The following is a 144,179-nucleotide window of genomic DNA, read 5'->3' as shown; positions in this document are numbered from 1 at the left end:
GCCATCACAAAGCCCTGACCTCAAACCTAAAGAGCATATGTGGGCCGAACTGAAAAAGCTTTTACGAGCAAGGAGGCCTACAAACCTGACTCAGGTACACCAGCTCTGTCAGGAGGAATGTGCCAAAATTCACCCAACCTACTGTGGGAAGCTTGTGGAAGGCTACTCAAAACATTTGACCCAAGTTAAACAATTTAAAGGCAATGCTACCAAATACTAATTGAGTGTATGTAAACTTCTGACCCACTGGGAATGTGATGAAAGAAATACAACCTGAAATAAATCATTCTCTCTACTATCATTCTAACATTTCACATTCTTAAATGAAGTGGTGATCCCAACTGACCGAAGCAGGGAATTCCTACTAGGATTAATTGTCAGGAATTGTGAAAAACTGAGTTTAAATGTATTTGGCTAAGGCGTATATAAACTTACAACTTCAACTGTGTATAGGAACACGTGATTCATTAGGTGAAAGATAAATAATGACAAACAGAATGACCATGACAAATTAAATATAGGAGATCACTAGAGTAACAGCCCATCACTCATTTTTTCTAGTATTGCATAAAGTTTGGGATCTACGATTTTCACTTTTCAAACAAAGTCATCTACAACTGCTTTGTCCTGGTTTTAATCTATTGTTGTTGTTAAATCTTCAAAATATGATTTGGTACACAATAAATTGAAAACACACTTACCCCCAAAAATGGGTTACAATTGTATGATTTTCAGTTTACTCCTTAAAAGTGCTTACAGTTCAGCAATGTTCTTCAATTGTGATGCTGTATAAGAAACCATTTTAGCAGCTGAGTACATTGTTCCAACGGTGTACCGCCACACTTCTCCTAAAATCCTGGAATGCTACAGCTTTTATAGTTTAACGAACACCCTTGATAATATCATTAATGACAAAGTCTGAGACGTAAAGGAAACGTTGGTTTTGAGTAGAGGGCGTGCTCAGGTGTGTCCTATACTCCCCATTTGCTAAAATAGAATAACGACTCTCTCCAATTAAGGCTGAAGTCCTAATCCTAATCCAGCAGTACATGGACATACACCACACATTCGTTCCTTGATGCACTTTATGTATCAATTATAATTGACTGCAATGCATAATGTAATGTTATACATGATACTTGTACTTTTGTCAGATATCCCAAGAAAATTGAACCGGTTTAAGGATTATGCATGTAATTGTAAGAGTTTATTCCCCAAGAGTGCCAAGTATGCTCTCCCATAGGATGCTATAGAGGTAAGTCTAAATCTAAATTCTCTCCCAGCAGTGCATCTTAAAACTTCTGAATTGTAATCAGTAACAGTAAACAGTAACAGTGACATAACTATGAAGAAGGATGAAATGTAAAGGAAAAATAGATCTGGTCCATTCGGATGAAAATGATTAGGTGTGGACATCATTCTGTTCGTCATGTACAGGTAACTGCCAAAGTAATGCACCATTTAGTAAATAAGGGATGCAGAGTATATTGGAAGCAGGTGCTTCCACGCAGATGTGGTTACTGAGTTAATTAAGTAATTAATATCCCATCATGCTTAGGGTCATGTATAAAAATTCTGGGTATGCCTCATTGTGGATGGCTGCAAACTTTCTACTTTTAAACTCGGACAAAACAGAGATGCTTGTTCTAGGTCCCAAGAAACAAAGAGATCTTCTGTTGAATCTGACAATTAATCTTAATGGTTGTACAGTCGTCTCAAATAAAATTGTGAAGGACATCGGCGTTACTCTGGACCCTGATCTCTCTTTTGAAGAACATATCAAGACCATTTCAAGGACAGCTTTTTTCCATCTACGTAACATTGCAAAAATCAGAAACTTTCTGTCCAAAAATGATGCAGAAAAATGAATCCATGCTTTTGTCACTTCTAGGTTAGACTACTGCAATGCTCTACTTTCCGACTAGCCGAATAAAGCACTAAATAAACTTCAGTGCTAAATATGGCTGCTAGAATCCTGACTAGAACCAAAAATTTGATCATATTACTCCAGTGCTAGCCTCCCTACACTGGCTTCCTGTCAAGGCAAGGGCTGATTTCAAGGTTTTACTGCTAACCTACAAAGCATAACATGGGCTTGTTCCTACCTATCTCTCTGATTTGGTCCTGCCGTACATACCTACACGTACGCTACGGTCACAAGACGCAGGCCTCCTAATTGTCTCTAGAATTTCTAAGCAAACAGCTGGAGGCAGGGCTTTCTCCTATAGAGCTCAATTTTTATGGAATGGTCTGCCTACCCGTGTAAGAGACGCAAACTCGGTCTCAACCTTTAAGTCTTTACTGAAGACTCATCTCTTCAGTGGGTCATATGATTGAGTGTAGTCTGGCCCAGGAGAGTGAAGTTGAACGGAAAGGCTCTAGAGCAATGAACCGCCCTTGCTGTCTCTGCCTGGCCGGTTCCCCTCTTTACACTGGGATTCTCTGCCTCTAACCCTATTACAGGGGCTGAGTCACTGGCTTACTGGGGCTCTTTCATACCGTCCCTAGGAGGGGTGCGTCACTTGAGTGGGTTGAGTCACTGATTTGATCTTCCTGTCTGGGTTGCCCCACCCCCCCCTTTGGGTTGTGCCGTGGCGGAGATCTTTGTGGGCTATACTCGGCCTTGTCTCAGTCTGGTAAGTTGGTGGTTGAATATATCCCTCTAGTGGTGTGGGGGCTGTGCTTTGGCAAAGTGGGTGGGGTTATATCCTTCCTATTTGGCCCTGTCCGGGGGTGTCCTCGGATGGGGCCACGGTGTCTCCTGATCCCTCCTGTCTCAGCCTCCAGTATTTATGCTGCAGTAGTTCATGTGTCGGGGGCTAGGGTCAGTTTGTTATGTCTGGAGTACTTCTCCTGTCCTATTTGGTGTCCTGTGTGAATTTAAGTGTGCTCTCTCTAATTCTCTCTGTCTCTCTTTCTTTCTCCCTCTCCGAGGACCTGAGCCCTAGGACCATGCCTCAGGACTACCTGACATGACGACTCCTTGCTGTCCCCAGTCCACCTGGCCGTGCTGCTGCTCTAGTTTCAACTGTTCTGCCTTATTATTATTGGACCATGCTGGTCACTTATGAACATTTGAACATCTTGGCCATGTTCTGTTATAATCTCCATCCGGCACAGCCAGAAGAGGACAGGCCACCCCACATAGCCTGGTTCCTCTCTAGGTTTCTTCCTAGGTTTTGGGCTTTCTAGGGAGTTTTTCCTAGCCACCGTGCTTCTACACCTGCATTGCTTGCTGTTTGGGGTTTTAGGCTGGGTTTCTGTACAGCACTTTGAGATATCAGCTGATGTACGAAGGGTTATATAAGTACATTTGATTTGATTTGAATTTGTCTACCATGGCTATCCCCCCCATTGGATGACAATGCCCCCATCCACAGGGCACGGGTGGTCACTGAATGGTTTGATGAGCATGAAAACGATGTATGCCATGGTCGTCTCAGTCACCAGATGTCAACCCAATTGAACACTTATTGGAGACTTTGGAGCAGTGCCTTAAACATAACTTTCCACCGCCATCAACGAAACACCAATATATGGAATTTCTTGGGGGGGGTGGGGGGGGGGGGGGGATGGTGTCTTATCACTTGTAGAATCTATGCCAAGGTGCATTGAAGCTGTTCTGGCTCATGTTGTCCCAACACCCTATTAAGACTCTTTATGTTGGGGTTCCCTTTATTTTGTTACCTGTATGTGCTATTTTTGTTTGGGACATATAATTGGTGCAATATACAACTTTAACGACAAAGATGGCTGACAGGTTTAATGAAAACTTGGGGAGTTTTCTTCCACTCTATACGTTTGGGAATGCAACTCCATTCTATGATTTGTGTAAGAGTTATAATTTTATGTTCTTAAAAGACTGTATACTCACACAATCTCCCCACAGAAAGTTATGTTACAATCAAATCATTTTGCAGTCCTTCGCAACTCATCAAGAGCTGAAATTACAAACAAAACTGGTCAGAAGTATTTGTTTTCATAAGATTGCAACATAAATGGGCATTGTGCTGCCCCACCTTGTGAGCTCCCCGTCACAATTGTATCTCTGCGAACACACCTGACACACCCACATAACTGAAACAGCATGTTCACTCCCAACATTAACAATATCTAATCCCTGTGAAATCAGCAATGAACGTGAATATGTTACTATTGGGAGTTATTCGCGTGTGTCAGGTGTGTTTGGAGAGATACAATTGTGTCAGGGAACAACACCAAGTCCATTTATGTGGCAATTTTATTTTATGAATACTTCTAACCAGTTTTGTTTGTCTTTTCAGCTCTTGGATAGTTGCAAAGGAATGCAGAAGGATTTGATTGTACCAAAAGTATTTGTGGGATATTGTGCGAGTGCACAGTGCAGTACTGTATGTTCAGAATTTGCTTTGAGAACATCTAACAATATTCAAATCAAATCAAAGTTTATTGGTTGCGTACACAGTTTTTAGATGTTATAGTGGGTGCAGCGAAATGCTTATTTTACTACCTTCTAACAATGCAGTACACAAAGTATCGAAATAAATTAATAAATGTCAGCACGAATCCAACTAACAATCCGAATAGCACTGTAGCAGTAATCCAAATGCAATCTATACGTATGTACACCGGATGAATTTACACTAGATATGCTATGAATAATATGCAGCAGTATGTGTATTAGAGTGAGCTGTGTCAAGAGTCCACTATATGAATAAATATGTGATGTGTATAAACAGTGTAACTCAAATGCAATGTTGTAGTAGAAATATTAGCATGATCTATGATGAGAATACAGTATTTACAGTACAGAGTGAAACAATTCAGGAAATTCTGTATATGTATGTATACAGTGCCTTGCGAAAGTATTCGGCCCCCTTGAACTTTGCGACCTTTTGCCACATTTCAGGCTTCAAACATAAAGATATAAAACTGTATTTTTTTGTGAAGAATCAACAACAAGTGGGACACAATCATGAAGTGGAACGACATTTATTGGATATTTAAAACTTTTTTAACAAATCAAAAACTGAAAAATTGGCCGTGCAAAATTATTCTGCCCTCTTACTTTCAGTGCAGCAAACTCTCTCCAGAAGTTCAGTGAGGATCTCTGAATGATCCAATGTTGACCTAAATTACTAATGATGATAAATACAATCCACCTGTGTGTAATCAATTCTCCGTATAAATGCACCTGCACTGTGATAGTCTCAGAGGTCCGTTAAAAGCGCAGAGAGCATCATGAAGAACAAGGAACACACCAGGCAGGTCCGAGATACTGTTGTGAAGAAGTTTAAAGCCGGATTTGGATACAAAAATATTTCCCAAGCTTTAAACATCCCAAGGAGCACTGTGCAAGCGATAATATTGAAATGGAAGGAGTATCAGACCACTGCAAATCCACCAAGACCTGGCCGTCCCTCTAAATGTTCAGCTCATACAAGGAGAATACTGATCAGAGATGCAGCCAAGAGGCCCATGATCACTCTGGATGAACTGCAGAGATCTACAGCTGAGGTGGGAGACTCTGTCCGTATATTGCACAAATCTGGCCTTTATGGAAGAGTGGCAAGAAGAAAGCCATTTCTTAAAGATATCCATAAAAAGTGTTGTTTAAAGTTTGCCACAAGCCACCTGGGAGTCACACCAAACATGTGGAAGAAGGTGCTCTGGTCAGATGAAACCAAAATTGAACTTTTTGGCAACAATGCAAAACGTTATGTTTGGCGTAAAAGCAACACAGCTCATCACACTGAACACACCATCCCCACTGTCAAACATGGTGGTGGCAGCATCATGGTTTGGGCCTGCTTTTCTTCAGCAGGGACAGGGAAGATGGTTAAAATTGATGGGAAGATGGATGGAGCCAAATACAGGACCATTCTGGAAGAAAACGTGATGGAGTCTGCAAAAGACCTGAGACTGGGACAGAGATTTGTCTTCCAACAAGACAATGATCCAAAACATAAAGCAAAATCTACAATGGAATGGTTCCAAAAATAAACATATCCAGGTGTTAGAATGGCCAAGTCAAAGTCCAGACCTGAATCCAATCGAGAATCTGTGGAAAGAACTGAAAACTGCTGTTCACAAATGCTCTCCATCCAACCTCACTGAGCTCAAGCTGTTTTGCAAGGAGGAATGGGAAAAAAATCTCAGTCTCTCGATGTGAAAAACTGATAGAGACATACCCCAAGCGACAGCTGTTATCGCAGCAAAAGGTGGCGCTACAAAGTATTAACTTAAGGGGGCTGAATAATTTTGCACGCCCAATTTTTCAGCTTTTGATATGTTAAAAAAGTTTCAAATATCCAAGACATGTCGTTCCACTTCATGATTGTGTCCCACTTGTTGTTGGTTCTTCACAAAAAAATACAGTTTTATATCTTTATGTTTGAAGCCTGAAATGTGGCAAAAGGTCGCAAAGTTCAAGGGGGCCGAATACTTTCGCAAGGCACTGTATGAAGTCGGAATTTTACATACACCTTAGCCATGTACATTTACATACACCTTAGCCATGTACATTTAAACTCAGTTTTTCACAATTCCTGACATTTAATCCTAGCAAGAAGTCCCTGTCTTTGGTCAGTTAGGATCACCACTTTATTTTAAGAACGTGAAATGTCAGAATAATAGTAGAGAGAATGTTTTTCTTTCATCACATTCCAAGTGGTTCAGAAGTTTACATACACTCAATTAGTATTTGGTAGCATGGCCTTTAAATTGTTTAACTTGGTTCAAACGATTCGGGTAGCCTTCCACAAGCTTCCCACAATATATTTGGTGAATTTTGACCCATCCTTCCTGACAAAGCTGGTGTAACTGAGTCAGGTTTGTAGGCCTCCTTGCTCACACACGCTTTTTCAGTTCTGCCCACAAATCTTTTAAAGGATTGAGGTCAGGGCTATGTGATGGCCACTCCAATACCTTGACATTGTTGTCCTTAAGCCATTTTGCCACAACTTTGGAAGTATGCTTGGAGTCATTGTTCATTTGGAAGACCCCTTTGCGATCAAGCTTTAACTTCCTGACTGATGTCTTGAGTTGTTGCTTCAATATATCCACATATTTTCCTCCCTCATGTTGCCATCTATTTTGTGAAGTGCACCAGTCCCTCCTGCAGCAAAGCACCCCTACAACATGATGCTGCCACCCCCGTGTTTTACGCTTGTGATGGTGTTCTTTTTCCTCCAAACATAACGATGGTTATTATGGCCAACAGTTATTTTCTGTTTCATCAGACTAGAAGACATTTCTCCAAAAAGTATGAACTTTGTCCCCATGTGCAGATGCAAACCGTAGTCTGGATTTTTTATGGCGGTTTTGGAGCAGTGGCTTCTTCCTTGCTGAGCGGCCTTTCAGGTTATGTCGATATAGGACTCGTTTTACTGTGGATATAGATACTTTTGTACCTGTTTCCTCCAGCATCTTCACAATGTCCTTTGCTGTTGTTCTGGGATTGAATTGTGCTTTTCGCACCAAAGTACGTTCATCTCTAAGAGACAGAACGTGTCTCCTTCCTGAACAGTTTGATGGCTGTGTGGTCCCAGGGTGTTTATACTTGAGTACAATTGTTTGTACAGATGAACGTGGTAACTTCAGGCATTTGGAAATTGCTCCCAAGGATGAACCAGACTTGTGGATGTCTACAATATTGTTTCTGAGGTCTTGGCTGATTTCTTTTGATTTTCCCATGATGTCCAGCAAAGAGGCACTGGGTTTGAAGGTAGGCCTTGAAATACATCCACAGGTACAACTCCAATTGACTCAAATGATGTCAATGAGCCTATCAGAAGCTTCTATAGCCATGACAATATTTTCTGGAATTGTCCAAGCTGTTCAAAGTCACAGTCAACTTCTGACCCACTGAAATTGTGATACAGTGAATTATAAGTGAAATAATCTGTCTGTAAACAATTGTTGGAAAAATGACTTGTGTCATGAACAAAGTAGATGTCTTAACCGACTTTCCAAAACTATAGATATGAAACAGACCAAATATGAAGATATGCAGATATGAATCAGACCAAACCATTATCAACTTCTATTGGTCCAATGAAGATTGATGTAGGATTCTATGGTTCAGAACCATCCTATTTGGACTACGAAGAAAAATGAGTGTGGAATTTGGAATTTGTAATCAGTGTGCTTGACAGGTGTTGCGCAAAACAGTATCCCATTAGCAAGGAGCTTTGGACGCTACTACAGTAGTGATTAAAGAACTATGGGACATGGATAGTTGAAAAGAAACAATGCAATCCAGCTACCCTGTTGTATCCTACAGATACCGCATTACTTGAACACGACTGTTGCGAGTCATTTTGGATCAGCTATCCGATGGGTTTATAGAGTCATCAGTTGGAAAACCCTGAGTTCATCTTACACACAGGCGGTTCAAGCACTGTGGAAGGGGGGGGGGGTGTGAGGCAGGCTGGACATGGTTAGTTACTGGGTAGTTACTACAATGGACAATGTGATAATACAGGCATGTTAGATTTGAGAACTGCAGACGTTCACTTTATGAGTGACACAATGTTTAACTATTGCATTCAACTCTCTAATGGGGCATAACTCCCGAGGGGGGACATGACGTAGTACCAGGACAGTGGGTGATGGTAAAAAAAAAAGTGACAGACACATTAGGGAAAAATGGGAAGGTCCTTATCAAGTTATGCACCTAACGAGTTAAGCAGTAAAAGTTCAGGGAAAATCACGATGGGTGCATGTCATTCATTGCAAGGTTGTCCATATTCATTGCAAAGGTTGTCCATTATAATTACGAGGCGGAGCCTGGAGAATAAAGAACTGATTGATAAGCAATCGGGGGCCAATCTCAGGTGAAGAAGCATAGTAAGATGATCAGAACCTGATGTGCTTCTATGTTGTACACCACAGTCATCATAATAGGGATATCTAGGTGAAATGTCCAACGTTTTCTTGAAAATTGGGACATGCTTACTTAGGGAAATCTATGTGAAATACCAATTTCTATTGAAATCAGGACATGTTACATTCACTTTTTTGTTTCCTTCATTACAGGTTATGATAATCTACAGTCTGAAGCAATATCCTTCGATTCAAGGACTGTACTTCAAACAGTACAAGATCACTGGTGAAGTGCAACCAGTGGAAGGGAAGAAGAATTCCTCACTACCCGCAGACTGTCAGAACATCATTTCTAATAGTTATCTACGAGGGACTGATACATTGGTGGAAGAGCTGGTCATTTTTTTAAAGGACTTTGTGAATGATTACCTTGTCAATAGGACGATTGAATATTGTTGTCTTGCAGGCAAGTGAAAGATGTTTGAAATTATTTTCCTTGTGAGTTTCCTCCTAATACAGGATGTGGGTGTTGTTTCCATTTCTAACACAGAGATGCATCAGCAGGATGAGGGACACTCTGTCATGTTTTGTCATTGGTTATCATGTCTTGTCTCTGTGCTTCCCTTCTATTTGTTTCCCTCTGCTGGTCTTATTAGGTTCTTTCCCTCTTTCTATCCATCTCTTCCCCTCCCTCTCTCCCTCTCTCGCTCTCTCTCCTTATCGTTCCGTTCCTGCTCCCTGCTGTTCCTCATTTACTCTTTTCACACCTGTCCCCTATTTTGCCCTCTGATTAGAGCCACTATTTCTCCCTCTGTTTTCCGCTTCTGTCCTTGTCGGATCCTTGTATGATGTTCGCTGTTCTGTGTCCTTGTCTCGCCCTGTCGTGTTTTATCTTCTTCAGATGCTGCGTATGAGCAGGTGTCTTAGTCTGCTACGGTCGGTGCCTTCCCGAAGCAACCTGCAGTCTATGGTCGAGTCTCCAGTCAGTCCTCGCAACTACGAGTGGATTTCAGTTTTTCCTGTTTTGTTTTCTCCTTGATATATCCAGGATTATTACTTTTGTCATTTACTGGAATAAAGACTCTGTTTTCGTTAAGTCGCTTTTGGGTCCTCATTCATCAGCATAACACACTCGGGCGTCAATAGGTTTCTAGCTCTCTCTCTACATTATGCCACAGTAGTCAGTCAAAGTAGTTGTTGGGTTTGTACGTATGCTCCATTCACATCAAGGCCAGGTATTCCATTAAGGGTTATTCCTTTTAACCAGAGCAAAATGTTGGGTATATGGAGAGATGTTAATTGGTGTGAGACGGTTATTGGTACTAATTTGGGCACGAATGTTGAGTATCAACATGCGAGAGTACCTAGTTCTACAGATAGGTGCTGGATGAGGGCTAATTCTTCGCTGCCTATTCCTGGTTACCAGAGTTGTGGCGAGGGTCATTTGGGATATGTCGTACTTACATGGGGTAAGACATTCTGTGAATTCTCCTTCTTTACACCATCATAAACGTGTGATTACAGAAACTGAGAGATTCTTGCAGTTGCGTTTCTTCTTATGGTATTTCTGAAATAGCAGGGGAAGTTATTAATATGGCCCACTCTTTGTAAATACTAGCTCATAGAACGGCTGAGAGTCTTGAGTTAATTACAGCTGAGATGGTTGCCATTCGGATTGTAGCGATGCACAATCGTTCTGCCCTGGACTATCTCTTCTCCGCATACGGGGGGGGCATGTGCTGTTATTGGCGCTGAATGTTGTACATACAGTTCTGATAAATCTGAGCAAATAACTGACCTAATCCAAAAGATCAGGACTGAGGGCTTAGTCATGTGGTTGTCTACCACATTTTGTACATGGGGAAGTTTTTTGGTGAGCATGATACTTCCAATAGTGGGAGTTCTGATTATTTTTCTTATCCTCATCCAGGTTATCAAGAGTGCTATTGCCAGATGTTTATCTGCTGAAATCTGACTGTTACATGATAGGAGATATCATAAGATTCGTCAACCTTGTCTTTTTGGAGATGGGTGTCAGTGGTGTTCACAAGAATGTGCCGGAGACTCTGCTGGAGTCTCCCGCCTGTCCGGCGCTGCCAGAGTCTCCCGCCTGTCCATTCGGGACCAATTTCTAGGGTCCCCAGTCCAAGGTCGGCGGCGAGGGTCGCCGTGTTTGAGGCCATGGAGGTGGACAATGAGGCGGAGAAAAACTGTGATGAAGTGGGGTCCATGTCCCGCGCCAGAGCCGCCACCGCGGACAGACGCCCACCCAGACCCTCCCCTATAGGTTCAGGTTTTGCGGCCGGAGTCCACACCTCTGTGTGTGTGTGGGGGGGGGGGGGGTACTGTCACATTCTGACCTTAGTTCCTTTGTTTTGTCTATTGTTTGAGTATGGTCAGGGCGTGAGTTGGGTGGACAGTCTGTTTGTTTTTCTATGTTGGGGTTTTGAGTTTGGCCTAGTATGGTTCTCAATCAGAGGCAGCTGTCAATCGTTGTCCCTGATTGAGAATCATACTTAGGTAGCCTGGGTTTCACTTTTGGTTCGTGGGTGTTTGTTTCCGTGTGAGTTCAGTTTTTTAAAATTAAAATGGACACAAACCACACTGCAAATGGGTGCAATCTATCTTACATTACATAATTGTCATCTTTTTGTCAATGATCTAAACAAAATACTTGGTCATTTCAAAATGGAAGAAAAAATGTGAACATTTGTAAAAAATATAAAAAATATATGAAACATAAAACACTAATATATCTTGATTACATACTGGAAGTAGTCAACTATCCTGAGTCAATACATGCTAGAATCACGTTTGGCAGCGATTACAGCTGTGCGTATTTCTGAGTAAGATTCTAACAGCTTTGCACATCTGGATTGTAAAATATAGGTTTGTCGTGTCTTTGGATATGCCGGATTAAGTGATATGACATGCTATTTTATAAAATAATTTATCCGTAATTAATATCACTTTATTGAGCTAATCACGTAAATGTGATTAACTAGAGAGTCGGGCACCACAAAATAATATTTATAGAGCTGTTATCTTCCGAATAAACTCTTAAAGACCTAGTAATAATTTACATCAATAGCAGTCAATATCAATCGTCATCTTAATTCAGTCTCATCTGAAAGTTGTAAATTCCTGGTTATCTACACGAACCCTGGCTAACAGGGTTAAACCCAAAGTTGGGTTTAATTATTGATTTACTAAATACCTAACTGATAGAGGAATTCTAAATTCCTTTATGTTTTATTGCTAAAACCATTTCAATTCGCACTCATTTCTAATTCATGATAAGTTGTAAGTTTATCATTTGCATGAATTAGCAAGAGACCAGTCTTAAAAACAAGTTCAGCATTTATTCTTGATGAGTACTGACCCAAAGTACAAGGAACATTACATTTTAAAGAAAGAGAACATAAAATGACGTCATCAGTTTCACACCCTCTCCCATCCTCACAATAGCGTAGTATTCAGTTCTGGAGAGCTTTTTACTCCCCTCATAAAACTACATTCCAACCTGTCTAAAATATATACTTCTCTCCACTAATGGAATCCAACCAAAACATTAGTATCTGTCTGAAAAGCTATCTCATCCCTCCCCCTCAAACATTCCCAAGAGGCACAGACAATTAATTCTTTCTGCTTACATTTTCAGTAACAGCTTAACCAATAACGTTTACTTTTCATACCATAACATAATAGTATTAGAATAAATGGTTCTAATCAATAATGTATACATAATTAATCATTTCAACCATAATTTCCTCTAACAATCCTCCCTTTGATCAAATATTATACATTAAAACCTACATCTAGTTTACATTATATCATAAAAATGAAGCTATCAACCTACTCATACTAACCTTATTATAACGGTTTATCAGATTATCATATGAATAGACACATAATCAACAAATCAACATTATTATAAATGTTTATCCAACTCTTCACATATCATTAATCAAATCTAACCTTAACTCCAACTGTTTTTAAACCTTCATCAGAATCATAACTCTTCCTTCCGGATTTTCGCCACGACCTTCATTAAAATAACAGTTTAATCATGGAAACAAATTACAATCTAATTCCCCTTCATCTCAACACTGGCCTCATCAAACATAAATTCCCCACAAATGACAGATCCAGATTCGTCCACTTCCTCTGTAGACATGCCTTCAGTCCTCCACGGGTCAGAACCTGGAATCGGCCCATAACGCAACATATGTAGTGTCATTGATCTCTCCAGTGTCCTGGAAACAAGGCCTCGCACACAGGGAATTAGACAACAGCCGCATAAAATTAAAACAGTCATGCAGGTGGATGCAGCCCATAACACAGTGATCATAACATTTTTCCATTTTCCAAATGTACTATCAAACCAATTAGGGAAGTATTCACCCCAGAGTTTTCTGCCAACCCGTGAGCCAGGGTGGTCAAACCAGCTGAGGCTTCGGGCACTGATTCGTCCGGAGCTGTGTTACCCCAGGATGTAAGACATGGTCCTGATTATCACGCCCACTTCCCCCTTTTATCTAATGCAATTCTATTCTGTCAGGTCTTCCAGCTGGTTGCTTCAGTCTGTTCTACAAAACCTTTAATAACACCTTTGGTATTCCTGCTAAAGCGCTGTTGATTATCATAACTATAATCAATCCAGTCCACGCTCTTGTAAGAGTAGAACCTTGACTCTAATCCTGCTAGTATCTGATTTCTTGCCTTGAACTCATTCGGCACACCTCGTGGAACCCTAATGTTATCAATATATACTCTGTCGTCAAAAGACCCAGATGGAGTTTCTCTTCTCTCTCGTTTGTCTAACTTCATGTCTTGGTGTTGTATGAGTGTAAAAGGCATTCCTAACCAGTCCAATCAGTCGGCAATACTGGCCATAAACTCATTCCCCAGCACAACCACCAGATGTCGCCCTGGCCCACTTCAACATATTGAAATCCCCAGAGTTCAACCAGCCTGTCAAATCAGACATGGTCTCGTCAGTGGTAATATTCTCTGTCCTATTGCGAGTACTAACTTCCCCCACATATTTCCCATGTCTACTGTATCTGGCCAAACAGTAATATTCACCTCTCGTCATGGTAAAGGGAGGAAGTCTTGATTTAAGGGGAACCTGGAGATTTAAATAGTGCAAATCAATACAACTGTCATCATCTGGCATTCCTGCTTTCATGAACAGCTTTACCATACCGACCCACACTCCTCTACACAGAACCGTACTAGGGTGTCGACCAAGACCTGGTCATCACAACCCTTGATCCTTTTCATGTCTTATTTAAAGAGTTAAGCATTTCCTTATGCCACTCCACTCTACCTTTTTCCATACTGGGTGAGTGGATTCATATAGCCCTCTCTCCCAATGAGCTATGACCTGTGTCCACGATCAATATGGGAACCTGCACCAATATCTCTTCTATTTTGGAACAAAATCCTCACTGTCTAAACCATGGGTCAAATTACCACTCTCCGCATATCTAGTAGGACGTGCTGTATCAGGAATATTACATTTACATTTACATTTAAGTTATATGTCACCCACGATAAGACAGCTCAGACGATCAGCTTCCATGTGAAACCCCACCCTTTCCCCGAGAACACATCACCCAGCAAGAGCCAGACACATCTTCACTTCTATGAACAAAAACAGGGGTGACAGGACAGGGAGGGTTACTTCATTCGAGAGATGGCCCCCGGAATTCTGTTAATTCCAGTTCTCCTCTCGAACACTGTTTATTTGTTCGACGGTGCAATATGTATCTTACCCTCCCGCAGTGTGATATGAATCCGGGTGGCCCACTGGACTGGATTGAGTGTCTTCACATGTAGTTCATAAACTCTTGGACATACAGGTTTGGTTAATAAAACAGTTTCTTATTCGTCAAACCAATTAGCTAAAAAATGTATTAGTTAATTATCCCGTAGGTCACATCCTATTCTAGAATACTATTTACCCATCCCCCTTTTGTTACCTGGCTCTGCCCAGGTAACAACCTTGCCATATTCTTATACAATGACTTAGGTAAGATTTAGTGAATTATCCTTATGTCTGACATTTTCATTTAGGAGTGTCCCTTTCATTTTCCACATGTCCAATTCTCGCTTTTGTCTCCACTCAGTAACTGTTATCTAACACTATGTTATCTTTGCTCTTCCTGGCTCCCCTTCTAAAATGTCTCTGCTCTCCAACCTTCAAGGTCGATGCGGTGCGGGGGAGGGCCCTTCTGCCTGCATGTGGCTGTTTTTCACATTCCCAAATTTGAACTACATGCCTCACTGTTTGGCTTTCTAAACTCATGGATTTTCTTTTAGAAAGAACATGTCTATGAGCGGCTTTTCTCTAAAGTCCTTAATCAATCTATCTTAATCCTAACAATAATCCTAAATCATCATAGATGTCCTATATTCCTGTTAAATATAATACTATTTAAAAACGTATAATCTAATAAATGCTAACCATATTAAAAATCCTTCCTACACTAACAAGCCCTCTCTTTGGGGACCCTCAGTATTCTATCTGACAATAACATGGATTTAATATGTGTTGCAAAGTGTGGAATACAACTTTGGTCATGGAAAACAGAGTAAAGCAGAACAAAGCATTCTTATAACCCATCTGGTCCTCTCAGCTATTCCTATCCAGCACCAGGTGGGCACCATGCCACCCTTCACGACAGGGAGAACAAACATACATGGGTCATCCTCAGTCAGTCTCATCCTCCCCTGAAAGCATGCTTCACCTCAGCCTCTCCAACTGGAGCATCAAGCAAAGGCATCATGCCTGAAGCCTTCACCACATCTGTAACAGACTTCATAAAACACGGTATGATGCAAGCAGCACATCACATCAATAACAAATAATACAAGAATTAGGGTCAGAAATCCAGTAACCACCATACCAGTGTACTTACCTAACCAGGCTCCCAACTAGGAGAACAGTCAGACTCCTCCACCCCCTGCCATGGTCCTCATCTCAGCAGATAGTGCATCAAGCCCATTAAGTCCCTTAGATATACTACCATCTGGACTGGTGTTATTAGGAATATACGTGCAACATTGTTCACCGAACATCTTGCAGGCGCCCCCCTGACTAGCAAGAAGCATATCCTAAGCAAGTCTATTCTGTATAAGAGAGCCACAAATTGTCCCTACCATCAAAACCAGTCTCCGTGCCGTGAATAATCTAACATTAATTACCTGAATGGGATTTTTAACACAGTGGTGGCAGGTTCGGTCCAGGGGTGGTAGAGGAGTGTGTCTGGCCCTGGTTCATCTGGGACCTCTGGTTTTGGCAGTACCTTAATAGAAAACAAACCCACCGTGTCTGTCCCGGTCCTTTGTAGTCCGGGGGTGTAAGTGCCTGCATCAGAGAGCTTAATAGTTTTGATGGTTAGTAGGATTTCATCACCTTTACAAAGTTCAACAGTGCTCCCAGGTTTCCCCCATATCAAGGAAAACCTATCCACCTTTGTGGGATGCCCTATGCCATAAGGATATCCTCTTCTCCAATCCCAGAACTGTCCCAAATTGGTTATCATGTAATCTTCCCCTATTTATTCTCAATGATAAATATGACTTTCTCTCTGTTACAATACCAAATCCCTAATAGCCCATTCAAAAAAACTTCACAGCTAATGTTATAAGACAGAATCCTGAACCCCTTTCTCATTTGTGGCTTAAACAGTAATTCTAAGCCCTCAACCAAAACTGCTTAATTTCTAATGAATTTACCTTAAAACTAGTAACTCAATATGACCCCATTCATTATACAAATGACTCTCCCCTGAGGCTGATCAGACCTCAGAAGCCAGTCATGATAAGGTCAAAAGGTCATACCATATTAGACATAAAGAACCCTTTATCCTTACAATAGAAATAGTCGCCTGTGTAATTAAAACCCATAAAATAACATCTCATAAGGTTCCATATGTGAGCGTGCCTCTTTAAAATACCCTTGCACTAAAACAAACAGTTCTAACAGTTGTTTCATGTGTATAATGTGCAGACCTTTTTCAATTTGGTCGTTTAAAGCTGCTCTCTCCCCCACTCTCCCCAAAGTTATAATCCCAGGAGGCCTCTAAAAGTGAGACACCACACACCTAACTCTCATTCACTAATACTACCTCGAATCAGAAACTCAACAAGTGAACTATAACTAAAATCTAATGATAATTCCCCTTTGACTCAAATCATTAATCATAAGTTTTAAACATCGTCTACGGATATGTTTACTTAAATGACCATGCTACCTTTAGATACAATTAACCCGATAACATTATTATCCAATGCATTACCTTTTCTCTCTGCCGCAAATGTCGTACATTTCATAGTGTAAGGAATCCGTAATTTAATCCGATATTTAATAAATATGCATTCGCATTCTCTCATGGCTCCTTTAATTAACTTATTTTGGGTAACTCTCATCCGTTCCGGAACAAAGAGTTCTATCTAAAACCGCCAGAACACACTGTTCAAGTTTAATCAACCCCTAAAATTGACCATAACCAGTAAACAAATAACCAAAACACTTTTATATCAAATTCTGGAAAGTTACTCGAAACCCCGATACACACATTAACAGCCATACAATTTGCTCCGTTATCCCCAGTCCCTGGTGACAAAAGTGTCTCGCTAGTGACGTCATCATCAAGCACTCAACCTGCCAATTCGTAGCGACTTCAAATGAATTGAAATTATTATTGTTCGATTAACCAAACCTAATTTATCACATCTGTTCAAATCCTGAATTATAATTTACCACCCCAACCAACATCTCTAAATTCACCAATTTTTCTAAAAGCTTTTCGATGGGCATAAATCATAATCATAATTGTCTCATAATTGTCTCATAATTGTCTCTGCTCTAAATACCTGTCTCGTCTTTGACTTAGTATTTTAATTACAACTCTATTCCCAATACGTTATTCACTTGTCTAATTACAAACTCAGACTAGCTGTAACGGCGTTCGTCTGTTGAATGAAGAAAGTCGGACCGAAATGCAGCCTGTAGGTTACTCATGACTTTAATGAACAGAATAGCGGTACATGAAATAACTGAAATACAAAAACAACAGAACGGAACGTGAAACTAATTACAGCCTATCTGGTGACTACAACACAGAGACAGGAACAAACACCCACAAAATACAAAGCGAAACTCAGGCTGCCTAAATACGGTTACCAATCAGAGACAATGATAAGCACCTGACTCCAATTGAGAATCGCCTCAGGCAGCCAAGCCTAACAACACCTCTAATCAGCCGCGATCCCAAATATTACAAACCACAAAACGAAACACAACATATAAACCCATGTCACACCCTGGCCTACCCAAACATATAACAAAAACACAAAATACAATGACCAAGGCGTGACAGAACCCCCCCCCCCCCCCCCCCCCCTAAGGTGCGGACTCCCAGACGCACCTCAAGAGCATAGGGAGGGTCCGGGTGGGCGTCTGTCCATGGTGGCGGTTCTGGCTCGGGACGTGGACCCCACTCCATTAATGTCCTATTTCCTCCCCTTCGCGTCCTGGGATAATCCACCTTCTAAGCCGACCATGGCCTAATAGTCCTCACCCAGATCCCCACATAACTGAGGAGCAGCTCGTGACAGAGGGGCAGCTCGTGACAGAGGGGCAGCTCAGGACAGAGGGGCAGCTCGGGACAGAGGGGCAGCTCAGAACAGAGGGGCAGCTCAGGACAGAGGGGCATCTCAGGACAGAGGGGCATCTCAGGACAGAGGGGCATCTCAGGACAGAGGGGCAGCTCGGGACTCAGGGGCAGCTCGGGACTGAGGGGCAGCCCGGGACTGAGGGGCAGCTCGGGACAGAGGGGCAGCTCGGGACAGAGGGGCAGCTCGGGACAGAAACAGCCCGGGACTGAGGGGAAGCCCGGTACTGAGGGGAAGCCCGGTACTGAGAGGAAGCCCAGTACAGAGAGGAAGCGCAGTACTGAGAGGAAGCTCAGGCAGGTAGTAGGCTCCGGTAAATCCTGGCTGGCTGGCAGATCTGGAAGAGACTGGTTGTCGAGCAGATCTGGAAGAGACTGGTTGTCGGGCAGATCTGGAAGAGACTGGTTGTCGGGCAGATCTGGAAGAGACTGGTTGTCGGGCAGCGCTGGGCTGACTGGCGGCGCTGGGCAGACTGGGAGCACTGGCGCTGGGCAGACTGGGAGCACTGGCCGCGCTGGGCGGACTGGGAGCACTGGCCGCGCTGGGCAGACTGGGAGCACTAGCCGCGCTGGGCAGACTGGGAGCACTGGCCGCGCTGGGCAGACTGGGGGCACTGGCCGCGCTGGGCAGACTGGGAGCACTGGCCGTGCTGGGCAGACTGGGAGCACTGGCCGCGCTGGGCAGACTGGGAGCACTGGCCGCGCTGGGCCGACTGGGAGCACTGGCGACGCTGGGCAGACTGGAGACTGCGGCAGCGCAGGAGAGGAGAAAGGCTCTGGCTGTGCTAAACAGGCGGGAGACTCCAACAGCGCAGGAGAGGAGAAAAGTGCTGGCTGTGCTGAACAGGCGAGGCGCACTGGAGGCCTGGTGCGTGGTGCTGGAACTGGTGGTACTGGCGCGAGGACACGCACAGGAAGCCTGGTGCGGGGAGCTGCTACCGGAGGATTGGTGTGTAGAGGTGGCTCTGGATAGACCAGACCGTGCAGGCGCACTGGAGCTCTTGAGCACCGAGCCTGCCCAAGCTTACCTGGCTCGATGCCCACTCTAGCCCGGCCAATGGGAATAGCTGGTATGTGCCGCACCGGGCTATGCTCCCGCACTGAAAACACTGTGCGCTCCATAGCATAACACGGTGCCTGCCCGGTCTCTCTAGCCCAACGGTGAGCACAGGGAGTTTGCACAGGTCTCCTACCTGGCATAACTACTCTCCCTTCTAGCCCCCCCCAATAATTATTTTGGGCTGCTTTTCCGGTTTCCAACCGCGTCGCCGTGCTGCCTCCTCATACCAGTGCCTCTCCGCTTTAGTCGCATCTATTTCTTCCTTGGGACGGCGATAATTCTCCCGGCTGCGCCCAGGGTCCTTTTCCGTCTAATTCCTCCTCCCATGTCCAAATCTCCAAGTGGTGCAGCCTCTCCCACTGCAACTGCTCTTCACGATTAACAGGGAGAGTAGGCTCAGGTCTGACTCCTGACTCAGCCACTCTCTCTCTGCGCTCTCCCCTAATACATATTTGGGGGTTACTTTCGATATTCGCTCTGCGTCGCCGTGTTTTCCTTTTCGACTCCATTCGTCTATAGCCCTTTTTGCATTGCTGCAGGGAATCCCAGGCGGGCTCCTGCACTCGCTCTGGGTCGGCCGCCCACCTGTCGATTTCTTCCCACGTCGTATACTCCATGCCTCTACCGTCCATAACGTCTTCCTTTAGCTCCTGCCAGTTCACACGCTGCTCGGTCCGTGAGTGGGTGTTTCTGTAACGGCGTTCGTCTGTTGAATGAAGAAAGTCAGACCGAAATGCAGCGTGTAGGTTACTCATGACTTTAATGAACAGAATAGCGGTACATGAAATACCTGAAATACAAAAACAACAGAACGGAACGTGAAACTAATTACAGCCTATCTGGTGACTACAACACAGAGACAGGAACAAACACCCACAAAATACAAAACGAAACTCAGGCTGCCTAAATACGGTTCCCAATCAGAGACAATGATAAGCACCTGACTCCAATTGAGAATCGCCTCAGGCAGCCAAGCCTAACAACACCCATAATCAGCCGCGATACCAAATATTACAAACCCCAAAACGAAACACAACATATAAACCCATGTCACACACTGGCCTACCCAAACATATAACAAAAACACAAAATACAATGACCAAGGCGTGACACTAGCATTAGTGATTGTACGCCTTTAAAAATGCCTTGTCTCTGGGAACGTGGAAATCCCCTTAACCCAAACGTTTACTACAAAAACAAAACCTAATAATTATGATAATCCCCTCACATCGTTTGTTTTAAATCCCTTGAGGTATCATGTAACTTATTTTTCTATCTTCGAATTGTCGTCCCACAATATTTTTTTCCCACTGTCATACACTCAAACCACTGTGATTACCGTGCACTGTCCCTTTAAGATAAGATATTTTATTTGTTCCCCGCAATGAGAACGGAAATCAGATCATTTTTAGAATACGTTACTTTTTGTTCAAATTCACTGGCGTTACCTTAACCAAAAATCAATAATCAGAAAAACAATCACAACTTTTTATGATTAAACTATTCTTACCTAATTTAGAGTCCAAAGCGTTGCACTATATAGCCCCATTGAGTGTCTAGCAATTCCGTTGCTGGCTATAGCCACAAATCTGCCCGCCTTTGTAAAATATATATTCCCTATTCAGATTGAGTTCAGTTTTAAATTCTAATCATCAGAGTAAACCCAACCGAACTTCTCAACTTACTATACCCTAACATTTAAACGCCCCATGCTATAACGTCCAGATAGCCCGAAATTGTATCGTCTCTCCGTCATTCCCTACATTTAAATTACAACCTGTTGACGATTTTTTCGTGGAGTGTTACACTCCCGGGCGAAATGTCCAATTTTGTTACAATTAAAACATCTTGTATTTTTCTTTTGACCCACCTTATTCATTTTTCTCGACTTTATTTTCCTCTCTAACTTCATTATACCTCTCTTAGTTTCCGCGGGATCCACATACTTGGGTGGTAATTTCACCGGTTGCTCCAGCACCCGTATTCTTATAATCACAAATTAGTCGACTGGATTATCTCTGCATTGTTGGTATAATCGAGGAAGATATAGTTTGTTACCCTCACGCCCACCCAATTGGTTAACTTCTCTATCTGCGGGAGCAGTGGGTAGTGTCTCTCAAACCTTGTTAGATTTAATCTCTTTTTCTGCGCGTCCCATTCTCTTTTTTGCTTCCGAAAGCCAAACTCCGGCTGTGTATAACCCCTGTTTATTCTGCTTTTTCACATTATTACCACATTCCTTATGTATCTGTTTTATAAGGGATTCCAGCTTTTCTACATTTAGACGGCCATCAAAATCGTATTTTTGTTTCCATCTTAGACAGAAATCGATGTTTCTCTTGTCTTTCTGTGCCATATAACGCTCGTCTCCCGTTAGTTCTGGGGCTTCTTTTGAGGCATTTCTCCCATTCTCAATCCTTACCGTTACTAGTAGCAATGTCTTTAAACACTTATCTATGCCTTTCTATGTAATTTTAAATTCTATGTGCGTGCAGTTCTATAAATTTGCAATTTACCGTTACTTAGTTACTTCTAGTTATTATTTTGTCTGCCTATGTGTGTGTTCCTTTAAAAATAATCCGTATGTATTTTCCATCCTGTGAACCGCGTCCATAGAAGACTTTTGATCGGACATCACATTTCACCCATAGGATATTCCTTTTGGGACTTTCAACGTTAATGTCTCAAATCTCACTACTCTAGACTAATCACTTATCATTTGATATTAATTTATTTCAGCATTGTACAGGTTGATTTATTCTGTTCGCCTAGAATTACCCTGCCTTCTCACCAAGCCTAATTTATCCTCACCTGTTTTAACATATCTATCTGCTACTTTCCACAGTCAGACTACTTCCCATATACAGATAGACTATTAGGTAAAACTTTATTTAGGTATGTTTATTGAATTATTGTCTAGCAATTCCGTTGCTGGCTATAGCCACAAATCTGCCCGCCTTTGTAAAATATATATTCCCTATTCAGATTGAGTTCAGTTTTAAATTCTAATCATCAGAGTAAACCCAACCGAACTTCTCAACTTACTATACCCTAACTGTAGAGTATATGTCATCTTATCATTGATGAGGATGTCTCAGATGACAACCGAACTGACATCATATTCATTAAGTACTACAGCATATGTTCCATTGGTCGGCTTACCAGAATATAGTTCATTTTCACCCACCTTCTGATGTTCCCAGAATCTCTATGTTAACCAAGGTTTTTGCAAATGTAACATCAGTAGGGTAGAGAGAGGAAAATGGGGGAAGAGGTATTTATGACTGTCATAAACCTAACCCCCAGGCCAACGTCATGACAGGTTCATTATGCTTTTTTAAATTCTTCAAACTAAAATTTTTGTCAAGTCTTGCCATAGATTTTCAAGCCACTCATGAATAGTCACTGTCTTCTTGGTAAGCAACTCCAGTGTATATTTGGCCTGGTTTAGGTTATTGTCCTGCTGAGAGTTGAATTTGTCTCCCAGTATCTGTTGGAAAGCAGACTGAACCAGGTTTTCCTCTAGGATTTTGCCTGTGCTTAGCTTTTTTCAGTTTCTTTTTATCATTAAAAAATCTCCCTAGTCCTTGCCGATGACAAACATACCCATAACATGATACAGCCACCACCATGCCTGAAAACATGAAGAGTGGTAGTCAGTGATGTGTTCTGGTAGATTTGCCCCAAACATAATGCTTTGTTAAGTTCTTTACTTTAATGCCTTATTGCAAACAGGATGCATCTTTTGGAATATTATTTATTCTGTACAGGCTCCCTCCTTTTCACTTTGTCATTTAGGTTAGTATTATGGAGTAACAACAATGTTGTTGTTCCATCCTCAGGTCTCTCCTATCACAGCAATTAAGGTATTTTATGAAACCATAGCAAATGTTAGAAAGTTAGCTAGGTGTTTATCTCAATCGTATATGTTGAAATCGACACACAATATAAAAATGTCACGCATGTTCATATGTAATACACTGGAATAATCTAATTTACAAACATATGACATTTTGGTGAGATTTTGGGATGCACGCAAACGTCCTTTGACCACTCTGGACACCAATTACTAACATATCTGCCCATTTTTTCTGATATTGTTCACATGTTGTGGAAGCTATCTGATTTGTTTCCAGCTCTAGTCATCAACAATTCACTTATAGCTTGTCAATGAAAGACAAGCCACATTATTTATTTTGACTTTCAAAATAAAGAAACAAACGTACGTTTTGTTTGTGCTTGTGTATTCTGAACTATGTAACTCCTGTCTTCTGATAATTTCCTCATAATATCCCAGATGCCTTCTTTCCAAATATACCAAGTGTTTGTATGTCATAAATACTTTTGTCTATTTAGGCAGAAATTTACATTTTGCTTAGGAGTTTGTAAGTAAGCATTTCATGGTAAGGTCTACGTTTGTTTTATTCGGAGCATGTGACAAATACAATTTGATTAGATTTTGGTGGTTCATCAAACCTTGATGACACTGTTACCCTGATAAAGTCCTAACAGAAAAAGGAGAGCAGAGGAAGATAGTGCAGCCAAAGTATTTGCTATGATTGTGTTTTTTATAATTAAAAATGGTATTGATCTTCCTGAGGGTCCATCTTTTAGGTGTTGGGTCGGCCTACTCAAGGAGAGTTACTTAATATGTAGGCTTTTTCCAGTCCTGCTCTTATCGACTTAAATCATTTTGGAACATCCTAATGTGCAGCTTAGTGATATAGTTAGGTGTTGGAGCAGGGCTGAAACCAATGCTTGCACAGTAGCTCTCCAGGAGGATGAGCTCAATTTGTCTATCCTTGGCTCCAAGTGTCCTCTTCTCATCCTTCTCAAAACCAACTACAGAACATTTAATTAGGAGAGGAACATTGGGTCTTTATTGTCAAATGGGATTTGAGGAGGCGAGGAATCAATAACAAATAGTTTGAGAAGGAACCCTGGTTTACTAGGGTCTGTGTCTTTTTGCTAGATGATTCTCCAGAGCAAAGCTGGAGGGGAAAGGATCATGAACGAGTATGCTCGCACAAAAAGCTTGACTGACCACACTAGACGCGACATGATCAAGGTATTGGGTTGCAAAAATGACAAGAGGATCATAGGTAAACCATTACATTTTTTAAAGCATTAGGATCAATGTTTTGAATTGGAGCATTATTGCCTGTCTAATAATTAGTAAGAACAAGTCTCCCATGACATGTGAAGGAGGCATAATGCAAGAATTAGTTTCCTTGTTCCCGTACCTGGCCGACCCAAAAAGCAAGACTGGCTATGTGACTACGAAATAAATCTGGGTCCCAATTCCCTCCCTACCACTTCCCCTTAGCCCTAACCCTTTGATGTTTGCAGATTTGAAGTGTGTGGATAGATGTAAGCAGTGTAGGCATGGTTCTTTCACTCTGAATCTGCACACATAATATGGTTACAGGGCCAACGGGAAGTGTTTGTAAGACTACTTATGCAACGGCTTTGCAGTTTTAGAGGCACAATCTGCCGATAGTGAATCTGCCACATCACTAGATGTTTAAATGATAAACACAGCATTTTTTCAAATCACTTCTCAAATTGCAAAGCTGTCTAACATAGCACAGCTGTTGTTTACATGCTCCTCAGTCACTTGCAATTGAAGATGACATCAATCAGGCTGTGTGTATGTGAAGGTGACTGAGGAGCATTAAACAGTCCCTGCAACTGTTAAAACTTTCTTCCAGATTCTAACATCAACCGGTGACAAAGTTGCTTTCAGGTGAATAAAATGTTTGTTTATCTAGGCCCACTATTACAATGCAGAAAATTTGGCATGGAGACTGAAGCACCTGCAAAAGGATGCTGCAGGGGGAGAGTAAAGTTCCCTTGTAGATCACAAACAGGTAGGTCAGCTGGTTGGCATACGTAACTGCCTTTTATTTGTGTGTTTATGGTTTGTGCTTGCTTGGGTGCAGGCATTTGAGGGTGTAGGCATGTGAGGGTTAGTTCACAAGGGAGGGAGACTTGTTTTTTATGGGGTTCTCTCACACTTCAGTGTAACTGGGATTGGTTGGACTGTTAGACCAGTGTTGTGTGTTCAGGTCCTTTTTAATCATTGGTTGAAGGTGGACCAGCTGCTGACAGAGACCCCACCATGGACGAAGAGTGAAGAAGCACAGTGTTGAGAGGCCATCGCGCTGATGAAACACACGTTTGATGAAGGAACCTTAAAAGTAAAGATGAAACGGACCCACAGAGCTGACATAGTCAGCGTTTCTGTTGTGTCACAAACCGGCTCAAAGCCTGTAACAAAAGGGAGACAACGTGGAGATATTTAATAAATATATATTTTATTACTTAAGTAACTAAGTATAATATACAATGGTGTCTGTAATCAGTAGTCAGTAGTGTAAGTGAGTGTTTTGCATGAATGTGATAATGCAGGGTGTTGAAAGGTTCCAAAGCAAACAACCAAAAAACCACCAAGAAAAACAACCAAATCTATAAAGGTGTCTGCATGGAGAGAGTCTCCTCCATGAATGGGGAAGTGGTGTATTTATCCTGGGAGACACCGGGCCCAGGTGTTTCCCATGTAGCTGACGACCCTCCCAACTCCGCCCACCAGCATCCTAATAAGGAAATAACAGAGAGAATGAATACGGCAGACAGAGTGGGAGGGTCATCACATTCCCCCCCATAAAACCGGGGACCAACAAGGACCCCGGAACAAAATACCAGCCTCTAAGTTCCAAATTGACACAGCTTCTGCGCCACAAATTGATGAGGGTTGTGTTCACACTTACAATTTTACCCAGCCAACCTCCTCCCCAGACCTCAGCGACCTTCGCACAGGAAGCAACATTTAAGAGGAGAGAAGAAAACAAGACCAGGAGGGAGCAGACAGGACAGAGAGAACATGACAATACGAAACAATGGTCAGTCACGTAAACATTTAGGAACATTGCGCACAAGAGAGCGCATCAGCAATCACGTTTTCAGTCCCCCGGATGTGCCTCACATTGAGATGGAATGATTGTAAAAATAAACACCATTGCATTATCCTCTGGTTTGGACACATCATGGACCTCAAAAAAGTGAGGGGGTTATGGTCGGTGTAGACCACAATAGGTACTACCCCCGACCCGACATACACTTCGAAGTGTTGTAGCGCCCAAATGAGTGCTAGCGCTTCCTTTTCAATAACCGAATAGTTCAACTGATAATCGTTAAACTTTTTAGAAAAGAAACAGGCCTCTCAATCCCAGACACATCTGCTTGCAGCAAAACTGCACCTGCCCCAAATGACTAGCATCCACCTGCAAGGTAAATGACAAATCCACACGAGGAGCAGCCAGCACCGGAGTTGAGGTAAGCAACCTCTTTGCATCTTCAAAAGCGTGTTGACAACGAGTAGACCAAACGTAAACAGCCTTAGCTTTCAGCATATCTGTCAAGGGAGCGACCACAGTAGAGAAGTTATTACAAGAACTACGGTAATAACGAATCATGCCCAAGAAACGCATCAGTTCCTTTTTAGTAGTTGGTGGTGGAAAAGCATCAATAGCCACCACTTTATCCCGAAAAGGACGCAATTCACCCTGCCCAACCACTTTTCCAAGGTATGTAACGGTCGCCTGAGCAAACTCTCATTTAGCCAGATTGATTGTGAGGCGACCCGCAGCCAGACGTTCGAACAAGGCTTGAATATGGGACAGATGTTCTTCCCAAGTATCTGCATATATCACTACATCGTCCAAATAAACAGCGCACCCGGTCAGACCGGTGACAACCCTGTTCATAAGTTGCTGAAAAGTGGCAGGTGCATTGCGCAGACCGAAACTCATAACCGAATAGGAGTACAGACCAAAGGGTGTAATTTAGGCAGAGATTTCACGTGCCCTACTCGTCAGTGGCACCTGCCAATAGCCTTTTAACAGGTCAAATTTACTCACGAACTTAGCTGCACCGACTTGATCAACACAGTCCTCCATCCGAGGAAGAGGAAATGAATCTGGCTTTGTGACACTGTTTACCTTACGGTAGTCTGTACAAAAATGGTTTGTTCCATCCGGTTTACTGACCAAGATACAGGGAGAAGCCCAACTGGAGAAAGGATCTGCTATCTTACTCTCCAGCATGTACTTGACCTCAGCATCCAGACAGTGTAGTTTCTCTGAAGAAACTATAGAACCGCTGACGAATGGGGTCAGCACCTCCAATGTCAATATCATGTTCTATTAAGTTTGTACGTGTAGGTGTATCAGAAAACAAACCTGGAAATCTCTGAATCAGACCACCCATCTCTTTCTGCCCATCAACAGGTAGGTGAGTGAGAAGACTGTCTAAAATATCCAGTGTTTTTGATTTTTTCAATCTACCCTGCAATATACAATTGTCGGGACCAGGAACATCTTCCTCCTCATGCACAGATCTAGCATGACAAGAACCCAAGGAAACAACTGTATCAGCCAAAAGAACAGGTTTTACCATCCTCTGTAGAATCCCAATGTTCAATCTCAGAGGAACGTGCATAATAGGGTTTTAACAGATTTACATGGCACAGCTGGTGTGCTTTCCTCCGTTCTGGAGTGGCAACTAGATAATTTTGCTCAGTGTACTGGCGCACCACTGTATATGGACCTTGAAACTTGTCTTGAAAAGGAGAACCAACAATTGGCAACAGTGCATGAACCTGGTCACCTGGACTAAAGTGACGAGGCTCAGTTCGGCGATCAAATATGCCCTTCATCCTCTTCTGTGAAGATGATAACTTCTCTTTAGCCATTTCACCAGCGGCGTACAGCCGTCGCCGGAAATCACACACATACGATAACAGGGACTGAGGAGGCTCGGGAGACTTCCAGTCATCCTGGAGAACAGATAAAAGTCCACGCACCCTATGTCCAAACACAAGTTCATTTGGACTGAAACCTGTGCTCTCCTGTGAAACTTCCCTAACGGCTAACAGTAACCAAGGCAACCCCTCCTTCCAATCCTTATCCATTTCAGTACAATAAGCTCTCAACAAAGACTTAAGTGTTTGATGGAAACGTTCCAGTGCTCCTTGACTTTGCGCGTGATAGGCGCTAGACAAATTGTGTTTAATATGGAGCTGTTGAAGAACCTGACTAAACAGATGAGATAAAATTAGATCCTTGATCACTCTGAATGACCTTAGGGATTCCAAACAATGAGAGAAACTGAGTCAAAGCTTTTAACACCGATTTAGTCATGATAGATCAGATAGGCAACAGGAAACCTAGTGGTCTGACACATCACAGTGAACAGGTAACTGCTACCCTTTTTAGAACGAGGCAGAGGACCCAAACAGTCAATAATCAGATACTCAAAAGGTTGGCTGAGTACAGGAATAGGAAACAATGGTACTGGTTTAATAGCTTGACTAGGCTTACCAGTTAATTGACAGGTGTGACAAGTTTTGATAAAATCAGAAACATCCCTCTTTAATCTAGGCCAAAAGAAATGTCTTAATATGCGATTGTAGGTTTTCCTCACCCCCATATGTCCTGCAATGGCGCTGTGAGAAGTTTCCAACACCAACTCACAAAGCTTAACTGGTACAACAACCTGACTAATTGCCTCCCCCAGAAAACAACTATCATGACACCCACTTTCTCATCAGGACATCCTCTTGGAGAAAATAGCCATGGGCGACATCTCCCAACTGTTCTATAGGCACAATTTGATCACGCAACTCTTCCAACGTGGGGTCATCCCGTTGCGCATTGATTAGATCTGAGCGGGTTACAGACAACGGGATAACAGGGAAAACAGTGACATACTTTGTATTATTATCATTAGTCGGCGCAGTGACCAGTTCGCCACGGCTCATAGAACGTGTCAATGCACACGCAGAGAACACCTCTGGGAAACTGTACACTCATCAGGAATCCCAACAAATGACGGCTTAGTGGAAACCACTAGAGATGGAAACACGACAGGCCATACACGCTCACCAGCCAAGTTATTCCCAAGAATAACATCAATACCCTCAATAGGCAACGAAGGACCCCACAACAACTTCACCCTTCACCAGCCCACAATCCAACATCAGTTTATGCAATGGAACTGACAGTGTTCAAACCTATTCCCCTAATTAGAACACTATTCCCCAAATCAGTCTCAGCAGAAAAGGGTAACACAGACACCAACACAAATGATTCAGAGGCATCTGTGTCTCGCAGGATCTTCACTGGCACTAGGTCTTTACTTCCTAACATAGACACAAAACGTTCCGTAATGAAAGGTAAATAGTCTGGATCAATATGGACTTTCACATTCTCCTGGGCCTGAGGAAATGAGTCATGAATGAACTGATGTGGAACAGGTGCAGCTAACGCAGTAGGCTTAAATTTAGCGTAAGCATCCTTTGACCTGAGAAGTGGACATTCGTTTTTCCAATGACCTGAACCTTGACAGTAGTGACACTCCTGCCCAAAGTCAGCTTTACCATGGGAGTCAGGCTCAAATCTAGTTGAATAGAACTCTGCCCGAGAACCAAAGTATCTCGGTGAGCGAAGCCCAAATCTATTCGAACGCCCCCACTCTTTCCGAATACGGGGCTTTGCAAAGACACTTGTGAGTCAACACATACTCGTCCGCCAAAACCGCAGCTTCACCAACATTCTTTACTTTCTGTTCGTTAATATACGTGGCAATACGATCAGGAATTGTGTCCTTAAATTGCTCTAACATAATCAGATGACACAGCCCTTGGAAAGTCACAACTGCAGAGGCGGAACACCAGCGATTAAACTGTAAAGAACTGTTGCGCAAACTCAACATGAGTCTGGTTATCATCCCTTTTTAAAGTTCTAAATAGTTGGCGGTAAGCCTCAGGGACCAATTCATAAATCTGTAACACAGCTGTTTTAACTTTATCATAACTGGCACTGTCGTGTACACTAAGAGCTGAATATGCTTCCTGCACTTTACCAGTCAGCACACACTGCAACATTAAAGTGCGGTCAGAATCAGGCCAACTCCTAGCGTCAGCAACCCGCTCAAACAACAGAAAGAATGTCTCGGGGTCCCTTTTATTAAACTGAGGCAATAACCGTAAGTTCCCAACAATATCAAATGTCTCTGGGGCATGACCAAAAGCGGAACTACCCCTAGGTAAATCTGGGTCACCTTCCCAAAACAAACTCTCCCCTGAGATCTTTCCTTCCCTAACCAACTCTATACGTTCTTGTTGCAACTTGATTTTAGCACGCTCCATCTCTTGTTTAAATGCCAATTCCTTTTCATATTTTACACGATCATGCTCCGGCTTCTCACAATCATGCTCCGGCTTCTCACGATCATGCTCCGGCTTCTCACGATCATGCTCCGGCTTCTCACGATCATGCTCCGGCTTCTCACGATCATGCTCCGGCTTCTCACGATCATGCTCCGGCTTCTCACGATCATGCTCCGGCTTCTCACGATCATGCTCCGGCTTCTCACGATCATGCTCCGGCTTCTCACGATCATGCTCCGGCTTCTCACGATCATGCTCCGGCTTCTCACGATCATGCTCCGGCTTCTCACGATCATGCTCCATCTGTTCCATCTGTTCAAAAAGAAGGCTACTAGGACTAACCGATGGAATGGCCATTGTAACGTTATGGGGAGACGACAAATCCTCAACAGACTTCAAGAATACCACTCTCCATCAGATTGGCCTTCAATATCAACCTAATAGAATTCTTTAGACGTTTATCACTAATCTCAACCTTGTAGTGTTCCGCGACCTTTAACAGCTGTTCTTTAGTACCTAAATCTAAAAATTCCTCTGATGGAGAACGAATGAACTTTTCTACATAAGACGCCATAATCACACAAAACAAAATTCTCGCTCTTCCCTTCTGCTGAGCACACCAGACCACAACCCGAGAATTGACAATCACCATGAGCACCACAGAAGAGAGATGAGATACGGAGCTTCCCCAAAACCTACAATAACTCAACCCTAGACTTCGTGCAGATTTGCGGTGGGAATTTACGCACTGTAGCCCGCTGGCAAGGACAAAACTCCCCAGCATGCTGGCAAATTCCACCAAGCCACGGATGTGCCCCCGAGACAACTGCTCAGTCCACAGACACCAAACAAAAATAACAAACATTAACCATGCCCAACATATTCCAAAAAATGAAACACGTCGCTAAACCTATCAGGAGAAAAAGGCTATAGCTCCAGGTAGCAAGTTCCACTACCCTACCCAAATCTCCCACAGAGGTACACAGCCGATTACTCTCCTCAGACTGACGTCCCAACAGAAAGTAGAACAAGAGTTCAGGCTAGGCAGGGACTGGAAACTAACCATTACTCTCCAACACAGCACACAAACCAAACAACAAAGGCAACCAATACTGGGCCTATCAAACTCAAACAAAATATGCAAACCAAACACGTACCTTCACGTGAACCAATAGTTCAAAAATCCCGGACGAGCACCCACTTGTCACGAACCGGCTCAAAGCCTGTAACAAAAGGGAGAAAACGTGGAGATAAGGAGTAATAAAATATATATTTATTAAATAACTAACTAAGTATAATATACAATGGTGTCTGTAATCAGTAGTCAGTAGTGTAAGTGAGTGTTTTGCATGAATGTGATAATGCAGGGTGTTGAAAGGTTCCAACGCAAACAACCAAAAAAAACCACCAAGAAAAACAACCAAATCTATAAAGGTGTCTGCATCGAGAGAGTCTCCCCCATGAATGGGGAAGTGGTGTATTTATCCTGGGAGACACCGGGCCCAGGTGTTTCCCATGTAGCTGACGACCCTCCCAACTCCGCCCACCAGCATCCTAATAAGGAAATAACAGAGAGAATACGGCAGACAGAGTGGGAGGGTCATCACAGTTGTTTCTGGATGTATGAATAACATGTTGATGTATTGTTTTTTTCCCAAAGCATGACCATGCCGCAGGGTGGCCATTGCCAGAGCTATTACCCTTAAAAGGTGACTGGACCATGTCTTAGAAATCCCATAGCTGAGATTTTACTGATGTATTTCTTTGTCTTGTCTGTAGATTGAGCAAGATTTTGGACAGATTGTTAAGTGACGCAACTTCCGCAAAATTCCTGGAGCAATGGCCTACTGTTATCAAACAGAAGGTCATCCTGCAGTGCCATGGACTCACACCATCAACCGGGCTTCATGACCTGATACACACCGCTGAGTCTACAGCTGAAGGTGGGAAATGGTGCAGACTTACCACTTTACACTGCAATATGAAGTTCTATTATGTGCATTTGGGCTGGAGAATAATTTGGGGATTTTTGTTGAAAGGGTCACATCTCACACACCAGCCCTGGCATGCGTGCTTTCTGAAAGTTTTCTGATGTCAGAATTCAAAATGTGTGTTTCGAGGCTGGGACAGTGACATGTCATCCATCCTTCTCCTCATCCATCTTCTGCCTCCCTCCGCTCAAGGCCAAAACAAGCCAGGGAAGATGTCAGCACGACACGCAGCGGAACATCTTGTGAGGTTCATAAAGGTCAGGCTACAATTCAACAAATGTGTTATGTATAAATTGTGTCACTGATTCCCCACCCCACCCCCATTTTCCCCTTCACCCCTCCCTCAAGTGTACAAACACTTACCCCAGCAATGAGCACAATCATCAACTTTACTGCTATAGTACTAGTTAAACTACTTCAACTGTGGCAGTATAATACTGTAATAAATATTAGAATCACTACTGTCTGACCTGCGAGACTTATGGTAGATGTTGTTAGAATTAATAGTAGGTGTTCTAATGATGCATTGTTGTCTTAAAGGCAGGGACCAGCTTCTTGATGGCATCACTGGAGGTCAACAGCACCTTCTTCTTGCCTTGGGGACCCAGAGAACGAGCTTTTACACCAACTTCATGGCGATTGACTAACATGCGGCACCTTGTAAGGCATCTGGCTCACTGAGATGTTTTGATTAGCTTTTCAAAGCTCACTTTGTCTTTGGTACCTCATACAGTCAGGGTCTGGCAAACATGTCCACTTTTCTACAAATGACCATCTACGACATAGACGTTGGTTGATACAACTAAGATGAATCCCGTGGTAGCAGAGCTGAGGGACAGAATGTTGCATTGAACAAATCTGTTTGAGATACATAATTTTTTTTTTTTTGTTTGCAAATGCTGACAGGAAAATGCCAATAGCCTTGTAAAACATCTCAAGTTAATCCACAGTCTTTCTTCAGGGAAATATCTGCATTTAAAGTGTGGTCAGGTTGGATGTTCACATGTATTTGGCACTTTTTTCTGGATTTTGAAAGCATCTTAACAAGGCACATGAAGAGCATACCTTAGCAGTTTCTGATATTGATGGTGGAGGCCCCTCTACGGCTGCTAACAGGTCTGTAGCAAAGCTCCCATTGTGATTCAGCTCTGTATAATAAGACTATTGTGGAAAATTGTGCCACAACAATAGCTCAACTCAAAGCAGCAGGAGTTGGTGAAACAACAGTGAACATCTTAGACAGTTCCAACGAAGAGGTGGTTGATATCCACAGTCAAACTAAAAAATCTGTGAGGAAGTGTCTGTCGTTACAGGTCATTGGTAACAATGATATTGGGTGTAAAATAGATCAGTGCAAATTGAAAATCCTTTCAGTTACTTGAATTCTGAAACCAAAAGGTTGAAGTGTTTCTCAGAGAAACGGGGAACTGTAGATCCAGTTGAATACGTTCTTGTCACAAGATTTGACACGCAACACAATAGAACCTGAAAGGACCGACTCCGGAGATGAGAAGCAGGTAAAGGGGAGTTGAACATTTAATGTGGAACAGACAGGTAACAGACAGGTAACAAGACATGAACATCATCAGTACACATAGACGTTAGTCTATTTACAAAAATTCACACAAACTAAATTTAGCAGGCTATGGATGGTCCCACTTTATGACGGGCGTGATTGATCTTTAAGAATCACTCTCTACTCTCTAACAAGAAACAGGCAATAAAATGCAGCTCTTCTATGATGACTTTTAAACCTCTAATCCTCTTGGATCGAGGCGTGGCATACATAAATTGGGTGCCATTTACTTTACTTTAAGAGATGTCTCTCCAAAGTGCTGCTCAATGTTCACCTGGTTTCTATGTCATGTTCAAGATGTAAAAGATGTTCAAGATGTAAAAACCTATCAGTTTCACTAACTACTTGACCCAATTGTACGAGATGTAATCATTTTGGAAAGGGATGGAATTAAGTTTCCCTTGTACGACCACCAAATTCATGGAACCATTGTCCAATAACCAGGTGACAACCATGGTACTCATGGTTTATTTTAATGTGTTTTCTTTTTTTGTGCAATATATTGCTGCCGTTTCTGTCTTGCTGAGAAAGACGACTTTCAGACACAGTTTAGTGAAGACCGTCCAAAGATACTATTGAACTAAAGAGATGCATGTGGGTGTTAAAAAGTCTTGCATATTAAATTAATATCCAACCCGGAAGCCAGCTACACCAATGTGTCGGAGGAAACACCGTTCACCTGGCAACCTTGGTTAGCGCGCACTGCGCCCAGCCCGCCACAGGAGTCACTGGTGCACAATGAGACAAGGATTTCCCTACCGGCCCTCACTAACCTGGACGACGCTAGGCCAATTGTGCGTCGCCCCACGGACATCCCGGTCGCGGCTGGTTACGACAGAGCCTGGGCGCGAACCCAGATTCTCTGGTGGCACAGCTGGCGCTGCAGTACAGCACCCTTAACCACTGCACCACCCGGGAGGCCACTTGAAAATTAACATTTAACCTCAACAGAAATTGACATGAGAATTTAGAGCTTCAGCTATGGTTTTATGCAGATTTATTGCAGTGAAGTTACTTGAGGGTTCCAATGATTTGGGCTAAAATGCCATTCATTCTTGGTGTCTACCACGCAATGTGACTCACCACCTGGAGGTAGCAACATTTGAATTTTAGTATTTTACATTGGATAAAAGTAGAGATTGGTATATCATACACATCATTTTTGAGGAACAATGGGAAAGTAATTCTACTTTGAAAGTTGGTAAACTCACTTTTGAGAAAAGGGTCTTTGAATGTTTTGGTACCTACTGGAGAGCTCTCCTTTGTCTACACCCATTCAGCATTGCCTACACCCTCTTAAGCCAGCCCCACCCATCTCTTTAAGGATTCACATGAGGCCCTGAGCTAAAGACTAAAAGCGGTAGTAGCCTACAATAAGGAACAATTCCAGGTAAAAAGAGAGTCCAGATAAAACTATTTTATAAATATTAGATGATGCTTACCCTGTCACGCCCTGGTCTTAGTATTTTGTGTTTTCCCTATTATTTTGGTCAGGCCAGGGTGTGACATGGGTTTATTATGTGGTGTGTTTTGTCTTGTTTTTTTTGTAGGTATCGGGATTGTGATATAGTAGGGTTATCTAGAATAGTCTATGGCTGTCTGGAGTGGTTCTAAATCAGAGGCAGGTGTTTATCGTTGTCTCTGATTGGGAACCATATTTAGGCATCCATATTCTTTGAGTGTTTCGTGGGTGATTTTCCTGTCTCTGTGTTTGTTTGCACCAGATAGGCTGTTTAGGTTTTCACGTTTCTTGTTTTGTTCGTGTTTATTCGTTTATTAAACATGTATGAAAATTACCACGCTGCATTTTGGTCCTCCTCTCCTTCGACGGAAGAAAACCGTAACATACCCAGATACACTTGTCTAAATTGATGGGTCATGTGAAAGAAATGCTATAACCCCCAGCCACATCCAGTGGTGGAAAAAGTACTAAATTATCATACTTGAGTAAAAGTATAAATCATTTAAAATTCCTTATATTAAACTGTACGGGACAATTATATTTAAAAAATAAAATTACAGATAGCCAGGGGCACAGTGTACTTAATTATCAAAAGTAAAAGTATAAACCATTTCAATTTCCTTATATTAAGCAAACCAGACAGCACAATTTTATTATTTTTTTATTGATGGATAGCCAAGGGCACTCTCCAACACTCAGACATCATTTACAAATGTGGCATTTGTGTTTAGTGAGTATGCCAGATCAGAGGCACAATGGATGACCAGAGATGTTCTCTTGATAAGTGTTTGGATTGGCCAATTTTACCGTCAAAATGTAACAAGTACTATTGGGTTGTTAAGAATAAATGAGTGAAGAGGTGTGGAGTCAGGCGCAGAGAGCAAAGGATGTGGGAAAAACAACACGCTTTAATGTCCTGGAAACATAATATGTACAAAAGTGGAAACACAAATGAACAGAAATATAAACGGACAGCGTGAAACCCAAAATGGCAACAAAAATACACTCAAACAAGGAAACAGGAGAACAAGCCCGCACGAAACAGAAGCAGGCTGAACAGACTATATATAACCCTATCCTAACAACCAAACCAGAAACAGGTGCTACCAATTAGACAAAACTAAACGAACACAGAACAACGGATCGGCGATAGCTAGTAGACCGGCGACGACGACCGCCACCCGAACAAGAAGGGGAGTCACCTTCGGTAATATTCGTGACATGGGTGTCAAGGAAAATATATTACATTTACATTTAAGTCATTTAGCAGACGCTCTTATCCAGAGCGACTTACAAATTGGTGCATTCACCTTATGACATCCAGTGGAACAGCCACTTTACAATAGTGCATCTACATATTTTAAGGGGGGAGGGGGGGGTGAGAAGGATTACTTTATCCTATCCTAGGTATTCCTTAAAGAGGTGGGGTTTCAGGTGTCTCCAGAAGGTGGTGATTGACTCCGCTGTCCTGGCGTCGTGAGGGAGTTTGTTCCACCATTGGGGAGCCAGAGCAGCGAACAGTTTTGACTGGGCTGAGCGGGAACTGTACTTCCTCAGTGGTAGGGAGGCGAGCAGGCCAGAGGTGGATGAACGCAGTGCCCTTATTTGGGTGTAGGGCCTGATCAGAGCCTGGAGGTACTGAGGTGCCGTTCCCCTCACAGCTCCGTAGGCAAGCACCATGGTCTTGTAGCGGATAAGCTTCAACTGGAAGCCAGTGGAGAGAGCGGAGGAGCGGGGTGACGTTAGAGAACTTGGGAAGGTTGAACACTAGACGGGCTGCAGCGTTCTGGATGAGTTGTAGGGGTTTAATGGCACAGGCAGGAGCCCAGCCAACAAGTTGCAGTAATCCAGACGGGAGATGACAAGTGCCTGGATTAGGACCTGCGCCGCTTCCTGTGTGAGGCAGGGTCGTACTCTGCGGATGTTGTAGAGCATGAACCTACAGGAACGGGCCACCGCCTTGATGTTAGTTGAGAACGACAGGGTGTTGTCCAGGATCACGCCAAGGTTCTTAGCGCTCTGGGAGGAGGACACAATGGAGTTGTCAACCGTGATGGCGAGATCATGGAACGGGCAGTCCTTCCCTGGGAGGAAGAGCAGCTCCGTCTTGCCGAAGTTCAGCTTGAGGTGGTGATCCGTCATCCACACTGATATGTCTGCCAGACATGCAGAGATGCGATTCGCCACCTGGTCATCAGAAGGGGGAAAGGAGAAGATTAATTGTGTGTCGTCTGCATAGCAATGATAGGAGAGACCATGTGAGGTTATGACAGAGCCAAGTGACTTGGTGTATAGCGAGAATAGGAGAGGGCCTAGAACAGAGCCCTGGGGGACACCAGTGGTGAGAGCGCGTGGTGAGGAGACAGATTCTCGCCACGCCACCTGGTAGGAGCGACCTGTCAGGTAGGATGCAATGAAACCGGAGATGCCCAACTCGGAGAGGGTGGAGAGGAGGATCTGATGGTTCACAGTATCGAAGGCAGCCGATAGGTCTAGAAGGATGAGAGCAGAGGAGAAGAGTTAGCTTTAGCGGTGCGGAGCGCCTCCGTGATACAGAGAAGAGCAGTCTCAGTTGAATGACTAGTCTTGAAACCTGACTGATTTGGATCAAGAAGGTCATTCTGAGAGAGATAGCGGGAGAGCTGACCAAGGACGGCACGTTCAAGAGTTTTGGAGAGAAAAGAAAGAAGGGATACTGGTCTGTAGTTGTTGACATCGGAGGGATCGATAGGTTTTTTCAGAAGGGGTGCAACTCTCGCTCTCTTGAAGACGGAAGGGACGTAGCCAGCGGTCAGGGATAAGTTGATGAGCGAGGTGAGGTAAGGGAGAAGGTCTCCGGAAATGGTCTGGAGAAGAGAGGAGGGGATAGGGTCGAGCGGGCAGGTTGTTGGGCGGCCGGCCGTCACAAGACGCGAGATTTCATCTGGAGAGAGAGGGGAGAAAGAGGTCAGAGCACAGGGTAGGGCACTGTGAGCAGAACCAGCGGTGTCGTTTGACTTAGCAAACGAGGATCGGATGTCGTCGACCTTCTTTTCAAAATGGTTGACGAAGTCATCTGCAGAGAGGGAGGAGGGGGAGGGGGAGGAGGATTCAGGAGGGAGGAGAAGGTGGCAAAGAGCTTCCTAGGGTTAGAGGCAGATGCTTGGAATTTAGAGTGGTAGAAAGTGGCTTTAGCAGCAGAGACAGAGGAGGAAAATGTAGAGAGGAGGGAGTGAAAGGATGCCAGGTCCGCAGGAGGCGAGTTTTCCTCCATTTCCGCTCGGCTGCCCGGAGCCCTGTTCTGTGAGCTCGCAATGAGTCGTCAAGCCACGGAGCGGGAGGGGAGGACCGAGCCGGCCTGGAAGATAGGGGACATAGAGAGTCAAAGGATGCAGAAAGGGAGGAGAGGAGGGTTGAGGAGGCAGAATCAGGAGATAGGTTGGAGAAGGTTTGAGCAGAGGGAAGAGATGATAGGATGGAAGAGGAGAGAGTAGCGGGGGAGAGAGAGCGAAGGTTGGGACGGCGCGATACCATCCGAGTAGGGGCAGTGTGGGAAATGTTGGATGAGAGCGAGAGGGAAAAGGATACAAGGTAGTGGTCGGAGACTTGGAGGGGAGTTGCAATGAGGTTAGTGGAAAAACAGCATCTAGTAAAGATGAGGTCGAGCGTATTTGAGAGGGTGAGGTCAAAAGAGGAGAGGAGTGGAAAGAAGGAGGCAGAGAGGAATGAGTCAAAGGTAGACGTGGGGAGGTTAAAGTCGCCCAGAACTGTGAGAGGTGAGCCGTCCTCAGGAAAGGAGCTTATCAAGGCATCAAGCTCATTGATGAACTCTCCGAGGGGACCTGGAGGGCGATAAATGATAAGGATGTTAAGCTTGAAAGGGCTGGTAACTGTGACAGCATGAAATTCAAAGGAGGCGATAGACAGATGGGTAAGGGGAGAAAGAGAGAATGACCACTTGGGAGAGATAAGGATCCCGATGCCACCACCCCGCAGACCAGAAGCTCTCGGGGTGTGCGAGAACACGTGGGCGGACGAAGAGAGAGCAGTAGGAGTAGCAGTGTTATCTGTGGTGATCCATGTTTCTGTCAGTGCCAAGAAGTCGAGGGACTGGAGGGAGGCATAGGCTGAGATGAACTCTGCCTTGTTGGCTGCAGATCGGCAGTTCCAGAGGCTACCGGAGACCTGGAACTCCACGTGGGTCGTGCGCGCTGGGACCACCAGATTAGGGTGGCAGCGGCCACGCGGTGTGGAGCGTTTGTATGGTCTGTGCAGAGAGGAGAGAACAGGGATAGACAGACACATAGTTGACAGGCTACAGAAGAGGCTACGCTAATGCAAGGAGATTGGAATGACAAGTGGACTACACGTCTCAAATGTTCAGAAAGTTAAGCTTACGTAGCAAGAATCTTATTGACTAAAATGATTAAAATGATACAGTACTGCTGAAGTAGGCTAGCTGGCAGTGGCTGCGTTGTTGACTTTGTAGGCTAGCTGGCAGTGGCTGCGTTGTTGACACTACACTAATCAAGTTGTTCCGTTGAGTGTAATAGTTTCTACAGTGTTGCTATTCGGGGGCTAGCTGGCTAGCTAGCAGTGTTGATTACGTTACGTTAAAAGAACGACAACAATTATCTTTGATACACAGACGGCTATGTAGCTAGCTATGTAGCTAGCTACGATCAAACAAATCAAACCGTTGTGCTGTAATGAAATGAAATGAAAAATGTGATACTACCTGTGGAGCGAAGCGGAATGCGACCGGGTTGTTGAGTGCGGAAGTTCTATTCAGTAGACGTTGGCTAGCTGTTGGCTAGCTAGCAGTGTCTCCTACGTTAAGGACGACAAATAGCTGGCTAGCTAACCTCAGTAAATTAAGATAATCACTCTAAGACTACACGCTCTAAACTACACAATTATCTTGGATACGAAGACAGCAAAGACAACTATGTAGCTAGCTAACACTACACTAATCAAGTCGTTCAGTTGAGTGTAATAGTTTCTACAGTGCTGCAATTCGGTAGACGGTGGACGTATGCTAGCTGGCTAGCTGCTGGGCAGATAGCAGTGTAGACTACGTTAGGACGACGAAATACAAGTTGCAATAGAAGTACTGTTTCACTATGTTGTCCTCTTTCTTTTCCTTTTTTCTTCTGTCCTTCTTTTGTCCTTATTTTGTCTTCCTTTCTTCTGTTAACTAGATATTTTTTGTTGTTATTCTTTGTAAGCTAGCTAGCTATATGGAGTAAAAGATACATTATTTTCTTTACGAATGTAGTGAAGTAAAAGTTGCCAAAAATATAAATAGTAAAGTAATGTACAGGTACCACAAAACACTACTTGAGAAGTATTTTAAAGTATTTTGAAATCACTGCCAAAATGCCTTCACGGCACATTGGCCTCAATTTATATACTGTTACACATGTATTTATCACATAGTACTCCATACATAAGTTAAGGCCATGAAACCTGAGTAAGGAGCACATATACAGTACATAAACAGATGCACGCGCCATATATTTAAGTGGTGGACACTTGATACGGTCACATGATATTGTTGTGGTATGCCACAAAATCATATTACACTGCAGATAGTGCTGATGACTGGTCCGTCCAAACCACACATGAACAAGTTCATCTATATTCAGAGAGCCTGTTTCTGTCCAGTCCTTGACTTTGGTGCAGAGCATGTGATGTCCATAGCCTCTTCGTCGCAAAACTCCCTGATTTTGTCAAAAATATAGTTTGTCTAGCTATGTCCAGTCCGGGTGGTGCTTTTACAGGCAGACAATCTATGGGAGGAAGGATGTCAGTGTTGCACAGCAGCTGAATCCTTGTCCCGGCAGTCCGAACGCAACACTAGGCTCCAGAGCATTGAAGTTGTAAAACAGGGAATAACAAAAAAATCAGAAGACATTACAACCTTGCACAACATCAATTCACCTCCCAGGTTTAGATAAGAAAAACCTCATACAAAGAAAACTATATTTTACCTGAAGTGCTGGTACTGCTTGATCTGTGGCAACGGCCTGAAGTATGGAGTCAGGTGTTGTTGCAAAGCCATAGCTTTCCACCAGCACCGTACCATCCTACAGTCCAACCAGCTGTGGGATGTTGACCCCTGTCACAGTGCTGTCCTTCACAATACCAGCAATCTCAGACCAAGTCTGGTCTTTCTGAAGCGTTGCTTGATGAGGCCAAAGCACAAGTCAGGGGCAAACTTGGTGTGGCCTGTGATCAGGAAGTGGTGGAGCTTGTGCATGGTCCACCAGGCTGATGACAAACTTGTTCTTGTTTTGGCCACTGCCGTTGTCATAATTCAGGTCCACACGTGTTTTCCCAACTTCGTAGTTGAAGAAATGGTGCACGTAGTTGATGACTACGCTGCGGCCTTTGCTTGCTTGGGCCAGCTCTTTGTATGACTGGTGGATTTGAGTCAGGCGTGATCCACTGATTATTGCTGAAGACAAATTCCAGATACAAATATTTTATCATTATTATACAATAGATGCAAATTGGCATTCTGAGATATCACTACACTGTAGCTAGACAGCCATCTATCGCCAGCTGGCTAGCTAACAGAAAGCATTAGCTTGCTATGAAAACTACCCTTGGACAAATTTTGAAGCATAAAATATCTGACTGTAGCTAGATTCTTAACTGTATACATGGATGAAAGCTTCACGGCAGACTGCAACCCCTTTTATAAGACATCCTGTGTTTCTGTTTAGTTTGCACAGCTTGTTTGGCCTGTTGTGTTCCACTGATTTCAAAACATGTTATGAAATGAGAGAGTCAGCATTTCATGTCACTATCATCATCCAGAAAGTAGTCCATCACAACCTTTTCCCACTGACCTTTGTCGATAGCGCCTGATAAATTCAGGACAGCAATGTTATTGAGCAGTAGAAACATATTTGCAGTTCTCCATAGCTAACATAATATCTTTCGGGAAAACTGCATTAGAAACAATTATTCACGCATTACGAGCAGCTCATTTTATAGACACAAGATGCAACACCAACCAATCCAAACTCATCTCTCAGCAAGTCCAGCCCAATCATTATCTCAGGCAATCATGGCTAGTGGGAAGGTTGCTGACTTTTTCTGTGGTTAAACAATCTAGGCTCGAAATGTAACAATTTTACAGATGACATTGAGTTTTGATATTAAGGCACATGAAAGTTCACATGTTCGAGAAGGCACTTCTGCCAAAGAACGCATTTTGATAAAAAAATATATATATAAATTAATAAATAAAAAATTACGTTCAAAAGGATCTCCTGTGAAGTCGTGAATTGCGATATTGGCCTAGTTTCCTGAATCGGGTCACATATGCAAATAAAGCATACAAATGTAGCCTATAAAAGCAGCCAAATATCCTCAAGTGATAACTTGTGGACAGATCCTAACAGAGTCTGAGTACGTGATAGCCTTGGATCAGTTGGTTAGATCAGAGTCTCCACACAGGGTCCGTTCATTTTGAATGTTGATCTCTCTATTTTGCAAATTTAGTTGAACATTAAAAACGTCTTATGGCTGCAATCCCGGTAACGGGATGATATGACAACAGCCAGTGAAAGTGCAGGGTGCCAAATTCAAAACAGAAAACTCATAATTAAAATTTCTCAAACATACATGTGTCTTATACCGTTTTAAAGGTAATCTAGTTGTTAAACCGACAGCAGTGTCAGATTTCAAATAAGTTTTACAGTGAAAGCACGATTATGTTAGGTCACCACTAAGCCACAGAATAAACACAGCCATTTTTCCAGCCAAAGATAGTCACAAAAAGCACATATAGAGATAAAATGAATCACTAACCTTTGATGATCTTCATCAGATGACACTCATAGGACTTCATGTTGCACAATACAAGCATGTTTTGTTTGATAAAGTTCATATTTAAATAAAAAAATCTGAGTTTACATTGGCGCCAGTTCACCAGTTCCAAAAACATCCAGTGATTTTGCATAGCCACATCGATTCAACAGAAATACTCATTATAAATGTAGATGGTAAAATAAGTTACATATGACATTATAGATACATCTCTCCTTAATGCAACCGCTGTGTCAGATTTTTTTTTTACTTTACGGAAAATGCAAACCATGCAATAATCTGAGACGGCGCTCAGAAATATCATCAATTTAGCCGCCATGTTGAGGTCAAAAGAAACCAGAAAGTACATGATAAATATTCCCTAACCTTTGATGATCTTCATCAGAATGCACTCCCAGCAATCCCAGGTCCACAATAAATGCTTGATTTGTTCGATAATGTCCGTTATTTATGTCCAATTAGCTACTTTTGTTAACGCGTTTGGTATACATATCCAAATGCTCATGCATTAGTTCGGACAAAAACTTCAAAAAGTTATATTACAGGTTGAAGAAACATGTCAAACTAAGTACAGAATCAATCATTAGGATGTTTTTATCATAACTCTTCAATAAAGTTCCAACGGCTTGACTTTGTTGTCCTTAAGCCATTTTGCCACAACTTTGGAAGTATGCTTGGGGTCATTGTCCATTTGTAAGACCCCTTTGTGACCAAGCTTAACTTCCTGACTGATGTCTTGAGATGTTGCTTCAATATATCCACATAATTGTCTTTCCTCATGATGCCATCTATTTTGTGAAGTGCACCAGTCCCTCCTGCAGCAAAGCACCCTCACAACATGATGCTGACACACCCATGCTTCAGGGTTGGAATGGTGTTCTTCGGCTTGCAAGCTCGCCCTTTTTCCTCCAAACATAACAATGGTCATTATGGCCAAACAGTTCTATTTTTGTTTCGTCAGAGAAGAGGACATTTCTCCAAAAAGTACGATCTTTGTCCCCATGTGCAGTTGCAAACCTTAGTCTGGATTTTAAATGGTGGGTTTGAAGCAGTGGCTTATTCTTTGCTGAACGGGCTTTCAGGTTATGTCGATATAGAACTCATTTTACTGTGGATATAGATATTTTTGTAACTGTTTCCTCCAGCATCTTCACAAAGGCCTTTGCTGTTGTTCTGGGATCGATTTGCACTTTTCGCACCAAAGTACGTTCATCTCTAATAAACAGAACGCATCTCCTTCCTGAGGTGTATGACGTGGTCCCATGGTGGTTATACTTGCGTACCATTGTTTGTACAGATGAACGTGGTAACTACAGGCATTTGGAAATTGCTCCCAAGGATGAAACAGACTTGTGGAGGTCTACAATTTTTTTTCCTGAGGTCTTGGCTGATTTCTTTAGATTTTTCTATGATGTCAAGCAAAGAGGCACTGAGTTGGAAGGTAGGCCTTGAACTACATCCACAACTCCAACCTAAGTGTATGTTAACTTTCGAATTCAACGGTAATGATTTACCCTTACTCTGTGATATTAGAATAATACGAACATGGTTTGAAGATGAATGCTACAATTATCACAGTCCTTATTCTGATTATTGTAACCTGATACACTACTCTTTAAATTGCAAATCATTTGAAATTGCAAAAATATACTCTCAATAATATCAATGCTTTCATTTACAACAGCATCAGGAAAATCCCAAAGCACAACAACCAATGCCACCACAAGCACAGTCCCTGCTACAACAACCACAGCTGAACCAAATACAACCACAGCTGCTGCCACATCCACAGCTGCTGCCATAACAACCACTGCTACTCGAACTACAACCACAGCAGCTTCCACCACAACTACAGCTTCTGCCACCACAACTACAGCCACTGCCACCGCAACTACAGCTGCTGCCATAACAAACACAGCTGCTCCAACTACAACCACAGCTGCTGCCACTACAACCAAAGCAGCTTCAACTACAACCAAAGTAGCCGCCACAACAACCACAGCTACTCCAACTACAACCAAAGCTGCCACTACAAACCCAACTGTCAGGACCCGGTTACAAACCCGGGTCTCCGGAGTGAGAAACAGTCTCTTAACCAACTGAGCCACGAATAGTCGGCAGAACCCAGAAGATGAGGCAGGCACAGCAGTACTTGAGACGGTGTATTTAATGAAGTAAAAAGTGAAGTCCTTCAGGAAAACATGTAACTCCACAACCTCAAAAGGAATTCCACAAGAACAAAGGTAATCCTCCAAGACAAAAAAAGGTAAATCCACAAGGTGGTAGGTATAGCATAAAAAGCCTCAAAAGATACTTAAAAATAAATAAACAAGAACAAAAAACAGAATTCCACAAGCGAGTCCACCGGGATCAACAATAGTTCACAGAATACTAGGGCTGGGTGCTAACATACAAACACAGAGCAAATAACTGAGGAAAACTAAGGGTTTAAATACAATCAGGGGAAACGAGGCACAGGTGCAAATAATAATGGGGATCAAGGGAAAACAAAAGGTCAAAAAGCACAATGGGGGCATCTAGTGACCAAAAACCGGAACAACCCTGGCCAAATCCTGACACCAACAGCTGCTGCCATGACAACAACAGCTGCTCCAACTTCAACCACAGCAGGAGCCACCACCACAACTACAGCTGCTGCCCCCACAGCCACAGCTGCTCCAACTACAACCATAGCTGTTGCTACGACAACCATAGCTGCTCCTAAATAAAAACAGATGCCACCACAACATCCATTGTTACTGCAACAACAACCACAGCTGCTACCTCCAATGGCAGCCTCCAGTTGATAATAAGTCTTCTCACAATCTGCCTGGCTGTGATGTCATATCTGCTTCACTCATACTGGTAGACTAATCATCATCTTGACAACATACCTCAACATACACAAACAAAATCCTATTCAGAATTTTTTTTAACCATGTGATTCGAGCCCTGAGTGCTGATTGGCTGAAAGCTGTAGTATATAAGACCGTATATGTTTCTGTCATGTTTTGTCATTGATTATCATGTCTTGTCCCTGTGCTTCCCCTTCTATTCGTTTCCCTCTGCTGGTCTTATTAGGTTCTTTCCCTCTTTTTATCCCTCTCTCTCCCCCTCCCTCTCTCACTCTCTCGCTCTCTCTTCTCTCTATCGTTCCGTTCCTGCTCCCAGCTGTTCCTATTCCCCTAATCAATCATTTAGTCTTCCCACACCTGTTCCCGATCCTTTTCCCTGATTAGAGTCCCTATTTCTCTCCTTGTTTTCCGTTCCTGCCCTGTCGGATCCTTATCTATTGTTCACCGTGCTGTGTCTATGTATTGCCCTGTCGTGTCGTGTTTCCCTCAGATGCTGCGTGGTGAGCAGGTGTCTGAGTCTGCTAGGTTCAAGTGCCTTCCCGAGGCAACCTGCAGTTCTTGATCAAGTCTCCAGTCTGTTCTCGTCTTTACGAGTAGTATTTTGCCTTTTGTTTTGTAAAGTATCTTTACTGGATTAAAAACTCTGTTTTCGCCAAGTCGCTTTTGGGTCCTCATTCACCTGCATAACAGAAGGATCCGACCAAGGAATGGACCCAGCGACTACAGATGCTCGTAACACTGCCGTCGAGATCCAAGGAGCCATGCTCGGCAGACACGAGCAGGAATTGTCTGCTGCTCGCCATGCCGTGGAGAACCTGGCCGCTCAGGTTTCCGACCTCTCTGGACAGTTCCAGAGTCTTCGTCTCGTGCCACCTGTTACTTCCTGGCCTGCCGAGCCTCCGGAACCTAGGGTTAATAACCCACCTTGCTACTCCGGGCAGCCCACGGAGTGCCGCTCCTTTCTCACCCAGTGTGATATTGTGTTCTCTCTCCAACCCAACACATACTCTAGCGAGAGAGCTCGGGTTGCTTACGTCATTTCACTCCTTACTGGCCGGGCTCGAGAGTGGGGCACAGCTATCTGGGAGGCAAGGGCTGATTGTTCTAACAATTACCAGAACTTTAAAGAGGAGATGATTCGGGTTTTTGACCGTTCAGTTTTTGGTGGGGAGGCTTCTAGGGCCCTGGCTTCCCTATGCCAAGGTGATCGATCCATAACGGATTACTCTATAGAGTTTCGCACTCTTGCTGCATCTAGTGACTGGAACGAGCCGGCGCTGCTCGCTCGTTTTCTGGAGGGACTCCACGCAGTGGTCAAAGATGAGATTCTCTCTCGGGAGGTTCCTTCCAGTGTGGACTCTTTGATTGCTCTCGCCATCCGCATAGAACGACGGGTAGATCTTCGTCACCAAGCTCGTGGAAGAGAGCTCGCGTCAACGGTGTTTCCCTGCTCCGCATCGCAACCATCTCCCTCCTCTGGCTCAGAGACTGAGCCCATGCAGCTGGGAGGTATTCGCATCTCGACCAAGGAGAGGGAACGGAGGATCACCAACCGCCTGTGCCTCTATTGCGGATTTGATGGACATTTTGTCAATTCATGTCCAGTAAAAGGCCAGAGCTCATCAGTAAGCGGAGGGCTACTGGTGAGCGCTACTACTCAGGTCTCTTCATCTAGATCCTGTACTACTATGTCGGTCCATCTACGCTGGACCGGTTCGGGTGCTACATGCAGTGCCTTGATTGACTCTGGGGCTGAGGGTTGTTTCATGGACGAAGCATGGGCTCGGAAACATGACATTCCTTTCATACAGTTAGACAAACCTACGCCCATGTTTGCCTTAGATGGTAGTCATCTTCCCAGTATCAGATTTGAGACACTACCTTTAACTCTCACAGTATCTGGTAACCACAGTGAGACTATTTCTTTTTTGATTTTTCGTTCACCTTTTACACCTGTTGTTTTGGGACATCCCTGGCTAGTATGTCATAATCCTTCTATTAATTGGTCTAGTAATTCTATCCTATCCTGGAACGTTTCTTGTCATGTGAAGTGTTTAATGTCTGCCATCCCTCCCATTTCTTCTGTCCCCACTTCTCAGGAGGAACCTGGCGATTTGACAGGAGTGCCGGAGGAATATCATGATCTGCGCACGGTCTTCAGTCGGTCCCGAGCCAACTCCCTTCCTCCTCACCGGTCGTATGATTGTAGTATTGATCTCCTTCCGGGGACCACTCCTCCTCGGGGTAGACTATACTCTCTGTCGGCTCCCGAACGTAAGGCTCTCGAGGATTATTTATCTGTGTCTCTTGACGCCGGTACCATAGTGCCTTCTTCCTCTCCGGCCGGGGCGGGGTTCTTTTTGTTAAGAAGAAGGACGGTACTCTGCGCCCCTGCGTGGATTATCGAGGGCTGAATGACATAACGGTTAAGAATCGTTATCCGCTTCCCCTTATGTCATCAGCCTTCGAGATTCTGCAGGGAGCCAGGTGCTTTACTAAGTTGGACCTTCGTAACGCTTACCATCTCGTGCGCATCAGAGAGGGGGACGAGTGGAAAACGGCGTTTAACACTCCGTTAGGGCATTTTGAGTACCGGGTTCTGCCGTTTGGTCTCGCCAATGCGCCAGCTGTTTTTCAGGCATTAGTTAATGATGTTCTGAGAGACATGCTGAACATCTTTGTTTTTGTCTATCTTGACGATATCCTGATTTTTTCACCGTCACTCGAGATTCATGTTCAGCACGTTCGACGTGTTCTACAGCGCCTTTTAGAGAATTGTCTCTACGTAAAGGCTGAGAAGTGCTCTTTTCATGTCTCCTCCGTTACTTTTCTCGGTTCCGTTATATCCGCTGAAGGCATTCAGATGGATTCCGCTAAGGTCCAAGCTGTCAGTGATTGGCCCGTTCCAAGGTCACGTGTCGAGTTGCAGCGCTTTTTAGGTTTCGCTAATTTCTATCGGCGTTTCATTCGTAATTTCGGTCAAGTTGCTGCCCCTCTCACAGCTCTTACTTCTGTCAAGACGTGTTTTAAGTGGTCCGGTTCCGCCCAGGGAGCTTTTGATCTTCTAAAAGAACGTTTTACGTCCGCTCCTATCCTCGTTACTCCTGACGTCACTAGACAATTCATTGTCGAGGTTGACGCTTCAGAGGTAGGCGTGGGAGCCATTCTATCCCAGCGCTTCCAGTCTGACGATAAGGTTCATCCTTGCGCTTATTTTTCTCATCGCCTGTCGCCATCTGAGCGCAATTATGATGTGGGTAACCGTGAACTGCTCGCCATCCGCTTAGCCCTAGGCGAATGGCGACAGTGGTTGGAGGGGGCGACCGTTCCTTTTGTCGTTTGGACAGACCATAAGAACCTTGAGTACATCCGTTCTGCCAAACGACTTAATGCCCGTCAAGCTCGTTGGGCGTTGTTTTTCGCTCGTTTCGAGTTTGTGATTTCTTACCGTCCGGGTAGCAAAAACACCAAGCCTGATGCCTTATCCCGTCTGTTTAGTTCTTCTGTGGCTTCTACTGATCCCGAGGGGATTCTTCCTTATGGGCGTGTTGTCGGGTTAACAGTCTGGGGAATTGAAAGACAGGTTAAGCAAGCACTCACGCACACTGCGTCGCCGCGCGCTTGTCCTAGTAACCTCCTTTTCGTTCCTGTTTCCACTCGTCTGGCTGTTCTTCAGTGGGCTCACTCTGCCAAGTTAGCTGGTCATCCCGGTGTTCGAGGCACTCTTGCGTCTATTCGCCAGCGCTTTTGGTGGCCGACTCAGGAGCGTGACACGCGCCGTTTCGTGGCTGCTTGTTCGGACTGCGCGCAGACTAAGTCGGGTAACTCTCCTCCTGCCGGTCGTCTCAGACCGCTCCCCATTCCTTCTCGACCATGGTCTCACATCGCCCTAGACTTCATAACCGGTCTGCCTTTGTCTGCGGGGAAGACTGTGATTCTTACGGTTGTCGATAGGTTCTCTAAGGCGGCACATTTCATTCCCCTCGCTAAACTTCCTTCCGCTAAGGAGACGGCACAAATCATCATCGAGAATGTGTTCAGAATTCATGGCCTCCCGTTAGACGCCGTTTCAGACAGAGGCCCGCAATTCACGTCACAGTTTTGGAGGGAGTTCTGTCGTTTGATTGGTGCGTCCGTCAGTCTCTCTTCCGGGTTTCATCCCCAGTCTAACGGTCAAGCAGAGAGGGCCAATCAGACGATTGGTCGCATACTACGCAGCCTTTCTTTCAGAAACCCTGCGTCTTGGGCAGAACAGCTCCCCTGGGCAGAATACGCTCACAACTCGCTTCCTTCGTCTGCTACCGGGTTATCTCCGTTTCAGAGTAGTCTGGGTTACCAGCCTCCTCTGTTCTCATCCCAGCTTGCCGAGTCCAGCGTTCCCTCCGCTCAAGCGTTTGTCCAACGTTGTGAGCGCACCTGGAGGAGGGTGAGGTCTGCACTTTGCCGTTACAGGGCACAGACTGTGAGAGCCGCCAATAAACGCAGGATTAAGAGTCCAAGGTATTGTTGCGGCCAGAGAGTGTGGCTTTCCACTCGCAACCTTCCTCTTACGACAGCTTCTCGTAAGTTGACTCCGCGGTTCATTGGTCCGTTCCGTGTCTCCCAGGTCGTCAATCCTGTCGCTGTGCGACTGCTTCTTCCGCGACATCTTCGTCGCGTCCATCCTGTCTTCCATGTCTCCTGTGTCAAGCCCTTTCTTCGCACCCCCGTTCGTCTTCCCTCACCCCTCCCGTCCTTGTCGAGAGCGCACCTATTTACAAGGTACGTAAGATCATGGACATGCGTTCTCGGGGACGGGGTCACCAATACTTAGTGGATTGGGAGGGTTACGGTCCTGAGGAGAGGAGTTGGGTTCCGTCTCGGGACGTGCTGGACCGTTCGCTTATTGATGATTTCCTCCGTTGCCGCCAGGGTTCCTCCTCGAGTGCGCCAGGAGGCGCTCGGTGAGTGGGGGGGTACTGTCATGTTTTGTCATTGATTATCATGTCTTGTCCCTGTGCTTCCCCTTCTATTCGTTTCCCTCTGCTGGTCTTATTAGGTTCTTTCCCTCTTTCTATCCCTCTCTCTCCCCTCCCTCTCTCACTCTCTCGCTCTCTCTTCTCTCTATCGTTCCGTTCCTGCTCCCAGCTGTTCCTATTCCCCTAATCAATCATTTAGTCTTCCCACACCTGTTCCCGATCCTTTTCCCTGATTAGAGTCCCTATTTCTCTCCTTGTTTTCCGTTCCTGCCCTGTCGGATCCTTATCTATTGTTCACCGTGCTGTGTCTATGTATTGCCCTGTCGTGTCGTGTTTCCCTCAGATGCTGCGTGGTGAGCAGGTGTCTGAGTCTGCTAGGTTCAAGTGCCTTCCCGAGGCAACCTGCAGTTCTTGATCAAGTCTCCAGTCTGTTCTCGTCTTTACGAGTAGTATTTTGCCTTTTGTTTTGTAAAGTATCTTTACTGGATTAAAAACTCTGTTTTCGCCAAGTCGCTTTTGGGTCCTCATTCACCTGCATAACAGTTTCTGACATAAAACAATTTTTTTAATGGTCTAATTATATTGGTAACCAGTTTATAATAGCAATAAGGCACTTCTGTGGTTTGTGGTAAAGGGCCAATATACCATGGCTAAGGGTTGTATCCAGGGACTCTGCGTGCCTAAAAACAGCCCTTACCCATGGTATCCTTTGGTGGTATACCACACCTCCTCAGGCCTTATTGCTTAAATATTAATATTAATATTTAGTTTGAAGAGAGTAAAGATTCCTAGAGAGAAAATGAAATAGCTGTAGGATCTTCTAAAACAACTGCTGCTACTCGGTCCCCTTCATCATTGAAATCACGGCAATAACTTTATTATTTTATATCTATTATAACTCAACATTTTATTTGTGGGATTATGCACTTTAGTTCAGTATTACTTTTAGTACCTCAAATAATATAGGAAAAATTAATTAAGTAGTATCTATTTATTTTCTGTATTGATTTATAATGTATACAGAACAAAAATATAAGCGCAACATGCAACATTTTCAAAGATGTTTCTGAGATACAGTTCATAGAAGGAAATCAGTCCATTGAAATGATTTGAAATGAGGCCCTAATCAATAGATTTCACATCACTGGGAATATAGATATGCATCTGTTGGTCACAGATACCTTAAAAAAAAAGGTAGGGGCGTGGATCAGAAAACCAGCCAGCATCAAATGTGACCACCATTTGACTCATGCAGTGCAACACATCTCATTCACATAGAGTTGATCAGGCTGTTGATTGTGGCCTGTGGAATGTTGTTCTACTACTTTCAATGGCTGTGCGAAGTTTCTGGATATTGACGGAAACTGTAACATGTTGTTGTACACGTCAATCCAGAGCATCAAAAACATGTTCAATGGGTGACATGTCTGGTGAATATCCAGGCTACGGAAGAACTGGGACATTTTCAGCTTCAAGGAATTGTGTTCAGATCCTTGGATCTTCTATTTCACCTCACAATTGACCAACACTTTGTTACGTTCATATTTTTGTTCAGTATTGGTTTGAAATTCACTGCTCGACTGATGGATCTTACAGATAATTGTATGTGTGGGGTACACAGTCTTTCATGTTGAACACTATTATTGCACACAGAGCGAGTCCATGCCATGTATTAAGTGAGTACATTTTACTCCTGAATGTATTTAGTCTCGCCATATCAGCTGGGTTGAATACTTAATGACTCAAGACATTTCATATTTTATGTTATTATTATGTTTTCAATCTAAAAACATAATTCCACATTGACATTATGGGGTATTGTGTGTCAGCCAGTGACACAATGTCTCACTCAATTTAATACATTTTAAATGTTGGCTGCAACACAACAAAAAGTGGAAAATGTCGAGATCCTGTAATACAGCTATTCTTAGATCCTTATCATTGGCATAATAATAGCCTTTATTTACTTTATCAAAGACGTGGTTTGAAGATGTGCACATCCTGGGTGTCATCAATGGTTGTCTTCATACGTATGCAGAAACATATGGGTGTGGTGTCATTGGATAAATAACCTTGTATGTTTGTGGTTTTGGCATTTCCTTAGGAAAATTAGCTTGATGAAAACAAAATAAATGTATCACAATGATTATGTAGTAGATTAATTTACATTGTGTATTGCAATCAAACACAATTGATACATTGAATGGGTCCAGTGGTGTAATCATTACAATGGCGTTTCTATTGAGCAAGTTCAGAAAACAGGGAGGGACCTTTCTGAATCTGTACAATAGAAACAATAGTTGTAGTTGTAAAACAGAACATTTTTCATCTGTTTGTACAAATGTTTGCACCCCTGGTATGTGTGTCTCCATGTACTGCTAGATTAGGAATTCAGTCATAACGTGGGGGAGGCCTCATTCATTCTTCTTCAAAAGATGATTACGGCACAACTCAGCACACCTTTTTCTACAAGGTGACATAAGCACACATTTTCCTTTACATCTCATTCATCATAATGATGTCATGAAGGTTGTGCTTTAAACTATAAAAGCTGTAGCAATGCAGGAGCTTAGTATGTATTGGAGGTGCACAGTTACTGAACACTGAGGATTTCAGCTACAACATCACAATTAACACAATTTGGTAAGTGTGTTTTTTTAAATATTGTGTTACATATATTTTTTATTATGATTAGACTTCTGTGTATTTTTAAAAGTGAACTTTTGGAAGAAACATTTGTGTATGTTAACTGACAAGGCTGTAACTCGTAAACTCCCTCTATACCGCTGTTCCTTGTCCTTGTTCAGCCATGGATTTTATCACCTCAAATCATCTCTAGTGAAATTCTTATTCCAGTTACCAAGGGTCTGATCGGAATATCTGACCCCTTGGTCCAGGAAACATCTTCTTTAACCTAGAGTGCTTTGTCCTGATAGAGGAATTCAAGGCTATAGTTTCAGACTTGCTGCAGGAGGTGTGCAAATGTTTCAATTCTTCAATTACATTCATTCATATTCATGTTTTTGCTCTGCTGTGTATGTGTTATGGTAAATGTGTAAAAACATTCTCATTACATTCTCATTTGTAAATCTACAGATTTAGTGGTAAATCTATACATTTACGGATTATAGAATAACACATGTAGTGTATCTATGTGTTTTTATTCAGCTGACCTCTTAGCCAGGTCTAAATAAAAAAATATGCCTTCTGACCTTAACAGGACTTCCTGGATAAATAAATCATGGTTAAAATAATAAATAAATAAAAAAAATACAAATGTGAACTAATTAAATATTAAATATCAAGAAAAATAACTTGGTTAAAAACATCACAAATTAAGACTTACTGTACAAAAACAGACAAAAATATTGCATTTACCATTTGTGATCTCATTCCACAATATTCAAGTTTAAATTACATTGGTCAAAGTCAATCTGTTGATAATATTTGTCTTTTACCTTCAAATGAATCATGTGTGCCCATCTCTCTGTGACCACAGACTAAAAAGAAAACAGTTTCAAAGATGAACAGAAAAAATCTCATCGTCCTTCTTATGATCATAGGTAAGTTCATTCTCTAGTCTTTAAATTGTAGATCATTATGAAATTCTAAAAGATATTCTAAAATCTATGCTTTTTTATTTGCAACAGCATCAGGGAATGCCCAAACCCCAACAACGAATGCCCCCACAACAAACACAGCTTCTGCTGCAACCACAACCACAGCTGCCCCCACGACCACCACAGCTGGCATGACGACTACCACAATTCCGGTCACAATAACCACAGCTGCTTCGACTATAACAACAGCAGCAACCACCACAATCACAGGAGCTGCCACCACAATCCCTACTGCTCCTACTACAACCACAGCTCCTGTCATGACAACCACAGATGCTCCAACTACAACAACAAATGGAGTCACAACAACCACAGTTTCTCCCACAACAACCACAGGTGATGCTACAGTCACCACAGCAGGCATCACAACTACCACAGATGCTCATTCAACAACCACAGCCGCTCCAACTACAACCTCAACTACGTCCATGATGACCACCATAGTTCCTGCCATCACAACGACACTTACAACTGCTGCAGCAGCCACCACAAACACAGTTGCTGCAACAACAACCACAGGTGCTCCAACTACAACAACAGCTACTGCTGCAACCACAACCACAGCTGCCCCCACGACCACCACAGCTGGCATGACGACTACCACAATTCCGGTCACAACAACCACAGCTTCTTCGACTACAACAACAGCAGCAACCACCACAACAACACAATCAATCACAGGAGCTGCCACCACAACCCCTACTGCTCCTACTACATCCATAGCTCTTGTCATGACAACCACAGATGCTCCAACTACAATCACAAATGGAGTCACAACATCCACAGTTTCTCCCACAACAATCACAGCTGCTGCCACAACAACCACAGACGCTCCAACTACCACTACAAATGGAGTCACAACCACAGTTTCCCCCACAACAACCACAGGTGCTGCCACTACAACCACAGGTCCTGCTACGGTCACCACAGCAGGCATCACAACTACCACAGATTCTCATTCAACAACCACAGCTGCTCCAACTACAACCACAGCTGCTGCCACGACAACCACAGATGTTCCAACTACCACAACAAATGGAGTCACAACAACCACAGCTGCTTTCACAACAACCACAGGTGCTGCAACCACAACCACAGCTGCCCCCATGACCAGCACAGCTGGCATGACAACTTCCACAATTCCGGTCACAACAACCACAGCTTCTTCGACGACAACAACAGCAGCAACCACCACAATCACAGGAGCTGCCACCACAACCCCTACTGCTCCTACTACATCCATAGCTCCTGTCATGACAACCACAGATGCTCCAACTACAAACACAAATGGAGTCACAACATCCACAGTTTCTCCCACAACAACCACAGATGCTGCCACAACAACCACAGGTGCTGCCACCACAACCACAGGTGCCGCCACGGTCACCACAGCAGGCATCACAACTACCACAGATTCTCATTCAACAACCACAGCTGTTCCAACTACAATCACAGCTACTGTTGCAACTCCAACCACAGCTGCAGCCACGACAACCACAGGTGCTCCAACTACAACAACAGCTACTGCTGCAACCACAACCACAGCTGCCCCCATGACCAGCACAGCTGGCATGACAACTTCCACAATTCCGGTCACAACAACCACAGCTTCTTCGACGACAACAACAGCAGCAACCACCACAATCACAGGAGCTGCCACCACAACCCCTACTGCTCCTACTACATCCATAGCTCCTGTCATGACAACCACAGATGCTCCAACTACAAACACAAATGGAGTCACAACATCCACAGTTTCTCCCACAACAACCACAGCTGCTGCCACAACAACCACAGGTGCTGCCACCACAACCACAGCTGCCCCCACGACCACCACAGCTGGCATGACGACGACCACAATTCCGGTCACAACAACCACAGCTGCTTGACGATAACAACAGCAGCAACCAACACAATCACAGGAGCTACCACCACAACCACTACTGCTCCTACTACAACCACAGCTCTTGTCATGACAACCACAGATGCTCCAACTACAATCACAAATGGAGTCACAACATCCACAGTTTCTCCCACAACAATCACAGCTGCTGCCACAACAACCACAGATGCTCTAACTACCACAACAAATGGAGTCACAACCACAGTTTCTCCCACAACAACCACAGGTGCTGACACGACAACCACAGGTCCTGCTACGGTCACCACAGCAGGCATCACAACTACCACAGATTCTCATTCAACAACCACAGCTGCTCCAACTACAACCACAGCTACTGCTGCAACACCAACCACAGCTGCAGCCACGACAACCACAGATGCTCCAACTACAACAACAAATGGAATCACAACAACCACAGTTTTTCCCACAACAACCACAGCTGCTTTTACAACAACCACAGGTGCTGCAACCACAACAACAGCTGCCCCCACGACCACCACAGCTGGCATGACGACTACCACAATTCCGGTCACAACAACCACAGCTGCTTCGACTACAACAACAGCAGCAACCACCACAATCACAGGAGCTGCCACCACAACCGCTACTGCTCTTACTACATCCATAGCTCCTGTCATGACAACAACAGATGCTCCAACTACAACAACAAATGGAGTCACAACAACCACAGTTTTTCCCACAACAACAACAGCTGCTTTCACAACAACCACAGCAGCAACCACCAAAATCACAGGAGCTGCCACCACAACCGCTACTGCTCTTACTACATCCATAGCTCCTGTCATGACAACCACAGATTCTCCAACTACAACCACAAATGGAGTCACAACATCCACAGTTTCTCCCACAACAATCACAGCTGCTGCCACAACAACCACAGGTGCTGCCACCACAACCACACGTGCCGCCACGGTCACCACAGCAGGCATCACAACTACCACAGTTGCTCATTCAACATCCACAGCTGCTCCAACTACAACCACAGCTACTGTTGCAACTCCAACCACAGCTGCCCCCACGACCACCACAGCTGGCATGACGACGACCACAATTCCGGTCACAACAACCACAGCTGCTTCGACGATAACAACAGCAGCAACCAACACAATCACAGGAGCTACCACCACAACCACTACTGCTCCTACTACAACCACAGCTCTTGTCATGACAACCACAGATGCTCCAACTACAATCACAAATGGAGTCACAACATCCACAGTTTCTCCCACAACAATCACAGCTGCTGCCACAACAACCACAGATGCTCTAACTACCACAACAAATGGAGTCACAACCACAGTTTCTCCCACAACAACCACAGGTGCTGCCACGACAACCACAGGTCCTGCTACGGTCACCACAGCAGGCATCACAACTACCACAGATTCTCATTCAACAACCACAGCTGCTCCAACTACAACCACAGCTACTGCTGCAACACCAACCACAGCTGCAGCCACGACAACAACAGATGCTCCAACTACAACAACAAATGGAGTCACAACAACCACAGTTTTTCCCACAACAACAACAGCTGCTTTCACAACAACCACAGCAGCAACCACCACAATCACAGGAGCTGCCACCACAACCCCTACTGCTCCTACTACATCCATAGCTCCTGTCATGACAACCACAGATGCTCCAACTACAAACACAAATGGAGTCACAACATCCACAGTTTCTCCCACAACAACCACAGATGCTGCCACAACAACCACAGGTGCTGCCACCACAACCACAGGTGCCGCCACGGTCACCACAGCAGGCATCACAACTACCACAGATTCTCATTCAACAACCACAGCTGTTCCAACTACAATCACAGCTACTGTTGCAACTCCAACCACAGCTGCAGCCACGACAACCACAGGTGCTCCAACTACAACAACAGCTACTGCTGCAACCACAACCACAGCTGCCCCCATGACCAGCACAGCTGGCATGACAACTTCCACAATTCCGGTCACAACAACCACAGCTTCTTCGACGACAACAACAGCAGCAACCACCACAATCACAGGAGCTGCCACCACAACCCCTACTGCTCCTACTACATCCATAGCTCCTGTCATGACAACCACAGATGCTCCAACTACAAACACAAATGGAGTCACAACATCCACAGTTTCTCCCACAACAACCACAGCTGCTGCCACAACAACCACAGGTGCTGCCACCACAACCACAGCTGCCCCCACGACCACCACAGCTGGCATGACGACGACCACAATTCCGGTCACAACAACCACAGCTGCTTCGACGATAACAACAGCAGCAACCAACACAATCACAGGAGCTACCACCACAACCACTACTGCTCCTACTACAACCACAGCTCTTGTCATGACAACCACAGATGCTCCAACTACAATCACAAATGGAGTCACAACATCCACAGTTTCTCCCACAACAATCACAGCTGCTGCCACAACAACCACAGATGCTCTAACTACCACAACAAATGGAGTCACAACCACAGTTTCTCCCACAACAACCACAGGTGCTGACACGACAACCACAGGTCCTGCTACGGTCACCACAGCAGGCATCACAACTACCACAGATTCTCATTCAACAACCACAGCTGCTCCAACTACAACCACAGCTACTGCTGCAACACCAACCACAGCTGCAGCCACGACAACCACAGATGCTCCAACTACAACAACAAATGGAATCACAACAACCACAGTTTTTCCCACAACAACCACAGCTGCTTTCACAACAACCACAGGTGCTGCAACCACAACAACAGCTGCCCCCACGACCACCACAGCTGGCATGACGACTACCACAATTCCGGTCACAACAACCACAGCTGCTTCGACTACAACAACAGCAGCAACCACCACAATCACAGGAGCTGCCACCACAACCGCTACTGCTCTTACTACATCCATAGCTCCTGTCATGACAACAACAGATGCTCCAACTACAACAACAAATGGAGTCACAACAACCACAGTTTTTCCCACAACAACAACAGCTGCTTTCACAACAACCACAGCAGCAACCACCAAAATCACAGGAGCTGCCACCACAACCGCTACTGCTCTTACTACATCCATAGCTCCTGTCATGACAACCACAGATGCTCCAACTACAACCACAAATGGAGTCACAACATCCACAGTTTCTCCCACAACAATCACAGCTGCTGCCACAACAACCACAGGTGCTGCCACCACAACCACACGTGCCGCCACGGTCACCACAGCAGGCATCACAACTACCACAGTTGCTCATTCAACATCCACAGCTGCTCCAACTACAACCACAGCTACTGTTGCAACTCCAACCACAGCTGCCCCCACGACCACCACAGCTGGCATGACGACGACCACAATTCCGGTCACAACAACCACAGCTGCTTCGACGATAACAACAGCAGCAACCAACACAATCACAGGAGCTACCACCACAACCACTACTGCTCCTACTACAACCACAGCTCTTGTCATGACAACCACAGATGCTCCAACTACAATCACAAATGGAGTCACAACATCCACAGTTTCTCCCACAACAATCACAGCTGCTGCCACAACAACCACAGATGCTCTAACTACCACAACAAATGGAGTCACAACCACAGTTTCTCCCACAACAACCACAGGTGCTGCCACGACAACCACAGGTCCTGCTACGGTCACCACAGCAGGCATCACAACTACCACAGATTCTCATTCAACAACCACAGCTGCTCCAACTACAACCACAGCTACTGCTGCAACACCAACCACAGCTGCAGCCACGACAACAACAGATGCTCCAACTACAACAACAAATGGAGTCACAACAACCACAGTTTTTCCCACAACAACAACAGCTGCTTTCACAACAACCACAGCAGCAACCACCAAAATCACAGGAGCTGCCACCACAACCGCTACTGCTACTACTACATCCATAGCTCCTGTCATGACAACCACAGATGCTCCAACTACAACCACAAATGGAGTCACAACATCCACAGTTTCTCCCACAACAATCACAGCTGCTGCCACAACAACCTCAGGTGCTGCCACCACAACCACACGTGCCGCCACGGTCACCACAGCAGGCATCACAACTACCACAGTTGCTCATTCAACATCCACAGCTGCTCCAACTACAACCACAGCTACTGTTGCAACTCCAACCACAGCTGCCCCCACGACCACCACAGCTGGCATGACGACGACCACAATTCCGGTCACAACAACCACAGCTGCTTCGACGATAACAACAGCAGCAACCAACACAATCACAGGAGCTACCACCACAACCACTACTGCTCCTACTACAACCACAGCTCTTGTCATGACAACCACAGATGCTCCAACAACAATCACAAATGGAGTCACAACATCCACAGTTTCTCCCACAACAATCACAGCTGCTGCCACAACAACCACAGATGCTCTAACTACCACAACAAATGGAGTCACAACCACAGTTTCTCCCACAACAACCACAGGTGCTGCCACGACAACCACAGGTCCTGCTACGGTCACCACAGCAGGCATCACAACTACCACAGATTCTCATTCAACAACCACAGCTGCTCCAACTACAACCACAGCTACTGCTGCAACACCAACCACAGCTGCAGCCACGACAACAACAGATGCTCCAACTACAACAACAAATGGAGTCACAACAACCACAGTTTTTCCCACAACAACCACAGCTGCTTTCACAACAACCACAGGTGCTGCAACCACAACCACAGCTGTCCCCACAACCACCACAGCTGGCATGACGACTACCACAATTCCGGTCACAAAAACCACAGCAGCTTCGACGATAACAACAGCAGCAACCAACACAATCACAGGAGCTACCACCACAACCACTACTGCTCCTACTACAACCACAGCTCTTGTCATGACAACAGCAGATGCTCCAACTACAACCACAAATGGAGTCACAACATCCACAGTTTCTCCCACGACAATCGCAGCTGCTGCCACAACAACCACAGGTGCTGCCACCACAACCACAGGTGCCGCCACGGTCACCACAGCAGGCATCACAACTACCACAGTTGCTCATTCAACATCCACAGCTGCTCCAACTACAACCAAAGCTACTGTTGCAACTCCAACCACAGCTGCCCCCACGACCACCACAGCTGACATGACGACTACCACAATTCCGGCCACAACAACCACAGCTGCTTCGACGATAACAACAGCAGCAACCAACACAATCACAGGAGCTACCACCACAACCACTACTGCTCCTACTACAACCACAGCTCTTGTCATGACAACCACAGATGCTCCAACTACAATCACAAATGGAGTCACAACATCCACAGTTTCTCCCACAACAATCACAGCTGCTGCCACAACAACCACAGATGCTACAACGACCACAACAAATGGAGTCACAACCACAGTTTCTCCCACAACAACCACAGGTGCTGCCATGACAACCACAGATCCTGCTACGGTCACCACAGCAGGCATCACAACTACCACAGATTCTCATTCAACAACCACAGCTGCTCCAACTACAACCACAGCTACTGCTGCAACACCAACCACAGCTGCAGCCACGACAACCACAGATGCTCCAACTACAACAACAAATGGAGTCACAACAACCACAGTTTTTCCCACAACAACCACAGCTGCTTTCACAACAACCACAGGTGCTGCAACCAGAACCACAGCTGTCCCCACAACCACCACAGCTGGCATGACGACTACCACAATTCCGGTCACAAAAACCACAGCAGCTTCGACGATAACAACAGCAGCAACCAACACAATCACAGGATCTACCACCACAACCACTACTGCTCCTACTACAACCACAGCTCTTGTCATGACAACAGCAGATGCTCCAACTACAACCACAAATGGAGTCACAACATCCACAGTTTCTCCCACGACAATCGCAGCTGCTGCCAAAACAACCACAGATGCTCCAACTACCACAACAAATGGAGTCACAACCACAGTTTCTCCCACAACAACCACAGGTGCTGCCACGACAACCACAGGTCCTGCTACGGTCACCACAGCAGGCATCACAACTACCACAGGTGCTGCAACCACAACCACAGGTGCTGCAACCACAACCACAGGTGCCCCCACAACCACCACAGCAGGCATCACAACTACCACAGTTGCTCATTCAACATCCACAGCTGCTCCAACTACAACCACAGCTATTGTTGCAACTCCAACCACAGTTGCCCCCACGACCACCACAGCTGGCATGACTCCAACCACAGTTGCCCCCACGACCACCACAGCTGGCATGACGACTACCACAATTCCGGTCGCAACAACCACAGCTGCTTTGACTACAACAACAGCAGCAACCACCACAATCACAGGAGCTGCCACCACAACCCCTACTGCTCCTACTACATCCATAGCTCCTGTCATGACAACCACAGATGCTCCAACTACAACCACAAATGGAGTCACAACCACAGTTTCTCCCACAACAACCACAGATGCTGCCACGACAACCACAGGTCCTGCTACGGTCACCACATCAGGCATCACAACTACCACAGATTCTCATTCAACAACCACAGCTGCTCCAACTACAACCACAGCTACTGCTGCAACACCAACTACAGCTGCAGCCACGACAACCACAGATGCTCCAACTACAACAACAAATGGAGTCACAACAAGCACAGTTTTTCCCACAACAACAACAGATGCTTTCACAACAACCACAGGTGCTGCAACCACAACCACAGCTGCCCCCACGACCACCAGAGCTGGCATGACGACTACCACAATTCCGGCCACAACAACCACAGCTGCTTCGACGATAACAACAGCAGCAACCAACACAATCACAGGAGCTGCCACCACAACCCCTACTGCTCCTACTACATCCATAGCTCCTGTCATGACAACCACAGATGCTCCAACTACAACCACAAATGGAGTCACAACATCCACAGCTGCTGCCACAACAACCACAGGTGCTGCCACCACAACCACAGGTGCCGCCACGGTCACCACAGCAGGCATCACAACTACCACAGCTGCTCCAACTACAACCACAGCTACTGCTGCAACACCAACCACAGGTGCAGCCACGACAACCACAGATGCTCCAACTACAACAACAAATGGAGTCACAACAACCACAGTTTTTCCCACAACAACCACAGCTGCTTTCACAACAACCACAGGTGCTGCAACCACAACCACAGCTGCCCCCACGACCACCACAGCTGGCATGACGACGACCACAATTCCGGTCACAACAACCACAGCTGCTTCGACGATAACAACAGCAGCAACCAACACAATCACAGGAGCTACCACCACAACCACTACTGCTCCTACTACAACCACAGCTCTTGTCATGACAACCACAGATGCTACAACGACCACAACAAATGGAGTCACAACCACAGTTTCTCCCACAACAACCACAGGTGCTGCCACGACAACCACAGGTCCTGCTACGGTCACCACAGCAGGCATCACAACTACCACAGATTCTCATTCAACAACCACAGCTGCTCCAACTACAACCACAGCTACTGCTGCAACACCAACCACAGCTGCAGCCACGACAACCACAGATGCTCCAACTACAACCACAAATGGAGTCACAACATCCACAGTTTCTCCCACAACAAACACAGCTGCTGCCACAACAACCACAGGTGCTGCCACCACAACCACAGGTGCCGCCACGGTCACCACAGCAGGCATCACAACTACCACAGATTCTCATTCAACAACCACAGCTGCTCCAACTACAACCACAGCTACTGCTGCAACACCAACCACAGCTGCAGCCACGACAACCACAGATGCTCCAACTACAACCACAAATGGAGTCACAACATCCACAGTTTCTCCCACAACAAACACAGCTGCTGCCACAACAACCACAGGTGCTGCCACCACAACCACAGGTGCCGCCACGGTCACCACAGCAGGCATTACAACTACCACAGTTGCTCATTCAACATCCACAGTTGCTCCAACTACAACCACAGCTACTGTTGCAACTACAACCACAGCTGCCCCCACGACCACCACAGCTGGCATGACGACTACCACAATTCCGGTCACAACAACCACAGCTTCTTCGACTACAACAACAGCAGCAACCACCACAATCACAGGAGCTGCCACCACAACCCCTACTGCTGCTACTACATCCATAGCTCCTGTCATGACAACCACAGATGCTCCAACTACAACCACAAATGGAGTCACAACATCCACAGTTTCTCCCACAACAACAACAGCTGCTTTCACAACAACCACAGGTGCTGCAACCACAACCACAGCTGCCCCCACGACCACCACAGCTGGCATGACAACTACCACAATTCCAGTCACAACAACCACAGCTGCTTCGACTATAACAACAGCAGCAACCAACACAATCACAGGAGCTACCACCACAACCACTACTGCTCCTACTACAACCACAGCTCTTGTCATGACAACTACAGATGCTCCAACTACAACCACAAATGGAGTCAGAACATCCACAGTTTCTCCCACAACAATCACAGCTGCTGCCACAACAACCACAGGTGCTGCAACCACAACCACAGCTGCCCCCACGACCACCACAGCTGGCATGACGACGACCACAATTCCGGTCACAACAACCACAGCTGCTTCGACGATAACAACAGCAGCAACCAACACAATCACAGGAGCTACCACCACAACCACTACTGCTCCTACTACAACCACAGCTCTTGTCATGACAACCACAGATGCTCCAACTACAACCACAAATGGAGTCACAACATCCACAGTTTCTCCCACAACAATCACAGCTGCTGCCACAACAACCACAGATGCTCCAACTACCACAACAAATGAAGTCACAACCACAGTTTCTCCCACAACAACCACAGGTGCTGCCACGACAACCACAGGTCCTGCTACGGTCACCACAGCAGGCATCACAACTGCCACAGATTCTCAATCAACAACAACAGCTGCTCCAACTACAACCACAGCTACTACTGCAACACCAACCACAGCTGCAGCCACGACAACCACAGATGCTCCAACTACAACAACAAATGGAGTAACAACCACAGTTTTTCCCACAACAACCAAAGCTGCTTTCACAACAACCACAGGTGCTGCAACCACAACCACAGCTGCCCCCACGACCACCACAGCTGGCCTGACGACTACCACAATTCCGATTACAACAACCACAGCTGCTTCGACTACAACAACAGCAGCTGCCCCACAACCCCTACTGCTCCTACTACATCCATAGCTCCTGTCATGACAACCACAGATGCTCCAACTACAACCACAAATGGAGTCACAACATCCACAGTTTCTCCCAAATCAACCACAGCTGCTGCCACAACAACCACAGGTGCTGCCACCACAAACACAGGTGCCGCCACGGTCACCAAAGCAGGCATCACAACTACCACAGTTGCTCATTCAACATCCACAGCTGCTCCAACTACAACCACAGCTACTGTTGCAACTCCAACCACATCTGCCCCCACGACCACCACAGCTGGCATGACGACTACCACAATTCCGGTCACAACAACCACAGCTGCTTCGACTATAACAACAGCAGAAACCAACACTATCACAGGAGCTACCACCACAACCACTACTGCTCCTACTACAACCACAGCTCTTGTCATGACAACCACAGCTCCTGTCATGACAACCACAGCTGCTGCCACAACAACCACAGGTGCCGCCACGGTCACCACAGCAGGCATCACAACTACCACAGTTGCTCATTCAACATCCACAGCTGCTCCAACTACAACCTCAACTACGTCCACAGATGCTCCAACTACAAACACTGTTGGCGTTGCAAAAACCACAGCTTCACCAACTACAACTACAGCTGCTTCCTCTACAACCACAGCTGCTGCCACTTCAACCACAACAGCTGCTCCCACAACTACAGCTGCCACCACAATAACCACAGATTCTCTAACTACAAACACAGCTACTGCCACATCAACAACTTATCCAACTACAACCACAGTAGCTTCCTCTGCAACCACACATTCTGCCACAACAACTATACCTGCTGCCACTATTACCACAGCTGCTCAAACTGCAACCAACGCAGCAGCCAACACAACCACAGCAGCTGCCACAACAACCATAGTTGCTGCCATGACAACCACAGCATCTCCAACTACAATCACAGCTGACAAAACAACAACCACATCTTCTGCCCCAACAACTACGGCTGCTTCCTCTACAACCACAGCTGCCTCCTCTACAACCACAGCTGCTTCCTCTACAACCACAGCTGCTTCTTCTACAACCACAGCTGCTTCTTCTACAACCACAGCTGCTTCCTCTACAACCACAGCTGCTTCCTCTACAACCACAGTTGCTGCCATAACAACTATACCTGCTCCCACAACCACCACAGCCACCGCTACCACAACTAAGTCAACAGCGGCACCGACAGCGAATGAGGGGTCAGTGGGATTAGGATTCAGAATGTTCCGTGCATTCCAAAGTGACTATACTGATTCTTCCACAACAGCATATCAGGAACTGGCAGAAAATGTTACCACAGAGGTAATCAGCTCATCTTTTAACAACATTGTGTCACTAACATTGTGTCACTGACTTCACTGTTGATATTATTGATGCTAATTTGTTTCTTTTTTTACAGGTGAATCATGGTTACAAAAGAATTTACCCTTTAACATACGTAAGGTGTAGGATTATTCAGTTCACGTAAGTAACAATAATTGTTTTTTGTAAGTCTATGAATCTCTCCATTCAAATAGAATTATCTCGAAATAACAGTGATATAAGTTTGAATAATATATTAAGAAAACAAATACAAATAATTACTATACATTGTCTTGTTTTCTTAATACTTTCTTGGAAACAATGGTTTTAGGCCGTCATTGGAAATAAGAATTTGTTCTTAACTGACTTGCCTAGTTGAATAAAGGTTAAAAAAAATGTTTTAAAAAGATCTGACCTCGAAATGAAAATGAAATCTTTCTATATCTCATTGTTTACAGGAGAGGGTCAATTATTGTCAACATGACCCTTATTTTCAAGAACCAGACAGTGGTTCCCAATGTAACGAGTGTGGAGCAGGGATTGAATGACTCTCTGTCTCACGGGAACACCTTCCTCGACGTTGACACAACCTCCATTACTGCAAGTAAGTTAAGCCATCACTGCTGACCTTGTCATTGTCGTCACTCTCCACATTGACTTATGACACTCTATATTGGGTACATTTTTATGAGAACTTCTGTGGTGTTACAGGAACTACAACTTCTGCAGCCACCACAGTTGCCGCAACTACCACAGCCACCACAACAACCACAGCCACCCCCACAACAACAACAACAACTGGTCCTACACCAAACACAGCTGCTTCAACAACATCTGTTATTGTATCAACAATAAACAATGCTGCCGCCTCCAGTGGAATAAGCTACAAGACAAGTCTACTCATCTGTCTTGTTATGTTGTCACAACTGCTTGACTAATACTGATATAACTGATCACCACTGTGACAGGGAAACTTAACAACAATGTAATCATATTAATTATTAAAACTGTATACTATTTATTGAACAGCTTGAGGATAATGTAAAAAAAGATAGCTGTTCTACCAATTATCAACAGGATTTTAAGAATCTTGATAGTTATTCCTTCTACTTACTGCACTAATACTTATTGTAACTGAATGGTGTATTTATACTGTTTTGTAATTCACTATTACTCATACTTTGAATGAAGAAAATGCTGGGTTCGTTTTCTGTTCCGGATTAATGAAGAAATTAAATTAAATGCAATCCATTACCTGAAAAGACATTCACTTCCCTTAAGTTACATTTCAATAATTATTATTGTGTGCCAACTGCATCTGGTATGTCTTGTTCACATACAGCATAAATACCACTTTATTTCTATGATAGGAATGAGATATGAATATCAGAAGATCTATTTCAAGCCGAACAGGACATTTGTTTACAATGGCAACAACAACAAAAAGACAATGGTTATGATAAGTTTGGACAGTAATCGCAGAAAGGGCTTTTCTAAATTCATGAATATCTGAAGGTATGTTTCATAGGTCAAAATTCATTAAAATATTAGACTGGCTGTATTACGTTACTGGGTGTTTGTGAAGTGAAATATGTTGTCAACACACTTTAAAAATGGGATAAACGAGATTAGCCCTTTCAGATATAATTTTTTGTTCCGCTTACGCATTTCATTGTTCATCTCCTATCGTCTTGAGGGAGGGCTTTGAACACACCTCAACCATTCTTTTGTCACCCTGATTTCACCAATTGTGTATCTATGTATGATGATTGCCTCGCCTGGTTCACCAACTACTTCTCCGATAGGGTTCAGTATGTCAAATCGGAGGGCCTGTTGTCCGGACCTCTGGCAGTCTCTATGGGGGTGCCACAGGGTTCAATTCTCGGGCCTACTCTCTTCTCTGTATACATCAATGATGTTGCTCTCGCTGCTGATGATTCTTTGATCCACCTCTACGCAGACGACACCATTCTATATACCTCTGGCCCTTCTTTGGACACTGTGTTAACTAACCTCCAGATGAGCTTCAATGCCATACAACTCTCCTTCCGTGGCCTCCAACTGCTCTTCAATGCAAGTAAAACTAAATGCATGCTCTTCAACCGATCGCTGCTCGCACCTGCCCGCCAGTCCAGCATCACTACTCTGAACTTGTATGTTGACAACTACAAATACCTAGGTGTCTGGTTAGACTGTAAACTCTCCTTCCAGACTCACATTAAACATCTCCAATCCAAAATTAAATCTAGAATTGGCTACCAATTTCGCATTAAAGCATCCTTCACTCATGCTGCCAAACATACCCTTGTAATACTGACCATCCTACCGATCCTCGACTTTGGCGGTCATTTACAAAATAGCCTCCAATACCCTACTCAACAAATTGGATAGCAGCACCCACCCGTAGCACATGCTCCAGCAGGTATATCTCACTGGTCACCCCCAATGGCCGCCTCTCCTTCCAGTTCTCTGCTGACAATGACTGGAACAAACTGCAAAAATCTCTGAAGTTGGAGACTCTTACCTCCCTCACTAACTTTAAGCACCAGCTGTCTGAGCAGCTCACAGATCACTGCACCTGTACATAGCTCATCTGTAAATAGCCCTTCCAACTACCTCATCCCCATACTGTATTTATTTCTTTATCTTGCTCCTTTGCACCCCAGTATCACTACTTGCACATTCATCTTCTGCTCATCCTACCATTCCAGTGTTTAATTACTATATCGTAATTACTTCGCCACCATGGCCTATGTATTGCCTTACCTCTCTTATCCTACCTCATTTGCAAATGCTGTATATAAATTTTTCTACTGTATTATTGATTGTATGTTTGCTTATGCCATGTGTAACTCTGTGTTGTTGTATGTGTCGAACTGCTTTACTTTATTCTTGGCCAGTTCGCAGTTGCAAATGAGAACTTGTTGTCAACTAGTTTACCTGGTTAAATAAAGGTCAAATAAAACAATTAAAATAAAATAATTGATGAAAATTGGTAACAACATTAACCAAATAAGAGCATCATTACAACACTAATCTAATCTAAAAACTATATTGTGTGCCTCTGTGTGGGTGGTGTGGGGAAGACAGACAGAGAGACCTAGAAGTTAACATCGGGATTGGGTACAATCCTAGATCTATGATCAGGGGCAACTATTCAGGGTAAGGGGGTTCAGAGGCGATGAAACACACAACGAGACATTTTGAGCAGGATGTCAGCGCAGCATCAGCTCTGTAATAATCTTCCTCAGTTCTGATTTGCTAGCTCTTCTCAACTTTAATTAGGACAAGCATAGAAAAAGAAAGAATAGAATGGGAGACAGAGAGTACAAGGGCTGTTACTCTGAGGGTAAAAAGACAGGTGACAAGGGAGATGTCAAGCTGGTGTCGTATGTGTGTATATGTGTGTGTGTACTTACCTCACTAGAGGTCTTAATTCCAACTCTGAGCTCTTGGAAGAATGGGGCAAATGGAGGGGTTGAGAAAAGCTGGCTTTCTTTGGGTCACCTTGTCATGCACTTTGTTCCATCTTCAGGGTTCATCATCTTGGGTTGATTCCAACCTACAGCATATATCCAACATAGTCTGTGAAATCAATTGAGGCAATGAACAAATACAAATAAAACAAGAAGACACACCTTCTTCAAACCACTTGCTAACTAACAAAACATTGCTACACAATTCCGCAGATTATTTGACCAGACTATTTTTTTTCTGTGCCACCAAATGTTTGCATGCCACTTGTGAAGTGAACAGGTTAACTAATCCTGTTATATTGTATGGAACAATGTTGTTTAAATTAATCTAAATGGTTAGCGGGGACAGGGTATACCGACACTCCTGGCCTGCAAAACAATGACCGATGACATATGTCGCCCAGCTGAGAGGCGACCGAACGAATCCCACAGGGTTGAGGAGGTCACTGTGTCCTGGTGTGGTTGCCATTCATGCTCTCCCCATTGACTAGTAGACTATATCACGGTGACATCTAGATGGCTACCAATATGAGTTCATTATTGTGTAAGCTGACATCTTGCCTGAAATATAATTATAGGAGGGAAAAGTTAATAGCTTCCGCCCGCGACACTGTGATAGGCTACAGCTGCCCACTGCACCATAGGTCAGCAAGCTGCTCAATACAACACTGGTCAATAGCACATTGTTTATTAGTATGTGTAAAATGCTGCCTGTCAACCGGACAAAACGTTGCACTGGTAATATACTGTGAGTTCCAAACAGTGACACATTTGTTGTTTTGGCTTTGTACTCCAGCACTTTGGATTTGAAATGATACTATGAGGTAAAGTGCAGACTTCTTACAGACAGCTTTCATTTGAGGGAATTTTCATCCATATCGGATGAGCCGTTTAGAAATGACAATACTTTATTTACATACTTCCCCATTTCAGGGGACCAACAGTATTTGGATAAATTAACTTATGTGTTTTAAAGTAGTCAAAACTTTAGTATTTGCACACAATTTTTACATCAAACTTGTGACTCTACAAACTTGTTGGATGCATTTGCAGTTTGTTTTGGTTGCGCTTCATATTATGTTGTGCCCAATATAAATCAATGGTTCTGTAAATCATGTACGGTGTCATTTTGGAGTCACTTTTATTGTAAACAAGAATACAATATGTTTCTAAACACTTCTACATTAATGTGGATGCTACCATGGTTACATATAGTCCTGAATGAATCGTGAATAATGACTAGTGAGAAAGTTAGGCACACAAATATCATACACCCTTCAAAATGCTAACCTTATTGTAATGGTGAGAGGTTAGCATGTCTTGGGGGAATGACATGAAATTCTGGACTTACTCATCTGGTTAAGAAAAGTCGGGTGCAGTCGCAGACATCTACACATCCAGAGCTCTTAGATCATATCAGTAACAAAGAAGGCTTTGATAAGAAGTCAACCGTCAAAGGATAACAAGTACTGGAACACACACACATACCAAACCCTTTGTTCTCCCTTTGTCTTCTGTGAAAACACCCTACGATGGCGTAACCAAGTCTTTTTTTAGGATATTGACGTCAGGTACTAACCAAATATTATTTTATCCAGACCTGGGACTATTCTGGTTTGTGCTGGGATTCTGATGTCTTGACAATGCCAACTGAAAAAAGTGTAATAACTGAATTGATCAATGAACGAACATACAATTGAAAGTATGAATTAATTAAATTGCTAGCCAATATATATTTTATTTATATAATCTTGAATAAACTAGGCAAGTCAGTAAGAACAAATTCTTATTTACAATGACGGCCTAGGAACAGTGGGTTAACTGCCTTGTTCAGGGCAGAACAACAGATTTTTACCTTGTCAGCTCGGGGATTCGATCGAATAACCTTTCGGTTACCTGCCCAACGCTCTAACCACTAGGCTACCTGCTGCCTCGATATCAAGATAATGTGTTCCATACGATTGAACGTAGATTTAAACATGCCTTACACTGGATGACATGGTTGTCACACAATAAATGAAAACCTGTGATATCAAAGCAATAGTTAAAACCCAAAATCAAAGTTTAGGCAGAGCTGCATTGCAAATTGACCCCTAGATCTGGCTGTGTGGTGTCAGACAACAACCTCTCCCTCAACGTGAGCAAGACAAAGGAGCTGATCATGGACTACAGGGGGCCGAGCACGCCCCCATCCAAATTGACAGGTCTGAAGTGGAGCAAGTCAAAAGCTTCAAGTTCCTCTATGTCCACATCACTAAGGACCTATCATGGTCCAAACACGCCATCACAGTTCTGAAGAGGGCACAACAATGCTTTTTACACCCGCAGGAGGCTGAAAAGATTTGGCATGGGCCCTCAGAACCTCAAAAAGTTATTCAGCTGAACTATTGAGAGTCTTGACTGGCTGCATAACTGCTTAGTATGGAAACTCCTCAGCATCTGAACACAAGGTGCTACAGAGGGTAGTGCATATGGCCCAGTACATCACTGGTGCCGAGTTCCCTGCCATCCAGGACCTCGACACCAGGGGTCACGACAACGGTGGAAAAAAAATCTAATTAGATCCATAATATCGACAGAAACATGTCAAACGTTTTTTATAATCAATCCTCAAGGTGTTTTTCAAACATCTATTTGATAATATATCAACTGGGACAATTGGCTTTTCAGTAGGAGCGAGAGGAAAAATTACTAACTCTGTCTTTTACGCAAGAATCCCTTTGAGAGCCCTCAGCTGGCCACTTACGCAATGTAGTCGTTTACGCTCATTCTTCAACATAAAGGCGTGAAACTACATCTAAAGACTGTAGACACCTTAGGGAATATGTAGAAAAGGACTCTGGTTGTGTCACGCCTTGGTCATTGTATTTTGTGTTTTTGTTATATTTTGGGTAGGCCAGGGTGTGACATGGGTTTATATGTTGTGTTTCGTAATGGGGTTTTATTAGCATTGGGATTGTGTATGATTAGGGGTGTGTCTAGTTAGGCTTGGCTGCCTGAGGCGATTCTCAATTAGAGTCAGGTGCTTATCGTTTTCTCTGATTGGGAACCGTATTTAGGTAGCCTCAGTTTCGCTTTGTATTTTGTGGGTGTATGTTCCTGTCTCTGTGTTGTAGTCACCAGATAGGCTGTAATTAGTTTCACGTTCCGTTCTGTTGTGTTTGTAGTTAGTATCAGTTATTTCATGTACCGCGTTCTTTCATTAAAGTCATGAGTAACCTACACGCTGCATTTTGGTCCTACTCTCTTTCTTCAACAGACTAACGCCATTACAGAAACACCCACCACTCACAGACCGAGCAGTGTGTAAACTGGCTAAAGGAGGATGTTATGGACGGTAGAGGCATGGAGTATACGACGTGGGAAGAAATCGACAGGTGGGCGGCCGACCCAGAGCGAGTGCAGGAGCCCGCCTGGGATTCCCTGCAGCAATGTGAAGAGGGCTATAGACGAATGGAGTCTAAAAGGAAAACATGGAGACGCAGAGCGCAAAACGAAAGTAACCCCCAAATATTTATTGGGGGAAAGCGCAGAGAGAGAGTGGCTGAGTCAGGAGTCAGACCTGAGCCTACTCTCCCGGTTAATCGTGAAGAGCAGTTGCAGTGGGAGAGGCTGCACCACTTGGAGAATTGGACATGGGAGGAGGAATTAGACGGTAATGGACCCTGGGCGCAGCCGGGAGAATATCGCCGTCCCAAGGAAGAAATAGATGCAGCTAAAGCGGAGAGGCGCTGGTATGAGGAGGCAGCACGGCGACGCGGTTGGAAACCGGAAAAACAGCCCAAAAGAATTATTGGGCGTGGGCTAGAAGGGAGAATAGTTATGCCAGGTAGGAGACCTGCTATGGTAGGAGGTAGGAGACCTGTTATGCTATGGAGCGCACAGTGTTTTCAGTGCGGGAGCATAGCCTGGTGCGGCACATACCAGCTCTTCCTATTGGCCGGGCTAGAGTGGGCATCGAGCCAGGTAAGCTTGGGCAGGCTCGGTGCTCAAGAGCTCCAGTGCGCCTGCACAGTCCGGTCTATCCAGAGCCACCTCTACACACCAGTCCTCCGGTAGCAGCTCCACACACCAGGCTTCCTGTGCGTGTCCTCGCGCCAGTAACACCAGTTCCAGCACTACGCACCAGGCCTCCAGTGCGCCTCGCCTGTTTAGCGCAGCCAGAGCCTTTCTCCTCTCCTGCGCTGCCGGAGTCTCCTGTCTGTCCAGCGCCGCCAGTGCTCCCAGTCTGCCCAGTGCCGCCAGTGCTCCCAGTCTGCCCAGTGCTCCCAGTCTGCCCAGCGCCGCCAGTCTGCCCAGCGCCCGCAGTGCTCCCAGTCTGCCCAGCGCCGCCAGTGCTCCCAGTCTGCCCAGCGCTCCCAGTCTGCCCAGCACCACCAGTGCTCCCAGTCTGCCCAGTGCCACCAGTGCTCCCAGTCTGCCCAGCGCCACCAGTCAGACCAGCGCCGCCAGACAACCAGTCTCTTCCAGATCTCCCCGACAACCAGTCTCTTCTAGATCTGCCCGACAACCAGGATTTACCGGAGCCTACTACCTGCCTGAGCTTCATCTCAGTACTGGGCTTCCTCTCAGTACCGGGCTTCCTCTCAGTACCGGGCTCCCCCTCAGTCCCGGGCTTTCCCTCAGTCCTGGGTTGCCTCTGTCCTGAGCTGCCCCTCTGTCCCGAGCTGCCCCTCTGTCCTGAGATGCCCCTCTGTCCTGAGATGCCCCTCTGTCCTGAGATGCCCCTCTGTCCTGAGATGCCCCTCTGTCCCGAGCTGCCCCTCTGTCCCGAGCTGCCCCTCTGTCTCGAGCTGCCCCTCTGTCCCGAGCTGCTCCTCAGTTATGTGGGGATCTGGGTGAGGACTATTAGGCCATGGTCGGCGGAGAAGGTGGATTATCCCAGGACGCGAAGGGGAAGAACTAGGACATTAATGGAGTGGGGTCCACGTCCCGAGCCAGAACCGCCACCATGGACAGACACCCACCCGGACCCTCCCTATGCTCTTGAGGTGCGTCCGGGAGTCCGCACCTTAGGGGGGGGGGGGGGGGTTCTGTCACGCCTTGGTCATTGTATTTTGTGTTTTTGTTATATTTTGGGTAGGCCAGGGTGTGACACAACACATATGTTGTGTTTCGTATTGGGGTTTTATTAGCATTGGGATTGTGTATGATTAGGGGTGTGTCTAGTTAGGCTTGGCTGCCTGAGGCAATTCTCAATTAGAGTCAGGTGCTTATCGTTGTCTCTGATTGGGAACCGTATTTAGGTAGCCTCAGTTTCGCTTTGTATTTTGTGGGTGTATGTTCCTGTCTCTGTGTTGTAGTCACCAGATAGGCTGTAATTAGTTTCACGTTCCGTTCTGTTGTGTTTGTAGTTAGTATCAGTTATTTCATGTACCACATTCTTTCATTAAAGTCATGAGTAACCTACACGCTGCATTTTGGTCCTACTCTCTTTCTTCAACAGACGAACGACGTTACAGGTTGATATCCCTTTCAATGGCCAATAGGGATGCATAGGAACACAACGGTTTCAAAATAAGATGCACTTCCTGATTTGATTTTTCTCAGGGTTTCGCCTGCAATATCAGTTCTGTTATACTCACAGACAATATTTTGACAGTTTTGGAAAACGTTCTATCCTAAGCTGTCAATGATATGCATATTCTAGCATCTGGTCCTGAGAAATAGGCCGTTTACTTTGGGAACGTTATTTTTCCAAAAATAAAAATAGTGCCCTCTAGTTTCAAGAGGTAAAATATTGAGTATGTAATTACTGTTCTGATTCTCCAGAAGGGACATTGTCCCTGAGAGGGGAATGTGGTAGCAGAATCAGAATTACTTAGGTAACATTGATAAATAAGATGTTTTATCAATTTTCACAAGTATGCTTATGTGGAAAAAGTTACTTGGGCCCCAGAGATGGGAGAGTTCAGGCTTGTCTTTATATGTAAACGTATCTTTTAAACCATGTGAAGGGATGATTGAGGGGGAACCAATTATCTCTTGGCTCCACAATGTCTGTGTGCCAGTCACTCCCTACTTTTCCCATTGGGGAGAGGAGGATGGCAGTGTCTGGACCATTGTATGTTCCCTCTGAGGTTGCCCTTATCTTGACCTAGAGGCTCACTCTTCTCTCCGTGAGCTTGTCCAGGAGGGGTTGTATTTTTGATGGGAGTGTCTAGAATTGACAATTGATATATGCCATTGGATGAGGTAATGTTTTGGTTCTAAGTGATACCAAGAACGAGATAAAAACTTAGTTTAGGAGACCAAACTGAACGATAATTTATAGCCAATGCTTTCTGGCTATGTGTGTCTTTGCTATAAAGGATCTCAGTTGCCATTATGTAAGCACTCTCAGAGAATTCATTTATGGACACTGAATTGATCTGAGAGTCACAGGACTATGGTGAAGCTCATATAATTAAAGATGGTACTTTATGATAACTCTGACTTGTGTGTGGTTTGCTCTCTCATGATTCGGTAATACAGGAAATTTCCACGACAAAGGTAGGGGAGAAAACCAGTCAGTATCTGGTGTGACCACTATTAGCCTCGTGCAGCACGACATCTCCTTTGCATAGAGTTGACCAGGCTGTTGATTGTGGCCTGTGGAACATGCTGTCGTACATGTCAACCCAGTGCAACCCAAACATGTCTCACATGCCTCGTGAGTATGCAATCCACGGAATAACTAGGACATTTTCAGCTTCCTGGAATTATGTACAGATCCTGTCGACATGGCGCTGTGCATAATCATGCTGAAACAGGAGGTGATAGTGGTGGATGAATGACACGACAACAGGCCTCTGGATCTTGTCACATTTTCTGCGCATTCACTCTGTTCTTAACGTTGACACTCAGCAAACCGCTCATCCACACGACGCCATACATGTGGCCTGCAGTTGTGAGGCCGGTTGGACATTGTTAAGGGATTTTTTATCAATAATGACTAATTATGTATACATTTCAATCAGGACTGAATAATCAGAATACTATTATGTTACTGTATAGATGTATGTTTCTTTTAATCCTAGTATTGAATATAATGTGTGTAAATATAATCAAGAATTAGATCAATGACTGTCTGTTCCTTGGTAGAAATGAATGAACTTATCGTCAGTCTGGCTAGAATGCTTATCTACACAGGAAGACCTTGGCTCAGTCATAAATTATATTAAATTGGTAGGGAGACGATGTGGGAAGGCTTGAAATACTGCCTTTGTATCAGGGTGAAGAAGAGACGGGACAGTTCGAAAACTAATGACGACATTTTCAGTTTATAACCTGTGGAAAACTGTATCGTGTTCAGTACTCTCGAGAATAAAATGCTACAGATTGATTTTGAGACTGGTCTCTGTCCATTTTATGCAAATAAGAGTCTTACAAATTCTTAGAAGTGGACAGAGTGTTTAATTTAATTGGGTATTAAAACATATAGGAATTTAATTCCCGTAACAGACATACTGGCAAATTCTTTAAAATTACATTTCAGGTGGCGTACTATGTGACAGCACTGGTAGACTCCCTCAAAACTTGAGACATCTGTGGCATTGTGCTGTGTGACAAAACTGCACATTTTAGAGAGGCCTTTTATTTTCCCCCTGCACAAGGTGCCCCTGTGTAATGGTCATGCTATTTAATCATCTTCTTGATATGACACACCTGTTAGGTGGATGGATTATCTTGGCAAAGGAGAAACATCTCACTAACAGGGACAGAAATACATTTGAGAGAAATAAGCTTGTTGTGCATATGGAACATTTCTGGGAAATTTTTATTTCAGCTCATAAAACATGGGTCCAACACTTTACATGTAGGGTTTACAGTTTTGTTCAGAAAGTATTCATAAAACTTGACTTATTCCACATTTTGTTGTGGTACAGCCTGAATTCGAATATACATTTTTGTCTTATCCATCTACATGCAATAGACCATAACGATAAAGTGAAAACATGTTTTTTTAGAAATGTATCCTAATGTTTAGAAAATGTAATACATAAATATCTAATTTACATAAGTATTCACACTCCTCCTGGGTGGGTACTTTGTAGAAGCCCCTTTAGCAGCGATTATGCCTGTGAGTCTCTAAAAGATTTCCACACCTGAATTGTGAAACATTATCCCATTATTCTTTTTGAAATTCTTCAAGCTCTGTCAAATTGGTTGTTGATCATTACGAGACAACAATTTTCAGGTCTGGCCATAGATTTTCAAGTAGAGTAAAGTCAAAACTGGAACTTGGCCACTCAGGAACATTCACTGTGTTCTTGGCAAGCAACTCCAGCTTAGATTTGGCCGAGGTGAATTCAACGTCCAGTGTCTGGTGGAAAGCTGACTGAACCAGGTTTTCATCTAGAATTTTGCCTGTGTTTAGCTACCTGCAATACATGTTTTATTCTGCAAAACTCCACAGTCCTTACCGATTACAAGCATACCCATAACATGATCTAGACACCATTATGCTTAAAAATATGGAGAATGGAACTCAGTAATGTGTTGTATGGGATTTGCCCCAAATGTAACACTTCATATTCAGTTCTCTCCAATCACATCCATTAAACTACTACCTCATGTTGAAATCCCTGAGCGGTTTCCTCCCTCTCTGACAACTGAGTTAGGAAGGACGCCTGTATCTTTGTAGTGACTGTGTGTATTGATACACCATCCAAAGTGTTATTAACAACTTCACCATGCTCAAAGGGATATTCAATGTCTGCTTTGGTTTTGTTTTACCCATCTACCTATACGTGCCCTTCTTTGCGAGGCATTGAAAAACCTCCCTGTTTTTTTTGTGGTTAAATCGGTGTTTGAAATGCACTGCTCGACAGAGGAACCTTACAGGTAATTGTATGTGTGGGTGCAGATATGAGCTAGTCATTCAAAAACCAGGTAAAACACTTTCATTCCACACAAAGTGAGTCCATGCAACTTATTATGTGACTTGTTAAGCACATTTTAACTCCTGACCTTATTTGGGCTTGCCATAAGGGGTTGGAAACTTATTGACTCAAGATAGTTCAGCTTTTACACAGGGGGAGAAACATCAAAATTAAAGTAACAAAAAAAGGAATTAATAAAGTAAAGAATCTAAAAGACAAAACAAAACACAAAATAAATTGTTTCGCAGTTGTGTTGTTGTGTATTCTGTGCATAATAAACAACTATTATAAAGAGCAGTGTAATTACACATTTGGGACACATGATGGTGCCAAGCAACATATTCCTGCACAAGAGGACTGCGAAATATATGTAAAAATATGTGACTCACCACCTGAATTCGGTCTTAGGTAGCAACATTTGAATTTCAGTATGTTACATTGGATAAACGTAGAGACTGGTATATCATACACATCATTTTTGAGGAACAATCGCAAAGTAATTCTACTTTGAAAGTTGGTAAACTCACTTTTGAGAAAAGGGTCTTTGAAATTTTTGGTACCTACTGGAGAGCTCTCCTTTGTCTACACCCATTCAGCATTATTCACACCCTCTTAACCCAGCCCCACCCATCTCTTTAAGGATGCACATGAGGTCCTGAGTTAAAGATTAAAAGCGGTAGTAGCCTACAATAAGGAAAAATTCCAGGTAAACAGAGTGTCCAGATAAAACTATTTTATAAATATTAGATGACGCTTACCCAGATACACTTGTCTAAATTGATGGGTCATGTGAAAGAAATGCTATTAACCCCCAGCCACATCCAGTGGTGGAAAAAGTACTAAATTGTCAATCTTGAGTAAAAGTATAAATCATTTCAAATTCCTTATATTAAACTAGACGGCACAATTGTATTTAAAAAATAAAATTACAGATAGCCAGGGGCACAGTGTACTTAATTATCAAAAGTAAAAGTATAAACCATTTCAATTTCCTTATATTAAGCAAACCAGACAGCACAATTATATTATTTTTTATTGATGGATAGCCAGGGGCACTCTCCAACACTCAGACATCATTTACAAATGAAGCATTTGTGTTTAGTGAGTATGCCAGATCAGAGGCAGAATGGATGACCAGAGATGTTCTCTTGATAAGTGTTTGGATTGGACAATTTTACCGTCAAAATGTAACAAAGTACTTGGGTGTCAAGGAAAATATATGGAGTAAAAGATACATTATTTTCTTTACGAATGTAGTGAAGTAAAAGTTGCCAAAAATATAAATAGTCAAGTAAAATACAGATACCACAAAACACTACTTGAGAAGTACTTTAAAGTATTTTGATATCACTGCCAAAATGCCTTCACAAGAAATACATTGGCGTACTGTATATACTGTTACACATGCACTTATCACATAGTATTCCATACATAAATCATAGATATCATCCTAACCAACTTCCCCTCTAAATACACCTCTGCTGTCTTCAACCAAGATCTCAGCGATCACTGCCTCATTGCCTGCATCCGTAATGGGTCAGCGGTCAAACGACCTCCACTCATCACTGTAAAACGCTCCCTGAAACACTTCAGCGAGCAGGCCTTTCTAATCGACCTGGCCGGGGTACCCTGGAAGGATATTGATCTCATCCCGTCAGTAGAGGATGCCTGGATATTTTTTTTAAATGCCTTCCTAACCATCTTAAATAAACATGCCCCATTCAAGAAATTTAGAACCAGGAACAGATATAGCCCTTGGTTCTCCCCAGACCTGACTGCCCTTAACCAACACAAAAACATCCTATGGCGTTCTGCATTAGCATCGAACAGCCCCCGTGATATGCAGCTATTCAGGGAAGCTAGAAACCGTTATACACAGGCAGTTAGAAAAGCCAAGGCTAGCTTTTTCAAGCAGAAATTTGCTTCCTGCAACACTAACTCAAAAAGTTCTGGGACACTGTAAAGTCCATGGAGAATAAGAACACCTCCTCCCAGCTGCCCACTGCACTGAAGATAGGAAACACTGTCACCACTGATAAATCCACCATAATTGAGAATTTCAATAAGCATTTTTCTACGGCTGGCCATGCTTTCCACCTGGCTACTCCTACCCCGGTCAACAGCACTGCACCCCGACAGCAACTCGCCCAAGCCTTCCCCATTTCTCCTTCTCCCAAATCCATTCTGCTGATGTTCTGAAAGAGCTGAAAAATCTGGACCCCTACAAATCAGCCGGGCTAGACAATCTGGACCCTTTCTTTCTAAAATTATCTGCCGAAATTGTTGCCACCCCTATTACTAGCCTGTTCAACCTCTCTTTCGTGTCGTCTGAGATTCCCAAAGATTGGAAAGCAGCTGCGGTCATCCCCCTCTTCAAAGGGGGGGACACTCTTGACCCAAACTGCTACAGACCTATATCTATCCTACCATGCCTTTCTAAGGTCTTCGAAAGCCAAGTCAACAAACAGATTACCGACCATTTTGAATCTAACCATACCTTCTCTGCTATGCAATCTGGTTTCAGAGCTGGTCATGGGTGCACCTCAGCCACGCTCAAGGTCCTAAACGATATCTTAACCGCCATCGATAAGAAACATTACTGTGCAGCCGTATTCATTGATCTGGCCAAGGCTTTCGATTCTGTCAACCACCACATCCTCATCGGCAGACTCGACAGCCTTGGTTTCTCAAATGATTGCCTCGCCTGGTTCACCAACTAGCTAGCTACATAGCCGTCTTTGTATCAAAGATAATCAAAGATAATTGCGTAATTATCGTATTTCGCCGTCCTAACGTAGTCTTCACTAGCCAGCTAGCTAACGTCCACTGATTAGCTGCACTGGAGAAACTGGAGAAACTATTACACTCAACTGAACGACTTGATTAGTTTAGTGTTAGCTAGCTACATAGCTGTCTTTGCTGTCTTCGTATCATCGTATCCAAGATAATTGTGTTGTTTAGGTTTAGAGTGTGTAGTCTTAGAGTGATTATCTTAATTTACCGAGGTTAGCTAGCCAGCTATTTGTCGTCCTTAACGTAGGTGACTCTGCTAGCTAGCCAACAGCTAGCCAACGCTAGCCAACGTCTTCTGTATAGAACTCAACTACCCGGTCGCACTCACAGGTAGTATCACATTTTCACTTCATTTCATTACAGTACAACGGTTTGATTTGTTTGATCGTAGCTAGCTACTTAGCTAGCTACATAGCCGTCTTTGTATCAAAGATAATTGTGTAGTCTAGAGCGATTTTCTAGGTTCGCTAGCCATCTATTGTCGTTCTTTTAACGCAACGTAACGTAAACAACACTGCTAGCTAGCCTGCTAGCCCCCGAATAGCAACACTGCAGAAACTATTACACTCAACGGAACGACTTGATTAGTGTAGTGTCAACAACGCACCCACTGCTAGCTGGCCTACTTCAGCAGTACTGTATCATTTTAATCATTTTAGTCAATAAGATTCTTGCTACGTAGCTTAACTTTCTGAACATTCGAGACGTGTAGTCCACTTGTCATTCCAATCTCCTTTGCATTAGCGTAGCCTCTTCTGTAGCCTGTCAACTATGTGTCTGTTTATCCCTGTTCTCTCCTCTCTGCACAGACCATACAAACGCTCCTCACCGCGTGGCCGCGGCCACCCTACTCTGGTGGTCCCAGCGCGCACGACCCACGTGGAGTTCCAGGTCTCCGGTAGCCTCTGGAACTGCCAATCTGCGGTCAACAAGGCAGAGTTCATCTCAGCCTATGCCTCCCTCCAGTCCCTCGACTTCTTGGCACTGACGGAAACATGGATCACCACAGACAACACTGCTACTCCTACTGCTCTCTCTTCGTCCGCCCACGTGTTCTCGCACACCCCGAGAGCGTCTGGTCAGCGGGGTGGTGGCACCGGGATCCTCATCTCTCCCAAGTGGTCATTCTCTCTTTCTCCCCTTACCCATCTGTCTATCGCCTCCTTTGAATTCCATGCTGTCACAGTTACTAGCCCTTTCAAGCTTAACATCCTTATCATTTATCGCCCTCCAGGTTCCCTCGGAGAGTTCATCAATGAGCTTGATGCCTTGATAAGCTCCTTTCCTGAGGACGGCTCACCTCTCACAGTTCTGGGCGACTTTAACCTCCCCACGTCTACCTTTGACTCTTTCCTCTCTGCCTCCTTCTTTCCACTCCTCTCCTCTTTTGACCTCACCCTCTCACCTTCTCCCCCTACTCACAAGGCAGGCAATACGCTCGACCTCATCTTTACTAGATGCTGTTCTTCCACTAACCTCATTGCAACTCCCCTCCAAGTCTCCGACCACCGCCTTGTATCCTTTTCCCTCTCGCTCTCATCCAACACCTCCCACACTGCCCCTACTCGGATGGTATCGCGCCGTCCCAACCTTCGCTCTCTCTCCCCCGCTACTCTATCCTATCATCTCTTCCCTCCGCTCAAACCTTCTCCCACCTATCTCCTGATTCTGCCTCCTCAACCCTCCTCTCCTCCCTCTCTGCATCCTTTGACTCTATATGTCCCCTATCCTCCAGGCCGGCTCGGTCCTCCCCTCCCGCTCCGTGGCTCGATGACTCATTGCGAGCTCACAGAACAGGGCTCCGGGCAGCCGAGCGGAAATGGAGGAAAACTCGCCTCCCTGCGGACCTGGCATCCTTTCACTCCCTCCTCTCTACATTTTCCTCCTCTGTCTCTGCTGCTAAAGCCACTTTCTACCACGCTAAATTCCAAGCATCTGCCTCTAACCCTAGGAAGCTCTTTGCCACCTTCTCCTCCCTCCTGAATCCTCCCCCCCCCTCCTCCCTCTCTGCAGATGACTTCGTCAACCATTTTGAAAAGAAGGTCGACGACATCCGATCCTCGTTTGCTAAGTCAAACGACACCACTGGTTCTGCTCACACTGCCCTACCCTGTGCTCTGACCTCTTTCTCCCCTCTCTCTCCAGATGAAATCTCGCGTCTTGTGACGGCCGGCCGCCCAACAACCTGCCCGCTTGACCCTATCCCCTCCTCTCTTCTCCAGACCATTTCCGGAGACCTTCTCCCTTACCTCACCTCGCTCATCAACTCATCCCTGACCGTTGGCTACGTCCCTTCCGTCTTCAAGAGAGCGAGAGTTGCACCCCTTCTGAAAAAACCTACACTCGATCCCTCCGATGTCAACAATTACAGACCAGTATCCCTTCTTTCTTTTCTCTCCAAAACTCTTGAACGTGCCGTCCTTGGCCAGCTCTCCCGCTATCTCTCTCTGAATGACCTTCTTGATCCAAATCAGTCAGGTTTCAAGACTAGTCATTCAACTGAGACTGCTCTCCTCTGTATCACGGAGGCGCTCCGCACTGCTAAAGCTAACTCTCTCTCCTCTGCTCTCATCCTTCTAGATCTATCGGCTGCCTTCGATACTGTGAACCATCAGATCCTCCTCTCCACCCTCTCCGAGTTGGGCATCTCCGGCGCGGCCCACGCTTGGATTGCGTCCTACCTGACAGGTCGCTCCTACCAGGTGGCGTGGCGAGAATCTGTCTCCTCACCACGCGCTCTCACCACTGGTGTCCCCCAGGGCTCTGTTCTTGGCCCTCTCCTATTCTCGCTATACACCAAGTCACTTGGCTCTGTCATAACCTCACATGGTCTCTCTTATCATTGCTATGCAGACGACACACAATTAATCTTCTCCTTTCCCCCTTCTGATGACCAGGTGGCGAATCGCATCTCTGCATGTCTGGCAGACATATCAGTGTGGATGACGGATCACCACCTCAAGCTGAACCTCGGCAAGACGGAGCTGCTCTTCCTCCCGGGGAAGGACTGCCCGTTCCATGATCTCGCCATCACGGTTGACAACTCCATTGTGTCCTCCTCCCAGAGCGCCAAGAACCTTGGCGTGATCCTGGACAACACCCTGTCGTTCTCAACTAACATCAAGGCGGTGGCCCGTTCCTGTAGGTTCATGCTCTACAACATCCGCAGAGTACGACCCTGCCTCACACAGGAAGCGGCGCAGGTCCTAATCCAGGCACTTGTCATCTCCCGTCTGGATTACTGCAACTCGCTGTTGGCTGGGCTCCCTGCCTGTGCCATTAAACCCCTTCAACTCATCCAGAACGCCGCAGCCCGTCTGGTGTTCAACCTTCCCAAGTTCTCTCACGTCACCCCGCTCCTCCGTTCTCTCCACTGGCTTCCAGTTGAAGCTCGCATCCGCTACAAGACCATGGTGCTTGCCTACGGAGCTGTGAGGGGAACGGCACAGCAGTACCTCCAGGCTCTGATCAGGCCCTACACCCAAACAAGGGCACTGCGTTCATCCACCTCTGGCCTGCTCGCCTCCCTACCACTGAGGAAGTACAGCTCCCGCTCAGCCCAGTCAAAACTGTTCGCTGCCCTGGCCCCCCAATGGTGGAACAAACTCCCTCACGACGCCAGGACAGCGGAGTCAATCACCACCTTCCGGAGACACCTGAAACCCCACCTCTTTAAGGAATACCTAGGATAGGTTAAGTAATCCCTCTCACCCCACCCCCCCTAAGTTTTAGATGCACTATTGTTAAGTGACTGTCCCACTGGATGTCATAAGGTGAATGCACCAATTTGTAAGTCGCTCTGGATAAGAGCGTCTGCTAAATGACTTAAATGTAAATGTAAATGTAACTACTTCTCTGATAGAGTTCAGTGTGTCAAATCGGAGGGTCTGTTGTCCGGACCTCTGGCAGTCTCTATGGGGGTGCCACAGGGTTCAATTCTTGGACCGACTCTCTTCTCTGTATACATCAATGAGGTCGCTCTTGCTGCTGGTGAGTCCCTGATCCACCTCTACGCAGACGACACCATTCTGTATACTTCCGGCCCTTCTTTGGACACTGTGTTAACAACCCTCCAGGCAAACTTCAATGCCATACAACTCTCCTTCCGTGGCCTCCAATTGCTCTTAAATACAAGTAAAACTAAATCCATGCTCTTCAACCGATCGCTACCTGCACCTACCCGCCTGTCCAACATCACTACTCTGGACGGCTCTGACTTAGAATACGTGGACAACTACAAATACTTAGGTGTCTGGTTAGACTGTAAACTCTCCTTCCAGACCCATATCAAACATCTCCAATCCAAAGTTAAATCTAGAATTGGCTTCCTATTTCGCAACAAAGCATCCTTCACTCATGCTGCCAAACATACCCTTGTAAAACTGACCATCCTACCAATCCTCGACTTTGGCGATGTCATTTACAAAATAGCCTCCAATACCCTACTCAACAAATTGGATGCAGTCTATCACAGTACAATCCGTTTTGTCACCAAAGCCCCATATACTACCCACCATTGCGACCTGTACACTCTCGTTGGCTGGCCCTCGCTTCATACTCATCGCCAAACCCACTGGCTCCATGTCATCTACAAGACCCTGCTAGGTAAAGTCCCCTTATCTCAGCTCGCTGGTCACCATAGCATCTCCCACCTGTAGCACACGCTCCAGCAGGTATATCTCTCTGGTCACCCCCAAAACCAATTCTTTCTTTGGCCGCCTCTCCTTCCAGTTCTCTGCTGCCAGTGACTGGAACGAACTGCAAAAGTCTCTGAAACTGGAAACACTTGTCTCCCTCACTAGCTTTAAGCACCAACTGTCAGAGCATCTTACAGATTACTGCACCTGTACATAGCCCACCTATAATTTAGCCCAAGCAACTACCTCTTTCCCAACTGTATTTAATTTATTTATTTATTTTGCTTCTTTGCACCCCATTATTTTTATGTCTACTTTGCACGTTCTTCCATTGCAAACCTACCATTCCAGTGTTTTACTTGCTATATTGTATTTACTTTGCCACCATGGCCTTTTTTGCCTTTACCTCCCTTCTCACCTCATTTGCTCACATTGTATATAGACTTGTTTATACTGTATTATTGACTGTATATTTGTTTTACTCCATGTGTAACTCTGTGTCGTTGTATCTGTCGAACTGCTTTGCTTTTGTTATGCTGGTGAATGAGGACCCAAAAGCGACTTAACGAAAACAGAGTCTTTATTCCAGTATATGACAAAAGTAATAATCCAGGAAAAATCAAGAAGAAAACAAAACAGGAAAAAACTTAAATCCACTCGTAGTAACGAGGACAGACTGGAGACTCGACCATTGACTGCAGGTTGCTTCGGGAAGGCACCGACCGTAGCAGACTTAGACACCTGCTCACACGCAGCATCTGAAGGAGACAAAACACGACAGGGCGAGACAAGGACACAGAACAGCCAACATCATACAAGGATCCGACAAGGACAGAAGCGGAAAACAAGGGGAGAAATAGGGGATCTAATCAGAGGGCAAAATAGGGGACAGGTGTGAAAAGAGTAAATGAGTGAGTTAGGAGAATGAGGAACAGCTGGGAGCAGGAACGGAACGATAGAGAGAAGAGAGAGAGGGAGGGGGAGAGAGAGGGATAGAAAAAGGGAACGAACCTAATAAGACCAGCAGGGGGAAACGAACAGAAGGGAAAGCACAAGGACAAGACAATATATGACAAAACATGACAGCTTTATATTGGCCAGGTCGCAATTGTAAATGAGAACTTGTTCTCAACTTGCCTACCTGGTTAAATAAAGGTGAAATAAAAATAAAATAAATAAAAATAAGTTAAGGCCATGAAACCTGAGTAAGGAGCACATATACAGTACATAAACAGATGCACGCGCCATATATTTAAGTGGTGGGCACTTGATACGGTCACATGATATTGTTGTGGTATGCCACAAAATCATGTTACACTGCAGATAGTGCTGATGACTGGCCCGTCCAAACCACACATGAACAAGTTCATCTATATTCAGAGAGCCCGTTTCTGTCCTGTCCTTGTCTTTGGTGCAGAGCATGTAATGTCCATAGCCTCTTCGTCACAAAATTTTGTCAAAAATATAGTTTGTCTAGCGATGTCCAGTCCAGGTGGTGCTTTTACAGGCAGAACATCTATTTATTTTTATTTTTTTATTTCACCTTTATTTAACCAGGTAGGCTAGTTGAGAACAAGTTCTCATTTGCAACTGTGACCTGGCCAAGATAAAGCATAGCAGTGTGAACAGACAACACAGAGTTACACATGGAGTAAACAATTAACAAGTCAATAACACAGTAGAAAAAAAAGAGAGTCTATATACATTGTGTGCAAAAGGCATGAGGAGGTAGGCAAATAGTTACAATTTTGCAGATTAACACTGGAGTGATAAATGATCAGATGGTCATGTGCAGGTAGAGATACTGGTGTGCAAAAGAGCAGAAAAGTAAATAAATATAAACAGTATGGGGATGAGGTAGGTAAATTGGGTGGGCTGTTAAGCTGCTAAGTACAGCTGCAGCGATCAGTTAGCTGCTCAGATAGCAGATGTTTGAAGTTGGTGAGGGAGATAAAAGTTTCCAACTTCAGCGATTTTTGCAATTCATTCCAGTCACAGGCAGTAGGGAACTGTAAGGAAAGGCGGCCAAATGGTTTGTTGGCTTTAGGGATGATCAGTGAGATACACCTGCTGGAGCGCGTGCTACGGGTGGGTGTTGCCATCGTGACCAGTGAACTGAGATAAGGCGGAGCTTTACCTAGCATGGACTTGTAGATGACCTTGAGCCAGTGGGTCTGGCAACGAATATGTAGCGAGGGCCAGCCGACTAGAGCATACAGGTCGCAGTGGTGGGTGGTATAATGTGCTTTAGTAACAAAATGGATGGCACTGTGATAAACTGCATCCAGTTTGCTGAGTAGAGTATTGGAAGCTATTTTGTAGATGACATCTCCGAAGTCGAGGATCGGTAGGATAGTCAGTTTTACTAGGTTAAGTTTGAAGGAGGAAGGAGGCTTTGTTGCGGAATAGAAAGCCAACTCTAGATTTGATTTTAGATTGGAGATGTTTGATATGAGTCTGGAAGGAGAGGTTACAGTCTAGCCAGACACCTAGGTACTTATAGATGTCCACATATTCTAGGTCGGAACCATCCAGGGTGGTGATGCTAGTCGGGCATGCGGGTGCAGGCAGCGAACGGTTGAAAAGCATGCATTTGGTTTTACTAGCGTTTAAGAGCAGTTGGAGGCCATGGAAGGAGTGTTGTATGGCATTGAAGCTCGTTTGGAGGTTAGATAGCACAGTGTCCAAGGAAGGGCCAGAAGTATACAGAATGGTGTCGTCTGCGTAGATGTGGATCAGGGAATCGCCCGCAGCAAGAGCAACATCATTGATATATACAGAGAAAAGAGTCTGCCCGAGAATTGAACCCTGTGGCACCCCCATAGAGACTGCCAGAGGACCGGACAACATGCCCTCTGAATGACACACTGAACTCTGTCTGCAGGGTAGTTGGTGAACCAGGCAAGGCAGTCATTAGAAAAACCGAGGCTACTGAGTCTTAAGTAATCCTTAAGTAATCATCCTTGAAGTCACAGCAATAACTTATTTATTTTATATCTATTATAACTCAACATTTTATTTGTGGAATTATGCACTTTAGTTCAGTATTACACAACAATGCTTTGAGTATGTCAAATAGTTTAAGAAAAAAATTCATGAAGTACTATGTTTTTCTTTTCTGTATTGATTTATAATGTATACAGAACAAAAATATAAATGCAACATAGCTGGCAGGACGACAACCACAATTCCAGTCACAACAACCATAGCTGCTTCGACAACATCAACAGCAGCAACCACCACAATCACAGAAGCTGCCAACACATCCACTTCTGCTCCTACTACAACCACAGCTCCTGTCATTACAACCACAGATGCTCCAACTACAACCACAAATGGAGTCACAACATCCACAGTTTCTCCCACAACAACCACAGATGCTCCAACTACAACAACAAATGGTGTCACAACAACCACAGTTTTTCCCACAACAACCACAGGTGCTGCCATCACAACCACAGGTGTCTCCACGGTCACCACAGCAGGTGTCATAACTACCACAGTTGCTCATTCAACAACCACAGCTGCTCCAACTTACAACCTCAACTACGTCCAAGATGACCACCACAGTTCCTGCCATGACAGCGACAACATTTTTGAAAATGTTGTTTCTGAGATACAGTTCATATAAGGAAATCAGTCCATTGTAATGATTTGAAATGTGGCCCTCATCAATAGATTTCACATGACTGGGAATGCAGATATGCATCTGTTGGTCACAGACACCTTAAAATAAAGGATGGATCAGAAAACCAGCCAGCATCGAATGTGACCACCATTTGCGGAACTGGAACATGCTGTTGTACACGTCAATCCAGAGCATCCAAAACATGCTGAATGGGTGACATGTCTGGTGAATATCCAGGCTACGGAGGAACTGGGATATTTCCAGCTTCAAGGAATTGTGTTCAGATCCTTGGATCTTCTATTTCACCTCACAATTGACCAACACTTTGTTACGTTCATATTTTTGTTCAATATTGGTTTGAAATTCACTGCTCGGCTGAGGGTTCTTAGATAATTGTATGTGTGGGGTACACAGTCTTTCATGTTGAACACTATTAGTGCACACAGAGCGAGTCCATGCCATGTATTAAGTGAGTACATTTTTACTCCTGAATGTATTTAGTCTCGCCATATCAACTGGGTTGAATACTTACTGACTCAAGACATTTCATATTTTATGTTATTATTATGTTTTCATTCTAAAATCATAATTCCACTTTGACATTATGGGGTATTGTGTGTAGACCAGTGACACAAAGTCTTAATTTAATACTTTTTAAATATTGGCTGTAACAAAACAAAATATGGAAAAAGTCCAGATTCTGTAATACAGCTATTCTTAGATCATTATCATTGGCATAATAATAGCCTTTATTTACTTTATCAAAGACGTGGTTTGTTGACGTGTCATCAATGGTTGTCTTCATACGTATGCGGAAACATATATGGGTGTGATGTCATTGGAAAAATAACCTTGTATGTTTGTGGTTTTGGCATTTCCTTAGGAAAATTAGCTTGACGAAAACAAAATACATGTATCACAATGATTATGTAATAGATTAATTTACATTATGTATTGCAATCAAATACAATTGATACATTAAATGGGTCTAGGGGTGTAATCATTACAATGGCGTTTCTATTGAGCAAGTTCAGCAAACAGGGAGGGACCTTTCTGAATCTGTACAATAGAAACAATAGTTGTAGTTGTAAAACAGAACATTTTGCATCTGTTTGTACAAATGATTGCACCACTGGTATGTGTGTCTCCGTGTACTGCTAGATTAGGAATTCAGCCATAACGTGGGGGAGGCCTCATTCATTCTTCTTCAAAAGATGATTACGACACAACTCAGCACACCTTTTTCTACAAGGTGACGTAAGCACACATTTTCCTTTACATCTCATTCATCATAATGATGTCATGAAGGTTGTGCTTTAAACTATAAAAGCTGTAGCAATGCAGGAGCTTAGTATGTATTGGAGGTGCACAGTTACTGAACACTGAGGATTTCAGCTACAACATCACAATTAACACAATTTGGTAAGTGTGGTTTTTGAAATATTGTGTTACATATATTTTTTATTATGATTAGACTTCTGTGTATTTTTAAAAGTGAACTTTTGGAAGAAACATTTGTGTATGTTAACTGACAAGGCTATAACTCGTAAAACTCCCTCTATTACCGCTGTTCCTTGTCCTTGTTCAGCCATGGATTTTATCACCTCAAATCATCTCTAGTGAAATTCTTATTCCAGTTACCAAGGGTCTGATCAGAATATCTGACCCTTTGGTCCAGGAATCATCTTCTTTAACCTAGAGTGCTTTGTCCTGATAGAGGAATTCAAGGCTCTAGTTTCAGACTTGCTGCAGGAGGTGTGCAAATGTTTCAATTCTTAATGACTACATGTGTTTTATGATTGATGGTGGGTAATTACAGTCATTCATATTCATGTTTTTGCTCTGCTGTGTATGTGTTATGGTAAATGTGTAAAAACATTCTCATTACATTCTCATTACATTCTCATTTGCAAATCTACAGATTTAGTGGTAAATCTATACATTTACGGATTATACAATAACACATGTAGCGTATCTATGTGGTTTTATTCATCTGACCTCTTAGCCAGGTCTAAATAAAAAAATATGCCTTCTGACCTTAACAGGAATTACTGGATAAATAAATCATGGTTAAAATAATAAATAAAAGTAAGAAATACAAATTTGAATTAATAAAATATTAAATATCAAGACAAAGAAGTTGTTGATCACTTGGTTAAAAACATCACAAACAAGACTTACTGTACAAAAACAGACAAAAATACTGCATTTACCATTTGTGATCTCATTCCACAATATTCAAGTTTATATTACATTCTGTTGATAAATATTTGTATTTTACATTTAAATGAATCATGTGTGCCCATCTCTCTGTGACCACAGACTAAAAAGAAAACATTTTCAAAGATGAACAGAAACATTCTCATAGTCCTTCTTATGATTATAGGTAAGTTCATTCTCTAGTCTTTCAATTGTAGATCATTACGAAATTCTAAAAGATGTTCTAAAATCTATGCTTTTTCATTTGCAACAGCATCAGGGAATGCCCAAAGCCCAACAACGAATGCCCCCACAACAAGCACAGTTACTGCTGCAACCACAACCACAGCTGCCCCCACAACAACCACAGCTACTGCTGCAACCACAACCACAGCTGCCCCCACAACAACCACAGCTACTGCTGCAACCACAACCACAGCTGCCCCCACAACAACCACAGCTACTGCTGCAACCACAACCACAGCTGCCCCCACAACAACCACAGCTACTGCTGCAACCACAACCACAGCTGCCCCCACGACCACCACAGCTGGCATGACGACTACCACAATTCCAGTCACAACAACCATAGCTGCTTCGACAACATCAACAGCAGCAACCACCACAATCACAGAAGCTGCCACCACATCCACTTCTGCTCCTACTACAAACACAGCTCCTGTCATTACAACCACAGATGCTCCAACTACAACCACAAATGGAGTCACAACATCCACAGTTTCTCCCACAACAACCACAGATGCTCCAACTACAACAACAAATGGTGTCACAACAACCACAGTTTTTCCCACAACAACCACAGGTGCTGCCATCACAACCACAGGTGCTGCCACGGTCACCACAGCAGGTGTCATAACTACCACAGTTGCTCATTCAACAACCACAGCTGCTCCAACTACAACCTCAACTACGTCCAAGATGACCACCACAGTTCCTGCCATGACAACGACACCTGCAACTGCTGCAGCAGCAACCACAACCACAGTTGCTGCAACAACAACAGCAGCTGCTCCAACTGCAACCACTTCAACTGCTGCAACCACAACTACAGCTTCCCCCACGACCACCACAGCTGGCATGACGACTACAACAATTCCGGTCACAACAACCACAGCTCCTGTCATGACAACCACACATGCTCCAACTACAACCACAAATGGAGTCACAACATCCACAGTTTCTCCCACAACAACCACAGCTGCTGCCACAACAACCACAGATGCTCCAACTACAACAGCAAATGGAGTCACAACATCCACAGTTTCTCCTACAACAACCACAGCTGCTGCCACAACAACCACAGATGCTCCAACTACAACAGTAAATGGAGTCACAACATCCACAGTTTCTCCTACAACAACCACAGGTGCTTCCATCACAACCACAGGTCCCGCCACGGTCACAACAGCAGGCATCACAACTACCACAGTTGCTCCAACTACAACCACAGCTACTGCTGCAATCACAACCACAGCTAATCCCACAACCACCACAGCTGGCATGCCGACGACCACAATTCCGGTCACAACAACCACAGCTGCTTCGACTACAACAACAGCAGCAACCACCACAATCACAGGAGCTGCTACCACAACCACCACTGCTCCAACTACAACCACAGCTCTTGTCATGACAACCACAGATGCTCCAACTACAACCACAAATGGGATCACAACAACCACAGTTTCTCCCACAACAACCACAGCTGCTGCCACAACAACCACAGTTTCTCCCACAACAACCACAGCTGCTGCCACCACAACCACAGCTGCTGCCACCACAACCACAGCTGCCGCCACCACAACCACAGCAGGCATCACAAATATCACAGTTGCACATTCAACAACCACAGCTGCTCCAACAACAACCTCAACTACGTCCATGATGACCACCACAGCTCCTGCCATGACAATGACACCTGCATCTGCTGCAACAGCCACCACAACCACAGTTGCTGCAACAACAACCACAGGTGCTCCAACTACAACCACAGCTGGTGTTACAAAAACCACAGCTGACAAAACAACAACCACAGCTTCTGCCACAAAAACTACAGATGCTCCAACTACAACCACAGTTTTCGTTGCAACAACCACTGCTGCTCCTATAACAACCACAGCTGCTTCTGTTGTTGAATCAACAATAAACAATGCTGCCGCCTCCAGTGGAATAAGCTACAAGACAAGTCTACTCATCTGTCTTGTTATGTTGTCACAACTGCTTGACTAATACTGATATAACTGATCACCACTGTGACAGGGAAACTTACCAACAATGTATTCATATTAATTATTAGAACTGTATACTATTTATTATTATTTATTACCCAAAAATGTACAGGGAAAAGATGAATTGCTATGGAGAACATGAGAATATTGAACAGCTTGAGGATAATGTAAAAAAAAAAGACAGCTGTTTTACCAATTATCAACAAGATTTTAAGAATCTTGATAGTTATTCTTTCTACTTACTGCACTAATACTTATTGTAACTGAATGGTGTATTTATACTGTTTTGTAATTCACTATTACTCATACTTTGAATGAAGAAAATGCTGGTTTCATTTTCTGTACCCGATTAATGAAGAAATTAAATGAAATGCAATCCATTACCTGAAAAGACATTCACTTCCCTTAAGTTACATTTCAATAATTATTATTGTGTGCCAACTGCATCTGTTATGCTTTGTTCACATAGAAATAAAGTGGTATTTATGTTGTATGATAGGAATGAGATGATATGAATATCAGATCAATTTCAGGCAGAACAGGACATTTGTTTACAACAAAAACATAGGCAACAAAAAAGACAATGGTTATGATAAGGTTATCCCAGAAAGGTTTTTCTAAATTCATGAATATCTGTTTGGTATATTTCACATGTCGAAATCACATTCAAATATTAGACTGGCTGTGATTTGTTACTGGGTGTTTGTGATGTGAAATTGGTTATCAACACACTTTTTAAAAAATGGGATAGACGAGATTAGTCCTTTCAGATAACATTTTTTGTTCTGCTTACGTATTTCATTGTTCAGCCCATATCGTCTCGAGGGAGGGCTTTGAACACACCTCAACCATTTTTTTTTGTCACCCTGATTTCACCAATTGTGTATCTATGTATTTCTCTGCTAGAGTTGAAGTATTAGAGAGAGGCCTTACAGACATTATAAAACCAGTGTCTGTCTCTCATGTACACAAAATTGTGTCACGTATCACATGAAGGCAGAAAGATTAACATATTTTGGTGGGAAATAAAGGCCGAAGCTCAAAAGGTTCATGCTATGCTAACTGAATGGTGATCTGAGAGTATGTTGTTCACTTATAGGTAATTTAACTTCAGGCTCTTTTTTGAAGGTAAGGGACTTTCCCCTCAACACATTATCACAGCAGATTTCCTCCTCTTCCTCTGAAGAGGTGAAACAAGGATCGGACCAATATGCGGCGTGGTAAGTGTCCATGGTATTTAATAAGAAAACTCAACATGAACACAAATACAAAACAACAAAGTGAACTGGCAACGAAACAGTTCTTTGTGGCACAAACACTGACACAGGAAACAATCACCCACAAAATACTCAAAGAACATGGCTGCCTAAATATGGTTCCCAATCAGAGACAACGATAAGCACCTGCCTCTAATTGAGAACCAATCTAGGCAACCATAGACTTACATAAACACCTAGAAAGGAAACAGCCCCATAAACATACAAAAGACAAGAAAAAACACATACATCACCCATGTCACACCCTGATCTAACCAAAATAAAAAGGAAAACAAAAACACTAAGGTCAGGGTGTGACACTCATCCAGTAAAAATACCATGCCTAAATATTATTTGCAGACTTTGTTTATTTGATACAGGACTTTGTAAATATACTTCATCCATTAGTAAGAGGGAACTACAGCGCACAAGGCAATGTTAAATAGATTGTTTAATTTTTTTCTACATTACAAAATTAATCTTACCTCCAGATGTTCTCTTGCTGGTTCCTCGTTTCTCATTGTGGTGACAACAGATTGTCTTGCATATCCTGAAAAAGATGGAGTGTGAATATATATATACACCAAGTATACCAAACATTAGGAACAGCTTCCTAATATTGAGTCGTTTTGCCCATGGCACACAAACAATCCATGTCTCAATTGTCTCAAGGCTTAATCATGCTTATTTAACTTGTCTCCTCTCCTTCATCTACACTGATTGAAGTGGATTTATCAAGTAACATCAATAAGGGATCATAGCTTTCACCTGGTCAGTCTATGTCATGGAATGAGAGTTCTTAATGTTTGTAAACTCAAGTAAGAAAAACAATACATTTGTATGTCAACATTTAAAAGTCACTTGCACATCTGAGCTATCTTTTTGCAGGTGCATGGTGACGGTTGAATAAAATGATAAAAAAGAGGAAACCCCCACACTGCTCTTGATAGTATCACTGGTCTTTAATAAGCTTTGACGAAGGCCATAAGGCCGATACTACCCTGCCTTTCTAAGGTCTTTCAAAGCCAAGTTAACAAACAGATTACTGACCTTTTTGAATCTCACCATACCTTCTCCACTATGAAATCTAGTTTCAGAGCTGGTCATGGGGGTACCTCAGCCACGCTCAAGGTCCTAAACGATATCATAACCGCCATCGATAAGAGACATTACTGTGAAGCCATATTTAACAACCAGGATAAGGCTTTAGACTCTGTCAATCACAACATTCTTATTGGCAGACTCTACAGCCTTGGTTTCTCAAATGATTGACTCGCCTGGTTCACCAACTACTTCTCCGATAGAGTTCAGAATGTCAAATTGGAGGGCCTGTTGTCGGGACCTCTGGCAGTCTCTACGGGGGTGCCACAGGGTTCAATTCTCGGGCAGACTCTTCTCTGTTTACCTCAATGACGTCGCTCTCGTTGCTGGTGATTCTTTGATCCACCGCTACGCAGACGACACCATTCTGTATACCTCTGGCCCTTCTTTGGACAAACTGTAAAATGCTGCCTGTCAACCCGGAAAAAAATGTTGCACTGGTAATATACAGTGAGCTCCAAAAGGGTTGGTACAGTGCCACATTTGTTATTTTGGCTCTGTACTCCAGCACTTTGGATTTGAAATGATACAATGAGGTAAAGTACAGACTGTCAGCTTTCATTTGAAGGAATTTTAATCCATATCAGATGAGCTGTTTAGAAATGACAATACTTTATTTACATACGTCCCCATTTCAGGGGACCAACAGTATTTGGATAAATTAACTTATATGTGTATTAAAGTAGTCAAAACTTTAGTATTTGCACACAATTATTACATCAAGCTTGTGACTCAACAGACTTGTTGGATGCATTTGCAGTTTGTTTTGGTTGCGATTCATATTATGTTGTGCCCAATAGAAATGAATGGTACTGTAAATCATGTACGGTGTCACTTTTATTGTAAACAAGAATACAATACGTTTCTAAACACTTCTACATTAATGTGGATGCTACCATGGTTACATATAGTCCTGAATGAATCGTGAATAATGATGAGTGAGAATGTTAGATGCACAAATATCATACACCCTTCAAAATGCTAACCTCCCATTTTTGTAATGGTGAGAAGTTAGTATGTGTCGTGTCTTTACTATCATTAAATTGAAGAATTCGTTTTTATCAAAGATTCTCTGTAATTAGTATTACGCAATCAAACTGATTAATCATGTAACTGTAATTAACTAGGAAGTCGGGGCACCAAGGACAATATTCAAATTACAAAGTTATAATTTCCCAATATAATCTTTCAGATATTTTATATCTGATCAATTAGTCTTCGAATTAATGAACCATTTACTTTACCTCACGTTAGTCTCATACCAAATGTAGTAAATGGTTGGTTATCTGCGCGAACCCAGTCTTCACTATGAGTCATCCATACATCAAAAGTCTTAAATCTTTTATTTATTAACCAACTAAACAATCGCAGAAATGCATAAACAAACAGCAGATAGTTACAAGGAATGATAGGAGAATGTGCCCTTGTGGGCTAAACTGGCATGGTGGCTTGTTAGACAAAAGAGAAAATGGGGGGTCGACTAAGATGACACTACAAAGTTGATAATTATAACAATTGAAATGCAAAACCTTTGCACAATAACGCTTACTCATTCAGGAACAATTGCAATCAATATATATATTTACACTCAGTGTGTCATCGGGATCTTTGTTGAAAAGTTAGTTTCGTATCGAAATTACCCTGATTTTGGCGGGGATGGCAGCCCGAATGGGGATTCCGTCCCTGTCACTTCGGCACAGCTTTAGGTGTGTTACTGAAGCTACTGTCACGGTGGAGGAGCTTCTGGTCGCCGTAGGAGAGAAGGTAGGATACGAGAATGTTGCTTATGCATCCCGGATGAATAAAGCGATGGTGGTATTTCTTAAAGAAGAATGTCTTGTTGATCGGATGGTTGAGCATTTCTCCGTCAACAAGGGTAACGATTTCAAATGTACCACCGTTTATTCCAATTGGAGCGTGAGTTATTGCGCTTTGGGAGGTTTGCCAGTTCAATTAAGGTTGTCCCGTTGGGTTGCAAACACCAGGCGTTGAAACAGGTTATGTCATTTCGGCGACAGGTGTTTATGTTTTTGGACTCACCGGAGCAGCCACAAGCACCTGTTGCTGAGGAACAAGTTATCCGTGTTGAGGGCACGGAGTTGCAACTTGTATTAGAGAAATGTTATGCAGCAGAAAAGTATTGTTGTACAAGGTAAGGATGTATCTGAAGAACCAGTTCCTCAGACTGGTGAGCAGGTGCCCAGTACGAGTGCTGGAGTAAAGGAGGGGGTTCATGTGGAGCTAGGCTCCCAGGTAGTGGAGGAGGTGCCCAGTACAAGTGCTGGGGTAAAGGAGGGGGTTCATGTGGAGCTAGGCTCCCAGGTAGTGGAGGAGATGCCCACTACGAGTAATGAGGTTCAGGTAGGGCTAGTCTCCCAGGTAGTGGAGAGTTCAAATTTATTTATAGGTACAGGGATATCTCAAAGTCTCCCAGCCTAAAACCCCAAACAGCAAACAATGCAGGTGGAGGAGATGCCTGGTATGAGTGATGGGGTGCAAGTGGGGATTGTTGAAAGGGATGTGGTAGAGGGGAGTCAGTTGTTTGTGGCCTCAGCTGAGGATCAGGAGAAGGATATGGATAAGGATAAGGATATTGAATAAGGATAAGGATATATCTTTTTTGATATGATAGCAGCTGGTGAGGACTACATTTACGATCTAGAGGAGGTAAATGAGTTTCTGGATCAGACTTTTGGGAAATCTGTCAAATTGGCAGATTATTTTGTTGTTGATCAGTTTGTGAGGTCAGCTGTGATGTTACAGAAGATGGTGGCTTTAGACCAATTGAGTGAGAAGAAGCTGTTTCGCTTGAGGAAATCTTTTACTGCTGTTGCAGCAGCAAAAGGTGGTGGGAAACGTGGTCAGGTTAAGAGAAGATTAAAATAATGATGATGATCATGCTTCATAGGGTGTCTTTTTTCGCTTTGGTTTCTCTGTGGTTTCTTCTGCTATTCTTTTCTCTTTTCTATATGTAGGCACTAAGGGTCGGTTCTCTCAATATTAATGGGGGAAAGGACAGGAATAAGAGGGCTTGGGTTTTAGAAGTAATAAAACAGAAAAGGCTTAATGTAGTTTTTCTACAGGAGACACAGAGTGATGAGGAAATGAGGTTGACTGGGGTATGTGGTGGGAGGGGCAGCATGTACTCAGTCATGGTACTAATTTCAGTGCTGGGGTGGCAATCTTGTATTCCTCAGGTTTAGGGGTGACTGTGGTATCTACAACAGAGATTGTCAAGGGTCAGGTTTTATTGGTCAAGGTGGATGTTATGTTTTTTTTTTAATTGTTTAAATGTCTATGCTCCTAATGAGGGTACACAGCGTATTTCTATATTTGATCAAATAAGACAGTGCGATCAAGAGGGGTGTATGGTTTTAGGGGGGGACTGGAACTGTACAGCGGATTTTACTGTTGATCGCACCGCTGAAGGACCTCACCTGCGGTCAGCCACTTGCCTGTCTGGCCTATTAACTGAGTTTGAGCTTTCTGATGTGTGGAGAGTAAGGAATGCAAAAGATAGGCAGTACACATGGCTAAAAATGAATGAAGGTCGTGTCAGTGCAGCAAGGTTAGACAGGTTGTATGTATCTGAGCAATACTGTGGTAGGGTTGGAAAGTGTGTCATTACTCCTGTGTGTTTCTCTGATCATCAGATTGTTACTGTTGATATATATATATCTGGTCTGCCATTTTCTTGATTCCTCCCCGGCGCTTTGATCGATTCCGCTGCTCCTGCTCCCTCTGGGGTCCTCTCTGGTGAATCAGCATCCTCTGTGTCTTCATCTCTGTATGGTTGTGTCCTTCTCTCCGTCGGGACTCAGGTACAGTGGTTTAGATGATACCACGTCTTGCTTCTTTTCACGTGGACGGCCGTATTTGTGGCTGCTGCCACCTCGTCGGGTCCTTCTCTCCTCGGCTGATCCCACTTCCTTCGGAACACTCGGATGTAGACCAGATCTCCTGGTACCACTGGGAGAGGTCCTTCTGGTCCCCTTGGATCATCAGATGTGGAACCTCTCATTCTGTGGGGCATTCATACTTAAAGACTTATGGCCTCTGTTCTATGATCACACCATACATTCTCTTACTTCCATCACTCATCACACAAACTGACATTCCAGCTGAAGCTGGCAAACCCTTCTCCATCTGGTTTCCTAAACAAAAGACTTAGAAAACAAAAACACAACATAACAGTATTGACAATGTTATGTGTTATGCATGACTGTATTCATAAATACTGAAATCTAAAACCATGACAATTCCCACTCTCTCTTCACCTGACTCTATGCTTCCAGGATGTGTTTCTGCTGGACTCTACAAAAATGGAGGCCCTAATTAGCTTCCTCATGCTTTTATCCAGTCTTCCCCTTCCGGCCACAGGTTCTGAGAGGTGTTCCCAAATCATGTCATTTTTTACTTAGTTCCCTATTTGCTCTATATCAACCGATAAGCATATGCATAACCTTAATCAACATTATTTCTTCTTGAATTAATTCAACACTGAATGGGCTTCCACATCGAGCCTTCAACATGTGGTTTAGAGTACAATTACCCATCTATCCTTATTCACATGATACATTATCAAATAAAACAAATAACCCCCAAACTCAACCCAGTATGTCTACAGTGGAATCCAGTCTCTCTCTCTCTCTTTTGTTTTGTTTCACGTCCTCTGTCATGGTGTTTTCAAGCTCACCCATTATTCAGCTGGACCTTACTTCTTGTGACACTTATGCACCCATCAAAGAGAGACCTGACGATCTTTACCACTGCAGGTGCTGTAAGAAGTATATCCCCAGCCTGGTGTATCTTGATGTACACTCAGTCTCCAGAATTCAATCCATGCCCTTCCATCTGGCCTCTTTTCCTGGGAACATACATACTAACCCATGGGTTATTTCCTGACAACAGACTTTCTTAAATAACAGCCCTATGTTAACATTCTGTTATGTAAACATTCTGTCTCAAATACCTTGCCTCCTGTCCTTGATATAGTTATACATAATGATAGCCAAATGATGGTCCCTACAGCAACTGCTGTAATAATACCATGCAATCAGTCAAGTGTCTTCCAGTTGAAAGAATATCCAATCCTAACAAAACTAAGTCCTAAGCTTCTTCAAAATGTCACTACTTACTACTTTTACCATAATCTAGGTATGTGTAATGTTCTATTTATCTTTAAAATTGTCCCTATATTTTCACAAGACCAACTGTCAATTATCTTGTCTATCAATACACATTGTTTCTAGAAATAACACCTCCCCTTGTTATCATAACCTTCATATGAATCCCCAATGTAGTTACAGTTTTTCTAACCCATAACACATAAGTCACTACTCCTAATTTCTTTCCATAGTTTGATACATACTTGATACAAACATTCTCAAATCATTAGTCAATTTATATCAGTCTCCCCTCAGACTCTTATTTTCCTCAAAACAGAAATAAATTGACCAAACAAGAAAAATAGTAAAGTAAATTATAACAACTGCATATTTGCAATACATTACCACTATTTGTAATATCTTCTTCATCCTTGGGTGTTATCACACAACAGACTATACTTTTTATTCAATTACTTATGTCATTCCAATGTATCACTCCAATTACAAAGATATTGTAAAATAAAATAAACAAAAACCCTTATTCTAATATTCTGCAAGTTCTGTCAACCAACCTATCTCAGGATTAGTTTCCAGAGTTTTCCCATATTCAAAACATCACTAAATGTTGTTTATAAATTGTCCAATCCAATATTCAGGATAACAGTCCTTAGTGTTTACTTTAACTCAAATTTTACCTATTCAATTTAGTTCATCATCCCTTTAATAATTAACATTATACTAAAAACTTTTAGTACCAGTAACATCTATTTTATCATGCACCTTTTTCCCTCTGTTTTTCTGTCATGAGTGGCCTGATACCAAAAGGACACATCTCATTCCAGATACAGTTCACAGGTCATCAGACACAGTTGTCCTTCACTAATTCAGCCAGTAGGGTGGAGTAGAGTTCCACACACACTTGTTGTGATGATAGTCACATTCCATGATAACTCCCTTATTCTACTGGCAATCTCTCAGATGAGCTACCGATTATGTAGTTATCAACATAACCCTTGCAGAGAATCCTACCTCAATTAACTATTTGACATAACTGTTATCCCTTGTTAACATATTTTTCCATTTTTATATGCAGAAAGAACAAAGCACACTTTGTATTTACCCAATGACCATAACCCCAGGGAACTGATATTTTCTCCTATAACCCCATGTTAAATAAAAATAAACTTATTTAAATAACTAGTCAATTCAAGATTACAACTATTCATCCTTTTCCCAAGGATATAATGGAATTTGCTCTGTCATTTTATAATTAAATCCCACCTGTTCCAACAATTTCTAGTGAAGTTGATCAGTCTTCACGGGAAATTCTTAGTTCAGGGCATACTCTCTTTTCTTTAGAAACATCTTAACCACACTTTCAAAAGCACTTCCATCCTTCTGCATAACCAGTCTAAAACTGAATTGAAAAAACCATTGAAAATGTAACCCCTTTTCTTCTGGAAAAGAAATGTACATGTCGTTAACATTTACCATGCCACCTTCAAAATCAGCAAGCTGCTAAAAAAATCCCCTCACTTTTCCCAAGCATGCAATAAAAGCTCCAGCCATGCACAGAACATACAATTCCTCCCTGCTCGGCCATCTGTATGGTCCTATCCTTAGAAATTGAAAACACCAATACACTACAATTTGCTCTTCTTTCAACCACCTTCTGCAATCCTTTATATACGTTTATTCTCCGTATTTTAACGCTAACAACAACTTCCTCCACGCATTCAATCGCCATTGAAACCACCATTTTAATACAAAACGACTCCAAGTGGGGCTATTTGTAAATTACATCGATACCTTACTAGAAGTTAGGTAAAACGTGATCTAGTACGTATTTTATCACATATAAACTGTACTCTCTATGAACCACTTTTTGATCCATCAGAGACTATACACACCGCTTGGAGAACTCCATTTGTAATAAACTTAGAACAATCAGCCGCTGTTCTTTTGAAAAGGGTGCTGCCACATTCCAGTGTCATCTTACACTAATTTTCCCCCACCCTTAGTTAGCCCTGCTCTACAACTTCTTACACTTCCCCCATCGTAATGCATTTCTGATGATAGAATGTTAAGTTAAGCTTCGTGTTATGGTTTTATGTGATTGTTCCAATTCATTATTTTATTTATCCTGTTTTCCGGGTAATGTTGCCTTACATTATACGGTCTGCTCCTTCATATCCAAATTGAATTGGTAGAATTAACGTTTGCGTCTTTCAGCGTCTCTACGGCTCCACTACATTTCGCTATCTCTATATTCCAGGGAGAAACAGTCCATTTGTTTCCATGCTACTATTTATTTTCCCTAAACACTCGCATCGCATTATCCACTTTATTTATTATTTCCCAAGGCAGATCTACCCTACTTTCTCAAATAATAATTTATTAGTCACATCACTTAATACCCCTAGTAAAACCTATTCTATAATGTCTACAACTGTATTACTGAATTTTACAGAAACCTTAATGTCTTATTCTTAGTACAGCACCTCAAATATCACTGTGTTTTTATCTTTGCTTATACTATTAATTCAGCTTATTTATAATATAATGCACTTTCTTATCTCTATTTATCCGCTTGCTATTTTCTCTTTTAGCCTATTTTACTATTTAATTCCTAAGACTGTTTTTAAAGGGCAACTTCCTATTTCGTTTACGAGGCTTGTGATATTTTTCATGTGTTCTAAACTTCTCACTTTATTCTAGACCGCCTAGATTTATTTTAACCAGTATATTTTTAATCTTCTACTTCACATCCGTTATATAGTATCCATGCCTTGTTTAATACCTGTTTTTAACACCTATTGTCATTTTTACAATGGTCTTTTAACCCATTATCCAGTCAATGTTTTATGCTTATGTATAACTTATCTTGCCCAATATTTATCGATTTCGTTCCTCTTCCCAGTGAGAGTTAAATGCGCTCTCTTTCTCAAATTACACTTAGTTAACTGTCAGAGAAGCCTGCGCATTCCCAGTTGGTCACAGACACACAGCCTGTTCTTCCTCTTCTTTCTAGTCTGCTCATTCATCACAAAGAAATATACTACAACAGCTTTCTCATTTATTCGTTTATTTCCATTCATTCATTCAATAATTTTTGTTTTTACCTAAAAACAAACCAGTCTCTCCCTCTGGACTTAATTCACTTCCCACAACATAAGTCTAATTTGACCGGATGACAAGCATTCTCTAAAAACAAAACAGTCTATTACCTAACTTAATTCACTTCCTCAACATAAGCTGGTATTATCCTATATGGTTTTTCACTCATACCCTTCGTTTTTTACCTAAAAAACGACCTATAGTTTATTCCCTAGTTTAATTCACTTCCTCTACATAAACAGGTATTATCCTTTAGGATTTTTACGACATGACAAGACTACTGTCTAATCGGATCAGCTTGTCTTCATATCCTATTCATCCAACCCGTATTGATCTTTATTCTACGTTAGAGCAATATCGTGGCGCGACCTATTGTTTATAAACCCCCGTTTAGCTAGACGGAGCGTTTTATATTCACAGGATTTCCTTTTTCAGTTGAACGTTGCACAATCAGGCTAACATTCTTTCTGTATTCTAAATATTCACCTGTAACAGGCCTTCATTTCAAAGCGGTAGCCATGTGTATCTATTTACGAAATACCCAACTGTACAGACCTTTTCCTTGAAGCGGTAGCCATGAATATTTCCCTATCGACTTATCAATAAAGTAGCCTACCCATTACAGTCCTTCAGCTAAATATTTTGAAGCGGTATCGTAGGATTTCTATAACTACTTATTCTATTCAGATAAGCAGGTAACTGCAGCCCTGCGCCCAACATGCCGAATAACACACCCGACACCAGCGAAGTTCACAGCCCCCGCCTACTTACTCACTAAACATGCATGCACATTCATTATATGATTCCAAGTTTACACACACCCATGCAATTCATTGAATTCAAAAAGTTCTTTCGTTTCTATAGTTTTTAGGAAATTTGAGAGAGAGACCTAATTGACGCTCCCCCTGCTGCTACCGGATCCTTTGTGGCAATCTACATAGACATTTCAGCTATTGTAAGAACTTGTTTAGCTGGGCGGCCACCCTTGTCTTGCCAGATTACCCCAAAGATCCCACGGCCAGCCAAGAACGTCTTTAGTCCCTGCTACTCCTGGCAAGCTCGCCAAAATCTGTAGTGGCCAATCGATTCAAACATGACACAGCCAAGAACTTTGAATACAATGATAGACTTTTAATAAGTCGGAGAGCCCCGCGGGACTCACGGGGCTCACAACCTCCAGAGCTCTCGCTCTCCTTTTTATCTCCTTGAATACATTATCAGTTCATCCCCCAATGCAAATACCCTTACATTCCAATCTGTTCGTCCTGCTTGTTCAGCTCAGTAACGCCCACATCTGCTTTCGGCCAGATTATATGATGTCAAGACCCTTCCTTTGACCTAAAGATAATATACATCCCCCCTTCCTGTGGCCTGTGCTCAGACCCTGTAATTAACCCTGTGTCCCTTTTGTGTGTGTCTCTAGTTTTTAGTGTGTTCAGCTGCCCTGGTCGCCTTCACTTCATATGGTTATCCAAGATCAAACAGACTTGTGTTTCCCCTGTGATGTGACTGATGCATGCAATCCATCAGTTAGTCATTTGGCTGACCCCGTCCTTAGGCAACCTCTTTGATCCTTGTATGTCCAGCTAGTCTTAAGCGTCTATGTGTCTGCATTTTTAGTGTTCCCTACCCCCATGGCCTTTAACTGCTTCCGGCCCTATACAATAGAAAATGCATTTTACCAGAACAAGGAATGAACCCATAAGTGTACATTCTCTCTCTTGTTATCAAATCATGTATATAATTCTCCCACAAAGGGTGCCTTGATTAGGTCTCGTTTCGCTTCCCTCAAGGATATGGATGCTTCTAGCGCTTTAAAAAAAAACTAGGACAGTCGGCATTGCAACATAAACAGATGGTCTGCCTTCGTCTCCCTGATGGGAAGGTGACCGCGGATGACAGTGAAATGCGTCAACATGCCGTGGATTTCTACTCGGCCCTCTATAAGGCGGAGGATTGTGACTCTCTGTGTACTGAACAGTTGTTACACGGTCTTCCTCAATTTGGACCTGAGCAGTAAGTCGCATTGGACTCTGATATTACACTGCAAGAGCTGTCCACATCAGTTATGCAGCTCTCAACAAGCCGAGCCCCTGGCATCGATGGTTTACCATCTGAGTTTTATTAGCTCTTTTGGGGGTCTATTGGGGAAGATTTTTATGAAGTGGTGTGTGAATCTTTTCATGAGGGTTCTCTTCCTGTATCCTGTGTGCGGTGCTTTCACTGTTGCCAAAAAAGGGGGATTTGGCTCTCATAAAAAATTGGAGACCTGTTGCTTTGCTGTGCGCTGAATACAAAATTGTTTCTAAATGTCTCTCAAACAGGTTGAAAGAGTATCTGGGATTGTTGGTCTACAAGGACCAGTCCTACTGTGTACCTGACTGCTCTATTGTTTACAACTTGTTTCTGATAAGAGATGTTTTAGACATTTGTAAACTGTAAATGTGGGTTTACATTCTTTGGATCAGGAGAATGCTTTTGATCGTGTGGACCACCAGTACTTGTTTAAAACAATTAAAGCTTTTGGGTTTGGGGATGTTTTTTTGTCTTGGATGAATTTACTGTATGCTGGGGCCTCGTGTATGGTGAAGGTGGGGGGGGGGTGGTTTGAGTTGCCCCATCCCTGTCCAAAGTGGCATCAGGCAGGGATGCCCAATTTCAGGGCAGTTATATAGTCTGGCGATTCAACCAATGCTTTGTTTTTTTAAGAGCGAAGCTTACTGGTTTCTCTGTGCCAGGTGTAATGAAGGGTCCCACGATAGCACTGTCTGCGTATGCAGATGACATGATAGTTTTTATTACAGGGGGTGAGGATGTTAAGGTTCTCTCAAACGCTTTAAAGGTGTATGAGGCGGCCTCCTCAGCTAAAGTCAATTGGGGAAAGAGTGAAGCCCTGTGGGCAGGTCAGCTTCAAACGAGGTCCGCTCCACAGTTACAATCTAAGCTAGTCCTACAATCTAAGCTAGATGCCCTCAATCTCACACAAATCATCAAAGAACCCACCAAGTACAACCCTAACTCTGTAAGCAAGGGCACCCTCATAGACGTCATCCTGACCAACTGGCCCTCCAAATACACCTCCGCTGTCTTCAACCAGGATCTCAGCGACCACTGCCTCATTGCCTGTATCCGCTACGGTGCCGCAGTCAAACGACCACCCCTCATCACTGTCAAACGCTCCCTAAAACACTTCTGTGAGCAGGCCTTTCTAATCGACCTGGCCCGGGTATCCTGGAAGGACATTGACCTCATCCCGTCAGTTGAGGATGCCTGGTCATTCTTTAAGAGTAACTTCCTCACCATTTTAGATAAGCATGCTCCGTTCAAAAAATGCAGAACTAAGAACAGATACAGCCCTGGGTTCACTCCAGACCTGACTGCCCTCGACCAGCACAAAAACATCCTGTGGCGGACTGCAATAGCATCGAACAGTCCCCGCGATATGCAACTGTTCAGGGAAGTCAGGAACCAATACACACAGTCAGTCAGGAAAGCTAAGGCCAGCTTCTTCAGGCAGAAGTTTGCATCCTGTAGCTCCAACTCCAAAAAGTTCTGGGACACTGTGAAGTCCATGGAGAACAAGAGCACCTCCTCCCAGCTGCCCACTGCACTGAGGCTAGGGAACATGGTCACCACCGACAAATCCATGATTATCGAAAACCTCAACAAGCATTTCTCAACGGCTGGCCATTCCTTCCGCCTGGCTACTCCTACCTCGGGCCAACAGCCCCGGCCCCCCCGCAGCTCCTCGCCCAAGCCTCTCCAGGTTCTCCTTTACCCAAATCCAGATAGCAGATGTTCTGAAAGAGCTGCAAAACCTGGACCCATATAAATCAGCTGGGCTTGACAATCTGGACCCTCTATTTCTGAAACTATCCGCCGCCATTGTCGCAACCCCTTTTACCAGCCTGTTCAACCTCTCTTTCATATCGTCTGAGATCCCCAAGGACTGGAAAGCTGCCGCAGTCGTCCCCCTCTTCAAAGGGGGTGACACCCTGGACCCAAACTGTTACAGACCTATATCCATCCTGCCCTGCCTATCTAAGGTCTTCGAAAGCCAAGTCAACAAACAGGACCATCTCGAATCCCACCGTACCTTCTCCGCTATGCAATCCGGTTTCCGAGCCGGTCACGGGTGCACCTCAGCCACACTCAAGGTACTAAACGACATCATAACCGCCATCGATAAAAGACAGTACTGTGCAGCCGTCTTCATCTACCTTGCCAAGGCTTTCGACTCTGTCAATCACCATATTCTTATTGGCAGACTCAGTAGCCTCGGTTTTTCGGATGACTGCCTTGCCTGGTTCACCAATTACTTTGCAGACAGAGTTCAGTGTGTCAAATCGGAGGGCATGTTGTCCAGTCCTCTGGCAGTCTCTATGGGGGTGCCACAGGGTTCAATTCTCGGGCCGACTCTTTTCTCTATATATATCAATGATGTTGCTCTTGCTGCGGGCGATTCCCTGATCCACCTCTACGCAGACGACACCATTGTATACACTTTCGGCCCGTCATTGGACACTGTGCTATCTAACCTCCAATCGAGCTTCAATGCCATACAACACTCCTTCCGTGGCCTCCAACTGCTCTTAAACGCTAGTAAAACCAAATGCATGCTTTTCAACCGATCGCTGCCTGCACCCGCATGCCCGACTAGCATCACCACACTGGATGGCTCCGACCTTGAATATGTGGACACCTATAAGTACCTAGGTGTCTGGCTAGACTGCAAACTCTCCTTCCAGACCCATATCAAACATCTCCAATCGAAAATCAAATCAAGAATCGGCTTTCTATTCCGCAACAAAGCCTCCTTCACTCACGCTGCCAAGCTTACCCTAGTAAAACTGACTATCCTACCGATCCTCGACTTCGGCGACGTCATCTACAAAATTGCTTCCAACACTCTACTCAGCAAACTGGATGCAATTTATCACAGTGCCATCCATTTTGTCACTAAAGCACCTTATACTACCCACCACTGCGACTTGTATGCTCTAGTCGGCTGGCCCTCGCTACATATTCGTCGCCAGACCCACTGGCTTCAGGTCATCTACAAGGCCATGCTAGGCAAAGCTCCGCCTTATCTCAGCTCACTGGTCACGATGGCAACACCCATCCGTAGCACGCGCTCCAGCAGGTGTATCTCATTGATCATCCCTAAAGCCAACACCTCATTCGGCCGCCTTTCATTCCAGTACTCTGCTGCCTGTGACTGGAACTTTTATCTCCCTCACCAACTTCAAACATCAGCTAGCTGAGCAGCTAACCGATGGCTGCAGCTGTACATAATCTATTGGTAAATAGCACACCCATTTTCACCTACCTCATCCCCACAGTTTTTATTTATTTACTTTTCTGCTCTTTTGCACACCAATATCTCTACCTGTACATGATCATTTATCACTCCATTGTTAATCTGCAATATTGTAATTATTCGCCTACCTCCTCATGCCTTTTGCACACATTGTATATAGACTCCCCTTTTTTTCTCTGTGTTATTGACTTGTTAATTGTTTACTCCATGTGTAACTCTGTGTTGTCTGTTCACACTGCTATGCTTTATCTTGGCCAGGTCGCAGTTGCAAATGAGAACCTGTTCTCAACTAGCCTACCTGGTTAAATAAAGGTGAAATAAAATTAAAACCAGGGGGCTTCAGTGGGGCTTCAATGGGATGAAGACTTTGTTTTTTTTTCTAGGCTCCGATGTCTTTCAGAAAAAGAACTGGGAGGGTGTATTGGAGAAAGTGTGTGCCAGACTGTAGAGATGGAAATGGGTGCTGCCCCAGCTGTCTTATAGGGGAAGGGTCCTGGTAGCTAATAATCTTGCTGCCTCTACCCTGTGGCACAGACTAATGATTTTGGAGCCACCAAAGAGTCTGATACAAGAGCTTCAGAGGACCCTTGTCAATTTCCTCTGGTCTGGACAACACTGGATTAAAGCTGCAGCCCTGTACCTGCCACTGCACGAGGGTGGGGGCAAGGCCTGGTGGACATTTCCTCTAGAATCATGGCTTGTTGTACAGAGACGGTTCTAGCTAGGTCGAAACAGCCTACACATTGATGAGAGCGGGCTGTTTGGGCTTAGACAAGCACCTCTTCCTCTTAAAGCTGGAGGGGGGTGATTTGCCTGGCCTGACTCCATTTTATGAGTCTGTTATGCAGGCTTGGAGAGTCCTTGTCAAGTCCCGTAAGGCCTGTACGCCACCAGGGATGTGGCTTTTTAAAGAGACTCTTTTTCACAACACTGCCATCTAGTCCCGTGTTTTGGGTTCAGCTAGCCTATGTTCATGCCTGTTAGGCGTGGGGTGTACCAAGCTGGGTCATCTGATGTGGAGCAGGAGCAGATCGTTGGAGGAGCAGGGAGAAAGAGCGGGGATCCGATCATCTCGCCAATTGAGGAAGGTCGTTGCTGAGGTCTGTGACTCCTTGCCAGTGCTTCATCTGCAGTATGTGACTGACACTTCCAATTCTGATCGGTGGAAGGAGGGTCTGGATTATGTGTTCCCTGCACTGATTGTTAGTGCTGCGATGGGGGCAATCAAGGAGGACGTGGGGATGCTGCTTTCCTACGATACCCCGGAGCTGGGGGAGTTCAAGGAGGTGGGAGGGTGTGCTTGGTTCAGGTGCCTCTCCAAAAGGCTGTTGGCGATCATTATACAATGCCTATTGATAAGAGGACAGCTGACCTCCAATGGAGGATAATACATGGAGCTATAGCCACCAACATGTATCTGGTACATCTGGACCCTACTCTTGGGGAGGGGTGTCCATTCTGTGCTGAGTCTGAAACTCTGGCACATCTTTTTTTACTGTGTCCCAGGTTGGTCGGGATGATTGAACTGATCACTGATTGGTTCTCAACGTTGAGAGAGGTTTTCTCTTCCCAACTGTATATATTTGGGCCAAAGTACAGGTTCAGTCAAAAGGGTGAGGTTGTGTTGCTTAATTTTGTGTGGTTAAAAGATTCAGCAATGGTCGACAACCTTTGTCCTCCCGTGATTGAGAGAAAAATCTGGGTTTTATTCAGAATTGCAGAAAAGGGGCTGTCCCTGGATGCCTGACCCTAACTGGGCTCACGGGCGGTTCTCTGATTTAGATCAACTCAAAAGGGAATTGGAGTTTCCTTCATTAAACAGTCCAAAATCACATTACACAATTTTACAAACAGTATCATAGTCACTCGTTCATCTTATACAACAATTAGATGTAAACCTCATATCTGAGGCTATTATATAAACAGCGTTATGGTAATGTGGCCACACGTCTCCCATGAGCTTCCCCAAGATGTAACAAATGGACCAGTTCGTAGCTGGATTCTTCACCGATCTTTTATACCTTCTCCGGAACATAAATGTTGTTCGGACCTCAAGTTCTGTGAGGTGGAAGGATTTCCTTTGTTCTCTATGAAAATGTACTCTCTCTATACTGCCCTGGGAATTTACGACCTCACTGACCACAGCAGCCTGGTTGAATGGAGCAAAGAGCGGGGGATGGTGTTCGCTGTACCTAAAGAGGGCAACGTCATAACATATGTCTTGGTGGAATGACATGAAATTCTGGACTTACTCATCTGGTTAAGAAAAGTCTGGATTGTCCGTCTGTAGACACTATACAAATACTCACAATATCAACAAACTATCCGTTGATAAACAACTGCTTCCAAAGATTTCCGGATAGGTTTAGAATAAGGGTTAGGGTAAGGGTTACATTTCTGGTTAGGGCATAGGTTAAGTTTAGGGTTAGAGTAAAGATTATGGTTAGGGCTAGGGTTTGTTGAAATGTTACTGATAGTCTGTAGACCACCTACAGATGGACTAATCCAAATAAGTGTTGCCGAGTGCAGTCGCAGACATCAACACATCCAGAGCTCTTAGATCATATCAGTAACAAAGAAGGCTTTGATAAGAAGTCAACCGTCAAAGGATAACAAGTACTGGAACACACACACATACCAAACCCTTTGTTCTCCCTTTGTCTTCTGTGAAAACACCCCACGATAGCATAAACAAGAGTATTTTTTTAGGATGTTGATGTCAGGTACTAGGCCTAACCAAATATTATTTTATCCAGACCTGGGACTATTCTGGTTTGTGCTGGGTTTCTGATGTCTTGACAATGCCAACTGAAAAAAAGTGTAATAACTGAATTGATCAATGAATGAACATACAAATGAAAGGATGAATGAATGAAATTGCTAGACAATATTTTTTATTTAATCTTTATTTAACGAGGCAAGTCAGTTAAAAACAATCTTATTTACAATGACGGCCTAGGAAAAGCCTTGTTCAGGGGCATAACGACAGATTTTTACCTTGTCAGCTCAGGGATTCAATCTAACAACCTTCTGGTTACTGGCCCAACCACTTGGCTACCTGCCACCCCTATATCAAGATCATTTGTTACATTTAGATGTACTAAAGCCTTACACTGGATGACATGGTTGTCACACAATAAATGAAAACCTGTGATATCAAAGCAATATTTAAACCCCAAAATCAAAGTTTAGGCCGAGCTGCAATGCAAATTGACCCCTAGACCTGGCAGTGTGGTGTCAGACAACAACCTCTCCCTCAATGTGAACCAGACAAAGGAGCTGATCATGGACTACAGGGGGCCGAGCATGCCCCATACCATATCGACAGGGCTGTAGCGGAGCAAGTCAAAAGCTTCAAGTTCCTCTGTGTCCACATCACTAAGGACCTGTCATTGTCCAAACACACCATCACAGTTCTGAAGAGGGCAAGACAACACTTTCTACACCCTCAGGAGGCTGATAAGATTTGGCATGGGCCCTCAGAACCTCAAAGTTATTCAGCTGAACTATTGAGAGTCTTGACTGGCTGCATAACTGCTCAGTAAGGAAACTCCTCAGCATCTGAACACAAGGTGCTACAGAGGGTAGTGCATATGGCCCAGTACATCACTGGGGCCAAGTTCCCTGCCATCGAGGACCTCTATACCAGGCGGTGTCAGAGGAAGACCCTCAAAATTGCCAGCCAGGTCATAGACTGTTCTCTCTGCTATCGCACAACAAACGGTACCGGGGTTCCAAGTCTGGGACCAAACGTCACCCGAATATTTTCTACCCCAAGCCATTAGTTCCGTAAATAGTTAGCTATTTGGCTAACTATTTAACTATCTGGACTATCTGCATTAATCTATTTTGCATTAACTTTTTGACTGAACAAATACACTGCTGCTACTGTATATTATCTGTCACTTTATTCCTAGTTATATGTCCATATCTACCTCAACTACATCGTACTCAGACTCAGACTCAGTAGACACATAGACTCAGTACTGGCACCGGATGTAAATGTAGCCAAGTTGTCGTTACTCATTGTGTATTTATTATTACATGTTTAGCTTTTCTATTATTTCTCTATTTTCTTTCTTTCGGCATTGTTGGAATGGGCCCGTAAGTAAGCATTTCACTGTTAGTTTCTACCTGTTGTTTCAGGAAGTATGAGACAAATAAAATATGATTTGATTTAGAATTAAGAATGGAATGGAATGACAAACTATCAATTAGGTCATTATTCCTTCGTGGTACTAAGATGCGACGATTCCAACTCGGTCCTTGTTCGGGTTCCTCATCTTTGATTTGTTCTTTTTTAGCTGTTGCAAAATAATTGACTGCATGATTACATCTGGAAGGAAACTCACTTGAGTTTCAGATGACCCGAAGCAGAGTTTTCACAATGCTTACGTAGAATGGCACACCGAGCGTGTAAGACTCAAGAGGGAATATCAAAATCCTTATACATAATTAAAGGGAGGGTGACAGTGTGGTCGCAATTAGAGAGGTGTATCTGTACGATCACGGTCTTGAAAGAGACATAATTCATGACAGTGGGGAAACACTGAAGACAACCTTAACTGTCACTGTATGAAGAAGAGTATTTGTGTCTTTCATTGCTGATGTTAGATAAACTATATAGCAGAAACTCCATCTAGTTCAATAACACATATTCAGTTGTTTCAGGTCATGTTGCCTAATGGTAAGTTATTGGTTTGAATCTGGGCACGGTAAATATTTTCCCGGACACTTTCCTGTCTTCCTGTACTGCAGTGTCACATGGCCGGCTTGTGTCTTTCATAAATTATTGTTTGGGCGGCAGGTGTGGGGTTGCAGGTGTGCAAATCAAGGCTCCATCGGTGGGGACAGGACATACAGTAAGATGGAGGCACCTGACGACAAATGTGACTTAAGGTGGCTCTCGGCAGAACCACACCTGTCTCTCTGAATCAGACATACGGTATCTGTCATGACTATAGGTGATGTTTCGAAGATAACAAGGACAAACAAGGATGTAGCCTTTTCATTATGCAACTAATTGTACTTTCAAACCATGAAATATCCAAATACTTACCTTGAAATGTATTTGAAAGTAATTGAAATAAATTCAATTGTATTTGAACCCAGGTCTGTTGTTTACAAGTATCATGCAGCATGTATAAGTTATATTACGTAGTCTTCACTAGCCAGCTAGCTAACGTCCACTGATTAGCTGCACTGGGAAAACTATTACACTCAACTGAACGACTTGATCAGTGTAGTGTTAGCTAGCTACATAGCTGTCTTTGCTGTCTTCGTATCTTTGTTCCAAGATAATTGTGTTGTTTAGGTTTAGAGTGTGTAGTCTTAGAGTGATTATCTTAATTTACCGAGGTTAGCTAGCCAGCGATTTGTCGTCCTTAACGTAGGAGACTCTGCTAGCTAGCCAACAGCTAGCCAACGCTAGCCAACGTCTTCTGAATAGAACTCAACAACCTGGTCGCATTCACAGGTAGTATCACATTTTCATTTCATTACAGTACAACGGTTTGATTTGTTTGATTGTAGCTAGCTACATAGCTAGCTACATAGCCGTCTTTGTATCAAAGATAATTGTGTAGTCTAGAGCGATTTTCTAGGTTAGCTAGCCAGCTATTGTCGTTCTTTTAACGCAACGTAACGTAAACAACACTACTAGCTAGCCAGCTAGCCCCCGAATAGCAGCACTGTAGAAACTATTACACTCAACGGAACGACTTGATTAGTGTAGTGTCAACAACGCACCCACTGCCAGCTAGCCTACTTCAGCAGTACTGTATCATTTTAATCATTTTAGTCAATAAGATTCTTGCTACGTAGCTTAACTTTCTGAACATTCGAGACGTGTAGTCCACTTGTCATTCCAATCTCCTTTGCATTAGCGTAGCCTCTTCTGTAGCCTGTTAACTATGTGTCTGTTTATCCCTGTTCTCTCCTCTCTGCACAGACCATACAAACGCTCCACACCGCGTGGCCGCGGCCACCCTAATCTGGTGGTCCCAGCGCGCACGACCCACGTGGAGTTCCAGGTCTCCGGTAGCCTCTGGAATTGCCGATCTGCGGTCAACAAGGCAGAGTTCATCTCAGCCTATGCCTCCCTCCAGTCCCTCGACTTCTTGGCACTAACGGAAACATGGATCACCACAGACAACACTGCTACTCCTACTGCTCTCTCTTCGTCCGCCCACGTGTTCTCGCACACCCCGAGAGCTTCTGGTCAGCGGGGTGGTGGCACCGGGATCCTCATCTCTCCCAAGTGGTCATTCTCTCTTTCTCCCCTTACCCATCTGTCTATCGCCTCCTTTGAATTCCATGCTGTCACAGTTACCAGCCCTTTCAAGCTTAACATCCTTATCATTTATCGCCCTCCAGGTTCCCTCGGAGAGTTCATCAATGAGCTTGATGCCTTGATAAGCTCCTTTCCTGAGGACGGCTCACCTCTCACAGTTCTGGGCGACTTTAACCTCCCCACGTCTACCTTTGACTCATTCCTCTCTGCCTCCTTTTTTTCACTCCTCTCCTCTTTTGACCTCACCCTCTCACCTTCCCCCCCTACTCACAAGGCAGGCAATACGCTCGACCTCATCTTTACTAGATGCTGTTCTTCCACTAACCTCATTGCAACTCCCCTCCAAGTCTCCGACCACTACCTTGTATCCTTTTCCCTCTCGCTCTCATCCAACACCTCCCACACTGCCCCTACTCGGATGGTATCGCGCCATCCCAACCTTCGCTCTCTCTCCCCCGCTACTCTCTCCTCTTCCATCCTATCATCTCTTCCCTCCGCTCAAACCTTCTCCAACTTATCTCCTGATTCTGCCTCCTCAACCCTCCTCTCCTCCCTCTCTGCATCCTTTGACTCTATATGTCCCCTATCCTCCAGGCCGGCTCGGTCCTCCCCTCCCGCTCCGTGGCTCGATGACTCATTGCGAGCTCACAGAACAGGGCTCCGGGCAGCCGAGCGGAAATGGAGGAAAACTCGCCTCCCTGCGAACCTGGCATCCTTTCACTCCCTCCTCTCTACATTTTCCTCCTCTGTCTCTGCTGCTAAAGCCACTTTCTACCACGCTAAATTCCAAGCATCTGCCTCTAACCCTAGGAAGCTCTTTGCCACCTTCTCCTCCCTCCTGAATCCTCCTCCCCCTCCCCCCTCCTCCCTCTCTGCAGACGACTTCGTCAACCATTTTGAAAAGAAGGTCGACGACATCCGATCCTCGTTTGCTAAGTCAAACGACACCGCTGGTTCTGCTCACACTGCCCTACCCTGTGCTCTGACCTCTTTCTCCCCTCTCTCTCCAGATGAAATCTCGCGTCTTGTGACGGCCGGCCGCCCAACAACCTGCCCGCTTGACCCTATCCCCTCCCCTCTTCTCCAGACCATTTCCGGAGACCTTCTCCATTACCTCACCTCGCTCATCAACTCATTACTGACCGCTGGCTACGTCCCTTCCGTCTTCAAGAGAGAGAGAGTTGCACCCCTTCTGAAAAAACCAACATTCGATCCCTCCGATGTCAACAATTACAGACCAGTATCCCTTCTTTCTTTTCTCTCCAAAACTCTTGAACGTGCCGTCCTTGGCCAGCTCTCCCGCTATCTCTCTCTGAATGACCTTCTTGATCCAAATCAGTCAGGGTTCAATACTAGTCATTCAACTGAGACTGCTCTCCTCTGTAATACGGAGGCGCTCCGCACTGCTAAAGCTAACTCTCTCTCCTCTGCTCTCATCCTTCTAGATCTATCGGCTGCCTTCGATACTGTGAACCATCAGATCCTCCTCTCCACCCTCTCCGAGTTGGGCATCTCCAGCGCGGCCCACCCTTGGATTGCGTCCTACCTGACAGGTCGCTCCTACCAGGTGGCGTGGCGAGAATCTGTCTCCTCACCACGCGCTCTCACCACTGGTGTCCCCCAGGGCTCTGTTCTAGGCCCTCTCCTATTCTCGCTATACACCAAGTCACTTGGCTCTGTCATAACCTCACATGGTCTCTCCTATCATTGCTATGCAGACGACACACAACTAATCTTCTCCTTTCCCCCTTCTGATGACCAGGTGGCGAATCGCATCTCTGCATGTCTGGCAGACATATCAGTGTGGATGACGGATCACCACCTCAAGCTGAACCTCGGCAAGACGGAGCTGCTCTTCCTCCCGGAGAAGGACTGCCCGTTCCATGATCTCGCCATCACGGTTGACAACTCCATTGTGTCCTCCTCCCAGAGCGCTAAGAACCTTGGTGTGATCCTGGACAACACCCTGTCGTTCTCAACCAACATCAAGGCGGTGGCCCGTTCCTGTAGGTTCATGCTCTACAACATCCGCAGAGTACGACCCTGCCTCACACAGGAAGCGGCGCAGGTCCTAATCCAGGCACTTGTCATCTCCCGTCTGGATTACTGCAACTCGCTGTTGCCTGGGCTCCCTGCCTGTGCCATTAAACCCCTTCAACTCATCCAGAACGCCGCAGCCCGTCTGGTGTTCAACCTTCCCAAGTTCTCTCACGTCACCCCGCTCCTCCGTTCTCTCCACTGGCTTCCAGTTGAAGCTCGCATCCGCTACAAGACCATGGTGCTTGCCTACGGAGCTGTGAGGGGAACGGCACCTCAGTACCTCCAGGCTCTGATCAGGCCCTACACCCAAACAAGGGCACTGCGTTCATCCACCTCTGGCCTGCTCGCCTCCCTACCACTGAGGAAGTACAGCTCCCGCTCAGCCCAGTCAAAACTGTTCGCTGCTCTGGCCCCCCAATGGTGGAACAAACTCCCTCACGACGCCAGGACAGCGGAGTCAATCATCACCTTCCGGAGACACCTGAAACCCCACCTCTTTAAGGAATACCTAGGATAGGATAAGTATCCCCCCCCTTTAAGATTTAGATGCACTATTGTAAAGTGACTGTTCCACTGGATGTCATAAGATGAATGCACCAATTTGTAAGTCGCTCTGGATAAGAGCGTCTGCTAAATGACTTAAATTAAATGTAAATGTAAATGTATATTCAAGAATCAATGGCTATGTTCATTTAAACGTCCAAAAATGGGACAGGACATATCAGGGAGGCAACAAATGTGACTTTGCCCTACATTACGTGACTTTAAGGTGCCTCTCCACAGAACCACACCTGTCTCTCTGAATCAAAGACATACCTGTCATATGGTATGTGGTAACGAGAGAGAAGGTGACTTGGCAAAAACAACAAGGAAGAAAACAAGGATGCTGCCTCTGGGGAGACTGCCCCTTTTTTGGGGCAGCTAAAGTTCATTTCCTGCATTTCTACACAATCTAATATGACCCACGGTCCTTCTAGCCATCTCTATTTAGAACAACAAAAAGTAAGCAAAAATGCCCACAGTCATCAAGCTACAGTAAGAGATCATTATAAAATAAGTTTGAGGGATTGATAAGACTGAACTTGATCAATGGTAATTAAATAATCAATATTGTCTTGCACCTTTAACTGTTAGCGTTGCAAATTAACAACTCTTACAAATAAAGTACAAAGACTTAACTTTTGATTCAGAAGGTCCAAAATAATTCTTAACAGCTTCTACCCCCAAGCCATAAGACTCCTGAACAGCTAATCAAAGGGCGACCCAGACTACTAGCATAGCCCCCCCCCTCCTCCTTTTACACTGCTGCTACTCAATGTTTATTATCTATGCATAGTCACTTTATTTTTTAGGTAATTTTTTATATTTTTATTTAACCTTTATTTAACTAGGCAAGTCAGTTAATAAAGAACAAATGCTTATTTACAATGACATCCTACCCTCAGTCAAACCCGGACAACGCTGGGCCAATTGTGTGGCACCCTAGGGACTCCCAATCACGGCCGGATGTGAAACAGCTTTTTACTACTTTTTCCACCATTGTGGAAGGCCGCCGGTCAAATGCAGTGGTTATAGGAAAGGTGACTTGATCACCTTAGCACAGGATTAGTTTACCTATTTTTGTAATTTATTATGCCAACAAAAGTTTTTTTCCTAATTATTACAGTCCAGAAGTGTTGGGTATACTTACATAAATGTTGGTAATTCATGTGGTGTTTTATTTCAGTGCAATCATGTTGAACTTATCTGCTTACTAAGTGAAGAGAAGTCTTCCCATTTGTGTGAGACTTGGTATAGTCCTAAGGGGGAAAGGCGGTTTCACTCTTATTTCAGCAGTCTGTTTCAGACTTTCAAAAACAAAGGATGTGCACAAAACTGTTAAAGCTCAGTCCTAACTCAAAGCAGTTTTGATATAGATTCTCATACGTTGGCTAAACTTTGAATGTTTTCAGCCTGACTGTCTTTGTTTTTTATTTAAATACACTGAACAAAAATAAAACGCAACATATAAAGATCCATAGATGACGCTATCTCAATCGCACTCCCACACTGCCCTTTCCCACCTGGACAAAAGGAACACCTATGTGAGAATGCTGTACGATCATTGACTAAAGCCCGCGTTCAACAGCATAGTGCTCACAATAGGCTAATAACCCTGGGATTAAACACCTCCCTCTGCAACTGGATCCTGTACTTCCTGACGGCCGTCCCCAGGTTGTAAGCGTAGGGAACAACACATCTGCCACGCTGATCCTCAATACTGGGGTCCCTCAAGGGTGCGTGCTTAGTCCCCTCCTGTACTCCCTGTTCACCCATGACTGCATGGCCAAACACGACTCCAACACCATCATTAAGTTATGATGACACAACAGTGGTAGATCTGACAACAATGAGACAGCCTATAGGGAGGAGGTCAGAGACGTGACGGCGTTATGCCAGGGCAACAACCTCTCGCTCAATGACAAAGGAGCTGATCATGGACAGGAAAAGGCTGGCTGAACAGGCTCCTATTAACATCACGGGGCTGCAGTGGAGCGGGTCGAGAATTTCAAGTTTTTTGGTGTCCACATCACCAACAAATTATCATGGTCCAAACACACCAAGACAGTCATGGAGAGCGCACGACAACATATTTTCCCCCTTAAGAGACTGAAAAGATTTGGCATGGGTCCCCAGATCCTCAAAAAGTTCTACAGCTGCACCATCGAGAGCATACTGACCAGTTGATCACCGCATGGTATGGCAACTGCTCGGCATCTGACCGTAAGGAGCTACAGAGGGTACGACCTATACATCTCTGGGCCAAGCTTCCTATCATCCAGGACCTATACACTAGCCGGTGTCAGAGGAAGGCCCAAAGAATTGTCAGACTCCAGTCACCGACGTCATAGTCTGTTCTCTCTGCTATAGCACGGCAAGCGGTACCGGAGTACCAAAGTCTAGCACCAAAAGGCTCCTTAACAGCTTCTACCCCTAAGTACCCCGTGTATATAGCCTTGTTATTGTTATTTTTTGTGTTTCTTTTTATTTTACCATTTTGACTTTAGTTTATCTACTAAATATTTTCTTAACTCTTTCTTGAACTGCATTGCTGGTTTAGGGTTTGTAAGTAAGCATTTCACAGTAAGGTCTACACCTGCTGTATTCGGAACATGTGACAAATACAATTCGATTTTATTTTATTTGGTCCCATGTTTCCTGACTTAAAATAAAAGATCCCAGAAATGTTCTGGAGGCACAAAAATCTTGTTTATCTCAATTGTTGACACCCTTGTTAGTGAGCATTTCTCCTTTGCCAAGGTAATCCATTCACTTGACAGGTTTGGCATATCAAGAAGCTGATTAAAGACCATGATCATTACACATGTGCACCTTGTGCTTGCGACAATAAAAGGCCACTCTAAAATGTGCAGTTTAGTCACACAGCACAATGCCACAGATGTCTCCACTTTTGAGGGCGTATGCAATTGGTATGCAGTAATGTCCACCAGAACTTTTGCCAGAGAATTGAATGTTTGTTTCTCTGCCATAAGCCACCTCCAACGTTGTTTTAGAACATTTGGCAGTATGTCCAATTTGCCTTACAACCAAATGTATGTATGGGGTCATGTGGGCGAGTGGTTTGCTGATGCCAACATTGTGAACCGAATTCCCCATGGTGATGGTGGGGCTAAGGTATGGGCAGAATAAGTTAAGGACAATGAGTGCAATTTCATTTTATCGATAATTAGAATATACATAGATACTGCGACGAGATCTCGAGGCCCATTGTGAGGCCAATTATTTTAAGCTATCTGTGACCAACAGATGCATATCTGTATTCCCAGTCATATGAAATCCATAGATTAGTGCCTAATTAATTTATTTAAATTGACTGATTTATTTATTTGAACTGTAACTCAGCAAAATCTTGGAAATTATTGCATGTTGCGTTTATATTTGTGTTCAGTATAGTTTCTTCGGGAAACGGATTTCACGGGGGTGCTAAAGATAAGTGGCAAACAAAACACTTTGTCATGCACTTCCCTGACATCTCACTATCACTTCCCTCCCTCTCCCTATCATGAAGCATTTAAGTTATATTCAAGAATGAATGGCTACGTTCATTTAAAAGTCCGAAGATGTACCAATCGCATACTTAATCAAACTAAGGAAACATTTAGTAGGACATTACACAGAACATGAAAGGAGGATGTGAGGAAACATAACAGTTCGTAACCATCCAACAAAACAACGGTGATGGGTTAGACAGAAGACATAACACTAACAGTGACTATATGAGAGGGCCTGTCTAGGCACACTTAGAAAAAAAGGTGCCATTTTATGTTCAAAGAAGATCCCTTTCGGTTCCAGGTTGAACCCTCTTGAGTTATATGTAGAACCCTTTCCACAGAGGGTTATACATAGATACCCAGAATTATTCTAGGTTATTTGATTTGATTCTACCTGGAACCAAAAAGGGTTCTCCTCTGGGGACAGTTGAAAAACCCTTTTGGAAACCTTTTTTTCTAAGAGTATGGCGGTATGTCGTATGTTTAGAATTGAATATGTGGATGGATTCTGAATCTCTGAAAGGTGGTTGTGAGAAGAGGGATTTCCTCATTTGGAAGGCAGTAGCTCTACACAACATACCATGGAACATTGTTGCTGTGAGAAATATTGAGGGATGGCCAGCATCTGAGGAGTGTTGACTTTAGAGTGCCAGTAGACTGTAACAGGTCATGAAAGCACAATTTTTGACAAACCAAATTATGCTTTGAAGGTTTACAATATAATTGTGAAGATGGTACTAATAGGCAGCCAGGGTAGACAGCCAGTGTTGCATAGTGGCAGTATGTAGGCACTCCCAGGGTTTGGTATACGCTGATCTGGTGATTGTATTGATATCAGTATTCATAGGCCTAAATCATTAGTAAACACAAAATATATCCATTATATATATATATATATATATATATATATATATATATTGTCTATGTCGCTGCTCAACTCAAATATTTTACATTTAAAGACATCAATATCTCTGATGGGAAACTTGATGTATAGTATCTAACGACCATATACCTGTAATCTGAAGTGTGGAAAGCCATAGGGAATGTCCTACATATTCATTAAGGCACACCGCAATGTTTATTGTTGGCATTTTTGAAAGCTCAGGAAATATACATAAAAAATAAATAACTGTTTTTTTTTTACACTTTTTTAACCCTCTATTTTGTTGGTGTGAAACTACAGTGCCTCCATACTTCCATATATTTTTATGGGTTACATTCAGACAAGTCCCATGGGGCTTGTGGGGGGTCGTAGAGGAAAACGGAGAACATCATGTTGTTCCTGAGATTCTCATCTTTCCATAGAGTGGTCTTATTAGACGAAAACGCTACAGTTTTCGTGGAAGACCGATTTTCGGGATGTCTCCTGATCTGACCAACAGCGCAGTAGCTCTGCCACTTTCAAGCCGCAAAAGTGGAATGAAAACATAGGCAGATGTGGGGGATTAAAACGCAGCCCATGCAAGAAAACAGGTATCACTACCTTAAACTAACAGATTTTGATGGGCGATCTAAAAAAAAGATCATGTGCCAAAGTTTTGTCATGAAAATGTCATCAGATGGCATAAACATTTAATCTTGATGGCGGAGAGAAAATGTAAGTTACAAAGTCAATTTCCTGCAATTCTACACATTTTGCCATGATTTATACCATGTTACTAATATCTGAGTGAGAGTGACTAACAGAATCAATAGGGGCCCCCTAGATGTCAGAGCCATGATTACAGGCCCTGGTTCGATTCCTGCAGGCATCACAACAACCACAGCTGCTCCAACTACAACCTGTTCACATACAACATAAATACCACTTTATTTCTATGATGGGAATGAGATATGAATATCAGAAGATCGATTTCAAGCCGAACAGGACATTTGTTTACAATGGCAACAAAAAACCTTTGGACCTTCTCCACTATGCAATCTGGTTTCAGAGCTGGTCATGTGTGCACCTCAGCCACGCTCAAGAGCCTAAACGATATCATAACCGCCATCGATAAGAGACATTACTGTGCAGCCGTATTCAACTACCAGGCTAAGGCTTTCGACTCTGTCAATCACAACATTCTTATTGGCAGACTCTACAGCCTTGGTTTCTCAAATGATTGACATGCCTGTTTCACCAACTACTTCTCCGATTGAGTTCAGAATTTCAAATTGGAGGGCCTGTTGTCCGGATCTCTGGCAGTCTCTATGGGGGTGCCACAGGGTTCAATTCTCGGGCCGACTCTCTTCTCTGTATACATCAATGATGTCGCTCTCGCTGCTGGTGATTCTTTGATCCACCTCTGCGCAGACGGCATTGTTCTGTATACCTCTGGCCCTTCTTTGGACACTGTGTTAACTAACCTCCAGATGAACTTCAATGCCATACAACTCTCCTTCCGTGGCCTCCAACTGCTCTTAAATGCAAGTAAAACTAAATGCATGCTATTCAACCGATCTCTGCCCGCACCTGCCCGCCAGTCCAGCATCACTACTCTGAACTTAGAATATGTGGACAACTACAAATACCTAGCTGTCTGCTTAGTCTGTAAACTCTCCTTCCAGACTCACATTAAACATCTCCAATCCAAAATTAAATCTAGAATCGGCTTCCTATTTTGCAACAAAGCATCCTTCACTCATGCTGCCAAACATACCCTTGTAAAACTGACCATTTTACCGATCCTCGACTTCGGTAATGTAATTTACAAAATAGCCTCCAATACTCTACTCAACAAATTGGATGCAGTCTATCACAGTGCCATCTGTTTTGACACCAAAGCCCCATATACTGCCCACAACTGGTCACCCCCAAAGCCAATTCTTCCTTTGGTCGCCTCTCCTTCCAGTTCTCTGCTGCCAATGACTGGAACGAACTGCAAAAATCTCTTAAGCTGGAGACTCTTACCTCCCACACTAGCTTTAAGCACCAGCTGTCAGAGCCCCTCACAGATCACTGCACCTGTACATAGCTCATCTGTAAATAGCCCATCCAATCTACCTCATCAACATACTGTATTTATTTCTTTATCTTGCTCCTTTGCACCCCAGTATCACTACTTGCACATTCATCTTCTGCTCATCCTACCATTCCAGTGTTTCATTGCTATATCGTAATTACTTTGCCACCATGGCCCAATTTATTGCCTTACCTCTCTTATCCTACCTCATTTGCACATACTGTATATAGATTTTTCTACTGTATTATTGATTGTATGTTTTTGTTTATTCCATATGTAACTCTGTGTTGTTGTATGTGTCGAACTGCTTTGGTTTATCTTGGCCAGGTTGCAGATGCAAATGAGAACTTGTTGTCAACTAGCCTACCTGGTTAAATAAAGGTGTAATTAAACAAATTAAAACATTAAAATAAAATCAATTTATTGAAATTGGTAACAACATTATCCAAATAAGAGCATCATTACAACACTAATCTAATCTAAAAACGATATTGTGTGCCTCTGTGTGGGTGGTGCGGGGAGGAAAGACAAAGAGAGAGCAAAAAGTTAATATTGGGATTTGGTACAATCCTAGATCTATGATCAGGGGCAACTATTCAGGGTAAGGGGGTTCAGAGGCGGTGAAACACACAACGAGACATTTTGAGCAGGAATGTCAGCGCAGCATCAGCTCTGTAATAATCTTCCTCAGTTCTGATTTGCTAGCTCTTCTCAACTTTAATTAGGACAAGCATAGAAAAAGAAAGAATAGAATGGGAGACAGAGAGTACATTTACATTTACATTTAAGTCATTTAGCAGACGCTCTTATCCAGAGCGACTTACAAATTGGTGCATTCACCTTATGACATCGAGTGGAACAGTCACTTTACAATAGTGCATCTAAATCTTAAAGGGGGGGGGTGAGAGGGATACTTATCCTATCCTAGGTATTCCTTAAAGAGGTGGGGTTTCAGGTGTCTCCGGAAGGTGGTGATTGACTCCGCTGTCCTGGCGTCGTGAGGGAGTTTGTTCCACCATTGGGGGGCCAGAGCAGCGAACAGTTTTGACTGGGCTGAGCGGGAACTGTACTTCCTCAGTGGTAGGGAGGCGAGCAGGCCAGAGGTGGATGAACGCAGTGCCCTTGTTTGGGTGTAGGGCCTGATCAGAGCCTGGAGGTACTGAGGTGCCGTTCCCCTCACAGCTCCGTAGGCAAGCACCATGGTCTTGTAGCGGATGCGAGCTTCAACTGGAAGCCAGTGGAGAGAATGGAGGAGCGGGGTGACGTGAGAGAACTTGGGAAGGTTGAACACCAGACGGGCTGCGGCGTTCTGGATGAGTTGAAGGGGTTTAATGGCACAGACAGGGAGCCCAGCCAACAGAGAGTTGCAGTAATCCAGACGGGAGATGACAAGTGCCTGGATTAGGACCTGCGCCGCTTCCTGTGTGAGGCAGGGTCGTACTCTGCGGATGTTGTAGAGCATGAACCTACAGGAACGGGCCACCGCCTTGATGTTGGTTGAGAACGACAGGGTGTTGTCCAGGATCACGCCAAGGTTCTTAGCGCTCTGGGAGGAGGACACAATGGAGTTGTCAACCGTGATGGCGAGATCATGGAACGGGCAGTCCTTCCCCGGGAGGAAGAGCAGCTCCGTCTTGTCGAGGTTCAGCTTGAGGTGGTGATCCGTCATCCACACTGATATGTCTGCCAGACATGCAGAGATGCGATTCGCCACCTGGTCATCAGAAGGGGGAAAGGAGAAGATTAATTGTGTGTCGTCTGCATAGCAGTGATAGGAGAGACCATGTGAGGTTATGACAGAGCCAAGTGACTTGGTGTATAGCGAGAATAGGAGAGGGCCTAGAACAGAGCCCTGGGGGACACCAGTGGTGAGAGCGCGTGGTGAGGAGACAGATTCTCGCCACGCCACCTGGTAGGCGCGACCTGTCAGGTAGGACGCAATCCAAGCGTGGGCCGCGCCGGAGATGCCCAACTCGGAGAGGGTGGAGAGGAGGATCTGATGGTTCACAGTATCGAAGGCAGCCGATAGATCTAGAAGGAGCACAAGGGCTGTTACTCTGAGGGTAAAAAGACAGGTGACAAGGGAGATGTCAAACTGGTGTCGTATGTGTGTATATGTGTGTGTGTACTTACCTCACTAGAGGTCTTAATTCAAACTCTGAGCTCTTGGAAGAATGGGGCAAATGGGTTGAGAAAAGCTGGCTTCCTTTGGGCCACCTTGTCATGCACTTTGTTCCATCTTCAGGGTTCATCATCTTGGGTTGATTCCAACCTACAGCATATATCCAACATAGTTTGTGAAATCAATTGAGGCATTGAACAAATACAAATAACACAACTAAACACACCTACTTCAAACTACTTGCTAACTAACAAAACATTGCTACACAATTCCGCAGATTATTTGACCAGACTCACAAAATGTATATTTTTTTCTGTGCCACCAAATGTTTGCATGCCACTTGTAAAGTGAACAGGTTAACTAATCCTGTTATATTGTATGGAACAATGTTGTTTAAATTAATCTAAATGGTTAGCGGGGACAGGGTATACCGACACTCCTGGCCTGCAAAACAATGACCGATGACATATGTCGCCCAGCTGAGAGGCGACCGAACGAATCCCACAGGGTTGAGGAGGTCACTGTGTCCCGGTGTGGTTGCTGTCCATGCTCTCCCCATTGACTAGTAGACTATATCACGGTGACATCTAGATGGCTACCAATATGAGTTCATTATTGTGTAGGCTGCCATCTTGCCTGAAATATAATCATAGGAGGGAAACTTTACTAGCTACCGCCCGCGACACTGTGATAGGCTACAGCTGCCCCCTGCACCATAGGTCAGCAAGCTGCTCAATACAACACTGGTCATTCGCACATGGTTTACTGGTATGTGTAAAATGCTGCCTGTCAACCCGGAAAAAAACGTTGCACTGGTATTATACAGTGAGCTCCAAAAGGGTTGGGACAGTGACACATTTGTTATTTTGGCTCTGTACTCCAGCACTTTGGATTTGAAATGATACTATGAGGTAAAGTGCAGACTTCTTACAGACAGCTTTCATTTGAAGGAATTTTAATCCATATCAGATGAGCCGTTTAGAAATGACAATACTTTATTTACATACGTCCCCATTTCAGGGGACCAACAGTATTTGGATAAATTCACTTATATGTGTATTAAAGTAGTCAAAACTTTAGTATTTGCACACAATTATTACAAATTATTGTGACTCTACAAACTTGTTGGATGCATTTGCAGTTTGTTTTGGTTGTGCTTCATATTATGTTGTGCCCAATAGAAATCAATGGTGAATAATGACGAGTGAGATAGTTAGACACACAAATATCACACACCCTTCAAAATGCTAACCTTATTGTAATGGTGAGAGGTTAGCATGTCTTGGGGGAATGACATGAAATTCTGGATTTACTCATCTGGTTAAGAAAAGTCGGGATTGTCCATCTGTAGACGCTATACAGACGCTCATACTATCAACAAACTATCTGTTGATAAACAACTGCTTCCTAAGATTATGGTTAGGTTTAGAATAAGGGTTAGGGTAAGGGTTACATTTCTGGTTAGGGCAGAGGTTAAGTTTAGGGTTAGAGTAAAGGTTATGGTTATGGTTAGGGCTAGGGTTAGTTGAAATGTTACTGATAGTCTGTAGACCACCTACAGATGGACTAATCCAAATAAGTGTTGCCGAGTGCAGTCGCAGACATCAACACATCCAGAGCTCTTAGATCATATCAGTAACAAAGAAGGCTTTGATAAGAAGTCAACCGTCAAGAAATAACAAGTACTGGAACACAGATCACATACTAAGCCCTTTGTTCTCCCTTAGTCTGCTGTGAAAACACCCCACGATGGCGTAACCAAGTCTTTTTTTAGGATGTTGACGTCAGGTACTAGGCCTAACCAAATTTTATTTTATCCAGACCTGGAACTATTCTGGTTTGTGCTGGGATTCTGTTGTCTTGACAATGCCAACTGAAAAAAAGTGTAATAACTGAATTGATCAATGAACGAACATACAAATGAAAGGATAAATTCATTAAATTGCTAGCCAATATATATATTTTTTATTTCATCTTTTAATTAACTAGGCAAGTCAGTAAGAACAAATTCTAATTTACAATGACGACCTAGGAACAGTGGGTTAACTGCCTTGTTCAAGGAAGAACAACAGATTTTACCTTGCCGGCGCGGGGATTCGATCGAATAACCTTTCGGTTACCTGCCCAACGCTCTAACCACTAGGCTACCTGCTGCCCCGATATCAAGGTCATTTGTTCCATCCAATTGAACGTAGATTTAAACATGCCTTACACTGGATTACATGGTTGTCACACAATAGATGAAAACCTGTGATATCAATGCAATAGTTATGTATGTAGGCACTCCCAGGGTTTGGTATACGCTGATCTGGTGATTGTATTGCTATCAGTATTCATAGGCCAAAATCATTAGTAAACACAGAATATATAAATGAATATATATATATATATTGTCTATGCGATATATATTGTCTATGTCGATGCTCAACTCAAATATGTTACATTTAAAGACATAGATATCTCTGAAGGTAAACTTCATGTATACATATCCATTAAGGCACACCACAATGTTTATTGTTGGTATTTTTGGCCAAGCCATTTCCTGGAGTATGGCCAGCCTCATCCTCTTTGTCAGGTGATTTTCACGAAGACTGTCCTGCTACTGTTACTAAAACAACAGGTGATCATTCATTTTGTGAAGCACCCAGCTGGGGGGAGGGGAGGGGGGGGGGTTCTACTAAACTACTAAACTAACATATGGAATTGTTTCGTGACAGTCATATCATGGATAATTTAGCTACATGATTTTGAATTTTGGGGTAACTTTATTTGTCTACATTATTATTATTTTTATGAAAAGTCGAATTTGGCCTTTACTGGTATAGCCCATAGAAACATATTGAATAACATATTAATAATTGGCACAAAAAAAAGACAGTCAAATGAGTAATGAGGAAAAAGTGTTTGACGTGTCTGTCCTGTATCTATGAGACATAAGAAAGCTTGGGATATATATATATATACTTTTTATTAAATTTTTTACACATATTTATCCCCTTATTTTTGTTGGGGCGAAACTACAGTGCCTCCATACTTCCATATATTTGTATGGGTTACATTCAGACAAGTCCCATGGGGCTTGTGGGGGTCGTAGAGGAAAACGGAAAACATCATGTTGTTTCTGAAATTCTCAACTTTCCATAGAGTGGTCATATTAGACAGATATCTCTACCTTAAATTGACCAATTTTGATCAGCGATTTTTTTTAAATTACGTGGTAAAGTTTTGTCATGAAAATGTCATCAGATGGCATAAACTTTAAACATTGAATGGCCTCTCTCTTGATGGTGGAGAGAAAAATGTAAGTTATGAAGTCAATTTCCTGCAATTCTACACATTTTGCCATGGACTTAGAGAACATTTTGCTATTTAATCAGGCATTTCTTGCAAATCTACTTATTTTGCCAAGGGGCAGAGAGACATTTTAGCTGTTTTTAAGCACATTTACTGCATATCTACACATCTTACACAGCTACATTCTGTAGCTCAGTTGGTAGAGCATGGCGCTTGTAACGCCAGGGTAGTGGGTTCAATCCCCGGGACCACCCACACATAGAATGTATGCACACATGACTGTAAGTCGCTTTGGATAAAAGCGTCTGCTGAATAGCATATATTATTATTATTATATTATCTTGCCATGGTTCAGAGAGATAATTTTGCAATTTTATATCACTTGTCTGTAGAAACATTTTGCAGTTTGAAAACACATTTTCTGCAGTTCTATACATTTTGCCATGGGGTGGAGACAACCTTTAGCAATTGTATTAAATATTTCATGCAATGCTACTCATTTTGCCATGGGGCAGAGAGACATTTTTGCAGTTTTTAAACACATTTCCTGCAATTCTACACATTTTGTCATGATTTATGCCATGTTAATAATATCTGAGTGAGTGTGACAAACAAATGAATAGGGGTCCCCTAGATGTCAGAGCCCTGGGCAAGTGCCCGGTCTGTATTCGGCCATGATTACAGACCCTGGTTTGATTCCAGGCTGTATCACAACCGGCCATGAATGAGAGTCCCATATGGCAGCGCACAATTGGCCCAGCGTGGTCCGGGTTAGGGTTAGGCCATGGTAGGCCATCATTGTAAATAAGATTTTGTTCTTAAATGACTTGCCTAGTTAAATAAAGGTTAAAGTAATGATTGACTGTCATTTCTCTTTGCTTATTTGAACTGTTCTTGCCATAATATGGACTTGGTATTTTACCAAATAGGGCAATCTCCTGTAAACCACCCCTACCTTGTCACAACACAACTAATTGGCTCAAACACATTAAGAAGGAAATATGAGCTATGAGCAGCAAAACACATAAAGAAACTTCCAGATTCTACCAGTGAAATGAAAATGTGTTCATTCTAGCCTGTGTTTTGGATCATTAAGATGTTTGTGAAAATAACGTAATGTTGTTCATATCGTAATAACTATATGCCGTGGCAGAGCCAGGGTGAAATTTCGCTTTAAGCCTGTTAAGAAATTGATAATGTTTCTGACTTCTACTGTTGCCTGCATATTTGAGTATATTCTTTTTGAGTAATCTGGTATTTGTCGTTTATTACAATACAGAAGCAAGCAGATTAAGTTTAAACCATTATCAATCGTAATGTGCAACATTGGTTTTGGGGGCAGCCAATTGATAATCAGCACTTGGTCCAAATATAATTTGTGAAGGCATTGTTATTGATGGGAGTGAATGTGTTGTATCAGTTATTCAGGTATGTTCGGAGTGATGCAATTGTGACAGGAAGCTCAAAATGATTTTATTTATTAGGATCCCCCATTAACCGATGCTTATGGCGACAGCTAGTCTTACTGGGTTCCGACATATAACGAAAAAGACATTACAGACTAAATACTTTTCAATTTACATATATTTTTTAAATGTGAACATGTAGTGTGTGTGTGTGTGTGTGTGTGTGTGTGTGTGTGTGTGTGTGTGTGTGTGTGTGTGTGTGTGTGTGTGTGTGTGTGTGTGTGTGTGTGTGTGTGTGTGTGTGTGTGTGTGTGTGTGTGTGTGTGTGTGTGTGTGTGTGTGCATCTATCAGTTACACATACTGTACATGTCAGTACATGTACACAACAAGTAGATCACATGGAGGAGAGACATTGTGCCGTGAGGTGTTAGTATATTTGTTTTTTGAAACCAGGTTTGCTGTTCACTTGCGCTATATAAGATGGAAGGGAGTTCCATGCACTCATGTCTCTGTATAATACTCTATGTTTCCTTGATTTTGTTCTGGACCTGGGGACTGTGGAAAGACCTGGAGACTGTGAAAATACCCCTGGTGGCATGTCTGGTGGGGTAAGTGTGTGTGTGTGTGTGTGTGTGTGTGTGTGTGTGTGTGTGTGTGTGTGTGTGTGTGTGTGTGTGTGTGTGTGTGTGTGTGTGTGTGTGTGTGTGTGTGTGTGTGTGTGTGTGTGTGTGTGTCAGTGCTGTGTGTAAGTTGGCTATGCAAACCATTTGGAATTTACAACATATAAAAACAAGTCTTTCCTCAAATCTTAGCCAAGAGAGACTGGCATGCATAGTTTTAATATTAACCCTCTGAGTACAACGACGTGCCACACTATTCTGGGCCAGCTGCAGCTTAACTAGGTCTTTCTTAGCAGCACTTGACGATACGACTGGACAATGATCAAGATAAGATAAAACTAAAGCCTGCAGGACTTTAGCATCTCTTTATTACAGACAGACCTCTCCTCATCTTTACAACCATCGAATCTATATGTGTTGACCATGACAGTTTACAATCTAAGGTAACACCAAGTAACTAAGTCTCCTCAACTTGTTCAACAGCCACACCAGATTCATTCAGACAAGTCCCATGGGGCTTGTGGGGGTCGTAGAGGAAAACGGAAAACATCATGTTGTTTCTGAAATTCTCATCTTTCCATAGAGTGGTCATATTAGACAGATATCTCTACCTTAAATTGACCAATTTTGATCAGCGATTTTTTTTTAATTACGTGGTAAAGTTTTGTCATGAAAATGTCATCAGATGGCATAAACTTTAAACATTTAATGGCCTCTCTCTTGATGGTGGAAAGAAAAATGTAAGTTATAAAGTCAATTTCCTGCAATTCTACACATTTTGCCATGGACTTAGAGAACATTTTGCTATTTAATCAGGCATTTCTTGCAAATCTACTTATTTTGCCAAGGGGCAGAGAGACATTTTAGCTGTTTTTAAGCACATTTACTGCATATCTACACATCTTGCCATGGTTCAGAGAGATCATTTTGCAATTTTATATCAATTGTCTGTAGAGACATTTTGCAGTTTGAAAACACATTTTTTGCAGTTCTATACATTTTGCCATGGGGTGGAGACAACCTTTAGCAATTGTAATAAATATTTCATGTAATGCTACTCATTTTGCCATGGGGCAGAGAGACATTTTTGCAGTTTTTAAACACATTTCCTGCAATTCTACACATTTTGTCATGATTTATGCCATGTTAATAATATCTGAGTGAGTGTGACAAACAAATGAATAGGGGTCCCCTAGATGTCAGAGCCCTGGGCAAGTGCCCGGTCGGTATTCGGCCATGATTACAGACCCTGGTTTGATTCCAGGCTGTATCACAACCGGCCATGAATGAGAGTCCCATATGGCAGCGCACAATTGGCCCAGCGTTGTCCGGGTTAGGGTTAGGCCATGGTAGGCCATCATTGTAAATAAGATTTTGTTCTTAAATGACTTGCCTAGTTAAATAAAGGTTAAAGTAATGATTGACTGTCATTTCTCTTTGCTTATTTGAACTGTTCTTGCCATAATATGGACTTGGTATTTTACCAAATAGGGCAATCTCCTGTAAACCACCCCTACCTTGTCACAACACAACTAATTGGCTCAAACACATTAAGAAGGAAATATGATCTATGAGCAGCAAAACACATAAAGACACTTCCAGATTCTACCAGTGAAATGAAAATGTGTTCATTCTAGCCTGTGTTTTGGATCATTAAGATGTTTGTGAAAATAACGTAATGTTGTTCATATCGTAATAACTATATGCCGTGACAGAGCCAGGGTGAAATTTCGCTTTAAGCCTGTTAAGAAATTGATAATGTTTCTGACTTCTACTGTTGCCTGCATATTTGAGTATATTCTTTTTGAGTAATCTGGTATTTGTCATTTATTACAATACAGAAGCAAACAGATTAAGTTTAAACCATTATCAATCGTAATGTGCAACATTGGTTTTGGGGGCAGCCAATTGATAATCAGCACTTGGTCCAAATATAATTTGTGAAGGCATTGTTATTGATGGGAGTGAATGTGTTGTATCAGTTATTCAGGTATGTTCGGAGTGATGCAATTGTGACAGGAAGCTCAAAATGATTTTATTTATTAGGATCCCCCATTAACCGATGCTTATGGCGACAGCTAGTCTTACTGGGTTCCGACATATAACGAAAAAGACATTACAGACTAAATACTTTTCAATTTACATATATTTTTTAAATGTGAACATGTAGTGTGTGTGTGTGTGTGTGTGTGTGTGTGTGTGTGTGTGTGTGTGTGTGTGTGTGTGTGTGTGTGTGTGTGTGTGTGTGTGTGTGTGTGTGTGTGTGTGTGTGTGTGTGTGTGTGTGTGTGTGTGTGTGCATCTATCAGTTACACATACTGTACATGTCAGTACATGTACACAACAAGTAGATCACATGGAGGAGAGACATTGTGCCGTGAGGTGTTAGTATATTTGTTTTTTGAAACCAGGTTTGCTGTTCACTTGCGCTATATAAGATGGAAGGGAGTTCCATGCACTCATGTCTCTGTATAATACTCTATGTTTCCTTGATTTTGTTCTGGACCTGGGGACTGTGGAAAGACCTGGAGACTGTGAAAATACCCCTGGTGGCATGTCTGGTGGGGTAAGTGTGTGTGTGTGTGTGTGTGTGTGTGTGTGTGTGTGTGTGTGTGTGTGTGTGTGTGTGTGTGTGTGTGTGTGTGTGTGTGTGTGTGTGTGTGTGTGTGTGTGTGTGTGTGTGTGTGTGTGTGTGTGTGTGTGTGTGTGTGTGTGTGTGTGTGTGTGTGTGTCAGTGCTGTGTGTAAGTTGGCTATGCAAACCATTTGGAATTTACAACATATAAAAACAAGTCTTTCCTCAAATCTTAGCCAAGAGAGACTGGCATGCATAGTTTTAATATTAACCCTCTGAGTACAACGACGTGCCACACTATTCTGGGCCAGCTGCAGCTTAACTAGGTCTTTCTTAGCAGCACTTGACGATACGACTGGACAATGATCAAGATAAGATAAAACTAAAGCCTGCAGGACTTTAGCATCTCTTTATTACAGACAGACCTCTCCTCATCTTTACAACCATCGAATCTATATGTGTTGACCATGACAGTTTACAATCTAAGGTAACACCAAGTAACTAAGTCTCCTCAACTTGTTCAACAGCCACACCAGATTCATTCAGACAAGTCCCATGGGGCTTGTGGGGGTCGTAGAGGAAAACGGAAAACATCATGTTGTTTCTGAAATTCTCATCTTTCCATAGAGTGGTCATATTAGACAGATATCTCTACCTTAAATTGACCAATTTTGATCAGCGATTTTTTTTTAATTACGTGGTAAAGTTTTGTCATGAAAATGTCATCAGATGGCATAAACTTTAAACATTTAATGGCCTCTCTCTTGATGGTGGAAAGAAAATGTAAGTTATAAAGTCAATTTCCTGCAATTCTACACATTTTGCCATGGACTTAGAGAACATTTTGCTATTTAATCAGGCATTTCTTGCAAATCTACTTATTTTGCCAAGGGGCAGAGAGACATTTTAGCTGTTTTTAAGCACATTTACTGCATATCTACACATCTTGCCATGGTTCAGAGAGATCATTTTGCAATTTTATATCAATTGTCTGTAGAGACATTTTGCAGTTTGAAAACACATTTTTTGCAGTTCTATACATTTTGCCATGGGGTGGAGACAACCTTTAGCAATTGTAATAAATATTTCATGTAATGCTACTCATTTTGCCATGGGGCAGAGAGACATTTTTGCAGTTTTTAAACACATTTCCTGCAATTCTACACATTTTGTCATGATTTATGCCATGTTAATAATATCTGAGTGAGTGTGACAAACAAATGAATAGGGGTCCCCTAGATGTCAGAGCCCTGGGCAAGTGCCCGGTCGGTATTCGGCCATGATTACAGACCCTGGTTTGATTCCAGGCTGTATCACAACCGGCCATGAATGAGAGTCCCATATGGCAGCGCACAATTGGCCCAGCGTTGTCCGGGTTAGGGTTAGGCCATGGTAGGCCATCATTGTAAATAAGATTTTGTTCTTAAATGACTTGCCTAGTTAAATAAAGGTTAAAGTAATGATTGACTGTCATTTCTCTTTGCTTATTTGAACTGTTCTTGCCATAATATGGACTTGGTATTTTACCAAATAGGGCAATCTCCTGTAAACCACCCCTACCTTGTCACAACACAACTAATTGGCTCAAACACATTAAGAAGGAAATATGATCTATGAGCAGCAAAACACATAAAGACACTTCCAGATTCTACCAGTGAAATGAAAATGTGTTCATTCTAGCCTGTGTTTTGGATCATTAAGATGTTTGTGAAAATAACGTAATGTTGTTCATATCGTAATAACTATATGCCGTGACAGAGCCAGGGTGAAATTTCGCTTTAAGCCTGTTAAGAAATTGATAATGTTTCTGACTTCTACTGTTGCCTGCATATTTGAGTATATTCTTTTTGAGTAATCTGGTATTTGTCATTTATTACAATACAGAAGCAAACAGATTAAGTTTAAACCATTATCAATCGTAATGTGCAACATTGGTTTTGGGGGCAGCCAATTGATAATCAGCACTTGGTCCAAATATAATTTGTGAAGGCATTGTTATTGATGGGAGTGAATGTGTTGTATCAGTTATTCAGGTATGTTCGGAGTGATGCAATTGTGACAGGAAGCTCAAAATGATTTTATTTATTAGGATCCCCCATTAACCGATGCTTATGGCGACAGCTAGTCTTACTGGGTTCCGACATATAACGAAAAAGACATTACAGACTAAATACTTTTCAATTTACATATATTTTTTAAATGTGTGTGTGTGTGTGTGTGTGTGTGTGTGAGTGTGTGTGTGTGTGTGTGTGTGTGTGTGTGTGTGTGTGTGTGTGTGTGTGTGTGTGTGTGTGTGTGTGTGTGTGTGTGTGTGTGTGTGTGTGTGTGTGTGTGTGTGTGTGTGTGTGTGTGTGTGTGTGTGTGTGTGTGTGCATCTATCAGTTACACATACTGTACATGTCAGAACATGTAAACAACAAGTAGATCACATGGAGGAGAGACATTGTGCCGTGAGGTGTTAGTATATTTGTTTTTTGAAACCAGGTTTGCTGTTCACTTGCGCTATATAAGATGGAAGGGAGTTCCATGCACTCATGTCTCTGTATAATACTCTATGTTTCCTTGATTTTGTTCTGGACCTGGGGACTGTGGAAAGACCTGGAGACTGTGAAAATACCCCTGGTGGTGTGTGTGTGTGTGTGTGTGTGTGTGTGTGTGTGTGTGTGTGTGTGTGTGTGTGTGTGTGTGTGTGTGTGTGTGTGTGTGTGTGTGTGTGTGTGTGTGTGTGTGTGTGTGTGTGTGTGTGTGTGTGTGTGTGTGTGTGTGTGTGTGTGTGTGTGTGTGTGTGTGTGTGTCAGTGCTGTGTGTAAGTTGGCTATGCAAACCATTTGGAATTTACAACATATAAAAACAAGTATTTCCTCAAATCTTAGCCAAGAGAGACTGGCATGCATAGTTTTAATATTAACCCTCTGAGTACAACGACGTGCCACACTATTCTGGGCCAGCTGCAGCTTAACTAGGTCTTTCTTAGCAGCACTTGACGATACGACTGGACAATAATCAAGATAAGATAAAACTAAAGCCTGCAGGACTTTAGCATCTCTTTATTACAGACAGACCTCTCCTCATCTTTACAACCATCGAATCTATATGTGTTGACCATGACAGTTTACAATCTAAGGTAACACCAAGTAACTAAGTCTCCTCAACTTGTTCAACAGCCACACCAGATTCATTCAGACAAGTCCCATGGGGCTTGTGGGGGGTCGTAGAGGAAAACGGAAAACATCATGTTGTTTCTGAAATTCTCATCTTTCCATAGAGTGGTCATATTAGACAGATATCTCTACCTTAAATTGACCAATTTTGATCAGCGATTTTTTTTAAATTACGTGGTAAAGTTTTGTCATGAAAATGTCATCAGATGGCATAAACTTTAAACATTGAATGGCCTCTCTCTTGATGGTGGAGAGAAAAATGTAAGTTATAAAGTCAATTTCCTGCAACACCAAGTAACTAAGTCTCCTCAACTTGTTCAACAGCCACATCAGATTCATTACCAGATTCAGCTGAGGTCTAGAACTTATGGAGTGATTTGTACAAAATACAATGCTCTTAGTTTTAGATATGTTGTTGGGCAACACAATGGCCATTTATGTGGCAATCATATTTCTATGAATACTTCTGACCAGTTGTGTTCATCATTTCAGCTCTTGATTAGTTGCAAAGGAATGCAGAATGATTTGATTGTACCTAAATGTTTTGTGGGGAGATTGTGTGAGAATACAGTACGTACGGTATGTTCAGAATTTCACAAATCATAGAATGAGTTGCATTCTGAATCTGTAGAGTGGAAGACAATTCCCCAAGTTTTCATTCAACCTGTCAGTCATATTTGTTGTCAATGTTGTATGCTGTTCCAAGTATACATCCCCAGAAATGTTCTACTTGCATTAATATTTTTGGGATTTACTGGTATACGCCCACACCATTCGGCAGTTGGGGTACACCTACACCATTCCAACACTTTTTAATATACTTAACTATCATTTATGGGAAGGAAAACTATTTCACTCTTAAAAGTAATTCTAGGTCATATTTAAATAGAAATCTGGAAACACTGGACAATTACTTTATGCTGGATACACTGCTGGGAGAGCATACTTAGGCACTATTGAGGAGTAAACCATAACCCTTTTAAGATGGGTAGATCTTTTTTAATTCCCAATGAAGTGATCATTTCATACTGTTCATGAATTTAAAAAAAAAAAACCTGTGTGTCATCATTGGGTGTGTTTGTTCTCACATGTGCATATGTACATTTGTTTTGGTTTTAGAATTGCCTTGGGATATCTGAATAACAAACAATACAATTACTGATCAAAGTCATGTATAAAACATTACATTATGTATTACAATCAGTTATACTTTATACATAGTGTGTCTGGGGATGTGTAGTGTAGGTCCATATCCTGCTGGATAGGATTAGGACTTAATGGCTCATTAGTTGGAGAGAGTTGACACTATTTTCAGCAGAAATGGAGGATAGGACACAACTGAGCACACCTTTTTTGAGGAGACTCAAAACCAAAGTTTCCATTACATCAGCCTTCATCATAATGATGTCATCAAGACTGTTCCTCATACTATAAAAGCTGTAGCAATACTCAGGTGTATACTCAGGTGTATCATCACAATTGAAGAGCATTGTTGAACTGCCAGCCCTTTTTAGGAGTAAACTGAAAAACCTACATCCATAACCACATTTTTTGTGGGTAAGTCTGTTTTTAATTGATGTATTAATTTATTTCTTATTTAACCAGGCAAGTCAGTTAAGAACAAATTCTTATTAACAATTTTTTTAGGATATTGACTTCAGGTACTAGGCCTAAACAAATATTATTTTATCCAGACCTGGGACTATTCTGGTTTGTGCTGGGTTTCTGTTGTCTTGACAATGGAGAGGCCACCTGACAAAAAGTGTAATAACTCAAATGTATCAATGAATGAACATACAAATGAATGGATGAAATTGCTACCCAATACATATATTTTATTTATTAACATTTATTTAACTAGGCATGTTCATTAAGAACAAATTCTTATTTACAATGACCACCTAGGAACATGGGTTAACTTCCTTGTTCTGGGGTAGAACGACAGTTTTTTTACCAGAAAAAAAATTGTGAAGGGCATTTACTATAGTGATCTCCTATATTTAATGTGTCATTGTCATTCTGTTTGTCATTATTTGTCTTTTACCTTATGAATGATGTTGTCCTAATGACATCACCCTTATTCTGTGATATTAGAATAATAAGAAAACCGTTTGAAGATGAATGCAACAATTATCGCAGTCCTTCTTCTGATTATAGGTAAGTTGATCGATTCGTCTGTAAATTGTAAATAATTTGAAATGGCTAAAATATATTCTAAAATTGATTCTTTAATTCTTGCCACGACAACCACAGCTGCTGTAACTACAGCCACAGTAGCCGCCAACACAACCACAGCTGCTGTAACTACAGCCACAGTAGCCGCCAACACAACCACAGCTGCTGTAATTACAGCCACAGTAGCCGCCAACACAACCACCGCTGCTGTAATTACAGCCACAGTAGCCGCCAACACAACCACAGCTGCTGTAACTACAGCCACAGTAGCCACCAACACAACCACAGCTGCTGTAATTACAGCCACAGTAGCCACCAACACAACCACAGCTGCTGTAATTACAGCCACAGTAGCCGCCAACACAACCACAGCTGCTGTAACTACAGCCACAGTAGCCACCAACACAACCACAGCTGTTGTAATTACAGCCACAGTAGCCGCCAACACAACTACAGCTGCTGCCACAACAACCACAGTTGCACCAACTACAACTACAGCTGTCGCCACCACAACTACAGCTGGCGTAACTACCACAGTTGCTCCCACAACAACCACAGCTGCTGCCACATCAACTACAGCGGCTGCCATGTCAACCACGGCTGCTGCCACATCAACTACAGCGGCTGCCATGTCAACCACAGCTGCTGCCACAAGAACCACAGCTTCTCCGACTACAACCACAGCTGCTGCCATGTCAACCACAGCTGCTGCCACAAGAACCACAGCTTCTCTGACTACAACCACAGCTGCTGCCATGTCAACCACAGCTGCTGCCACAAGAACCACAGCTTCTCCGACTACAACCACAGCGGCTGCCATGTCAACCCCAGCTGCTGCCACATCAACTACAGCGGCTGCCATGTCAACCACAGCTGCTGCCACAAGAACCACAGCTTCTCCGACTACAACCATAGCTGCTCTAACTACAACAACAGCTGCTGCCCTTTCAACCACAGCTGCTCTAACAACAACCGCAGCTGCTGCTACGACAATCACAGCTGCTCCAGCTACAACTACTAAAAAACCCACGGTTGCCACAACAACATCCATTGTTGCTGCATCAACCACAGCTGCTGCCTCCAGTGGAATATGCTTCAAGACAAGTCTTCTCACAATCTGCCTGGCTGTGATGTCAAATCTGGTTCACTCATACCGGTAGACTAATCATCATCTTGATAGCATACCTCAAAATACATGTATCAAATCCTATTCATAATTGTTTATAGAGCGGTTGATTCGAGCCAAGAATGCTGATTTGCTGAAAGCCATAGCCGTATACCATGGGTATGACAAAAAAAAAATCTTTACTGGTCTAATTACACTTGTAATCAGTTTATAATGGCAATAAGGCACCTTGTGGTATACGGCCAATATACCATGGCTAAGAGCTGTATCCAGGCACTCCGCATGCCTAAAAACAGCCCATAGCTGTGGTGTATTGGCCATATGTATTGGCCCATAGCTGTGGTGTATTGGCCATATACCACACCTCCTTTGGCCTTATTGAATATAATGAAATATATATAATGAAAATATAATAATATGTATTTTGAAGACAGTAAAGATTCCTAGAGAGAAACTGAAATATCTGTAGGATCTTCTTAAACAACTGCTGCTACTCGGTCCCCTTTAAGCTTAAATAATCATCCTTGTAGTCACAGTTATAACTTCTTTAGTTATTTTGTACTTATTTTAACTAAACATTGTATTTTGTGCTATTATGCACCTCACCTTAATTCAGTATGAAACAAAAACTATTTAACTACTTTGAATAAATTGTGATCAATCTACACACAATACCCTATCATGAAAAATAAAAAACTGGGTTTTAGACATTTTTGCAAATGTCAGAAACACCTTTTTTACATAAGTATTCAAACCCTTTGCTATGAGACTGGAAATTGAGCTCAGGTGCATACTTTTTCCATTGATCATCCTTGAGATGTTTCTGCAACTTGGAGTCCACCTTTGGTAAATTCAATTGATTGGACATGATTTGGAAAGGCACACACCTGTCTTTATAAGGCCATACAGTTGACAGAGATTGTCAGAGCAAAAACCAAGCCATGAGGTGTAAGAAATTGTCTGTAGAGCTCAGAGACATGATTGTGTCGAGGCACAGATCTGGGGAAGGGTAGCAAAAATGTTCTGCAGCATTGAAGGTCCCCAAGAACACAGTGGCCTCCATCATTCTTAAATGGAAGAAGTTTTCCAAAAGGCATCTAA

At 43.5% G+C, this 144,179-nt stretch overlaps 2 protein-coding genes across 2 annotated transcripts; both read left to right on the top strand.

The window, feature by feature from the left end:
* The first annotated feature begins 45,296 nt into the window (after window positions 1-45,296).
* Window positions 45,297-94,622, top strand: LOC124013313 (filaggrin-like). The gene is made up of 18 exons (XM_046327583.1): window positions 45,297-45,685; window positions 55,464-55,583; window positions 55,809-56,656; window positions 56,757-56,929; window positions 57,194-57,225; window positions 57,680-58,309; window positions 58,523-59,491; window positions 59,978-60,607; window positions 60,821-61,450; window positions 61,685-61,957; window positions 62,150-62,398; window positions 62,633-64,042; window positions 64,148-65,748; window positions 65,852-66,027; window positions 66,167-67,100; window positions 90,440-90,594; window positions 90,737-90,768; window positions 93,947-94,622. Exons 1-18 carry the CDS (start codon window positions 45,297-45,299, stop codon window positions 94,620-94,622), a joined length of 9,927 nt encoding a protein of 3,308 aa, XP_046183539.1.
* Window positions 94,623-112,488: 17,866 nt separating this feature from the next.
* LOC124013312 (histidine-rich glycoprotein-like) lies at window positions 112,489-143,860 on the top strand. Its single transcript, XM_046327582.1, has 3 exons — window positions 112,489-112,568; window positions 141,872-141,934; window positions 142,031-143,860. Exons 1-3 carry the CDS (start codon window positions 112,489-112,491, stop codon window positions 142,971-142,973), a joined length of 1,086 nt encoding a protein of 361 aa, XP_046183538.1. The 3' UTR covers window positions 142,974-143,860.
* Window positions 143,861-144,179: the final 319 nt, after the last annotated feature.

This window comes from Oncorhynchus gorbuscha, linkage group LG24 (assembly GCF_021184085.1).
Source record: "Oncorhynchus gorbuscha isolate QuinsamMale2020 ecotype Even-year linkage group LG24, OgorEven_v1.0, whole genome shotgun sequence".
Taxonomy (NCBI): domain Eukaryota; kingdom Metazoa; phylum Chordata; class Actinopteri; order Salmoniformes; family Salmonidae; genus Oncorhynchus; species Oncorhynchus gorbuscha.
The sequence above is the reverse complement of the archived record's forward strand: the minus strand, read 5'-3'. Positions and strand labels throughout refer to the sequence as shown.

Coding starts and splice junctions, on each gene's coding strand:
- LOC124013313 (XM_046327583.1), top strand. CDS start 45,297: ATGCTTTCATTTACAACAGCATCAGGAAAATCCCAAAGCACAACAACC. Junction 67,101..90,439: donor CAGCTGCCACAACAACCATA/GTTGCTGCCATG, acceptor TAATGTATACAG/AACAAAAATATAAATGCAAC. Junction 90,595..90,736: donor CTACTACAACCACAGCTCCT/GTCATTACAACC, acceptor CAACAACCACAG/GTGCTGCCATCACAACCACA.
- LOC124013312 (XM_046327582.1), top strand. CDS start 112,489: ATGGGGGCAATCAAGGAGGACGTGGGGATGCTGCTTTCCTACGATACC. Junction 112,569..141,871: donor GAGTTCAAGGAGGTGGGAGG/GTGTGCTTGGTT, acceptor CTGTGATATTAG/AATAATAAGAAAACCGTTTG. Junction 141,935..142,030: donor AGTCCTTCTTCTGATTATAG/GTAAGTTGATCG, acceptor CGACAACCACAG/CTGCTGTAACTACAGCCACA.